Source organism: Rhinolophus ferrumequinum, chromosome 11, assembly GCF_004115265.2.
Source record: "Rhinolophus ferrumequinum isolate MPI-CBG mRhiFer1 chromosome 11, mRhiFer1_v1.p, whole genome shotgun sequence".
NCBI classification, from domain to species: Eukaryota; Metazoa; Chordata; class Mammalia; order Chiroptera; family Rhinolophidae; genus Rhinolophus; species Rhinolophus ferrumequinum.
The window spans coordinates 48,093,423-48,215,318 of record NC_046294.1 but is presented as its reverse complement, the minus strand read 5'-3'; the positions used below and the strand labels follow the sequence as shown (position 1 = coordinate 48,215,318).

Here is a 121,896-nt window from a genome sequence, read left to right as displayed (position 1 = left end):
TGGACTTCAACTTAGACCTGTCAAGTCTTTGAGTAAGAGAATTTAGCCACTTAAACATTTCCTGAGGCTTTCTCTGTGCCAGGCCTGATCCCAGGGCATATTTTGTTCCCATCCAGGTCTCCTCCAAGAGTTCCCTGCTGAAAATGGAGGAGACAGACACAAACGGGAGCACCGAGCATCGGCTGGAGGAGGCCCCTGGCCAGTCTGGCAGGTAAGGGAGGGCTTTCAGTGAGGGGATCCTAAAGGATATGTTTGAATTGGGGGCTGGGAGGGAAGAACATTCTAAGCAGAGAGGAAATCACATGTAAGACACATTCAGAGTAGCAGGGAATGAAGATGCAGCTGAGGCCAGCAGGCCTCAGTTTCCAAGGGCTTTGAAATTCACATTTGAGGCGTTTCTCTGCAGGTAACATGGGAACTTCAAAGGGTTGCACATGTGACCATGACACCTTAGAAAGTCACCATGGCAAGGAGGGGATTGGGTAGGGTGACAGCATGTTTAGAAGGTGGCCTGCAGTGGCAGCAGGTAGGGAGACGGAAATGAGACACGGCCGCCCCCAGGCCTTGGCGCAGAGAGGATGTGGGGTGTGAGGGAGCTTACATCAGGGGCAGATGAGGCCGAGGAGGCAGCTCGGTGGACAGCTGTGTGGCCAAGAGCAGTGAGTAATCTGGGAGTCAGCAGAGTGTAGATTTGGGTATTTCACCAACACACACAGCCTTTGACACGTGCCAGGAGCTTTACAAATACACACTGAGTCTTTACAACAACCTTTGAGGTGGATACTATCATTATCCCATTTTACAGATGAGGAAACTAAGGCACAGAGACATTAAGTAACTAGCTCAAAATTATTCAGCTATTCACAGTGAGAAGATGGCCATCTATGAACCAAGAAGCAGTTCTCACCAGACATGAGATGCACCAACACCTTGATCTCAGACCTCCCACCTCCTGAAGTCAGAGAAATAAATGTTTGTTAAGTCAAAAAAAAAAAAATCATTCAGCTACTACACAGTGGAGCTGAGATTCATACCCAGCCAGTATGGCTGCAGAGTCCAGGCTCTTAGCTCTCTGCTGCCCATTCTGGAAATGGTTTCCAAAACCCTGGGACTGGCAAAGATACCCCCAGAGGATACTGTCAGATGATATGAAGGGTGAAACCTTTAACTTTCAGCAGAGCAGGCCCCCAGAGGTCAGCCCCCATCACTCAGGGACAGACGTCCCCTCCGCTGCCTCATGACTGGCAATGGCCGTTCTGCTGCCTCCTCCACCATGCCCCAGGTTGATGAAGGAAGTGGGGTGCCCTGTTGGGTCTGCCTTGTACTTCAGAGGCTTTTTGTGCAGATTAAATCTGATGCTAATGTAAGTGAAGGCCCAGGCCCGGCCCACAGTGCCCCCCCAGACTCACAGACACATACGTAGAGGCCGTTCCCCACCCACTCCAGGCTCTGCCTCTGAAGCACCAGGGCTGATCTAAAGGCAAGCTTGTGACGTCAAGTGTACCACGTACTTGACATCACACTCCAGTTAGGACCCTTTCCACCAGGGCCCTTCTGGGCTGCTCCCTTGGAGCCCCACAGCCCCTCCTCAGCCTCAGTCTACCCTGGGTGCCTGAAGCAGGAAGGCCCAGGACCAGCTTGGACCAACAGTGAAATTCCCATGGCTCCAAGAGCCGGCTGCCTTTTTCTGCCTCTGGCTTTTCTGCACGCTGCCTCCTCTTAGACTTGAGCAACACGGAGGCCAGAGCTGGGTCTGCCCAGCTCTGTGCAGGAGGAGGAAAGGGCGCCAAGCCCAGATATCAAGCCACCAGCCCAAAGGCCTCCCTGTTCCCTAAATGCTGCAAAGAGGCAAGTAGACACTAGTTTAGATGCAATTTTTTTTCCACTTTTAGTAGAGAAAATGAGGAGACAGAGATAAACAAAAAAATACTATACCCACCCCCTCCCAACCCACACTTTGTTTTTAAACAAATAGGCCAGGTCCTGCCAGGCCTTCTTCCCCACTAAATGCCCTGAGGCCACCCCCACACCCCCACATACCCCACCCACCCGCTGGCCCCGGGGCCAGGTGGAGGAGCAGTGGAAGCTGTTCTCTGGCTTCGGACTTCGGACTAGAGCTCCAGCCCAGGCAGGGTGAGTCGTGGCACTAATGCCAAAGTACAATCTTCCTGGCCTGGTCCGTGCTCACCACGTGGCTCCCGGAGGAGCACCAGGCCACGGCGTTGACAGCAGCACTGAGGAGAGGGGGGGGCCAGGCTTCAGGGGTGCACAAGGAGCCTGGCACTGTCCCTCACTACCGGACCTGGGCAGTCTGAGGTCCTCTCTAAGCCTATTTCCTCACCTGTAAAATGGGCTCCCAGGGCTGTGGTGAGGATAGAATAGAGCACATGTGGAAAGGCACCTTATAAACGGTGAAGGGTTCTGGGAGGCAGGTGTGGGACAAGGGCTGGGGATTCCAGGGCCCAAGCATGGAACTGGTCAGCAGGACTGGGGTCAGGGCGGCACTGGCCCTGAGGCTGGGATGGCAGGAGGGTGGGTGGTGGCCATGCTCACCAGTGGGCTCCCCGTAGGCTTCTCTCCAATTTCCCGTTGTTTACATCCCAGATATAAAGGGCTCCATCGCAGGAACCTGCCAGTGCATAGCTTCTGTCCGGGCTGCAGTGTCCACAGCAGAGCAAGAGGGAGGAGATCAGAGGTGAGGACACACGCAGACACAGTCAGATGGGGCATACCTGCGCATAGCTATGTGCTCTCACGGACACACCTGAACACAGCTTTGGTCCAGTCAGAACCACACTTGAAGCCATCAGCACTGAGGACAGACAGAGTTGAGTCACAATGGAGATGGCCACCAGTCCCTGCTCTCAGCCAGGAACTTCAAGAGCTTCCTCTCTCCATCAAGGGGTTGGCACCTCAGCAGGCCCTGGTCCAGAAAAGGCCTCCAAGGAGCAACGCCCCCCTTTTCTCCCCCTGGAAGGCCTTTTACAGGGGAGAGGCCCAGCTGCCCCAGCCAAAGCCACAGGGTCAGCAGCCACGAGGCAGGTACCTGAACACCTGGCGGATATTGCTGACACGCAGGTCAATGACCTTGAGTGTGTCATCACGGGAACAGCTGAGCAGATGCAGATGATCCTGGCTGAGGCTCAGGGAGGTGACCCGGCCCTGTACAGGGATGACCTGGATGCAACGGGGAACCCTGAGGACCAAGGACAGAGATGAGGGAGACAGGCTAAGGAAGTCCGGAGGCACCCCAGCCTCCGAGCACTGGAGCCACAGCTGACAGACTAACCTCCCACTGCAGCCAGCCTCCCCCCAACAGGAATTTAGGCAGCCCTTGATCGAAGCTGGAGCCCCTGAAACCCTAGGGTCACTAAACTAAGTGCCAGAGGAAAAGCAACAGAAGTCTGTCTTTACACGTGTGAAAGAGACAGAGGGTTTCACACGGCAATCACTGCTCATCAGAAAGGAGAAGCCTGCAGCAGGCCCAGCACTGGCGCCAGCACCGGCTTTTATAAACCATTCAGGCCCAATGTTGGGCTCTTAGGTGTAAACAACAACTAAAACTTTTGTTCCGTTTGTTTAAAAAGTAGCAACTAAATGGAAAACGGGGCTTCTACATCTTGGTGGTCAAGGCCCCCGCAGAGTCCAGTGGTGGGACCAAGAGCCACTAAGGTGGCACAGGTGCCCTGGCTGAGCCTTCAAGGGGCCAAGCCCGGCATAAGCTCTCGTCCCTGAGGTACCCTCCACAGCGCCACGGCCAAAGAAAAGAAAGAGAACACAGGAGCCTTGTCCCTGTGCCTCCACTACCCACAGCCCAGGCCTGTCACCTGCTGTCCCAGAACCGGATCTTCTGGTCATTGTGGCCACTGATGATGACATGGTCCCCACACACCACGTCATTACAGTAGGAAAGGACATTGATGGTCCTGGAGCCTGGGGAACAAAGAGCAGAGCCCCCACCTCAGAGACGGGTTGTCAGGAGCCAGTCCACTAGCCATACGAGAACCTGCGTCCCCTGCTTCCCCACCCAAAGCCTGTCACCAAGAAACTGTCAGAAAGCTCCAATGGGGGACAGAGGAGGGGTGGGCCCTCATGGACAGCCTGGGGGGGCTCACAGTAAGCACGGTTGAGGTCCCACTCCTTCACAGTCCGGTCTCGGCTCCCAGTCACCGCGTGGTGCCTCGTTAGCTTGAATTTGGCAGCCGTCACCTTGTCTGTGTGTCCAGACAGTGTCTCCTGCCCCCCATCCCAAATATGAATTAAGGGCATGGCCAAGACTCCATAGCACCCCCTCCAGGCCCAGGCAGGACCCCTGACCCCCAGGCTCTCTCCCCATCAGACCTCACCTTGGACTGTGCCTCTCCCACCTTCCAGAGCTGAGCGGCCTGATTATAAGTAGCTGCCAACAGCTGGGAGCCCTGGAGAGATGGGGGTAGGAGGGGTCTTAGAGCCGAGCCTGGCCAGGGCTGCCTCAGAGCCTCCCACATCCACGTCCCCCAGGCAGGCAGGCAGGAGTCCCTGGGCCCCAGGGGGAGGATCCCAGTTCTAGAATACCCATGTGTTCCCTCAGGTCCCAGAGCCCCCACATGCCCCAGGAGGAAAGCATCCCATGCTACTCAGTGGACGCACCGAGGGGTCGAAGTCCACACTGGTGATGCTGCCGCCAGCTCCTTCAAGGGTGTGATTGGCCTCCAGGTGACCTGGAGTGACCACAGGAGGGAGAGACAGGTGCAATGAGGTCACTAACCTCATGAAAACGAGGGGCTAGGACTGGGAGTGGGAAAATCAGTCTTTCCCATGTTAGAGAACAGAATTGCTGGGTCTGTTCTCTGGGCCTAGGATGGAGGCTGCACATCCCCAAACTGCCAGTAGGGGGCCCCAAAGGGCAGTTTGTCATCCCACAGGGCTGGAAAGGACCAAAGAAAAGGGACTGTCCCTTAAGTCACACAGCAAGCCAGGGCCAGGACAGCTGGCAACTCACCTCCTCTAGGAAGCCTCCAAGAGCCGACTCTGACCACCCAACACACCCCCGTCTACAAAGCCCAGGGTAGCTAGCTAATATTGGTCCCCTAACTGAGTTCTGAGAGTTCAAATGGTAACAAGTGGCCTGGTTGGGACTTGCTCTTCAAGGCCTGTCCTTCGTGATAGGGGACCCCTACCTCTCCTAACAAGGATCATTTGAGTTCAGCCCTCCCCATTTTGCAGGCCTGGACCCAAGAAGCCTTCTTAAGAACAGTGAGCCCAGAACTCTTGCCAAGGAGTCATCTGGCTGCTGCCACAAGAATGTACCAGGTGAGGAAACACAAAGAGATCCAAGATCTTTGCCCACCAAGGAGCAAGCTGGGATGGAGGGGGGTCTGGAGAGAAATCACTGGGTTGGCCACAGGGGAGAGGCCCTCACCTCCCACAACATTCCAGAGGTGGATGAGGCGGTCAGCCCCTCCAGTGGCCAGGAGGCTGCTGTTGGGGCCAAAATGGACAGCATTCACCTCAGAGAGGTGGGCATCCTATGGGGAAAAGAGAAGGTTGGCGTCCCTGGTCCTTGCCATACAAGCCTCTTTGTGCACGCTCAAAGGCTCCCTCTCACTGTGTCTGTGCACACAAGAGGGTCTCATCACCTCCGCCTGCAGCAGCCTCCCCCATGCTACTCCATATTCCCAACTGGTCCTCTGGTCTCCCAGCCTTCTGTCTCTCCCTCTCCAGTCCACGCCCCCATTATAAAAGGCTGAGGGGATCCCATCACTAGCTGTGGCAGGAAAATTCCTGCTCCTGCTGCGGAGCCCAGCCCTGCTTCCCTGACCCTTCGGACCACTCCTGCGGCCCACACTCCACATATCAGCACCCCTCACATATGGTCCAGCTCCTCCTTACCAGCACGTCCTGAGCCCAGGTAGGAAGTCGGGCCGCCACACACACGGGGATGCTCTGGTATCGCTGCTCGGGGACTCCCCCTATTGAGTGGCCTCTCCTCTTCTTGAAACTGGGGGGAGGGGTCAGGAGGGCATTCAGCAAGGCCGCCTGGCATGGAAGCCTCAAGCTCCCCTGAGGTAGCAACAATAGGAAGCAGACATGAAAGACAGCAGAACATGGCCAGGAGGTACAATAAGCATAGTTCCCAACCCAGCCTGACCCCAGGGGTCAGTGTGGAGATGGGAGGGACACACAGAAAGGCCCAGAGGCAAGACAAGGATGGTGGATGCAGAGAAGCCTCTGGGGTGGGGTTTCAGCCCTGGCCATGCCACTGCTTGGCTCTGTGACCCTAAACGAGTTCCTGACATTTCTGAAACAGTTTCCCCACTGAGTGGTAGTTCCTGTCTGGTCTCAGGCTGGAGCTCTTGGTCCCCTGTGAGGAAATTGGATGAGGGGCAGAGCCTGGAGGATATCCAAGCAGGGGCTAGAAATGAGGCCATGCACCCAGCTCCTACCTCTGGGGCTCAGCAGAGACTCACGCAACTGCTGGGCAACACATGGATGGACAGACCAAAGTGTACACACAGACCGAGTCTGGGCTCCAGGAACCACACACAGGGCGCACGCGCGCGCACACACACACACACGCACGCACTTACTCCAGAAGACCCTTCACCACATCCACACAGCGGGACAGCGTCAGAGAAGTGGCGGAGGCAGACCTGGGGTATAATGGAGAGAAACATGCTAAGGGACTGGCCAGTAGGTGTGCAAACAGCAGTCATTCATCCCTGCACTCTGCCAAGGACCCCAGGGCTCATAGCCTTTTAAGCCCAGGATGAGAATTTGGCTTCTTTAAGACCAGGAGAGCAGGATGACCCAGAACAGTCCCAGGAAGGTGAAGGCAGGGAGGGAATTGGCAGTGAAGTCTTCCAAAGTTTCCACCAGATGGTAAGAACTGCCTCACCACCCAAGTGCCCAAAAAACATTCCTGGGAGGCTGATCTGGGGCCTACAGAGGGGGTGATGGTGAAGGTACCCCCAGGCTGTGATAGCATAAGGCTGGGGGCAGGGAGGTGGGGGAACCCAGACCTGCTGAGACCTCAAATATGCCCAAAAGGGGGTGTGTCCTGGGTGACTTGGCCCACGAGGGCTGCCTTGGGCTTTGGGGACCAGCGTCTTATGCCCCTCCCCAAGGTTCCTTCACTGCCCTAAGGCCTGGACACCAGTTACTGATAAGGAAGGGCTGGAGGAGCGCCTTGAGGCTGGGGAACGGGGTAGGGAGGAATAGCCTGGAAGCAAAGGAAGACAGATGGGGAGATTGAGAAAAGGGGCCTAAGGACTGACGCCCAAATCAGGTCCCACCATGTGAGCTGACCTCTACTACACATGCTTAGATGTCCACACGCACTCAGGTATGCTCACCCAGGCTTGCAAACTCGTGTGCTCTCACGCCTCTGTGTATGCACGCACATGCCTGGACAGCTGAGCCCTGGGCCTTCCCCACAGATTCCCTCCTGGTGACACCCTTCACCAGCCTGACACCCCACCCCCAGAGATCTGGTCCTGGGAAGGAGAAAACGGTGAGGACAGGAGTTTGGGTCCTGAGGTGGCACTGACTCCACATGGCTCCAGGAAGTGCAAGTCAGACCTGTTCTGGGAGGTCTGAGGTGTACCCCAGCATCTCCCCAAAACCCCTCCCAACCGAAGAGCTGGCTCAAGGTCCTAGAGGAAGACTCTGGGATGGGTCCAGCTCAGACCTCTGGGCTCAGACCTCTGGGACAGTACTCACCTGAAGGACCTCTTCCACTTCTCATCAGCCTCACTCTCCAGAAACTGGGGCTCGGCAGGCAGGGCAAGAGTCATCTCAACCCCCTCCTTGATCCCATCGCCTGGGGTGTCTGGGTTCCTGGGAAGGAAATAGAGCTCAGGAAGGCCAAGGGACCAGGCCAGCCCTCCGAGAACATGCACATGTTCTCTGACAAGGAGAACATGCGCAGACCCGGTGATGAGGGGTCCATGGGGGTGCATGTGCGGTGGGCCTGCATGCTGGCTCCCCTGAACACACTGTCTGCATGTGCCCTGGGGGCTCGGTCTACGTGGGGGGCCCCAGCACCGCGGCTTGTGCACACGTGTATGGGTGGCCACAGGCAGGGGTGAGGCAGGGTAGAACTGGAGGCAGGGGGCCCGGGAGCAGGGCGCTCCAGAACACGGGGCAGAGTCAGAACCGAGGCTCCCAGCGCATCGCCACTCTTACTCGCTGATGCTCACTGTCCGCTTGACAGCCTTCTTCAGCTCCTGAGACACCCGCGCCTGCTTGGCCCTGGGGGCAGAAAAGGATCCTGCGAGCCAAGCGCTGGACGTTGCTGCCCTCCTGCGATGGCCGGCGTGGGTCCCCTTTCCTTGGGGAGGTGAGCGGGAATCCCGTCCCCCGAAGGCGGGGCCGGACCCCTCCCAGACAGGGGGCGTGACCGCTCGCCTCCCCGAGGGGCGGGACTGGGCGTTCTCACCTCTCGCGGCGCTCGAGGCGCAGGTTGCGCTCGGCGGCTGCGCGCGCCTTGCGCTGCACCAGCCGCTCCAGCAGGTCGCGCGCCTCCTCCTCGAGCTTGCGCAGTGCCGCCTCCTGAAGCCTGGCGTGCGCGCGGAGCGCCTCGTAGGCCGCCCGCTGAGCGGCGTGCCGCGCCCGCCGAGCGTTCACCTGCCAGGCCTGCTGCGCCCGCGCCTCCTGCAGCTGCGCCACGCGGGCCTCCAGAGTCGCGAGCCTGGAGGAGGGGGCGAGCCAACGTCACCGCCCAGCGGGGACGGATTTCAGAGCTGGGACAGACTTGCCCTTGGCCACCGCCCGCCAGGCAGGTAAGGCAAGTCTCCCACCCAGCCTTCCACCCTCAGAGTCCTGCGGTTCCGGGCGTTAGGGGACGTGAGGAAAGCTGCCGGGCCCTGCTGGAGACATGCGGGGTCACCCCGTTCCCCTTCCCCGCCAGGAATGGCCCGAAGCCTCCCAAGGGTGGGCACGGTCCCTCTGGCACCCGCCCTGCCGCTCACCTGCTCTGCCGCTCCTCCAGCTCGGACTCCAGGGCGTCCAGGGCTGCGCTCTTCACCACCACCTGGTAGGCCATCTGGGGGCAGTTAGGGGCCAAACAGGTGGGCCTCTGTGTAGGATTTCCGCCAGGGTCTGCTACTCCACCCACCCGCCCCCTTACTGAAAAGCAAACTGAGGTTCAGGTAAACTTAGCGTCTTGCACGGTAATGAACCGCTTTTTCATGGAGTAATGGAGGGCCTTAGGCTCTGGAGGCGAACACCAGAGTTTCAGCCTGGCATCGCCACGTATTTTCTCTGTGACCCAGAGGTAGTCATGTAACTTCTCTGAACTTGCTCTGTTCCCTCACCTGTAAAATGGGAGTGATAGTGCTTACCTCATAGGTAACAAGGAACTATTATAAGAAATAGTATTTCACATAATGGCAATTTAAAAATATTTTTTTTATATAGCACTTATGTGTGCCTTGCCTTGTTCTGAGCATTCTATGCATATTAACTCTTAATCCTCATAACAACACTGTGAGGTAGCTGCTGCCATTCTGACCATTTTACAGATTAGGACATTAACACAGAGAGGTTAAGTGTCTTGCCCAAAGTCACACAGCTAAGTGGCAGAGCTGATATTGGAACCCAGCCACCTACCGTGTTTCCCCGAAAATACGACCTAGCCGGACAATCAGCTCTAATGCATCTTTTGGAGCAAACATTAATATAAGACCAGGTATATAATATAATATAATAATATTAATATAAATATAATACTGGGTCTTATATTAATGTTTGCTCCAAAAGACGCATTAGAGCTGATTGTCCGGCTAGGTCGTATTTTCGGGGAAACATGGTAACATTAAGCCCCAGGTAGAGGGCGGATCTACAGCAGGGGTTCAAGGGGTGTGGGTTCTGTTTCCCACCTCTCCATCCCCTGGCCCACTCGAGCACAGATCCCAGAGACTAACAAGGAGCCCTGAGAAGAGGCACATAGGCTAAGGAACGGAAATGGGCTGTGGGAGCACAGGGCCTCGACTGAATACTGGAGCTGCCCCACCGCCCACGAGTGGGGGAAGGGTCCTCTCATCTATTCCCCGCCTCACTGAACAGTCCTTCAACCAAGAGCCAAGAGCTGGGGAAGCCAGAGGTAAAGCTCAACTCCCACCTTTTGGGGCTGAGGGATCAGTGGGAGAGACAGACCCCAGGCAAAGCAGTTCCCACCGCTGTGGCAAGAGGAACATGAGGCAATAACCAAGGCTGGTGCTCTGTCGCTAACCTGTTCCTGTTCTTTCTCACGTGGGTCTGGTGAGGGGCGGATTGAGAAGCAGGGTTAGTACTGTCCACCTGCACTGAGAACTCCCTGCGTGAGTGGGCCTGGGGAGTCGGGAGGCCTGCTTTCATAGCTGGCCCAGTTTCTAACATTTATAATTCCTTTCCCACTAAGCAATCTAACCACGACTTCCACTTCCTCCCCTTCATTACTTTCATTAATGTTTTGGTATTCAATATTTCTATCTAGTGCTTTCCAGAACTCAAATAATAGAGATGGAAAACAGAGTAGTGGTTAGTTGGAGTTCGGGATGGTTGAGGGAGAGGGGTAAGTTGTGACTAAAACGAGCTAGCAAGAGAGAGATCTCTGTGGTGATGAAATAGTGCTGTGTCTTGATGGTCACACAAATCTACACGTGACAAAATGACAAAGAACTATGTACGCTTCATACCAATATCAATTCCCTGGTTGTGTGTGCTACAGTTACATGAGATGTAACGAAAGGGGGAAACTGGGTAAAGGGCATACAGGACCTCTCTGTACTGTCTTTGCAGCTTCCTGTGACTCTATAATTATTTCAAAATAAAAAGTTAAAATAATAACAATAATAATACATGCTTGTTGTGATGTGTGAAACTAAGAATGAAAGAGAAAGCCCCTCCTCATCCCCCGGTGTAGCCAATGGGAGCTGACTGGTGTGTCTGAGGAGGTCATGGGGAGGCAGTGCTGAGGGAGGGGGTGTGTGGGAGTATCCCAGACAGAGGGAGCCGTGAGCACCGAGCCACGAGAGGGGCAGGAGATATCTATATATGCACCAAACTGGTAATGGGGAGATGTGGCAAAAGGGCTTTTATTGTTTTACTGTATGGACTTCTGTTCTCTTGAAATGTTCACAGGTATGTATTATATATTACTTGTCTTTTTGTAATGGAAGTCATTTTTTATTAAACTATCTGCTGTGTGGAGAATGGATGGGGGTGCCAAGGGGGTTAGTCATCCAAGGAGTAATGAGGGTAACTGGGACCAGGTCAGATATGGTGCAGGAAACAGAGAGAAATTGATGGATTTGGAGACAACACCATGAGCTGGTGACTAGCTGAGAACAGAGGGACGGAAGGGGTCAGGGGTGCCCCTAGGTTTCCAGCCTAGTGACCACCAATGGAGGGGGCCATGATCTACCTCATTCATCACTCAGTCTACAGATACTCATTAGCATGGAGTGTGGCGACAGGCCCTGGGGACGCAGTGGAGGCAAACGACAGGCAGCAGAGGCATTGGGCACTCACAGCCCAGAGGGGGCTCGGGTGTTTAAGAATCACCTCTCAAATGTCAAGCTGCAACTAGGACAGGGCACTAAGGGAGAGATTCTCACGGAGGTCACAGCCCCGTTCCCACACTCATTGGGCAAGTGACTTGGCATATTTACTGGCCTATCAGTCTCCCCCAGGGGACTGGAAGCTCTGTGGGGCCAGGTCTTGCTTACTGCTGCATTCCCTAGGCCTTGGATATAGCAATTGTCAGTAAATATTGTTAAAAGAATGAATGGAGGGCACAGAGGTGGATTTGTATCAGAGGGAATTCAAATCCTGGCTCCGCCTCTCTAAGCCTGTTTCCTCTGTAACCATAGAGTTGTGTAGGATTAGCTAAAATACTGCTTATCCCAGTGCCTGCGTGGCGTCGCCTCAATGTGGTGTTGGCCGTTTTATTATGGGGCGATGGTGAGTCTGACTTTAGATGTTAAGTCCAAAATGCAGCTGAGCAGGAGAGTCTGAGCTGAAGCGAAGGCTGGGCTAGAGACGGGTCCGAGAGTCAGCAAACAAAGTCTCGGAGGCTGTGGGGAGTCAGTGGACACACCTGAGCTCCAAGGAACAGTCACATATAAAGGGAGGAGGGCAAGGAGCCAGAGAAGAAAATTCAGAAGCAACAAGTACAGAAATGAGAGGAAAACCAAAAGAGTGTAATGAAACAAGCCAAGAGACACCGGGTTGGGGGGAGGGGGGCACAGCAGTGTCAGGTGAAGGTAGGGCAACCTGCCATGGAGGTGGACCATCATACTACCTTACTCGTTTAGTCTGCAAATGTGTATTAAGCATCAGCTGGTGCTAGGCCCTGAGGCTGGCAGGGCGAGTGGTGAGCAGAGCAGGCTGGACCATCCAGAAGGGGAAACAGGCCACCTGGGCCCTGTACACCTCACACTCCTCTCTGAGCTCTCACCTCACTTCTTCCAGCTGCTGTTGAAGCCCACTTCATCCTGGGCTGCCAGAGCCAAGCTGGAGAGCAGTCTCACCCCTGTCCAGCCTCATGGGACTTGGGGAATGTCCCTCACTCGATGGCTCCCTTGGACCACATCTCCCAGCCCCCAAAGTCCTAGATCCTGGCCCCACCCCATTTCTCTGTCAGATGCCTGCCGGCCTACCTCACCACAGTCCAGCTGTAGCTCCTCCTCCTCTTCCTGCCACTTCACCCTCAGAGTGGCTGGTGATGGCACTTGGTCTGAGTCAGGCCCCGACTCCTCCCTGCCAACCAACCAAGAGAGTGGGGCTCCTTGTCTCTCCATTCACCCAGGCATGTGCATGAAGAGCCTGAAACTAGAGCCACAAACTTTCCCCTGAGGGAGGTGGGAGCCAGAAAGCTTGTAGAGGAAAGAGCACATCTCCAGAAACAAATTGCCCATGACTCCTCGGCTCAGGGAGTTCCCCAGGCCTTGGTTCCATGGCTAGAATCCTCCTCGAGAAACACCTCCCAAATCTGTGCCGCAACCCATTCCTGGTTCTCCTCTTCACTCCCTCTTTGGAACATGTAGGAAGTCCCTTTCTGTAGGTATCAGGTAAGGGACAGGGAGACAGAGAAGGGGCAGGAGATGGGACTAAGGCAGAGATGGACTGAGACGAGTGGGAGAGGACATTCTAAGCAGCGGGCTTGGGGGACGGCTGAAGAGCCCATCTTCCCTTCCCCTGGGCAGCAGCGAGGGGCCACTGAGGGGCCAGGGAGAGAATGAACCCAGCACAGGCAATAAGGGCAGGGCCCAGGCAGCCCTCTGTGATCCTGAACACACATACACTCACCAGGGGTCCTGGTGGGTAGCCGGAGTGACATCATTGGGCTCTGGCTGCACCTTCTCTGAGAACCGGGCCAGCAACTCAGCCTTCTCTAGGAGGCGGTTATCTAGGGGTGCAAGAGGGTGAGCCTGGGGTAAAGACAGACACTTTCCAGGAGATTCCAGGCATACAAGTTACCTCTTGGGATGGGAGGGCTGCAGGAGCCCAGAGGTGCAAAATGGCAGAGTACTGGCAGACGGGGCTCTGCCCTTTGCTCGAGGCATATTTGCAGCTCTACCAGGACCTGCAGCCCTGGTAATAGCCTCCTCGTAACACTAGCCCCCAGGGCCTCCAAAGAGAAAACCTGCTCTCCCAGTGACAAGGATGACCAGTGCTGTGGGAGGAGATGACTGGGCACTGCCCACTGAGGGTCCTGGGAAAAGAAGGGGCCAGGGATTGATCCTACCACACACACACAGGGCCGGGCCTGGCCCCAGAGAGTGATGAAACAAGCTAAGCTCCACCTGTGGCTTACTTCCCCTCCAGGGGCTCTAACTTTCCGGACTAAAAACAATCCTGACTGCCCCAGGATGGTGTAAGGTTACCCCCAACAGCAGGCCAGGCCCTTGAGCAATTATCCAGCAGACCTCAAGTTTGTAGTTTCTGTTTGACTTTAAAACACACCGCCTCCACTCCCATTCGAGGGCACTTCCTTTTTTTTCACCAATTCCATGGTAGGATGGGGGTGATAAGCCCAGGCCTAGCTCCTCAGCAGCCTTCCCTCACCCAGTCCCCTACCTGTGTCACTTCCACCAAGGTCACCGGCCTAGTTCGCACACAAAACCCTCAGGGGCTTTGCACTGGCCTCCCAGCAAATCTAAAGATGCTATTTTGCCCACTTTATGGGTGAGAAATCTGAGGCTTAGGAATATGACTTGCCCAAGACCAGAGAGAAGACTGGACCTTCTGTGTGTCTGATTTCAGGGTCTCTTCAAACACATCTGCAGCTGGGGTGGGAGGGATGTCAGTTAAGCACCAGCCAAGATTAGACCCAGTGATGAAGGTGGAGGGATTGTGGTTAGACTTTCAACCCTAGACACAATGTCAGGTGAACAGAGGCGTTACACACAGGTGCACACCTGTTTATCCCACTTGAACTACCATGCCCCCTCCTGACCACCTTCCCTGAAACAACTCTGTGAGGGTCTGACTACCTGGGCTCAGCCAGCTCCCTCCTGCAGCCTGGGCTTCCCTGTTTCTCCCTCCCGCAACGGTTGACTGCGCACAAAGGTGCTCCAAAAACCTGAGCCAGGATCACCTATCGGTGGCAAAGCCTGAGGCTGAGCTTACTCCTTAGAGATTCAGTTTCATTCCTTCCCTCAACTGGCCAAGAAGTAGCTGAGCTGCAGTCATGCGTTTTCACTGTGCTGCGGGGATCAAATGCACACCAGGAATGACCGGCGGGGTAGGCACAGGAGACGACAAAACCAACACTGGATGAGGCATCGGGCCTAGGAAGCCCAGCTCGTGGGAGGCAGAGCCGACCCTGAGGGGGAAGAGACCAGGGGCACCAGGAGTGAGCTCCGTCCAGAAAGGGACTCCAAGGAGAACCTAAGCTGGAACGGGCAGGAATGTGGCTAGTCGGAGAAGGGGGGTAACGGGATCCAGCAGGCCCGAAGCTTCGGAGGCAGGAAGGCTTTGATGTGCTTGAGTCACAGCGGGAGAAGCCAGGCACGCTCCCTGAGCCCCGTCCCCTCCACGGCCATCTCCTAAGTCCCCCGGGGCGCACTCACAGGCCGGCACCAGCTCCAGGAAGAGTGCCTTTTGCGTGCGGTCCCTCTGCCGCAGCTGCCGCACGATGTGGCGTTTCCAGCCGGCGGCGGGGCCTCCGGTGCCGCAGGACCCGGCCATGGCCTCTCTCCCGCCTGCCGCGCTCCTACCGAGGCCGAGAAAGCGGGGGGCGGGGCGGGCCTTGAGGGGACTCCGTGACGTCAGGGGGAGGGCTGTTGCGGGGAATCCCCGGATCGTACCAAGAGCGTACTTGGGGGGAGAACGGAAAGCAACCGTCGGGGAAGCCGCCCCAGAGTCTGCACCACGGGGACCCCACAAAAAATTCTCACCTAAGTGGGGGCTCCTATTGCTGTCAGGTAATAAGCGGGACTCGAGGTCGGAGCCTCCGGGGCGGCTTCCCCCGTGCCCGTTGGCGCGCTTCGCAGGCGGGGCCTCCAGGGCCAGTGCTCTTCATTTAACCTCACAGCGCCAGGGCCGAATTAACAGCGACAGATGCTGGTCCACGCCCCCTCTGGAGCAGGTGGAGCTCTAGGCTCGAGACCTGGAGACCTCCTCACTCCTGGCCCCTGACCTCAAGGCGCTCAAGGTCAGTGAGGGGAGGCGACCCAGGCACAAGGCACACACCGTATGACAGCGAGATAAGAAAGCACTTAGAAGGAAGGAACTGAAGGGAAGAGGCCCTGCTTTCCGGAGATAATGGCATTTGAGTTGGGTTATGAGGGATGAAATAAGAGTTGGCCAGGAGAGAGCAAAGGATTCCAGGCAGCGGGAAGAACAAGTGCAGAGGTTCCATGACATAAAAACTTGGTGAATTCGGGCCTGGGAGGACAGGAAGCAAAACTGTCCTTGTGGGGAGCAAGGTTTAGGGAGCCCTTTGTCACAGAAAATTTAGGTCCTTGAGAGTTGAAGGGATTCAGCTGATTTCATCTAGCAAATCCCTGGCCCAGAGAGAAGTGGCTTGCCTGAGATCACGCAGGAGTGGGTGGCTGAGACTCAGGGCTCAGCAATCGGTTCACTTTATTTGGTGGGCCTCTGGAGGGGCAACAACGTCTCTTGCACGTACACTTGACAGTGAATCATGGATTTTAGGAAACTCATAAAATTACCTCCAGCAAGACCCTGGTCCAGAGCTCTCTGCAGACACAGGCTAGTGTGAAGAAGGAAAGGAGGGATTCACTAGGTCCAGCCTCACTCTGGGGTACACTGTGTAAGGCCCCAGCAGGCCCTGCTCTCAGTGAATGAATGCAGACTTGTTTATCTCCAGGAAACGAGAGAAATTTGGCAATGTTGGGGAACCATACAGGCCCTGGAGGTGATAGGTCTGTTGAGATGTGGATGGAGATGTGTCATAGGACTTTCAAAGCAGTAAATGCCAGTAACACCCCGGGAGAGTGTACCCTGCTCTGCTTTGAAACCACAATGAACTGAGATCAGCTCCCCTCATTTCCTTTGCACATGTTCCTTTGGAACACTTTCCCCTCTAGTCAGCCTGGCTCCTACTCATGGGTCACCTCCTCCAGGAAAACTCCTGCTCCTGCACAGAGTTAAGGCTTCTCTCACCCCAGCCCCAGCCTAGCCTATCTGTGGAAGGAGTGCATGGTAGGTGTTAACATTCACTAGAAGGCGTGCCCAGGAGAAGGGCATGGTACCCATGGAGGCCAATGGCCAATTGGCAATAATGATGAATTCCCTTTAGGATGAGGGTACCTGGGGACATCATCAAAGGAGCTGGGGCTCTGTGCATTGAAGGGTAATTAACCGGCCTCTGCCTAGCTGTGAGGTGCAAAAGTGGTATTTCTCTCAGATGAGGAGTCACATTGAGTCAGGGGTTCCTAGTCCTTTTTTAACTCAAAACATTCTTAGGAAATTTTAAATACTTTGTCATTTTTGAATAGTATATGATAAATATTTTGGCTGAAAATATTTATCTTCTATCTTTAGACTATGAAAGATTGTATTATAAAGGTCACTTAAAATTTTAGGTCACGTTCATAATACATGAAGACAAATGTCTCTTTCTCACATCTAACATGCTGTTTAATTTATCTTGAGTTATGTTAGAAAAACAGGATTCAATGACCAATAAATATAAAAAGTGATTATATCATGACTTAGAGACATAATTTACTTTAGAAAATAGTTTGGAACTTGCTCCTGGGTTAGGCATCTCCCGGCAGCCAAAGTGATTGTTTAAAAACTTGAGTCGACTCATGTTATTCTTACCTAAAATCCTCCTAAAGTTTTCCAGCATATTCAAAGCAAACCCCACCCCCTTTCCGTGGCCTTCAAGGCGCTGCCTGATCTGGCTCCTGCCCATATCTTCTGACCTTACCTCTTTCTACTCTGTGAATAAAGCCTTATGCACAATACTGAAATCACTGCCAAACTCAGTCCCACCGTGGCACCTTCACCCTGGCTGTCCCCTATTCCTGGTGCTTTACCTCCAGAAATTTCAGGGGCTGACATTACCCCTTCTTTCAGAAGACCTTCCCCGTTCTCCCAATCTGAAACAGCCCCCACCCCAGACACTGTCTACATCATCCAGTTGTTCTTCCTTTCAGGGCACTTAACATTTGCAGAAAGATCGTGTTTCTGTGTTTATTTAGTTGTTTATGTTTTGTCTCTCCTATCAGGCTGGAAGTTTCAGGAGAGCCAGCACCAAGTCAGCTTTGATCCCAGCTCTGTCTTCAGCGCCTAGAATGGGGCCTGGCACCAGTTGAGTAGGTGATTAGTGAATATTAACTATTGTTGTGGTATGAAAAGTATACAAAATGGGTTTTCATGGCCCTGCACTAAGAAGCTTTGAATTCAAAATTGTAGCTATTTTTAATTGAAAAATAAATCACATGCACATAACCAAAAATTCAAATAGCACAAAAGTAAGTCTCCTTGCTTCACACCTTCTTACTAGTCAGGATAGAACAGGCTGTTCTGTGATCTTTCAGTTATCTATTACTTAATACAACTTTTTCTTACTATCTCATGATTCTGAGTATTGGCTGAGCTCAGCTGGGTGATTCTCATTTTGAGTCTCAGTCACAAGCAGGACTGGAGTCATCTGAAGACAGCTGGGCTGGTTACTAACGGGGCTTGCTCTGGCAAGAGACACTGGCAGTTGGCTGGAGGGACAATTAGAGCTGGAAACCAAAGTGCCTCCATGTGGCTTAGGTTTCTCTCAGCATGATTCTAGATTCTGAGAATCTAGATTCTAAGAGAGAGCACCCAAAACAATCATTCCCTTGGTCAAAGCCGTCACAGTCCAGCCCGGCTGGAGGGACAATTAGAGCTGGAAACCAAAGTGCCTCCATGTGGCTTAGGTTTCTCTCAGCATGATTCTAGATTCTGAGAATCTAGATTCTAAGAGAGAGCACCCAAAACAATCATTCCCTTGGTCAAAGCCGTCACAGTCCAGCCCAGACTCAAGATCAGGAGACATAGCCCCAGCTTTCAATGAAAGGAATGCCAAAGAATTTTTGACCACCTTCAATTCACCACGTATGGTACCAAATAAACCTTCATATCTCAGTGGCTTAACACAACAACGGTTGGTTTCTCACTCATATCACAGTATGGGGTATACGATTGGCGTACTCTTCTCCTCCAGCAGTGACTCAGATCCCAGCTTCTTCTATCCAGCGTCTCCATCATCTCAAAGTTCTTTGATCCCAACTGCTCCAATGAGACAGAGGTTGGGGGTCGGGAGAGTGGGGAAAAGATGCATGCTGCTTAATTGCTTTGGAGCTGAAGTGACAAGTTCCTCTGCCCTCATTCCCATTGGTGAGATCAAGTCTACTAGGAACGTTGGGAAATGTAGTCTTCCCACGTTTCCTGGAAGAGAAAAATGGGTGTGAACATTCATTGTTGCTGAAACATAATAATTTCCCAATCTCCTTTTCTAGAAGAACCGGCATTAACAATTTAGTGTTTATCCTTCCAGAAATAACGTATGCATATACAAACATATAAAAACACAATTGTAGCGTTTACCTACTGTTCCACATATTGCTTCTTTATACAACATATTTTCAGTATGTCTTAGAGAACTTTCCATATACAGAAATCTACTTCCTTCCTTTTGAAGCTACAAAGCATTTCATCGTGTAGATGTACTATAATTTACCTAATCAGTCTTCTATTGATAAACATTTAGACTACTTCCAATTATTTGCTCTTACTATGTTATACCATACAGCCTTGTACATAGATCTCTGCTTCACTATGTTAGTGAAACTATAGGAGCGTTTCTATAAGTAATATTTAGAATATACGTATTCAGAAGTTATCATATAGCTTGGTAATATCCAATTAGAAAAAGGTACTAAAACTAAAGTCATTCACAACAGCAACAAAAACTAATATACTTAGGAATGTACCCAAGAAAAAGTTTACAAGCTTCAAATGAACAACATAAGTTAACCCGAATATGTGCAGGTTGGGAAGACTAAAAATAAAATGATAATTTATACAAATTATGAATTCAATATATTCCAATCAAAATCCCAAAAGGATGTCTTTTTTGTGGAACTTGACAAGTTGTTTCTAAAACTCATCTCAGAAAGACTACCCAAGAAAAAGATTTTTAAAGAATGAGGGAAAACACTATTATAATGAAAGTGCTGTGCTGTTGGTTCAGAAATAGGCAAGATTAATAACAGAATAGAAACCAGAAATAGATTTTTCCCGTGTAGGAATTTAATGTACGAGTATGACAAAGGTGATATTTCAATCAGTTGAAAACAGGAGTCTATTCAATAATTTATGTAGGACCATCCAGTTAGAGAAAAAATATAATCAGATTCATTACTTTACACCATATGCAAAAGTAAATTCCAAATGCATTATATTATATTATGGCTTATAACTAAAAAAATGATAAAGTTAGGAAAAAATAGGATAATTTATCTATAACCTTGGCATAGGGACTACTTTCATAAACGACATGAAAACGCAAAAATCACAAGAGTTAAGATAGATAATTTAGCCACATTGAAATGTAAAATTTCTGAACAATAAAAGACCATGCCCTATCAGAATTTCAAAAGCCTTTCTTGCAGAAACGAAAATGCCAATCTTCAAATCCATATGGAATTGCAAGGGGCCCTGAATAGCCAAAACAATCTTAAAAAAGGACAAAGTTGGAGGACTTCACACTTCAAGATGTGCTACAAAGCTACACTAGTAAAAACTATGTGGTACTGGCATAAGAGTAGACATTAGACCATTAGAAATTAGAATAGAATTGAGATCCAAAAATAAACCCATGCATCTATAGCCAATTGATTTTTTACAAGGATGCCAAGTCCATTCAATGGGGAAAGAATTGTGTCTTCAACAAATGGTGCTGGAACAACCGGATTTCCATATGTAAAAGAATAAAGTTGGAGCCTTATCTCACACCATATGCAAAAATTAACTCAAAGTGGATCATAGACCTAAACTTAAGAACTAAAACTATGAAACTCGTAGAAGAAGCATTGGAGAAAATCTTCATGACTATGATTTCATGGATATGATACTGAAAACACAGGCAACAAAGGAAAACATAGATAGATTGGACTTCATCAAAATTAAGAACCTTTGTGCATCAAAGGAGACTATCAAGAAAGTGAGAAGACAACCTGTAGGAGAAAATATTTGCAAATACATATCTGATAAGGATCTATTATCCAGAATATATAAAGAATTCCTAAAACTCAACAACAACAAAAACAACACAATTCAAAAGATGAGCAAAGCATTTGAATAGATATTTCCCCAGAAAAGATATACAAAAGGCCAATGAGCGCATGACATGAAAAGGTGCTCAATATTATTACTCATCAGGGAAATGCAAGTTAAAACCACCACTTTAAGATCCCACTTTACATCTACTAGGATGCCTGTAATTGTTTTAAATTGTTTTTTAACAGAAAATAACAAGTGTTATTTGGGAGGATGAGAAGAAATTGGGACCTTTGTGCATTGCTTGAAGGAATGTAAAATAGTGCAGCTGCTGTGGAGAACAGTTTGATGGTTTCTCAAAAGTCTAGACCTAGAATTACCATGTGACCCAGCAATTCCACTTTTAGATATATACCCACAAGAATTGAAAGCGGGGACTCAAACAGATATTTATATTTACCCATGATCATTGTAACATTATTCACAATAGCCAAAAGATGGAACAACTCAAGTGTCCATCAACAGATGAATGGATAAATAAAATGGTGTATACATACAATGAAATATTATTCAGCCACAAAAAAGAATGAAATTCTGACATATGTTACAATATGTATGACCCTTGGAAACATATGCTACATGAAATAAGTCAGACACAAAAGGACGAATCGTATGATTCCACTTTATGAAATATATAGAATAAGCAAATTCATGGAAACAAAGCAGATTAAAGGTTACCGGGGCTGGGGGGAGGGAGGAATGAGGAATAATTGCTTAATGTTTACAGAATTTCTGTTTGGGATGATGAAAGAGTTTTGGAAAGAGTGGTGATGGTTACATAACATTGTGAGTGTAATTATTGTCTCTGAATTGTATACTTAAAAATGGTTAAAGTGGCAATTTTTATGTTATATATATATGAGTATATGTATTTTGCCACCACCACAACAAAAAACTCACTCATAAAGAGCAAAAGACACCATATACAAAATAAAAAGAGAGGCAGTAGATGGGAAGGAAATACTTGCAACATAATACAGTAGTCCTCCCATCCACAGTTTTGCTTTTCGTGGCTTGTTACCTGAAAGTATTAAATAGAAAGTTCCAGAAAAAAACAATGTTTGAAACTGCATACCCTTCTGAGTAGCGTAATGAAATCTCATGCCTACAGGCTCTTTCCCCCCAAGTTATGAACCATCTTTTGTTCAGTGGATCCACACTGTATACACTACCTGCCCATTAGTCACTTAACTGTCTCGGTCATCAGATCAACTGTCGAGGTAACACAGTGCTTGTGTTCAAATAACCTTTATTTTACTTAATAATGGCCCCAAAGTGCAAGAGTAGTGATGCTGGCAATTTAGAAATGCCAAAGAGAAACTTTATCAGAGATGTGTAAGTATAGGGAAAAAACAATACATTTTGAGTTTGGTATTATTTGCGGTTTCAGGCATCCACGAGGGGGCTTGGATCGGATCCCACTGGGATAAAAGGGGACCACTGTACAGCAAATTAGTAAAATCCAGAAGCTGTAAAGAACTTCCACAAGTCAACTAAAGAACAGAAAACCCAGTATAAAAATGGGGAGTGACTTCTCAAAAGAGGAAAAACAAATGGTCAATAAAAAAATGAAACTCTGCACAACTAGTGAAATGTAAGCTAAAGTACTAATGAGAGGTCATTTTTTACTCATCAGATCATCAAAATTTAAGAAATTGAACAATATTCAGAGTTGGTTACAGTGTGGGGAAATGAAGTCCATTATTCCTGTTGGTGGGAGTGTAAATAGGTCTAACCTCTTGGGGGGGGCACTTGGCCATATCTCACACACAACACACACACACACACACACACACACACCCTTGAACCCAGCAGTTGCACTCCAATGTGTGACAGGATGAATGTTACATATATCGTGGAATTTAAGATGGAATTCAGTGCCATCCAAAGGTGTTAGATCTGTGTGTCCTAACATTGGAAATATATGTCTGAAATACTTTATAATATTTCTTAAAAACTAACAGGTTTATTTTTTGTGTCTAATATTTGTTTGTTTCTAAATGATGATCTAAAAAGTTCAGACTGTTGTTTGCAAGCAGTTTTCACAAATGACACCTGTGAGAGTGGGTTGGCTTTATTCTCAGTGCCTGAAAAGCTAAATGGGATATGATTATCACATCTACCTTTTTCTTTTCTTTTTACTAGCCCTTGCTTTGCAGTCTTAGTGATATCTGGATGTGCCATGTATGAATTTTGATTGGATAAATGCAAGAATCTGGTAACAATCACTTGAGGCAAATTTACAAGTTTATTTTTATGCTTCCTTTAATTAGTTGTTTATGTCTATAACCAATGGCCCACTGAAGATTATAACTTGAATAATATAGAACTAAATTTTAGATAGTTTAAATGTGTGAAATGGTCATAACACTTGGGGTTTGAGGGAAGTGAATTCATCTGTAGCTGATGGGACCCCTCATCTTCCCTACACATGTACTGTGTACTATTGCTTTAAAAGGAAAAACAACTTTGGGGATGGAGTGAACTGAAATTACACCCACCAAGGGGAAAAACTTGTGATTTGGACATCATTCAATATGGGCTCATGTGAATAATGTTTTGAAATAGGCAAGAAAGAGGAAGATGACCCTTTTTTATTTTTTAAGAAGTTAGGTGAAAGTTGTAGGAGTAAGAATAAAAACTTTTTTGATAGATGAGATGTAGCAGAGTGGAGTGGGATGCAGTGGCAAGAAGGTCCTTCACAAGGAAATTAAATCCTCAAGATGTAGAAGTGTGTTTGGTTTCAGACGGGTTAGAGAGAAAATCAGGCACAGCCAAAGAGGAAGCTTCCTCCCTCAGCACTCACCCTCAGGCCATACACCCTATGTCTCCTCACCTCCTAATTCTACAGAGCTGGGCAAAGGAAAAAGCCCCAGGCTTGGTGAAGGCAGGTAGCTGTGAAATTCCCAAGGCACCAGAAGGGACTGGGAAGGAGATACAGACTGGAAGGGCTTCAAGGGAGGGGACCGTGAGAGATGAAGAGAAGGATACAGGTGGAATCTCCTCTGCAGTCTTCTCGAGGTTCCACCCTTTGTTGAAGGGCCAAGGCCAATGTGCAGAGTAATTCAGTTTCTACCTGCCCTTGCCCCCCACACCTCTCAACTTTCTAAGGTTTTAGGACATCAACCTATGTGAAAAAGTTGATTCATTGTGATGCAGTTTTGAGGACAGTGGGTGAAGAAGTACCTGGCCCAGGTGAGGAAATGTCCCTACCCATCTCATGGTCAGAGGTGGTCAGTGCCTTGTTCTTCCTTGGAACACAGCAGTGAAGAGTGGTTACCCCCCGATCCCCCCCCCAGAAAGGTTCAGTTTTGAACACACTGAGTTTAAGGAACCTGTGAGTCAATCAGAACATGTCCCAGAGGCAGGAGAAAGGCCTGAGCTGGAAGTTGGGGAGTCATTAGTATATGGATGAAAGTGAAGGAGCTCATCCAAAGAGAGTTTGCAGTGAAGAGAGGACCTGTGACTAACCTGGGGGGCACCACTATTTCAGGGTGTCCTCGCCCAATCAGTCAAAGAGCACCAGGGACACACCCATAGTCCAAGTAGGTCAAGTTTATTGACCTATTGCCTTGAGGAAGACAACACACAAGAGGAACTAAGTGATGTGCCACTGAACGCAAAGGAAAAGAGTTATTATAGGATTTAAGAGAGAGGTGGAGAAGGTTAGATTTAAATAAAGCACTATTTTCATGGCTCAAAGCAAAGCAGAATTGTGTGTAAAGAGGCCAATATCAGGTATGGACCCAGGTCCTGTTTGCTTGGAAACAATAAAGTTAAGATGGGTGTGGAATATTCCATAAGGCATTTAAGAAAGGCATTAAGAAATGCCTTATCTGAATCTCTGCGCCTGCGTTGTAAATCCTGTCCGCTTCGTGATTTAGAGACTTCAGACAAGAGTTTCATTTTTACTTATATAATTTCAAACAACAAAGTTTCTGATAGCCTATTTTAGAAAACAAAGTTGCTCAGTGAGTAAGAAAGAATTAGTGACTCAAAGGAGGAGGTGGTTATGACATTTTATAGCTGCAGTGTGTCCTTGGGAAAAACATTCCCTGTTAATTTTGCAGCTGGCTTTATCTGTGTCTGTTACTCCAGCCTGATGAATAGTAGGGCAGATTTTTATAGTCCAAACTAATTTTTAGGGACAAGGGACAAATAATGGAGGAAGAATCTGCAGACTGGGTCCAGCCCAGTGGCTCAGGTGGTTGGAGTGCTGTGCTCCTAACACCGAGGTCGCTGGTTCGTTTCCCCCATGGAACAGTGAGCTGCGCCCTCTACAGCTAAGATTATGAACAAAGGCTCTCCCAGGAGCTGGGCTGCCATGAGCAGCCGGAGGTTGGCGTGGGCTGCAGTGAGCAGCCAGCAGCTGGGGAGAGGTGTTGTTGAGCTGCTGTGAGCGGCCCACCGATGACTGGCACCGGGCTACTGATAGGCTCAGCCAGGGGGAGCGCAATGCTCATAATACCAGCATGGGCCAGGGAGCTGTGTCCTACACAACTAGACTGAGAAACAGCGGCTTGAACCAGAGGGGTGGGGCAGAAGAAAGGGGGTAAAAGAAAGAATCTTTAAAGACTAAGAGTAGTGAGTAGACAGGAAGAAAACTGAAGTGTAAGTCAAAGTAGGAGGTGATTGTTGGTGCTGAATGCTGCTAAGAGGGCTAGTTTACTGCACCGCTGTGCAAAATGGCAGCCACTAGTCACAGGAGGCTATTTAAATTTAATTAAGTGATTGATTAGATTAAATTTAAATTATTTTAATAATAAATTCAATTAAATACAAATTTTTATTCCTCCATGGCACTTAGCTACATGTCACATGTTCGGTGGCCGCAGACTAGTAAGCACTGTATTGGACAATGCAAATATAGAATATTTCCATCATCACAAAAAGTTCTGTTGATTAAGCAGTAAGAGAACTGAGTCCCAGGCGACAGTGACGTCCCTTGAGTGCAGTCTCCAAGAAGGGTGGGAGTTGAAGCCATGTGGAAGTTGCAGACAGATGAGTAGTATTCTTTCTAAACTCAGCCCTAAGAACGCTATTCTCCTATGACAGATACTGTGTAACTCCTGCATATCTCGAACCGCGAGGTTTCCCAGCCAGAACAAACCTACTACGGTCTCCAAACTTCATCTCCCATCGTGCCCCACGCCCTTCTTCTGCGTCTCAGGCTGTTGGGCTTCTGGGAAATGTAGTTTTCACAGCGCTCCAATCCCATAAGGGTTCTAGCCATGAACTAAGATTCCCATGAGGCAGTGCGTGGAGCCGTTCCGATTCGCTTCATCGCAGCCGCCAAGTCCGCCGTGGGGGGCACCAGAATCGGCGCCCGAGGCTTGGTGGAGCGATGACTGGGATGCTGGGGTCTCTGGAGAGAAGGCAAATAGAGACCGCGTTGTGCTTCTTCCTTGCTACTCCTCAGAAATCCGCTACTCTGGGGGGACTTGGGGAGCGTCTGACAATCAACAGTTTGAGAGCCATTGGGCGGCCTCTGGCGGGACGCGCAGGCGCAAATACAAGACCTCGCGGCCTCTGTAAACACGGAAGAACGCCTGCGCAAACAGAGCGACTCTGGATGGACACATGGGGGCGCCTTAGCCAAGATAATATAAATAAATAGTAACGTAAAGGTCCCGTCATCTTTGTGTTGCGTTTCTCTTACAGTTTGCAAATCACAGCTCCCTTCATTGCCTCTCTTAATTTGATCCTCACAACAGTCCTGTTACATATGGGGCAATGGATCAGAGAAAGTCACACAGCCAGAGTCCTAGTATCATAGTGTGTGAAGGATCAGAGATGGTTCTAGCCCCTCTGACTTGCTGTGTGACCTTGAGTAATTCTGGTCCCTTGGGGATCTAAGCCTTCTCATTTGTAAATAGGTTGTTGGGAGGATTAAATGAGATGCAGGAGTGAAACTAAATTCCCTAGCGGTCTATAGTGGCAATATGGTCAGGTGATGGCAGATTGACGGGCCCATTTCCTCATTCTACAAATTGCAAAACTGAGGGCCCAAAAAGGGGCAGGAACCTGCCCCAGGTCTCAGCAGTTTGTGAGCAAGGGCTAAAGCCCAGCCCTACTGCCTTTGGCCCTGGAGCCCTTCCCTGCACCCCAAGGATTAGTGTCTTTGTTGGATACAGGCTTAGAGACACAGACTACTCTGAGGGTCTGGAGGAGTCCCTATTCCCAATCCTTCTCCCCAGCCTGGGCCTAGTGGAGGAGGGCCCTGCTCTGTTCAGATGACCACCGGAGGCAGGAAGCTAAGGAAGACCTGGAGAATCCTGGAGGAAGAGAACAGTGTTGCTGGAGTTGTGCAGACCCTTCTCCTCAGGACAGCGGCCCAGGTAAGAGAAGGAGCCTAGATGGGATAAAGGTGGGGGTAGTGCTAACATAGTGCAAACAGAACAGACCCTGAACGGAAAGGGGTAGGAGGGCATTGGGTTCTGTTTCTGAACGTGTGAAGAATTGGGTACTTAGGTGACTCCAGTTGGGGCTGGCAGCAGCTAGAGATGATACCTGGGCTGGCTTGGGTGATGAGAGGAGAGGAAGTAGTACACTTTGGGCTGATGGTGTAGGAGCCACTCTCCTAGTCAGGAGGAGCAGCCAGGTGGCACCATGGGCACACCAGCTGCCCACCAGAGAAGTGAACTTTTCTCTGTCCCTGTAGTGGTGGAGCTGGGCTATATCCAGGTGTTTCTCTCTGGAGTGCTCTTACAGGTACTGGGGGGAGGGTCTGGGAGCCCCTGACATTTGGTTGCAGATGAGGCCTCCCCAGGCAAGTCATGAAAGGCAAATGTTTGTAGAAATAGAAATCCAAGATCCTCCCCCCTTCCAAGTATCTAATTCTCTGGGTCTTCACTTATCACCTCTATTTTCAGTGGGGGAAACTGAGGCTAAAGGAAGAAATGACTCTCTTAAGGACACACAGGAGTTAGGGTAGAACTAAACTAGGATAAGGATCTTTCCATGACAAGGCAGTGATCAAACATTTTCATCAAACATTTATTGAGTCTCTAATGTATACTCAGAGAAGAGCTACCTTGGGTTAGCAAACAGAAGCCAGGATTTCAGTCAGATCTGGCTTTTAAACAGCCTTCCCAGTGACTTACCACTGTGACCCTGGGTGAGTCACTACCCTCTCTCAGCATCAAATTGCCTGTAAAGTATGTGAGGGGCTGTCTCGAAGCATAACTATGAATTAAATGAGTTCAGACCTGTTAAGTGCATAGAATAGCACCAGACATATGGTACAAGCTCAGTAAACATTCGCCACTGTTGTTACCGGGTAGCATAGGTTGAGGCTGGCTGCTGACGGGGAACTCCTAGAGCCAAGCAGGGGCAGAGATGCCACAGCCCCAGGTCTGCTCATCTGCTCTGTGCCCTGGGAGCCTATGTTTCTGGAAGTCAAGGGGGAAACCTATATCCCCATTTCTTCCTCTGGCACTGGGAACCTGGCAGGGAACAACCACCTCAAATTTCTACACTTCACACGCAACGTGATTGATTCCCTTCCTCACAACCTGAGCTCCAGAGTTAAGCCGTACGTTACAGTCGGACCAGGACCAGACCATGGACTCTTCCTAGCCTCTTCAGGGTGTGGAGTCATGCACACCCTTCCTCCCTGCAGGGCAGAAGTCCAAACAAGGCTGCTGGCGGGGGTTTGGCTTGTGTGTCCCCTGAACAGAGCAAGATCGGGGGCGGGTAGTGGGGGTTAGGGAGGAGCCGAGGTGGGAGACAGGACCTGACATCAGTTATCTTACTCCCGGCCCACCCTGTTTGAAGGTGGAGGTCTGGCCCAGTGGTAATCTCAACCATGGTCCAAGCCTCCGTAATGGCGGTGTGGTACAAACCCCTTATTTACAGAGGAGGAAAGAGAAGACCAGAGAGGCCAAGAACTCACCAAGAGACCCCAGTAAAGCTCTATCTGATTTGGAGGGGGTAGCACTTGGCTCCATCTCTCCTTCCCCACTGCCACCGCAGTCTGCTCAGAGCCAGGCCCCACTGTGGTCACCTGGGTGGGTTCTGGCTGGGGAGTGGCGAGGTGGAGGTGGGTGTGTTGAGCGGTGAGGGGAGGCAGAGTACAGGACCTGGTCAGAGACCAGCCCAGAGCTGACCTGGGGCAGGTGAACTGGGGAACTCGCCTTGGTGTAGTGGCTGCTGCAAGGTTCTAGGGCCTTATTAATCAGTCCGAGGCAGCAGAGGATAAAAATACCGTGGGAGCACACTCCTGGAGGAAGAGAGCAAAGCAGATTCAGGAATGAGTCACAGAGCCCAAGCCCTAAATTTAGAAGGTGCTGCAGGAGGCAGCCTCCCCCGGGGGAGCACTGTGGAGATGCCGTTTACCCAGGGCCTCCGGGCAGGGGGCAGTGGTTGGCAGGAGTCGTCTGCACATCCGTGCATTGTGATTAAAGAAAAAGTCATTTTGAGTTGCTGCCTACTCAGAGTTGAGCCCTTGAAAAAATTAGTGCGTCTGCCCCAATCACCTTATAAGTGATGGGTGCTTGCTACCCTGCTCTCTGTCTCCTGCTCCCTCGTGACCTGGGACAGAGGACTGCCCTTCCCCAGGCTCACTGTACCCCCTCACTTCTGGGATCTGTAAGTAACAAATCTTGTGACTACTTCCTTTGTGTTAGTGTATTGAAGTCGCGCCTTCAATCAAACGGTTTTCACTTCTCCAAAATGGGAGCTCAGATGCAAGTTGTGGGTGGTTTGTGCCCCCTCATTCAGCAGGTCATAATCTGCATATTCTTCACAGGCCAGCTCTGAGTTTTCCGATGGAAATGCCCCAGGGGAGCTGAGCCTGTCCTAGGCCGATTCCACGATTCCACGTCTGGATTTTAACCCCAGAATAAACCCCGACCCAGGGCAGAGCCGTCAGCCCTATTCTGTCAGCCCCTTTCTCAGAGCCGCTAGCCAGCCGTCCCCAAACAGCCCCTGGATGTGGAGATCCAGGTACTGTCCTGCTCCCTGCCTGGGCGTGGCCACGCTCCCTATGTCCCACTGTGTCCTAGCATCCCGTTGTCAGCCACTGAAGAAGGGGCTCTGGGGATGCAAGGAGCCATTGAATGAAGGCCTCCCAAAGGGGACTCATCCAGGCTTTTGGCAGTTGTTTGGAATTGGGGATAAGGGAGGGAGACAAGATGTCATAGGGCCACACACACCCCCCCCCGCCCCCCCCCCCCCCCCCCCCCCCCCCGTCTGCTTTATGCTCAACCTCCAGGCTCCAGGTGAACCCAGGCTGTTGTTGTTTTTTTCTCCCTCCAGATCAGAAGAAGAAGGTGCTACCTCCAGGTCAAGGAACAAAGACCCAGGAAAGAGGCCATGACTTGGGGACAGATGCTAGACCTGGGAGAAGGGGACTCAGGAGACAAGAGCTGATAGCAGCTGTGGCATTTATTGAGCGTTCACTGCGTGCCAGGAGGAGGACTGAGCAGTCCACCTGCCTGAACTCGCTTCATCCCTATTGCGATGATATAAATCCTAGTAGTCTAGCCATTTTAGACATGGGAAAACTGAGGCACAAAGAGGTTCAGCAACTTTTTCTACATCACACAGTAAGAGGTTCTCACCCAGACAGCCTGGCTCCTGGCCCAAGCTCTTAGCCATTATGCTACACTGCTGAGCAGGGATTTCACCACGTCTGCCCCATCCTTCCCTCCTCATCCTGCAGTCCCTGCACCTAGGGCCCTGGGAGCTTCCCTCTGGGTCTGCAGGGTCCTGCCGCCCAGGTGCCCCAGGCTTGGGGGAGGGAGGGGCCGAATAACAGGCCCCCCCGCCCCCCTCCCGCCCGTAGGACTTCACAATTTACAGAGCACTGTCACCTGCCTCAGCCTGGTTGGAAGGCATCTTGAGTATCACCATTTGACTGGAAAACAGTCCTAGACGGTGCAGGGCCGGTAGGTAGGGCCCAGAGCAAAACTATGGAGACTCCCCCTTTAGGAGGACCCCAGGCCCAGATGGACACTCACCTCCCACCCGCGCGTGCGCGCGCACACACAGACACAGACACAAAATACTGGGTACCCCTGCTGATGATGTGTAGTGGGCACTGCTCCTGCAGGAACCCAGTCTGATTGCCAGTCAGTGCAGCTTCGAAAGCCCTGGAGTTTCCTGTCAGACTCTCCTCATCCATTTGCTTGACCCCAGGCCCTCCCCTCAGAAGGACAAGTGTGTCTGGCCCTTCTTCTACCAGGGCAAGGACTCCAGCCCTGGGATGAGGCTCCTTTTCTGGCAGCCCACATAACTTCCGTCTTAGGGTTTCTTAGTTTTTAATCTTAAAGCTGGGTTCTCAGCGTCCTGCTTCAGGACAGTTTCCAGCTTCTGGGGCTAGAGGGACCTCTGGGGGGCACTCAGGATCACCCTTTGGATGGTGGGAGGGATGGGGTCCACCCCGAAAGCCCCCAGGCTGTGACTGTTCCTGCGGGGAGAAGCTCCTCTGAGAGGATTGCTTGAGGAGTGCCGTCCTGCCCAGGGACACAGCATGGCCCAGGGATCAACGTAAGAAACATCCAAACCTGCAGAAAAAGTTTATAAGAGTTTATTTGAGCCAAACTGACAACATATGCCAGGGAGCAAGATCTCAAATGCTCAAAAAAAATACTTGGGACATACTTAAACTAAAGATGATTCTTTGCTTATCTGAAAATCAAATTTCACTAGGCGTCCTGTGTTTTATCTGGTGGTTCTATTTCAGCGCTCCGGATGACCTGGCATGCCCAAGCATGCGTGCCTTGGTCAGGCTGGCCACACAAGAGACTGAGATGGTGAATGGCTGTGTGGGACTATGACGGGACAATCAGTGCGATGGTTTGTGGCTGTGACAATGTCACCCGGAGGAGCAAGGGTGTTGGTAACTGTGTGACTCTCTGTGACTCCCTCAGCTCTAGCAGCTCCCTAAAGGCAGGCAGTTTGCTCAGGGAGGCCCAGCTGGGTTGGAGACCCACCCTGGGCAAACACTTAGATCCAGCTGAGGGACTGGATCCGGATGATAAAGGACATGTCCTTCTCAAGGCTGAGCCAGCCCTGGGGGCCCTCAGAGTGCTTACCCTGGGCCTTTCAGAGGGGCCTCTGGAACCACTTCTCTACTTGGCTACCTCCTGGTGACATCACACAGGTCACTGCCCAGTTTTCTAGAACAGTGCCCCTAGGATACTGACTCATTGCCATAGCAACCTGGAAATTTTCTCCACCCAAACTGGCAGTCCCAGTTACCCCTGAGGAGGGGCTGGTGGGAGAAGGAGTTGGGTGGCACTTCTCATCTCCCAAAGGGGAGATCGAGGCAGCCATTCATCTGACTGACTAGATGGTGAGTAGCAGGAGCAAGTCAAGACTTGGGACACTGGGCAGGGTGGGGTCCCTGAGTTGAGGCTGAATCTTGAGGCGAGAAAGGGTGGGGGCTGCGCTAACATCACCCGCAGGGTAGTGAAAGGGGGGTCATGTCATGGAGAGCAGGAACAGAGCCTTGGGTTAAGAGCTGGGAGACCTCAGTTCTTATCTCGCTTTGTTCCTGCTGGCTGGGCCTTTGTTTATCTGTACAGTGAGGGGCTGGGGCCAGATGGCAGTAGTCTGGGGGTCTTTAGTTCTGATGGGGACCCAGTGGAGGAAGCTGAGGGGAGTGCTAGGAACCGGGACATGGGTGGCTGCAGGCTGGGGTCCTGCCTCCTGCTCCAGTGGCTTTCAGGGGTCAGTGAGCATAGTCTGGTGTGAATCTGTCCAAACCTCCCGGCCCTATTCCAGGAGTCACTGTCCTGAGGTACAAGAGGTCCCCATATGGCTCTGACTTGCTGTGTGATTCAGGGCCTCCCCTGCCTCCTGCGGCCTCAGCTGTGCTCTGTGCAGGTACGTGTGTGAGACCCGAGGCTGGCTCAGCACCCTGGGCAACGATTCCTCACACTCCCCTGCCACCTCTCAGTTTGCTAAGCACCTTCTCCTTCTAGAACACGCTCCCACCTTCCATACCCACTCTGACTCCGTCTCAGTGATGCCCGTTACGGGGCGGGGACCCGGACAGGAGCCAGACCTGGGCCCTGTTCTGGGGGCCCAGAGAGGCAGCTCGATCTGCCTCCTGTGGAGGGGCCCTGTGGCTGGGCAGGGGGCTGCAGGGGACAGAGAAGGGTCACACTTTGCCAATCTTTTCTGCTGTTTAATCTTTCACAAGAATCTTAACAACCATCATATTCAGATGTTGTTACCTTAACACAGCCTGTTGAAAACATGCCGTTTTTGGACAATTTATTCCTCCCTCCTCCCCCCCCCCCCCGTTATATTTTTGGTTACTTATTTGGGAGTGAAACTGACACACATACAACTCTTGTCATTACAATAATTCTCAGAGAGTAGGTATTATTATTCTAAAGGCTCAGAGAGGACTTGTCACCTGCCCTTGATCACACAGATGGGAAATGGTATAGCCAGGATTTGAACCCAGGTTCTCAAGTCAGTTGCACTGCCAGATTGTAGGAAGCAGGGGTAGCCGAGTCCCAGGACTCTTTTCCAGACTCCTTCCCCAGGACCACTCTACCAGCCCTCCTGAGTTCACTCTTCTGCTCTAGAGCAGACGGGACCATTCTCTCTGTTGCTCAGCGGTGTTTGAGACAGGACATGAATCTGTTTTGATCCTAGCATGTTTGGGAGACTGAACCCCTGAGCCAGATATACCTAAATTCCTGGGCGGGGGGGCTTGCAAGAGCAAATTAATGATGAGTAGGATGGGGAGTGATGCCCCTCTGCCCACCCACTAGCCAGTTAGCCTGGCCTGAACCCAGAACCCAGGATTGAGTCCAGAGCATGGCCATCTGAACCCAGGGATACCAGGTCACCCACCATTTCTGACCCAAGACCCAAAAGATTCATTCTTGGTTAATCTATGTTTGGATTTGAGTGATAATTTGGTTTCTGCCATCTGTACCACCCTAAGTATCTCCTTGAGACTGGGTGGGGAAATCCTTCTGTCATTCTGCCTTCATTGCCACCTCCTGCTGTCACCGCAGACTTATCTCTTTTACCGTGGACTGGGTGACAGGCATGAGAGGTTTACTGCCCTGGAGCCTGCTGTCAGCTGAAATGTGTGTTATCGGGGCCTGAGAAGCCAAGAGCCGACGGGCCAGTGCTCCCCTCTCTTTTCCTCATGGAAGATCCCAGAGGCTACGGTTCACAAAGCAGGCGCTGTGTACCTCTCTTTGGGTCTCCCATCAGCCTGGATATGAGCCTATTACATGAGCCTATTACACAGAACATTGAGGCCAGGAGGCAGTTACCTGCCTAGAGTTGGGGTGGAGGCAGAGGAGGTCCACAGTGAGAGCCAAAGCCTCGGCCTCCTGAGCCCCGAGCCAGCCCCCCCCACCCCCCACCCCCGCCACCCCAGACACTTAAAAAATGAATGTGGTTTAGGGGGGGGTGGTGTGGTTATCTGATTATGCCCCACACACTGCAGATCTCAGTTCTCATGGGGACCTGCAACTCATTTTATAGGATTTACTTTGCAGAATGCCCCTTGGGGTCACTTGCCATCACACACCTGCTCACCCACAGCACTTTTAAAACATCTAAAAGCCCTAAGCACTTCAGGAAGAAACACCTCTATTTGTGAACCCATGATGACAACTCCTCATTTTTCTTTAGCGACTTTAGGAGAAGCTGTCCCATCCCAGAGCTCTAAGATCGTGAGGCTAGGAGGTTATACATTTGGATCCCCTCATTCTAAGATGGGAACTAAGGCAGCCAGAGCAGAGAAAGGACCCCTGTGATGGCAGGAAGCTGAGACCTGGGTTGTGGACAGGATGCCCATGTACTCACTGTGTGACACTGGGCAAGTGGTGGGTACTTGTTGGTCCCTGATAGCTGCCCATCTACGGGAGCTCACCATGGGCCCGCCCTCCCAGTTTCTGGTCAAGGGCCAGTCACTGGGGTCAGGGAATGTTCAGCCTTGGGCCTTGTACCACACTCATACTGGCCTGGCCTCAAAGAAGTTGAACTCTTGGTCTCAGTTCACACAGAGCAGCAGCTGCAGGCAGAGCTGGCACTAGGACCCAGGGGCAGGTGACCGCCTCAGGCTGGAAGGGGTGGCTGGAGTGCTGGTGGACTTATCTCCCCATGGCTGTGGAGCAAGGCCAGCTCTGCCTAGGAGGGGACAGAGGAGCCCCAGTGCTCTAGAGTCAGATGCTTTTGAGAACCTAGTCTAGTCTATGGGAGGTGTGTGGACACTCGCATGGGTGCCCACGAGGGGTGGTGGTGGACAGGGCCAGGGTCCCAGGCTGGAGGGGAGCCTTGTTAAAACTCCCAGCTGGGGCTGGAGGTTGTGCCAACCTCTGGCCAGCCTGTGAAACTTGAGGCTAGTGGTTAGTGAGGGATGCAAGCTGTAGGCATCTCTGAGTTGCTCTCGATTGTGGTGGGGTGTGAGTGCCCATCTTTGGGTCTTTGGGTTGTTCTGGGGTCTACGTGCCTGTGTGTAAAGTTAAGGAGTTTGTTGCAGAGGTGTGTACCTGTGACTATGGGAAGGAGGCAGAGAGAAGGGGCTCACAATTAACTTCCAGAATCCCTCTTCTAGCACCTCCTCGCCCCTCTTCTCAGAGCTCACTCTATCTTGGCCCCACCCCGCCCTGTCCCTAGCCCCTGCCTGAGAACGGGTCCCTCCCGGGCCAGGTCCCCTCCCAGGTCGGGCGGGGCGGGCGCTAGGACCCTGCGGGGCGGGGCGGGGCTGGAGCTCAGTCCGCTGTACCTCCGCAGCCTGGAAAATACCAAACCCAGGCGAGCGTGCCCCCGAGCTTAGCCCGGAGGGAGGGAGGGGGCGCGCGGGGCAGGGGGCAAGGGGCGGGCCGGGCGGCGGGACCCACTGCTCCTCCCCCAGAGGCCCCGCGCGGCCCCTGTCGCCTGGGCAGCGGCAGCGCGGCGGCGGCGGCGCTCTCACCCCGGCCCCGGCGGCCCCGCGGAGCAGCGGGCACAGGTGAGCGGGCGGCCGGGCGGGCGCCCACCCCGCCGCCACCCTGCCCCGCGCGCTTCTCGCGCCCGCACCGCAGCCGGTGTGAGTTGAGCCTGGGTCGGCACTGCGCCGTCACCGCCCGACCGTCCGTCACCTCGGGTCCCGGACTCCCCTGGGTCCCGACAGACTCTCGAGGGCCCCCGCACCCGAAAAGCAGCCCCCACTCCAGCCCCAGGGAGGTCTGGGGTCGCTCCTTGGGGATGGCCCCCGTGACTGCCCTATGCGGGTCCGCCCTCACCAGGGGCCAGCCCTGCTTATGCCGAACTCTCCAGCCGCCCAGGACCCCGGACAGCCCCACCCGCGCCCCCAGTGCACTGACTCCGGTACCCAAACCGGTCTTGCAGGTCCCAGGAAGGTGGCGTCAGCATCTGCAGCCGCGTCGACGTTGTCTGAGCCTCTGCGGAGGACCCAGGAGAGCCGGACTAGGACCAGGGCCCTGGGCTTCCCCATGGAGAAGCCAGCTGCCTCAACAGAGCCCCAAGGGCCTCGGCCAGTCCTGGGCCGCGACAGTGTCCAGGTGCCCGACGACCAGGACTTCCGCAGCTTCCGGTCAGAGTGTGAGGCCGAGGCCGGCTGGAACCTGACCTACAGCAAGGCCGGCGTGTCTGTGTGGGTACAGGCTGTGCAGATGGACCGGACCCTGCACAAGATCAAGGTAGGGTTACTCTGACCCGTGTGCAGCCTCACTGCCTCTGACCTGGGTCTCCTGGTCCTCCTGCGGGGCCACAGACACCTGGTTGCGCAGCGCAGAGTCTCCTGCCAGGAACCCGGAGGAGGCACCGTTTGCTCTTCCAGCCCCCATCACACAGATGGGCCAACTGAGGCCTGGAGAGGGGGGTGTGACTCTAGCTCACCTAGGCAGAACCCCGGCTTCTGCATGCCCCTGCCTGCTCCAGGGAGATGGACTGCTGCCTGGCCCATCTAGGAAGTGGCATCCCTCAGGGACCCCTCAGGGACCCCTCTGCCCCCGCAGCCCTTCACTTGGTCTCCAGGTGGGAGACCGAGCCCTTCTCTTCTTAATTCCTGGTTCTCTCAGCCTGAGCTGAGAGTGGGGGTCTCTTTCCCCACTCTCTGCGCACTTGATTCCTTCCTGCCTGGTGCCCTGCTGGTCCCCCTTCTTTCCCTCCCTGGCTGCTCCCTGAATATCCTGCAGAGACTCAGGATTGTGCCTCGCAGATATTGAAGACAGGGCTTAGATGTCCCTGACTTACACAGGGCCAGGCTGGAGATGGGCTGGGGGGGGCGGGGGTCCAGGGAGACGAGAAGAGGCACGTCAGCCCCTTACAGCCATCAACCCCACTTCTCACAGCCCTCTTTGCCACATCAGAGCAGGCTTAGGGTGGGACCCCTGAGCCCTTTGGGGCCTATATGGGACAGAGGCTGGTAAAGACTCTGGTTTAGAGGGCTCAGCAGCTGCCCCCAACACATCTGGCAGTGTAAGTGCCACATTTCAAGGGGGGCATGTCTCCCCTTAGTGGGCTCCTGGCAGTAGGCTGTGCCCTTCACCCCCCTTCCTTCTTTCTTGCCTTCCCCTTTCTGCTGTCCTTCTGGAACTGGGAAGGTGTGTATCCCTGTTGCAAAGGATGGGAGGTCAGGGCACTAGACCCAAGAGGGCCTCCTGCCTTCCCTCCATTCTAGCTCCTCCTATCTTGGACCTGCTCTCAGACTTAGCTTGTCGTCTCTGACCCTGTGCCTTTCTGCCTCCCTTTGTCTTCCTTATTTACAGCTTTGTCTATCTGGTCCCATGTGGCCTTCCCTTCTCCCCTCTATGACTCTCTCTCGGCACCCTGGCTATCTGACTGTCTCTTTCTTTTTGGGTTTCCATGTATGTCTCTCCCTCTAGGACTCTCTGCCCAGATCTGAGGACCCTGAGCTGGTGGCTTCCCTGGGGGCCTGACCTATGTCTGAGCCTGAAGAGCAGGAAAGGGGAGGGCAGCTGGTATGCGCCAGCCTGGTGCTCTCTGAGGGCAGGGGATAGGTCCTATGCCAGTTTGTGTCCCCAGCACCCAACACAGACAGAGCAGGGATGTTGGCTGAATGAAGGATGGAAAGAAAGAAGGGAGGAACAAATTGAATGGAAGGCGCCCAAGGTTGTTGTGTGACTGGGACGTGGGAAAGGCGTAAGGCGAGTGCTGCACAGTGGGCTGGGGAACTGTAGTTTCCCCACTCAACTGGTTCTCCAGCGGGAGGGAAGGGGAAGATCTGAACTGAGTCCAGTGCTCCCACCCTCTGTGTCAACAGGGAGGAGCTGCCTCCTCCACCTGGCTTGGTTAATGAATAAACCCAGCCCAGGACTGGAGTTGGTGGGTCTGGGGGCCCAACCGCCGTCCCAGACCCCTTGTTGCCAGATCAGACTTGTCTGGTGGCTGTCCTGGGGAGTAGAGAGGACTTGAAAAAGTTGGGGTATTATGGGCTTGTGGTTAGGGCACACATCCTCCGCGGCAGGCAGTACCCCGACCCTCCTTCCCTCTCAGACTGAGCAGAAGTTGGAGGTGCCAAAGGGCTTTTTCCAATCCCTGTTTCATACTCCCTCCTCACTGGGGTGCAAGTGAGGACACTGAGAACCAGAGAAGGACAGGAGCCAGCCCAGGGTCACCCAGACAAGTCCCAGCAAAGCTTGGGCTCACATCTTAGTCAACATTATGGCATCTGACCCCATCGATAACTCTTTGAAGGACGCAGTGTTCTCATCATCAAATTTTCCTTTGATAAATGAGAAAGCTGAGGCCCAGAAAGGGGCGTGGCTTGCCAAGGCCACACAACAGGTCTGAAGCCAGAGTCCCAGAGATGATTGGGTCGCTCCTGGAGGCTGGGACTCAATCCCAGTGTTTGTTGAGCTCCGACTCCCTGCCCCCTCTTGCACCATCCTGTCCTGGACATCCCCCCTGGGCTGGGAAAGCCAGTTGCCCCCTGGACATGCCCTGTGCTCGTGATCCCAGGGTGGGGGATGGATCCACCTGTCTACCCGATTGATTTTCTCCGCCTCATCTCCCACCCCCCAGACTTATCTTCTCCCGTCCCTGTGTCCAGAGGTCCCTGGAAGCCACTGTGGCTCTGGGCCCAGTATATGGCACCAGGACAAAGGGAAGGAGCTGCTGGAGGCCACCTCCATCCTTTCCCTCCCTCCTGGCCTCCAGCCTGGCCTGGACCCAGGCCTGCACTGTGCTCTGGGCACTGGAGAGGAGACAGACATCACCTCCTGAGAGGTCAGGCCCTGTCCCAGACAGAGGCAGATGCTGAACATGCATCCTGGGTCTAAGGCAGCTTGAAACTTGAACCCAGGTCTCTCAGTGCCCAGGCTAGGCTTCCCTGTGGCTCCTGGAGTGGTATGAGAAATGGGAACGCAGCGGGTCTGTCAGTCATTCAGGCAGGGGTCTTCCTGGCTGTGGCATTCTCGTGTGTGTGTGTGTGTGTGTGACTGTGGGCATGTCCCTCCTCTCTGAGCTGTTTCTCTATGTGTGCCATGGGGCTCCCTGGGCTCCAAGAGCCTCTGAACTCACCGCCTGTGCTGGGGCCCATGGGAGCGGGATGAAGAACAGGAGACAGAAAGCAGGAGATGCCATGGCGGGCCCATGCCCAGCCCTGCCCTGGATGCTTCTGTGCTCAGATTCTCCAGTGCGGCTGTTTGCCGAGCCTGGTGCTTGGTCAGCCATGTGAGAGGCAGAGGAGCCCTGCTCCTTATCCTGAGAGGTTTCAGACCCTGGTAGAGAGAGGAATGGCAATTCCAGGTCACCTCTGCCTGCTGCATGGCAGATGTTCACAGGGAGATGACAGAGGCAGGAGTGGGCCTGGTAGGAAGGGCTCTTCAGGGGCTTGGTGGCTGGAGCAGGACTGGGAGGTCTCTTGGGGAAGAGTGGCTGAGAACCTGAGGTTCCTCTTGCCCTACACAGTAAGCTGGGCAGTGGGGACCTATCTTCTCTGACTTCCTGTCCTGCGGCTCTTCCCCTTCCCTTTTGGGGAAACCTCAAGTGGCCACTCCCTGCCCTATCTCACTATGCACCTGCTCCCACACCACAGGGGTTCCAATCTTCCAAGCCGGAGCTCAGGCTTGTCCCCTCTCAGCACCTCATTCTCTCCCCTGTTGAAATGAGGGATCGTCTCAGGGATTTCCAAGGGCTCTTCTCACTCTTCACAGTCCATGGGACTCAGAAGGTCATGGATGGAGAAAGTGGAGGCAGGGGCAGGGAGTCTTTCCACGGAGTCTTCACAACTTTCCTGTGGCATGGATCTTACTAACCCCATCGAACAGATGTAGAAACTGAGACTCAGAGCAGGAATTCACTTGTCCAAGGCCAAACAGAACGTGGCTGAAGCGGGATCAGACCTCAGGTCCTAGGGTTCAAGGCTGAGACCTCTAAGGCTGAGATCTCTCTGCTCCCTTGGACCCTTCTGTCTCCAGGACCCTGTGGCTCCCTGATGGCTTGGGTCTCCCTGTGCTGTATCATAGTGGGAGGGCACCCTGGAAGGGACCCAGCTGGGCAAAAGCCCAGTCCTTGCCGTGTGACCTCAGGGGTCACTTCACATTTGACTCAGTCTTTGTATCTGTGGTTGCAGGGGCAGGGGTTAATCTGGTTTCAGGACTTTGGACTTGGTGAGTTCAGGTGTAGGGTGGGCCTCTGTCCCCTCTGGGGCCCATTTCCCCATCTCTACAGGAAATTGCTGGCAGGTGGTTTGTAGAGGCTATCCTGGCCTTAGACCATGGTAGGGGGGTCTGGACACAGAGTAAAGGCAGGTAGCCAAGGCCTTGACAATCTGTACCCTCAGAGTGAGTGGGCACCTGAATCCAGGCTTAGGCCCTGAGGACCCCTATCCTGGCTGGCTCTAGCTCTGTCTTGGGACAACTGGAGGAAGTAGCTCCAGAGCTGTCTTCTGGGAACAAGTTCCCAGAGAGCATGATTCCAGGTAGTCAGGGTCCCGACCTTCTGGTGGGGAGCTCAGAGAAGGGAAAGGTCAGAAGTGTCTGGAAGCTTTAGGGAAGGCTTCCTGGAGGAGGTGCCCGGGTTGGCCTGAGGCTGTAGGAGTGAAAGCACAGGGTCCAGAGTCCCAGCCAGGTGGCCAGGGTCAGGTTGCTGCCCCTGCCGGGGTTTTAGCATCCTCATCTGTCAAATGTGGATGGTAGTGTTACCCTGCCTGTCTCGGGCACATCATTCTTTCATTCACTCATTCAGTGGATGTCCACTGATAGACTCTCTGCCTGGCCCTGTGCTGGAGGTTGGGGACAGAGAGGGGAATCAAACCCGAGCCCTGCATTCAAGGAGCTCCCCATTGGATGCTGGGACAGATACTTGTCACAGGAGCTGTGCAGACTCAGAGGGGGCCTTTGAACCAGGCTTGGGGGCCAGAAAAGGCTTCACAGAGGAGGAATGCTCAGGTGTTCCCTTTGGAATTGGGTGGAGAATGAGGAGTACACGTTTGATAGCATCAGCAGCCATCCATGCAGAGGGACAGCTGTGCAAAGGCCCGGAGGCAGGAAACAGGGAGTGCATTGGGAGAACTGTAGGTGTTTCGTGTGGGGCTTGGAACTCAGAGGGCTGGGAGTGTTTAGAGAGCTAGACCAAGGCCCTAGGACTTGTCGTGGAGGTTCTGGGGTACGAGGGGAGGGTTTTAGATAAGGCGGTGGTGGGAGGAAGATGCGGCTGTGTTGTCTGGACAGAGGTGTTGAGGCCTGTGCTAAAGGAGGGGCTGCGAGGAATGGAGCAAGGGATGCATCCAGGGAGGGTTAGGAGGCACAGTGGGTGGGACGGGTGGTTACGGCATAACCCTTTGCAATGTGCAAACTATGGAGTGCTGTGCAGGTTGAGCTGTAAGACAGTGTGGATGTACAGCCCCCTTGATGCCCGCCCTGGGGACAAGGAACCTCGTGAGCTGGAGTGGGTGCCTCCAGTCAGTGTCCTTCTGGGGCTAGAAGAGCCCCCCAGCCCCCAGGCTGGCTCTGTGCCCTCCATGCCCAGCTCCCTAGGCTCTGGCTTTTAAACTTTAACGAGCCCCAGCTCAAATTCCAGCCAAGAGTCTTTAAAGTTTCAGGAGATGAGAAAAAGGAGGGAGTCCTGGAGACAGATGGGTTTTCTTTCTTCCCCTGCGTCCCCACACCTGGCTGGGCTACCTGGAGCCAGGGCCGTGGTGCCCTGATCCACACACCTGGCACTCTTAGGGGATCTGGGACCTCACTGGGCGGCTCTAGCCTGTTCCTGAGGGACCAGTGGCCACAGGCTTGGGCACCAGGTTGCCACCGAGATAGGCAGGGATAGAAACCTCTTTCTAGCTGTGACCCCTTACCTTTGCCCTGACCTGTGCAAACGAGCATGCTCCAGCGACAGGCGAGAGGAAAGCTGCTCAGACCTGGTGTCAGGCTTGAGGTGTTTCCCTTCTCCCCCTCTGGCACACTTGGGCTAACCTTGATGCTCTGAGCCCCTGGAGCTTCAGAAACAGGCAGTGGAAGAAAGTAGCAGACCCAAAACTCGCCAAACCCAGGCTCCTCTCATCCGACACTACAGAGCCTGGGGCAGGTGGCGCGGGGCGGCTGAGCAGTTCCCTGGGGCTTTAGCCTAACAGTGGTCTTCCTGCCCCTTAGCCGAGGCTCCCTGAAAGCTGGTACTTCTACCTCTGATGTCTCTAGAATTCTTATGTCCTAGGTTAGGTGAACAATGACAACATGGTTACACCGCCCACACACACACACACACACACACACACACAGGAAGTGGTCTTTGGTCTCCCATGCAATGCCTGGGCCATTTAATCTCATTTGGGTTTCAGGGCATAACCCGCATCTGCCCATGGTTTCCTGAGATTCCCCTCTACCATCTCCCACACCCCCCCTCTGTCTTTGGACCCTTCCAGATTGCCTGGGACCTGGGACTGTATCAGAGAGATGATAACTCTTAAGGCAGAGGCCTGACAACCAGAGGGGATGGCATTCCCTGTGTGCCTCCAACAGTTAGTCATTCAACACATATTTACTGAGCACATACTATATGCTAAATATTGTCTGATATCTAGGAACCTAGTAGCAAACCAAACAGATTAGGTCCTGCTGTCATGGGTTTACATCCTGAGGGGGAGATAAGCAAAATAGAAGCAAACAAATAACTAAATAAGATACCAGATGGTGGTTGTGTGTTATGAGGACAGGATAATGTGATGGGGGTTGTTTGGACTTATATGCGTGGGCCTTCTGCGTGGGCCTGCATTATGGGTGCCTGTGTGTCCTTATTGAATGTGTGTGTGTGTGTGTGTGTGCGCCCGCGCGCGCACACGCTAGCCCCGAAGGTTGTGTGTCTGTGCCTCTGAGTGTGAGACTCTGTGTGTGTTTCTGTGTCTGGCATTACTCTGAGTCACACCCCCTCACTGCAGCAGAGTTGTCTCTGATCCAGTTATGTCTCCTCAGCTGTCTTCTGGTGGCTCCTGCCCCGCCCTGCTCAGCTCAGCTCTGCCTCTGCCATGGTTCCCTGCCTCCATCCAGCCTCCTGGCCTGGCCTCTGGGCCTATCTGTGGGTCTCAGAGTTTCCCCTTAGGATGTGTTTTCTATTCCTATCTCTGATGGTTACTACCTCTTCTTTTATGTTGCTACTGGTTCCTTTTCCTTCATTTTTTTTTTTTTTTGTCCCAGTTGTTTATTCGTTCAATAAATTTCTTCTCATGCCTCCCACCCACTCTGCCAGCCACTGTGCTGCTGCTCGGGACTTGGAGGTGGATCAGATCAAGGCTTAGTGGGCAGACCAGTGGGAATGGCAACAGCCCTCCATGAGGACTCAGGCGGAGGGAGGGAGGCGAGGGGCTGCCAGCATGGTTGGGGCTGCTCTGCGGGCCAGCAGGAAGGAGGTAGGCAGCAAGCTGAGATGGTCTGGGGGAGTCCTTCAGGGAGCTAGACTTCTGGAGCAGGGATGTGGGCTGAGGGGAAGGAAGGAGTGGAGGCAGAGCCAGAGTGAGGAGGAGGTTTTGGAGTTAGGATTTGACGAAAGGCAGAGAGAGAGGCCGCAGAGGCTCTCAGGCTGCGCAGTGCCATCATCAGCTCTGGGTTTCAGGAAGCTCTCTGGCTGCGGGGACAGATTGGCCTGGGAGCCAGGGGACCAGAGATGAGGATGTGGCTGCAGTAGTCCAAGCACGGATGGTGAGGCTTGCCTGGGGTTGGCAAAGAGGAGCTATTGGGAAGGTCCTGGCTGAGCAGAGTCCCAGGGGTGGGAATGAGGGACACATCCAGAGCCGGCCCAGGTTCCAGGCACAGGAGCAGAGCAGAGGGGAGTGGCACGGCAGGGAAGACAATACAGCAGTGGTGAACATGAGAGTGTGTGAGGCCTGTGGGCCATACATCCAGGGGCTGATGCCCAGGAGGCTATTGAAGACGCAGTCTGGAACTTACTAGAGAGCTTGGGGCACATCAGACTACTCGTGGTCCCTGCTGCACTGGGGGATGTTTATCCAATTTGTCTTTGTCTTGATGTTTGTGTGTCAGCCCTGGCCCTGCCGGGTCTCACTGGTCTCCCGCCACGCCCTCCTTTTTCTCCCATGCCCACCCACTCTCTTTCTCTGCTCAGCTCACCCTCCTCTGTCTGGCTCCCCCGCCTCCCCCAGAGCTGGAGCAGAGTGGCGGGAGCTCCAGACCAGGAGGTCAGGTTCTGAGACGTCAGCAGGATATTCCTCACTGCTGCAGAGCCTGCTGCTCTGGAGCCTGGGGGTGGGGGTGGGGGCGTCCAGGGAGGCTGCTGGAGACTGGGGGGGAGGAGAAGAAGGAGGCCAGGCAGGGATGAGTCATTTAGCCCCGACAGAGAGCTAAAGGGCCCAGCTTGGTCTGCCTAAGCAGACTTGGGGAGCTCTGTCTAAGGGAGGCGTTGCAGCACTGCCACTCCCCACCACAGTCTCAGGGCTGCCCCACTTTTGGGGAGAAGATGAGTTGGGGGTATCTGGTTTTAGAACCCCTTCTCTTCAGGGCTTGCCTGGTCATTTTGCAGATGGGAATACTGAGCCCGAAGGTGGGGGAAGGAGACCCTGCGTTGGGCCCACCCCACCACATGTGCTCTGTGTGTTCTTCTAGCTCCCCTCACTGCAGGCAGAGCGAGCCCCAAAAGCTCCAGCCCCTAGTGTGGACCCCCTAGAAACAGTCCTCCCCTGGCCAGGTGCTGGCCCACCTGGGATTTCTGGGGCCCTCCACAGAGGACAGGCTGGTTCTTGGGGAACAGCCTGAGGGGTGGACTTTGGGCACCAGTGGGTTCCAGGTTGGTTCCTCCACTTCACCTTCCTGAGCCACCATTTACAAATGGGCATAATCTTCCCTTCCAGGTGACTGAGAGGATGAGAGTAGGTGAATTTGCAAAGCCCCTAACACAGAGCCCAGCACAGAACTGGCACACATTCACATTTGCTGAATGGATGAATGGATGAACGGTCTTAGATACCCAAGGGACAGCTCCATTTCCTCTGCCTCCATCCTTGTTCACTCAGGTTACCTCGTGGAACTGCACGAGCACTCTCCTTCCCTCAGCCCATCTAGGCCGTTTCCAGTATCCAGGCTCACGCCAGCACCTCTGCTAGGAGCCTCTGCACCCCCTTACATCTGGGTGCCATCTGCTCTTCTCTTCATCCTCTAGGACTCTGCTTAAGTACCCCTGCCTGTACCTTTGTCCTCGGCTTCCCTCTGCCCCTACCCTGACTGCCCAGTGCTGTCATGCCCGTGCCCTGGCCTGAGGGTAAAAGGGCCCCGAGTCCCCTCAGGCCCCACTCCCAGCATGGCCACACGACTGAGCGTTTCCAAGGTAACTCAGCATCAGCATGAGCTACCTCAGGGCCCATCGCAGCTGAGTGCAGGCTTCCATGTCCAGGGAACAAGGACCTGGGGATTCTGGACAATACTCTTAACTTAGAAAAATATATACATAGTTTCTATATCTTATATAAACTATATTGTGCCAACAGTAATAAGAATCCAAAAATGAAAAATAAATCACCCAGAGCCTCAGTGCCTAAGTAAAACTTTTCCTTGATTCCTTCTAGCTGTCATTTAAAGATATAGATAATTTATACAGGACCATGGCACAGGTACAAGTTTGTATCCCCTTTTGTTCATTTAACATTGCGTCTGTGGAAGTTTCTCATATTGCTACAGAATTATTAATTCACCATCATTTCCCGCAGCGGCTCCCTGCCAGGCCTCTTCTGGGTTCTGAGGGTTCAGAGCCTGCTCAGCCCCGCCCCCGCCCCTGCCCTGCCCCTGCACTGGGGGAGGCCACAGTCCCCTATAGCTGGCAGTAATCATTAAGGTGATGTGTCACTGTGAACCCAGCTGGGCCCTGCTGCTGGTGGTGGTCCAGGTTGTTCTCCAACATATTTTGCTAATTACAAATGCAATAATATAGTCATGCATATTATAACAGAACTTTTTTCTTATTTTGTATTTTTTTCCTGACTATAAATTCCTGGTCCTGGGGTTCCAGGAATTCAGATAACACGTGCGTTTTTATGATTTTAAAAATATTTGCCAAATTGCTTTTCAGAATAGCAGGACACATTTTTGCTGTCACTCACCGTATACCAGTTTTACCATATCCTCACAAGCAGTGGGTATTTTATATATTTTTGTTAACTTACGAAGTATAAATTGGTACCTCACTACAATTTTAATTTCCTTTAACTATCAGAACTCATAAAGATCTCACAGCGAAGTCCCAGAATCTCCCAGGCACCTGTCTCTGACACCTCCTACCCCTACCCTCCACTTTATGAGGGTGACGGCAGAAGTAGTAATCAGCCTCAAGTGGCCATGGAGACTTTACAAGTCCAGGAGGTTTCCACCGTGGCTCTTCCTGCTGCATTCCCCAGAAGCACCGGGGCCACTCACCGTGGACGCAGCACCTTAAAGTCAGAGAAGCTCCTACAGGCGCCGGTCCTGCCATTCAGGCAACGGTTCTTCACTAAGCTGTGCCGGGTCCAGGGGATGCCAGGAGGAGCAAGGGGCCACAGCACTGTGGGCAAACCAGTGCATTGCAGTGCGTGCTGATGGAGGGAGGTCCTCGGGGGGAGGGGTAGTCCCCAGCCCAACCTGAAGAATGTGGGGACAGAGCGGGCTGCCTGGACAGGACACAGCCAGGCTGAAGTTGGAAGACAAAATGGGAAAGGAGCCAGTGCAGGGAGGTCCTGGGATGGCAGACCAATGAGACCTTTCTCCTCCTGTAACACCACTTGCCTGCCTTCCCTGATCCATTGTGTCAGTGCCCTGGAACTGATCTGGAGATTTGGGGGGGCATGGTGGAAGGTCTTAGAGGGTCTCCATTCTGGTAAGGACAGGAAGTGTATCTTCTTGTCTCATTGCTGGCCCTGTGGGCTTTGGGAAGGGCGGAGTCGAGGGCCCAGAAGCCAGCAAGCAGCAGCGAGCGGGCCCTGCAAGGAGAACTGGAGCAGGTGTCTGCGTCTCTCAGCCTGGCTGTGCTTGTGAGGGTGGAGTGTGTGTGTTGGGGGGTGGGATTTGTGCTGGTCCCCCGTGTAAGAGGGCCGCTCTCCCCTCCTTGTCCATCTACCCTGTGGAGAGAGAGAGGGCATTTTGTTATTCTAAACCTGTTTTCCTTGTCCCGCTATACCCTGCCCTTTGGGGACTAGCAGGAAGGTGCTCCCCTCGGTAGGGCTGAGAAGTCGGGGAAGCTGCTGGGGCCTGGGGCTGGAATGGGGTTGCTGCTGCTGGGGCTTTATGTACAAGTCTCATTTAATTCTCCCAGCTCCACTCTGAGGGGAAATTATCCCCGTTAGATACATGAAGATACTGGCACTCAGCGCTGAAGTCCTTTGCCCAAGCCAAGGCCACCCAGGCAGGACGCGGCCAGGGCAGAGGCCTGTCTGACCCAGATGGCCCCTGGAACTGCTGAGTAAACTGTGAGCCTGTGGGTCCCGACTGGGCCTCGTGGGGCAATGCCATGGCCAGACGATTCTCAGAGGGGCTTCCATGTGCAGAGCTGCAGTGCTGGGTGTTGGAGAAGTGTGGCCCTGCCTTTGAGTCCAGTGTGGCCTCATTCGGGGGAAGAATCTCTGAGCTTTGTCTCCCTGGTCAGCAAGCCCTCTGAATCCAATAAGCGCTGCAGAGTAACCATCAATTAACTAAGACAGTCTCCAGTTGCTAGTTTTAGCTGGGCCAGTCCTGCCCCTTGGTGAAAGGAGCAGCAAGTCCTGACACTGGGGTCAGGCTCACTCAGGCTCTGGTTCTCTGCCCCACCACAGTCAGCCATGTGGCCCTGGTCAGTCATTGTAACTCTCTGGGCCTCTGTTTTCCCCGCGGTAGTCTAAAGAGTAGTAGTGAAAGAGATCACCTCCTGGGCCGTTGGAACTTTGGGATAATCCGTGTGCCCCATACATCCCCTGGGCAAGGTATTGGAGACCTGCTGTGTGAGGTCTCGTGGTGAGCGCCAGACTTGGGTTCATCTGTCTGTGAATCAGTTTGCCCTGGCCTTTGGCCCTCAAGGCCACACCACAGTCCCACGGAGTAGATAGACGTGAGTTCTTTCCTCCTGCCTCAGGTCCACCATCTCCCTGGGTCCTGGGAGGTGCTGCTGCCCCTCCCCCCACCACTGATCTCCTCTGCCGCTGAGCATTGGGAAACCTCCAGAGAACCACTGGCAAACGGATGGGGGAGAGGAGAGGAGTAGAGAGAGACAGGTTGGGCATGGGGCCCTGCTCTGTGCATATTTATTTGAGCCTCCAGGCCGTTGAACCCACCAGTCCCTCGGCCTGAAATGCCCTCTCCCCCTGCAGCAGCTCAGCTCCTTCTTTTAGGTTTTGTCACCCTCCATTCCCGCAGCTCCCTTGCCCTCATTGCCCCCCGCCCCCCACCCTGCTCGTTCCCTACTGGGATTTTGTGTCCCTATGTCTCCTACTACCCACTCGACGTGGCGCCTCGTCTGGTTCGCCTCTGGGTCCCTGCAGGTCTGGCCCACAGCAGACTCCAGAAAGTGGTGAATGGATGGATGGAAGGGCAGGGCCAGGATGAGGCAAGAGTGGTGCCTAGGGCGTAAAATATAAGGAGGCGCCTGCAAATGTGACCCGGTCTTGGCCTGTGGAAGAGTGAATGGATGCTTGAAGACGCCTGCTGGAGAAATAACAGCTATGTGTTTTTTTTTAGTATTTGCTATGTGCCAGGCATATTATGTGCATTACCTCATTTAATATAATCACAGCATATTCATGAGATAGGTACTATTAGTATCCCCATTTGTCACTATGAGGAAACCAACACTCAGGAAACTTAAACCTTGTGCCCACAGGGAGGAGCTGGGATTGGAGGCTGGGATTGGCAGGCTCCAGGAGTCTCCCATGATGGCCTTCCTTGATTGTCCAGTCCCTTCTGACCATGGCTCGGTGGAACTTGGGGTGCTGGGGGGGCGGTGGTGGGCCCAGGGCTCTAGGCAATCCCAGGTCTCCACCTCATGGGTCTGGAGGGAGGACAGTACAGGTGTCACATTATAGTCCTCTGTGGTTTCTCTGGTGGCACTTGCTCCCTCTGGGCCTGTTTTCTCAACTGTGAAATGTCTGTGTGTCAGGCCCCCTGTAGTAACCAGGCCTTAAGGGCTTTGCAGCCCAGCATGGCTCCTTGGCTGAGCAACCCCTGCCTGGCCCCCCCTTCAGTTCTGGTTTCCAGGGGGAGCACCCAGGTATCCAGTTGAAGTGGCTAACGTGCCCAGGGCTTAGTGGAGGTGGGTTCTGGTCACAGGCTAGCCCACCAGGGACTTTCCGATGACTCACCCCACCCCCACTCATGCCTCCTAAAGCCTCTTAGAATTACACCTTGCTGTTGTGGCGGCTGGTGGGGCAGGAACAATGCTAGGTGTAATTTACCCGTCTTGGAGCAGCTGCACTGCCTCCTGGGGCTGTGGAAAGAGCCTGGCTGGGAGCCAGGCCTGCTGCCACACGGCCTGAGGACACCCTGCTCTCAGGACCCACCACCCAGACCTCAGCCCCTCAGCCAGCGTTCTCACCTTCCCAGCGCCCTCCTCCTCACAGGGCTGCGCTACTGGCCTTCCTCCCCAGGAGTGCCACGAGCTGGGAAACCTTTGAAGTTTCCCTCTTTATCTTGAAGATAAAATGTGATGCAGAGTTTACACTCAGTGGGCACCTGGTCTGTCCTGGGGCTCTGTGTGCTCCATCTACTGTCTGCTGTGTCAGAGGGAGCCCCTTGGTCCGCAGGCCACGACAACCCTGCTCCAGGAGGCCCAAGGAGAATGGGCAGTGTGGGCCCCTTCGCAGAGTGCACCCCGCCGTGAGTGCAGCCGTGCAGCCGGGTCCTGGGGCACTGAGGCTGGCCTGGGGGAAGAGCATTCCCCGGTCGGAGGCTGACCTACAGAGCACAATCCTGTTGTCCCTGCTCCTCCATAAGTCACTGACCAGGGAGCACGTTTGAGGACTTGCAAAGCTAAACCAACTTCCCAGCTCGGATTTAGAGAAGTTCTGGTTTCCTCAAAAGCCACACTTGGGTGCCCCTTGATGGTTAGGAGTATAGGAAGATCTGGTTTTGCATTTCTGCTCAGCCGCTTTCTGGCTGCCCGATTTGGGCTGGTTGCTTACTCTCCTGAGCCTCGGTTTTCTATTTTGCATCACAGGCATGATACCAGCTCCTAAGTTTGGGGTGAGGAGTGAGTGTCTATTGAATGCCTGGTGCAGCACTCTGCCCTCCATGTGGGTGCTGAATAGAAGGTTGTCTGAATGCCCCTGATGGTGCCACATCTGGCCTCTGCTGTCTTCTCTCGGGCCCTCTCATCGTGGCCCTGCCATCACTTGGTGTAATCATTCATTCATTCACTCACTCATGTTTTGTTAGTCTCCTTCAATCTGATATTGTTCCTGAGGCTTTCTTTTCTTGACTTTCACGACCCTGACACTTAGAGGTCAGTTATTTTGTAAAAGTTCCTCATCTTGTGTTTGTCTGATTTTCCTTATGGCTAGATTTGGGTAATGCATGTTTGGCAGAAATATCAATAAATGAGGCCTGTGTTCTTTTCTTTGCATCCTATCAGGCAGCATCCAGTTGTAACTTGTCCCCTTACTAACAATGTTCGCTTTTCATCTCTTGATGAAGGTGCTGTCTGCCAGGCTTCTCTACTGTGCAATTACTCATTTTCCCTTTGTAATTAATAAATATTTGACAGGAAATTAGTTTGAAACTATGTAAATACCCTATTCTTTGGTAAACATTCAATTTATTTATTCATACCTGTATATACTTTGATTTCCTATTTTATTCTGTGGAATATAATCTGTTACTATCATTATTTATTTTAATACGTGGCTTGTCCCAGCTTTATTCTGTGGTAGGTGGCCAACGGTCCTAGTTTGCCGGGTCGGAGGGGTTTACCAGGACGTGAATTTTTAGTGCTAAAACTGGGAATGCCCTGGGCACACACCGATGACATGGTCCCCAAACCAGTGGGAACTCTTCCCGTTGGCTCCCATGTCTGCAGAGCAAGGTTCCTAGCATTCTGTGTGTGCATCCTTACTTCCTGGTGTAATAAGATGTTCCCGGCTCATCTTACACTTACTCTGACCCAGCCCCCAGGTAACACGTATTTCCCTAAGAAGACCTGGAACCAGGTCCTTTTGAGTATTAGGCTACACCACACCATGGGAACTGGAGCAGATGGAGCGCATTCAGCTTCTGTACAGGCCACACTCTCATCTGCCTCTGCACCTATTCCCTGGCTGTTCTCTCCGCCAGGGCCACTTGGCAGACATCTACCTTCCATACTGAGCTTCTCCACGAAGACTGACTCCCCATCCAGCCCACAGAGCTGACCCCCTCCTCTGTGCCCTCATTGGGCCGTTGAGGGGCTCTCTCAACTGGGAGCCCCTCAAGGAAAGGCCCCAGATTCATCTCTGACTCTTCTGTGCTCCACACAGAGCTGGCACTGGGGGCTGTTCAATGACTGGATCTAGTCATACCCTCTCATGGAGCAGCTGGAAAGCAAACAGAGGAGGATGACTTGTTCAGGGTCACATGCGTCTTTGCTGGCTGGCATCTGTCCTTGAACTTCAGTTTTCTTAATTTTAAAATTGGGCTAATAGCTTAGTCTTGCTGTAAGAATAAAGTGCTGTAATGTGTATAAAGCACTTAGGGTTATCCCTGGCATGTGGTGAGTACACCTCTCAGTATCTCTGGGGGGTCTTTTTATTTAATTTTTTTCATTATTTCAGAAGCAATACTATACATTTTAGAAAATTAGCAATACAGCAGCAAAAAGAAAATAAAACCATCATATTCTCATCATTTAGAGATCCACACTGTTAGCATCTTAGTGGTTGTGCTTCCTGAGCTTTTTCTGTGCGTATATTCTCCCTATCCGAAATGAGATTATACCATGCATTCCATTTTGCCATCTCCTTGTTGTTTTTTTTTTGTTTTTTTTTTTAAAGATTTTATTGGGGAAGGGGAACAGGACTTTATTGGGGAACAGTGTGTACTTCCAGACCTGTTTTCCAAGTCAAGTTGTTGTCCTTTTAATCTTAGTTGTAGAGGGCGCAGCTCAGCTCCAGGTCCAGTTGCCGTTGCTAATTGCAGGGGGTACAGCCCACCATCCCTTGCGGGAGTAGAACAGGCAACCTTGTGGTTGAGAGGATGCGCTCCAACCAACTGAGCCATCCGGGAGCTCAGCGGCAGCTCAGCTCAAGGTGCTGTGTTCAATCTTAGTTGCAGGGGGCGGAGCCCACCATCCCTTGAGGGACTCGAGGAATTGAACTGGCAGCCTTGTGGTTGAGAGCCCACTGGCCCATGTGGGAATCGAACCGGCAGCCTTCGGAGTTAGGAGCATGGAGCTCTAACCGCCTGAGCCACCGGGCCAGCCCCCTCCTTGTTTTTTTAAGGCAGCAATCTCTGCCATTTTGTTTCAGTAAATTTTCAGCACATCTAATACTCATCATATTCACACTTCTCCAGTTGTCCCAAATACGTCCTTTATATGTAGCTGTTGTGTCCAAGCCAGTATGCAATCCAGTACCACACTTTCTATCTGCTTGTTGTGTCCTGTAAGTCTCTCAGTCTAGCCTAGTTCCTTATGACATTGATCTGTAGAAGAGACTGGACAAGTAACCCTGCAGAGTGTCTCACCATCTGGCTTCGTCTGGTTGTATTCTCAGGGTAACACTTCACTTGTACCTCTGTCCTCTGTATTTTTTGTAAAGTGCAGTATATCCAAGCCTTGATGAGTTCACTGGTGCCTAGGATACCCAAAAGGTAGTGATGTGTCCTTCCCATGGCATCTCATCATGGTTAGTGGTGCCAAGGCCTAACCGTGATCCCTCCCTCCGATGGTTGCACGTATGCCCTTTTTAGTAGAAAGCAATGTGTGCACTTCCCTTGGCACTGTCTGAACACCCAGTTCTTGGAGACCTTTTTGAAGTATGCAAGACCACTTGTCCATTGCCTGAGGGGAACTCCATCCTGGGGTTTGGGCTATTGGTGAAAAAAAAATCACAGAACAAGGCTATGGACTGAGTTTCATCTTGTTGAGTGTAAATCTAGCAAAAGCTGGTTCTGTTTTTACTCTCTTTCCAGACATGTGATCTGGGTAAAATCCCATCGCTGCTACTTACCAGCTGGGTGGCCTTGGGCAAGTTCCTCCTTGGATTTCTTGTCTGGCAGAGTTGTTGTGAGGGTTACATTTTTTCAAAAGGTATCCTTGGCTCTTTTCTCTCCTAGATGGAAAGCTCTTTGAGGACAAGGCTAATAAATAGTAAGAAACCTAAAGATGCTTATTGGATGAAAAAAAAAAGGGGAAGGAGGAGGACAGCGGTGTGGCCAGGTGATGAGTACCATAGAGGAAAGAAATCCATTTAGGCATGTGTTTGTTCATTCATGCTTTCGTTTCATTTAACATGTACCCATACCAGGCTCTGTGCCGAATGAACTGTGAGAATCTAATCATGAAATTCAGGGGTCTGGGAGGGCACAGATATAGAGACTCAATGTATGGGAATCCAGAAGGTCTGGCTGTGTAATTCAGGAAGGCTTCCTGGAGGAGGAGACTGGAACAAATGGGGACTGAGATTGAGGAGATAGTCTCTGGATACAGGGTGGCTATCTCCTGGCACAGATGGCTTCTGGGAGGGCTGGGTAGGGCTTATGGCAAGTGGTGAGCCCATGCTGGCTTCACAGGTTGCTGTTTCTCTCTGTCCTCCTTCTCTTTCTCCCCGCCCTCCAGTCCCCTGGCGGGGGCTTCGAGCCCTTTGTGACCCTGACAACCTATGTGTCTGTTTGCAGTGCCGGATGGAGTGCCGCGATGTGCCAGCTGAGACACTCTACGATGTACTACATGACATTGAATACCGAAAGAAGTGGGACAGCAACGTCATTGAGACTTTCGACATCGCCCGCTTGACAGTGAACGCTGACGTGGGCTATTACTCTTGTGAGCAGGCCCAAGCACTTTTTCCCAGCCTCCTGCAGGCCTCCGCCAGCCTCCAGCTGAGCCTTCTCCTCCCACCTTCCCTCCTTGTGGTTGCTCCATGGCCAGGCTGCTGAGAGACCTGAGTGCTGAGATGTAGGGCTGACCTTTCTCACATCCCTGTCCAGTCCCAGACACTTGGGCGTGCGCTCACGCGCACATACACACACACACACACACACACAACTCACACACACATATGCACTCCCACATTCATGTATACCCATTCCACACAAACACGTGCACACATGTATACAACCACAGCCGTATGCCACATACTCACAGTCACACATTTTCATGTATACACATGAGAACAATACCATGTTTTCCTATGTACTCGCATATACAAACAAGCCAGGCCAGCACGGTAAGGGCTGTGTGCGGTGGTGAGGAGCGGGGATGGCTCGTCCTTAGTTCCTGCTTTGGGACTATGTTCTGGTGTCCCATCCTGCTTAGATCAGGGGAGCTGGCAGTTAGTTAGGTATTCCTGTGTCTGGCCTCTGCTGTGCCCTCCTTTGCAGGCAGATAGGCTAGTGGTCTGGCTGACTGTCCCTTGCCCTCCACAGGGAGGTGTCCAAAGCCCCTGAAGAACCGTGATGTCATCACCCTCCGCTCCTGGCTTCCCATGGGCACTGACTACATCATTATGAACTACTCAGTCAAGCATCCCGTGAGTCGACCTGCCTTCCCTGCTGGGTGGGCAGGGGAAGGTGCCAGTAGGGCTGGGCCGGCGGGCTTAGCCCGGGAGAGGCCCCTGGTTACTACTATGACTTCCTTGTGACTTCAGGCCCGGCGTGAAATCCTCAGGCCCTCAGTTTCTTTCTTATTTAGTAAAAATAGTGGTGCCTGTCTCCCCACTGGGGCTGTCTAGCAGATGAGGAGAGTGTACTGTGGACCATCACTGTGGGCAGCTGGGTGGGACGGGCTTGCTCCTGTGGGTTGGGCTCTGGCATGGTCTGGCTGGGAAAGGGGAAAGCAAGAGGTGAGGACAGGGTCCCCTGGCCCTCCATGAGGCTGGGCTACCTTGATCTCCATGACAGGCAGGTATAGCAGGCCTGGGCAAGGATGAGAGAGTGTGTTTGTGTGTATGCATGCGCCCGTGTGTGCTCATGAACCCTGACCCCAGACAGCTCTTTCTGGAGGGCAACAGAGAAAGCTTAAGAGGGGCAAGGATAACCTAGTCTGATTCTTCCCTTTCTCCTCATTCCAGCATCAGGCCTGGCCTGGAGTTGACACCAGGGGATATGAACTAAGAGTGTGAGAGAGAGAGTGAGTGTGAGTGTGTGCTCACAAAGACACCTCCTCCTTTGCCCCTACCCTGCATCTTACCTTCCTGTGCCTTCCATCCCCAGAAATACCCACCTCGGAAAGACTTGGTCCGAGCCGTGTCCATCCAGACGGGCTACCTCATCCAGAGCACGGGGCCCAAGAGCTGCGTCATCACCTACCTGGCCCAGGTGGACCCCAAAGGTGAGGGCTTGGCCCTGGCAGCCTATTGTGGGATCCTTCCCTATACCACAGGGGATGGTGCTTGATCTACTTAGGATCCAAAAGGGCTTCTGTTCGGAGCTGTTTTGTATTTTGGGGCATATTCACCCAAAACATCATTTGAAACAAGTCTCATCTGAGACTTCACAATGGTTTGAAAAGCAAGGGCCGAGGTGGTAGCCACTGCTTCATGATGAAGCTTGGAGCTCTCTTTTTGGGTGCCCACACCCCTGTGCTCTGACTTGCTCCCTGCTCACTGGCTGCTCCCACTCTGTCTGTCTTGCTGGCTCCTGTTCTCTGCCCATCCTGGAGACCTGGGTTTTCCAGGCCTCAGTCCTCTTTCCCTTGGGAGGGCTCAGCTAACGCCAAGGCTTCTGTGGCCAGCCGGCCACATGCCTATCTCTCTGCTGAGATCCAGATCCCTGAGGCCACTGGACTCCTGGACACGCCCCTCGGTGTGTCTTCTAGGACCTGAAACTCATGTATCCAATACCGAACTCTCCGTCTCACCTCCTGACTTACTCCTTCTCCTAAGTCTCCCTTCTACTCACTCATGCCAAGAACCCGGGGGTCATCTGGGGCTCCTTCTTCTCAGCTCCCAAATCTAGTCACCAATTCTTATTGATTCTACCTCCTAAAAAGCTCCTGAATCTGTCATTTCTCTCCATACTAAGCTACCTTGTCTGACCAGTTACCAGAGGGATTTTTCCAAAAACACTTATTTCCTCATGACTCTCTTCTGCTTAAAATTCTCCTGTGACTTTCCATTGCCCTCCAAGTGGCGTCTAAGACCCCTCCTCGGGTTTCCTGGTCCTTCCTCACACATTTTACATATTCCCACCTCCCTGTCTAGGTAGCCCTGTCCCTCAGCCTGGAAACACCTCTCCTCCCTTACTCATTCCTCCAGGGCTCTTCAGGTGTCACCTCCTCTATCCCTGATACCCAGAGGAATCACTGGCTCCCCGCTCTGTGGACCCATCCCCGTCTAGCAGAGCACAGGGCACACTGTTGGGCCCCCTAGACAGTGAGTTCTTCTCTGGGTCAGGGTGGGTATCACTGAGTGAATGTAGAGTGAGTGAGTGAACGGATGAATGACTGGAGGATGGGCAAGCCTTGAGCACCTTTGATGGCTGTGCCTGAGTCCCACCAGGGGCCCAGTGGTCCAGGCCCAGGGCTCCTCGGCATTGCATTGAGTGAGTGTGTTGGGTGTCAGAGGCAGAGCAGACACTTGGGAATGAGGGTGGAGAGCTGGGCTGTGGATTCCAGGTCAGGCCAGGCTGGGGTACTCGGCCAAGAGGCCTGTGTAGTAGTTAGGCTTCTTGGGGCAAGGGACTTGGAAAGACAGGCAGAGGAGGGGCCGAGCATCAGGGCCATTCACCATAGAGGGGTTGGGCATGAGAAGGGCTGTCAGTGTCAGTGGAGGGGAGGCGGCGGCCTGGAGTTTGGTGTGTCAGAATTTCAACACGTGTAGCCTGTGGTTACCTAAGACCCTGTGATTTTCTTCCATGCAGCCCTCTGGGGCTCAGCCGTGGGGGCCTGGGGGGAGAACACAGACTTGAGCCTGATGACCTTGGTCTGAGGTGGAAAGAGGGAGTGAGGATGATCAAGTCTTATAGGACTTGCCTTACCCCTCACCCCCATGGAGAAGAGGTTGGCCTCCCAGGCTAGAGGGAGGGGGCTGGGTCCCTGAGGCGGCTTCTTCCTTTTCTCCTCACTACCTTTCCCTACCCTCATAGGCTCTCTACCCAAGTGGGTGGTGAATAAGTCTTCTCAGTTCCTGGCTCCCAAGGTGAGTGGACTTGGGACTTTGGGGCTGTGGAGGCTGGCTGAGAGGGTTTCAGCTGAGGGGATGAGACTGGGAGTCAGGGGGCGGAGTTAGGGCTGAGAGGCGGAGTTATGAAACGGGGGCAAAAATCAGGATGCTGGGAGCTGGGGCCTGAGCCTGTGGAGGGGGCTGGAGGGGACATGGGGAGGACTCCGTCCTGTGTCGGTTCACCCTGACTCGGTGGTGCGGCGGGTCCACAGGCCATGAAAAAGATGTACAAGGCGTGCGTCAAGTACCCTGAGTGGAAGCAGAAGCATCAGCCGCACTTCAAGCCGTGGCTACACCCGGAGCAGAGCCCGTTGCCAAGCCTGCCGCTGTCGGAGCTGTCGGTGCAGCATGCGGACTCGCTGGAAAACATCGATGAGAGCGCGGTGGCAGAGAGTCGGGAGGAGCGCTTGGGAGGTGCGGGCGGCGAGGGCAGCGACGATGACACCTCGCTCACCTGAGTGCTGAACCACGACAGGGACCTAGACGAGACGTGGCCGAGCCCAGGGGTGGCGGGTCCTTCCGCGCTTTCTCCCCTCCTCCACCCCCTGCGCCTCCTGGGGACGCTGGGCTCTGGCCCAGGTTGGCGCTGCAGCTTGGTTGGACGCAGCCCTAATAAATGATCCCACAGCCTCAGCCGACTCGTCGACTCATCGCTATGCTTGCTTCCCACCTGCCCCGGACACGGCCGCCGCGCTTGGTCCCCTTTTTGTACAGTTCATTGTGTTGATTTCTATCGTTGATCGCCTGGCCTTTGCTCCTTTAGGCTTCCCCTCATCTCCCATGTGTAGCTGGGGGTGGGCTGTGTTCTGGTGCCCTTGTGTCTCTTCATTAGTTCACTCTTCATCCATCCATCCTTGTGTGTTCATTCTGCCATTTTTCTCCAGGCTATTTGGCTACCTTTCACTGCTCTAAGAGAAGAAGCAGGTCTGGCCAGAGCCACTGGGTCAGGGGGTCAGAGGGTGGGGTTCTGTGTGACTTTCAGGCCCATAGGGTTCAACCTATGGAACCAGGGTCTGATACTCTCCAGTCATCAGGAAAGTGGGGTGGACAGGACCCTGGGCCTCAGGCCACAGGGCTGCGGGCCTCAAAGCTGTGGTTGGGGCAGCATGTTCTGGAGGAGGGAAGTTGGGGGTGGAGGTGAGGGTCGTCAGACTCCAGTGCAGTAGACGGACCAGGCCCTGTGATTTGAGCCCTCCCTAGGTCACTTTGAAGACCTCAGACTGTGTTAACAGAAAGGGTGGGGCCCCTAGCCCCTTGCCAGCGGTCCTGTGTTCTACCTGGCTGCTTTGAGGTCTAGAAGGTTGCTTGGGCCTCCCCTGTCTCTGTGGCCCCCAGGTGCCCTCTGCTGCCTAAGGGACACCCCTACTATCAAGTTGGGAGGAGGGCCCTGTGCTCCGCCCTCTCCAGTGTTTTTGCACCCCATATAAATTTGGGGCCAGGAAGTTCTCACTAAGGTCTGGCCCTGCCTTCCCCTCCCAGGAAGCAACTTGCCTTAGCCTTGTCAGGAAGACCCCGTAGTAGACTCTTTCCTAGAGGGGCAGAGTCAAAGGTCCAGTGGTGGTAGGCAGGAGATTCTATAACTCACCAAGACTTGGGTTCCAATCCCAGGTTTGCCCAATACTGGCTTTGAAATTTTGGGCAAGTCCTAGAACCTCATTTCCAAATCCATAACATAGGGTGATGATTTTTGCCTTCAAGCAGAGGTATGAGGATTGAAATAAAAGGAGGAAGTTGCCTAGCACTGCGCCTGGCACATAGTAGGTGCTCAAATTAATGACTCCTCATCTCAGAGTAAACCCTCATGCCCCACCCTGGTGAGAGCTGTTCTTCTAAATGCATTCAAAGGGTATTTGGTGAAATAGAAGCATAGCCAAGTTAAGGTTTCTGGCTTGGCTGGCCCCAGAGGTGACTTGGATCCAGGACCCAGGATGCCTGCCAAACCCTAGGCCCTCATCTGTGTGTATACAGGTAGGATGCGAGGGAATCTCCAGGTGTCTAGGCCAGTGGAAGTACCTGGGTGCCAAGACCTCAGGCTGCAGCCTTCTCTACACAGGACTCTTCACCACCCTGACTGGGGGACGTGGCCCAGGGAGAGAAGTGGGTTATCCTCCGAGGATGGGGTGGTTAAGGACTTGTTAGAAGAGGAGGTGAGAGACCTTGGTCGCCCTGCCTCCCAGGGCCTATTAAACGACCTGGGGGTCTGGGCCCCTGGGGGTGTGTGGCTCATCCCTTTGGGGGCGGAGTCACCAGGAGAGGGGTGGCAAGAGGCTGGGAGATTCAGAAAGAGATGGAGACTCAGCGGGCAAGGAGTGGTGGGGGTAGACACCGAGCCTCAGGAGACAGAGACGGATCTTCGAGCATCCAGGGGGACAGGGGAGACACACAGATTGACCCGCCTGGAAGGATAACCCGGCCGGCCAGCAGACTCGAAGACAGCGACTGGGCGGGGCCAGGGAGGGGGCGGGGCCCTGCCCCTGCCCCATCGTCCCCTCCCTGGGGCGTCACGTGTGGCGGGCGGAAGCGCCCGGTGGGGTGGGCGCGCCCGGCCTGAGGCCGCGAGTTGGATGCAGCGGTTTGAGTCTGGCGGCGCCGAAACCCCGGTTCCCCGCGTGGAGTCTTCACTCGGAACAGGTCAGTGCGGCTGCCGGGGCCTCCCCGTCCGGCGCTCCTTCGCCAGGTGTGGCCCGAACTTTCCCCATTCCGCAGAAGGGAACGCTGAGGCCGCGCGGCGACTCTGCGCTCGGCGCCTACTTCCGCGGCCGTTTCTCCTGGGTGGTGTTGTCTGTTCTCCTGTCCGGTGGTGGGGATGCGGGTCGCCCCTGAGGATGCGCGGTCGGGCCGGAGTCAGTAGGGAGGAGGGCGAACCAACGGGACAGGGGGCTTCCAGCCCTCAGCCGTTCGGCACGAAGATTCTCGGAATCTGGAGCCAGCCCGCCGTCGGGTGCCTTGCTTTTCTGGTCTGTGAAATGAAGGCCCCCACCTCACTGATCGCGGAGACCCTTACAAGCCCTCCACATTGCTACGACCCTATGCCCTGGACCTGGGGCTCCAGTGACCTTGGGCAGGCTACTTCCGGACTTTGCTCCTTAATTCCCTACCAGTAAATGGGGGCATGGCCTCCCAAGAGCCCCTACCTGGCCCAATTGCTGGAAAAAGAAGGAGGTGTTCACTGAATGGGGTCAAGCCCGGAGTGGGTTGTTGGGACTGGAGAGAGCAGACGTGGAGTGCAGCGTGAGGAGAGTGGGGTCGGTGTTTGGTCCCAGGTCGCCAGCGGTGGGTTTTGGTCCTGGATAATGAAGTCAGGAGCCGGCACAGTATGGCTTCTGGCATATGCACCTCTTCCAAAGCTGCTGTCCTTGGAGCCTTCGTGGATCCTCAGGCTTGGGGAGCTGGGACGGCTGCGGGGTCTGACAGACATGTGGAGGTATTCAGAGAAGGATAGGACTGCGTGCTGAGCACCAAAGTCCACACAGAGGCACCCAGGAGGCCTATCTTTAGAGTGCAGGGAATGCCGGGTCTAGGGGAGGCCTCCCAGCAGGCTCATTACAGGGTAGAATCCCAGCAGTCACGAAGACAGGTGCAGACAGGTACTGAGATGGAATTAGGGACTGGAATTCTTGGAAGCCCAGGGAGGAAGGGACTGGAATGGGCTTCGGCAGTTCTGTGGAGATTCACTAAGACCCCCGTAGAGGAGGGCGTAGCTTGTGTGAAGGCAGGAACTTGCATGGCATATTTGGGGAATGGTGAGAAGGTGGGTATGGCAGGAAGGGGTAGTGGGGACAGGGTGGAGAGAGAACTCATTCCCATGTTTCATGGCTGCTTTGGGATTGTTCAGACCCTGGCCTGGGGCCCCTGCCTCCCCATTTGCTACTTGTTCACTGGAGTAGGGCAAGAGGGGCTTGTCCCAGGCAGAGTCCTGACAACTGGGGAGGTGGAAGTTGGTAGGAGCCACCTGCGGCCCAGATTGTCCCTAGGCTTTATTGGGGCACTTCCTACTCAGCCCAAGCCTCACCTCTACCACCTCTTGGGCTCCAGCCATGCTTTTCCATACATCAAGCCTCAGCCCTTTGTGCAGGTTGCTTGTACCCCCTGCCCCCAGAAGTTTTCTCCCATCCAAACCTCCTAGGTCCTTTGGAATGTCAGAGGTGGGCTGCTTGTTGGTGTCTCCTGCTTTGCCTTTCCATCCTGTGTAGTGGCACAGCTTAAGGAAGGGCCTCCTTTGAGCTCTGTGGTGAAGGGGCCTGCAGAGCCACGGGCATGGCTGGGACTTGGGACAGTCCCTGTGCTGCCACCAAACCCTGTGTGACTCTGCAAATCCCCAGACTTCTCAGTTCCTGGCTCGGTACCTTAGAGCCTCCGTTTCCCCATCTGCAGAGAGAGGCAATAAGCCCTAGACCCATGCGCCAATAAGAGCCTGGTCTGGAGCAAGAACTGGGCTTGTCTGAGTCTAAATCTTGCCCCCAGCAGTGAGCGTTTGAATGAAGAAAAGGGAGAACCTGGGGGATAGGGTCAGTTTGGAGGGGTACGGGGCCTCTGAGATCCTAGGGGCTAGTGGTGGACTAGCCTAGTACGAAGCCTAGGGCATCAGCTGGAAGAAGGGAGTCTCCTCTACTCTCTGGGGCCCTCTCCTCTCCCCACCCCACTCTCCCTTTGGCCAAGCTCAAAGCCAGCCGGCTGATGCCCAAACAAGTAGCCTCTGTTCCCAGGGTGGGGGGAGGGGAAGCAGGCCCTGGGATCCAGGCCCGTCTGTCCAGCACTGACCCTGCCACCCCCCCCCGCCCTTCTCTTTGGATCTTAACCCTTGGGGGCCCGGTGCTGCTTGAGAGCTGGTATCCCTTGCCCACTAGCTGTCCCCTCCAGTCCACTTTAGGCTCTCAAGGGGTTCTGTTGAAGCAGGAGAGGATACATTAGGACATGAGTTGGAAATGGAGAAGGAAGGAGGGAACAGAGGTGGGAGGGGGGCTGGAGCAGATATGGCCGCAGACAGTCAGAGACCACTTGGCTTAGAAGCTTTTTTCACAGATGGGGAGACTGAGGCCAAGGGCCAGAGATACGACCAGGATTACACAGTGAGCCCTGGTAGGGGTCAAGACTGACTCCGAATGGAGAGGGATTGATTTGAGTGCGTACAGTGTGCCCGACACTACTCATTTCTTACTTTATCAACTTTACATCATTTCACGAGACAAGGATCACCCTTCAGTAACAGGGGAAGAAACTCGGAGAGAGCTGAGTGGTGATATCAGCCAGAATGACAATGTCAGCAGACGTGCACACAGCATGGTTGTAGGTACTTTTATGTATGTTAACTGGTTTCGTCCTCCAAACAACCCTAGAAGTTAGGTACCATTCTACAGATGAGAAAACCGAGGCACAGAAAGGTGAAGTCACTTGCCCAAGGTTACAGTGAATCAGTGGTGGAGGCAGGATCAGGACCTAGGCTTTTGTTTGCCTCTTTGGCCTGATTTCCCCTCCCCAGCCTGACCTCATCCCTTGAGCTCAGTTCAGGGTCTCACTCAGTGAGGGGCTTTCCCCTGGGTGGGGGCCAAGGCAGCCTCAAGCAGGGTGTGTCCCCAGCCAAGCAGACCCGGCCCTCCCTCAGGGGCAGAGTCCTGTCCCTTGGGCAGCCCGTCTCACACCCTCCTCTGGGCTCAGTCAGGCTGAACTCGTCCCCTTCCCAGTCCTGTGCAGAGGCACGTCTCCTGTTTCAGGAAGGGGTTCTGCACTAAGGGGGGGCCTCTCCAAGGGTCTGAACAGCAGGAGGATATGGGGGGCCCTCAGAGACCCCCTATGAGTACACTCCCCATAAAGCTCAGGCCTGGCGGCCGACTCCCAGGTATCCCAGTCTTGACCAGAGAGGACATTGTGTCCACCCTACCCCACCCCTATCAGGTCCCCAGACAAGTACGTTCCAACCAGGGCTCTGGGGAGGACAGTCCCAGCCCAAAGAGACAGATGACCCCAGATGTCAGGGATGGCCTGGGGGTGGGAAACAGTGCATAGTTGGTTTCCTGCATGACCTTCCTGTGGAATTTCTCTCTGGCTCATCCTTTGGAACATAATTCAGAAGTTAAATGTCTGTTCCATCATCTGGACATCTGTCCCAGGCCATTGGGACAATCAGAGTGGCTGGGAGGGGATATAGAGTTAAGTGACCGGTTTAATAACCAAATTATTATTAATAGTAGTAATGATACTAGTTGTAGCTACTGTTTCTTGGAAGCTTACTGTATGCCAGACATTTAGCTAAGCATTTTATGTACTGATTTAATACTCAACGGTAGTCTTGTGGCGTAGGAGCCGTTCCCATTTTACAGATGAGGAAACAGGCCCAGAGAGGTTAAGTGATTTGCCCAAGATCATCCAGGAGTCTGAATTTCTCTTGCTTCACAGGGAGAACCCTGAGCACTGGAAGACACTGCAGCCAGAGGAGAGCCAAACCCTGTTCAACCCTGGGAACTCCCAGTTAGGGTGGCAGTCAGGGACTGGAGGGCCATTTGATCAGGTGACATCTCTGGTGACCAGCTGTGGCAATGGGATGCCTGTAAGGGTGTCCTGCTTGCAGACTGGACTGACTGTTGTTAAGTCCTTAGTCTCCATGGGCCGTGCCATAGGATGAGCACCTCCTGAGGTCTGCTCTCGTGCTGTCCTGTTTACTTTGGGTTTTGCTGAAGGCAGCAGTTCTTCCAGACCCCATTTTGCTGATGAGAACACTGAGGTCAGTAGCAGTTAAGTGACTTGCCTACGGTTTCTCAGCCAAGAGAAGGGAGCTCTTGGACTGGCCCCCAGGCAGGGGCCTCCGAGGCCTCTGCTCCACCTCCTTGCCTGAGGCCTGGTCAGGGCCTCCTGGACCGCTGGCACCCCGGGGTTCCTTCAGGCTGCCCACCGGCCTTGTCCTGGGGCCCAAGTCTTTTTCCTGATTAAACAGGTACAACTGGGTGTCAATGGCTAAATGAGCAAACCTGGGAAACATGGCTCCAGAGCTAAAAGGCCAAGAGACAGAGACCAGCTTTGGTCAAGATTGTGGTGCCCAGGGCCAGAGGGGTCCAGAAGAGGATTCAGGGGTCAGAGAGGCCCCCACCTCCACTCCCCAGGAGGGAGAGACATCGCAAAATCTTCTACCTTCTCATTATCTTCATTGTTGTGAGGGCAAAGATTGTGAGGCAAGGGAGAGAGAGAGGAAGATTGGGACTTGTCATGGCCAGTCCTCTGTCCCATTCTCAGGGCAGAGAGCCAGAGGTCACACCTGGATCAGATGCCCAGAGCCCTTGGGGAAGTCTGGCCCGGCCAGGGCTGGTGTGGGTCAGCCTCAGGACAGGACAGCAGTAGCAAGGCTGAGCCACCACTGCATATTGTCCCCCGTGTTGCTTGGGTCTCCCCTGCCACCTTCCCTACCACCCCAAAGCACACTGCCCTGCCACTGGACTTCCCCTGCTCTCCTCCCCTCTTTCCCACCATACGTGAGAGCCGGGGCTCTGCGTGTAGTCTATAGGCCTGGAGTCAGGAGCCCGTGCTCTATCCCTGATCTCTGGTTCACTGAGAGGCCTTGGGCTGGTCACGTACCTTCAGTGGACTCCGCTTCCCTGGAGCGTCAGGGAGGGAGCAGAAAGCAGCAGTTCCTGGAACCTCCCAGAGTCAACCAAATAGGGCAGGTAAGGAGTGAGGCGGGTTGAGGTGGGGAGCTTCTCTCTCCCTCTCCACTCCCGCCTTCCTTCTTTCCACATTGGGCAGCTGCGATTTTAGGGTTCTGAGTCTGAGAACCTAGGCATCTGGGATTCAAGGATTCTACCTAGAGCTTTATGTGCCTGTAATTCCCAGCTTACAAATTTCCAAAATTCTAGGTTCCAAGAGTCTGCAAAACCTTAAATTGGGCTGGGTGGACCCCAAATTGAGAGCTAGGCGACTCTGTGCCATACTTTGGCTGGCTGATGCCAGATAGGTGAGACCTGGACAGTTTCTCAGAGCTGCTTGGCAGGTGGGGGAGGGCCAATGGCCCAGCTGGCCTCCGAGCTCCGTGCGTGCTCAGTACCCACCACTCCTAGCATATGTACCCAGCTGCCCCCTTTCAAGAAAACTGAGAAGCAGACACTGCAAGCGTCTAGGTGGTAGCAGCAGAAACAACCATCTTGGTGGAGAGCACGGAGGGGACAGATAGGGGCCAGGGCTCCTCTTCATTTGCTAATGGTGGGGCTGCCTCCTGGATACCAGGATGGGGTTGAGGGGAGGTCATTGGATGGCTGGTGTTTGGCCTGGTCACAGAGCAAGGTCTGGGCCATGTTGCTAGGCAAAACAGGTCCTCCTGGAGCCAGCACAGGATGTGGCGCAGCTGGCGCAGTTCCAGTGGTGAGGGGAGACCTGAGCCTGGGAGGCCGAGGGGAGGCAATGCCTCTCCTCAGGGGGCAGGGAGGCCTGGCTTTGCCTGAGGCCTTCGAGGATTTCACAACGCCTCCCCAGTCCTTCTGGTGCCCGTCTGGGCCTGTGGACACAGCAGCTGCCTGCAAAGGGCCCTGGGCATAGAGCGGGAGCTGCCCCTGCGGAGAAGGCCTGTTCCCTCCCATGAGGGAAGCGACCCCCATCCTGGAAGACTTCCTGGCCAAGGGAGCGCCTTCCTGCTTCACATCCCTCTGGGGGCACTGTGCGTGTCTATGTGCGAGTCTCTGTCTTCTGGGGCCCAGACGTGTCCTTAGAGGTCCTGTGCTTTTGCCTGTGTGCGGGTGTGATCAGCATTCAGTGTCCCCGTGGGTTGGGGTTGGAGGTGCCCGGCTCTGCACCTCTGGATGTGTGAACTGAGTGAGGCTTTCACCCACTTGAGTGGGGCCGTTTATCCACGCAGGCTGCTTTGTGGGTCTGCAGCTAAAATGCAGCAGTTCCCAAAGGCTGCCCTAGCCTGGTGGGGCAGCCTGACGGCAGGGTTGGGGACTGAGCTGTGACAAATGACTACAGGACAGCTGTGGGGTGGAGTCTCTCTTGCTTGGTGAAAGGGTGCCAGAGGCCCAGCTAAAGGCCTACCTCTCCCCTTAGACTGGGTCTGTTCTTCCTCCTTCTATCTCCTTAGCTTTAAAGATGGACGCGCTAAGCCTAGGGAAGCCGAAGATCCAGGGAGTATCTTGTGGTTCTAGTGGTTCTTTTCCAGAACATGAACCAGGACACTCATCTTCCGCTACTGCCTGTGACCTAAAAACCCACATTTCTTAGTGCAGGGCCAGCTTAGCTCACTTGGAGGACGGGGGTTGTTCCAGGATCTCTGAGGTCGCCTGAGGGGAGCTCCTCTTCCCAGTTCTTTCAAGGAACAGGCTATTGGAAGGGGGCGGGGGCCTCAGGCTGGGGGTATGGCTGGGTGGTCCTGGTTGGGTTCTTGTCCCTCTCTGGGGCTCACTTTCCCCTCCCAGAAGTGGGGAAGGTTGGACCAGGTAGTTCCTAAAGGCCTAAGGAGCAGGTGGTTACAGCCAGAGGGAATAGTACAAGCGAAGTCCTGGAGGTGAAGTGTCAGGCAGTGGGGTTGCGGGGAATGAGACCGGAGAGGAAGAGTAAATGGCAGGAACCAGAAGGTGGAGGCTTTTGAACCTCACTGGAAAATGGGGAGCCGTGGAGGGGGTAGGCAGGCGTGTACCTGTGTGGAGAGGGGGCGGGGGTGGTTGGTCTCAGAGACTCCTGGAAGTCTGGGTAGTTCTGACCTGCTCCAAGGAATAGTTGAGGGGTGGGCAGCACGAAAGGGTCAGAATCAGCACTTTCCTGTGTGCATAAGGGCGCCCCCCACCCCGGCAGTGTTTAACGGCTGGCCTAGCAGGAAGTGGCTGGGACAGCCTCAGAGGTGGAAAGAAGGGTCAGTCCCCGCCACAGAGGGTACCAAGGAGTCTCAGAGTCGAATTTTCTACTCCTAGACCTCTGGCCTGAACCTTGACAGCTGCCTTGTCCAACCTCTCACGCCCTACCCATGTCACAGGCCCCTGTCCCGAGCTCCTAACAGGGTGAGCCAGGTTTTTGTAGATTTCCGTTCATTCATTCCCCCAGTGGCCGTACACTTCTAGCTACTGGGAATAGAGCTATGAGTGACACAGTGTCCCGGTCCTCAGTTGAGACTAACCATGAACAATAAGTGTATAATGCAGTGTCTAATAGTGATAAGTGGGATGCTGGAAAATGACACAGGGTCAGGAAATAAGGACTGATAGGGGTACTTTTTTTAGGTAGAGTGGTCAGGGAAGGAAGGCCTTGAGTTTGAGCAGTGCTGGGAAAGCACAGGGGGGAAGCATGTAGGTGCCTGGAATTGTCTTCCAAGTAGATGGAGCCCCAGTGCCCAGCCCTGAGGTGGAGCGCATGGAGAGCAGTTGCAGTAACAGTAAGGACGTGAGAGGTGGCAACACACAGGCCTGATGAGCCATGTGCTGGCTTTGGCTTTTCCTCTCTGGGAGCTGGGAAGTCACAGAGTGGAGATCTGTTTTGAAGGCATACGTTTATTCCTCACAAGCCTGCACAAGGTGGACCTGTCATCATCCCCATTGTACAGATGATGAAACTGAGACTCAGAGAAGTTATGTGAATTCCCAAGTCTCCCAGTAGGAGGAACTTGTGTCTGCCTGCCTGCCTTCCTGCCGCCCTGTGCTCGGTCCCCAAAGCATCTGCTGCCCGCCCTTCATGGCTTCCTGTTGTCTGGACAGTGAGTGCGAGTGTCTTAGCACGGCCTTGAAGGCCCCTCTCAGCCCGCGCTCATTCTTCCTCTCCTGCCTCACCGCCCTGCCCCCCGCCTGTCTCCACACTGTCCCCTCTGAGGAGATGGAGTGGAAGGAGGGGCCCAGGCAGCCCTTGGTCCAGATTCTAGCTTCTCTGTGATCTTGGGCAAATTACTCAACCTCTCTGAGGCTTAGTTTCTTCCTCATCTGTAAAGTGGGCTAAAGCCATCCGCTTTCTAGATTGTCCATGTAACATATTTAGCACAGTGCTTGGTAAATGGTAAGTATTCCATAACCACCACGTTTTGTTGTTTTTAGCAGAATGATTGTATCAGATAAGTGGGTTAGAACGTTCCCTGTGAGTTGGAGAGGAGAGGACGAGTCAGGAATCTTTCCTGTCTGTTGTCTGATTACATAGCGGAGGAGGCTGAGGTCACACACCCAATGGGAGGCCAGAGCCCATGGGGCTGGTCCCCCATCTCCCTTTGTCCTTTCCAGTCCCTGCCCCACCCATCTGGTTACCAGCCCAGCAACACAGGCTGCTTCCCCTTTCAGATACCAGCAGCACGGGGCCACTGATCTGGCTTCTCCATTCCAGGGGCCACATAAGGAGAGGGCAGATTCAGGTCTCTGTTCTCCTGGGCTTATAGTTCTGGGGTGTAGAGTTGCCCGCCCAGTCTCTCCTCCTCGGTGGGCAGGCATGTCAGGTTCCCTGTCAGCTCAGAGAGGATGGAGTCCCACAGCCTTCCCTTCCCCTCCCCCCTCAGGACCAGGGCCGGCCCTCAGCTCTGGTGTGTGGTGAGGGTGACTCTGGTTCTGTCCAGTCCTGTTGCCTGTGAGTCTGTGTCAGCCTGTGCACTCCCACCCCCCTTGTGGTCGGTCCTGTTTCTTCCTGTTTCTGCCGTATTTACAGTGTTAAGAGTCCCCCCCACATCCTCAGTGGGGCCAGTGGTCACAGAGGAGGATCTCCCGGAGTCACCCTGGAGCACCTCAGGCCTTCCCCTGGGCCGGCATCTTTGGTCCGGGGAGGTGCTCCCTGCCCTGCGTGAAGTCCCCAGCCCAGTTGGGTATGTCTGGACTGAAGGGCAGGGAGCCAGGCAGAACGTGGGGTACCCCTGGTGGGAGTGCCCCAGGTTTCCACAGGTGCTATGGGACTGGCCAGGTCACCCTTTGAGGGGAAGGGGCCTGAACGAGGCCTGAAAAGTGAAGGACTGGGGGGGTAGGGAAGATGGATGTGGGTCAGGGCTGCGGGGTTCGGGTTCGGGTTCGGAGCTCTGCCTTGTGGTGGGTTATAGGGATAGGCTAGGGGGTGCCCTGGCTGCAGGCGGGGAAAGGGCAGGAGGCAGGGAGAATGGCCCAGGGGTCCGGGCTGGCTGGGGAGGCCTAGGGTGGATGGGGGCAGTGGGGATGCAGAGGAGGCAATGTGTGTCAAAAACGTGGTAATGAGGCAGGTAGGGGGACGGGGAGGGAGTGGTCCAGAGGGATCCATTCGTGGGTGGGGGGGTCACTTGGTAGGGCTGAGGGGGATTCGTGTGCGTAGACTTTTTGACAAGGCTTAAAAACCAAACCATTTAACTTTCAGCTTCCTTTATTTGCAAGTGAGGCAGTCAGGCATTCGCACTGCATCTTCACGTCTTACTCCCCATCTGACCCTTTCCTGGGTGAGGCTTGGGCATGAGGAGCCCCTGCATCAGGTGTGGGGCATGTGGGTGAGGGTCAGGGCTAGGGTGGGGTCAGACACTGTCTAGAGGGCAAACCACAGGGACCCCTGGAGTCGCGTGTTTACTGATGGGCCTCAGTCCATTTCCCATTTGAAAGTCCGTGGGCTGCACTCTGCTGCTGGCCTCCAGTCCCCGGTGAGGGGACCTTATTTGATAAGCTGTCTACCACCCTGGAGGGGATGAATGGGGGGGGGGGAGAGAGTGAGCTTTGCGTCTCAGTTTCTTATTCTCTAGTCCAGACGGCCAGGGAATCAGCAGTTGTGTTTATGGTAGTTCTGTTAGTCATCTATCCATGTTATCTTTCAAATCAAAAAGCTACTTTATAATGATGGTTTTGGGAAATAAGCTGGAACAAACTCAATTCTAATAGTCTTAAAATACTTTTATCATTTTCCTCCTAATTATAAAAGTGATACACAACTGTAAAAACTTGAAACAGTATAGACATGAAGGTTATAGAAAATAAGAGGTAGTCTTTTAAGATTGGGGTGGGAGTTAAGGCCAGGCCTTAAACTGAGGTCTTAACTTGGGGTGTCCACAGTCGCTTCATCTTTGATGTCCCTTGGTCATTAGTAAAACTGGCTTTACTGCCCCAAAGAGGTTGTTAAAATACCTTGCCTGTCCATAGGTTCGCTGTACTTGGATAGGCATATTGTGTACTGCCTACGGGTACCTGGTAGGTGAAGGGAGGGGGAGAATCCAGTCTTTCCTCTTTGCTGCGCTACAAGCCCTGCGGTGGGGCTACTGAGGGAAGAGGCATTTTTCTGATTTGCTCAAAGACCCCGTCTAGGTTGGAGGTAGCCCTGCTTTCCCAGAGGAGGGGAGCTGGTGAAATCACTGTAGGATGGGGACTGTGTGGTACCCAGGGCCACCCAGGAAGGGGTCCAGGGGGCAGTGGCGTATCCATCCTGGAGCCTTGCAGGGGGACGTGGCTGGAGGAAGTGTGTGGTAGTCATTGGTTCCTGCGGTAACTGAGAACTCCAGGGGGTCCAGACTAGAGCCAGGCTAGGAGACCAGCAGCAAGGGCCCTTCTCGCCAGGACTGGCCGAGGCCTTGGGCCGAGGAACAGGAAATGTCCATCTTAGCAGCAGAGGAGTGAGCCGATGGCCTCTGGTACACACATGCTGACACGTCACAGTCATCTGGATAACAGCTCTTCTTTGTGGGGTGAAACTGAGCCTCAAAATGTGGCATGACTTGCCCAGGGCTCCGGCAAGACGTGGTGGAGCCGGGACTAGAAACCGGACTTGCCACCCATTCTGCAGGCAGGGGGCTCTGGCCTGGCACCCGGGGACTTGCCAGTGGCCCCCAGCTCCCCCCTAGGTGACGGAGGCGGTTCTTTATGCACCCAGGCTCGGAGGCCCCCCTTGAGGGCTGTTACTTGATAGCTCCTGTCACTCCTGGGACCCCAGAGGGCAGGCCACACCACAGATGGGATGAGGCTGAAATTTGGTGCCAGGGTGAGTGACAGCGTAGGGATTCAGGGCTGGGCTAGGGCAGGGGACCCAAGTGTGCCTCCTTGGAGCCAGTATGCAGTGGTCACTGCACACTGTCCCTGAGAGACAGAAAATAGGTTTCTCGGCCCAGGGCTCAGTCAGCTGTCCACCCGAGGGCTGAACCTGTTGCCTTGCCTGGCGGGGTTGGAAGGAGCCGCTTCTGCAGCCTCGAAGCCTCGGGGCTGGGAGCCCAGCCCCCACCTAGTTCCTCATATCTAAGGGAAGTGTCTCCAAGGCCCCTTGCCTGCATTAGCAGTCCTGAGAACGCTCTGCAGACCGAGGGCGGCCCTGCCCATAGGTATCCCGTGGTGACTGGGCTGGGGGAGGGCATGGGACGGGGTGTGGGGAGCTATTGGGCATCGTGGGCTCTGGGCTCGTTGTACACAGTTGAGTTGTTGGTAGGGAGTCTGAGGACTGAAGGCTGTGTGTGTGGTGGGGCAGCTTGCTATGTGGCTCCTGGCTGGGGTGGGAGGTGTGTGTCCCTGGGGGTAGTATGAGGTGTGCGTTTGCGGTGTGGGTGGGGTGGGGTTTGCAGACCAGAAGTGGTCAAAGCTGGAGGTGTGGGGTTTTTGATTCCTGTGTGGGGAGCTCTGAGGGGTTTCCTGAGGTCTGGATGCTGGGGTGGAGGGGTCGTGCAGGAGAGGAGGAGGGGTGGACACGCTCAGGCCTCAGGTCTGGACCCCGGGGCTTTCCGCTCCCTGCACTGCTGGGCCTTCCCTTGAACCAAAAGCACAGCTGTGTGTAGAGGGCAATCTGAGGGTGCAGCTGGGGAAGGATGGGCTGAGGGGACTTGGGTGCTGCAAGGAGTTAGGATGTTTGAGGCTATGCTGCCACAGGCCTGACTCATTCATGCAAATCAGAATGCAATGGATGCTCACACCCACTCCGCCAGCAGGCTCTGCGGCACCCCAGGGAGGGTCCCCAAACGTCTCCGGGTGTCACTACTGTCCTTTCCCGTTACTGCCCCACTGAAGTCTGTCTCCGCATCTGCCCCGTCCTAGCCCACCCCTGGGCCTTGCACACTCAGTTCCCTTTGCCTGGAAGGGCAGGGAGGCCCAGCTCAGAGAGCTCCCTGGAAGCCTTGCCGACTCCACCACACAGAAGCAGCCTCGGCCGCTGAAGGTCCTGTCGCAGGTGACCTGGGCAAGTTTCCACCTCACACAGCCTCTATGAAATGGGGTTAAAATGCCGGGTCTTGGGACTGTGCTGAGGAACCTAAGATGAAGGTGGAGTCCTGGAAAGGGCTGGGCACACGGTCGGTGCTAGAAGCTGTAGTGTGCCTGTCCCTGTGGAGGCCGTGGGCCACCGTCCCCTATACTGTCAGAAGTGGTGTCCTCGTCAGGAGTGGGCAGGGATGGCACGAGGGAGATGCTGGGCAGGGACAGAGAAGGTGTTTTAAACTGCCCTCGGGGGTCAAAGTGTTCCTTAGACCACAGAAGGGTGAAAGCTTTGACTCCAGCAAGAGGGACTCAGGCCAGATCCGAAAAAGAACTGGCTGGCAAGGATTTGAGGTGCTAGATGACTCTCACTTACCTTTGTACTGAGACTGCATGCCCGTATGAGTCCAGCCGGTCCTGAGCTCTACTGTAGAGGGCGGGGGGGCAAGAAGGGATGAGGACTCACATGATACCCCAGGCCAGGTTGGAGGTTGGGTGGAGATGGACCCCCACGAATGAAGCAACCAGAGACAGAGCAGAAGCAGTGCTGAGCTGCATGGCCTAAGCCCTAGGTAGGGGGCAGTCAGGGAGGACTGTCTGGAAGAGGTGTTCTGGAATCAGTACCCGAAGGTTGGAGGATGTGGCTCATTTACTCATTGTCAGCAATTTCGGGGGCGGCTCCCATGTGCCAAACTGGTTCTTGGTGCAAAAAAAGTGAAATGGAGGGAGTTGTGGGCCAGCCCAGCCTGGCTGGGGCTTGGGGTACGTTACGGGCAACTTGAGCAAGTCACTTCCTCCCTGTGGGTGTTTGTTTCTTCATCTGTAAAGGTAGGGTTGGAGCAGGTCGAATGACAGGCAGAGCAGCTGGACTTGAGGGCGCTGGGAACCACAGAAGGGCTCTGAGCAGGGTTGGGACTGGGGTTGGCACAGCAGAGAGGTGCTGGAGGGAAACAGGGGAGAAGCAGGGGCAGGGGCAGGGTGGGGTGGTGAGGTGTTGCAGCCTGAGCTGGGTCCTTTGGGTGGGGGAGGAGGAGAACCCTGTGGCAATGCTGTCACAACGGGATGACACTCCCCTCTGCCCAGTCTCTGCTTCCCTGGGGATAGAAACTCACTGATGTGTCATAGCAGCTGAAGGGCTTAAACCTCCATACTGCTAACCAAATTTTAGATGTACTAACTCTTTAGGCAAAAATCCTAAACTATGTCAATATAAGAGTGACTAAAACAATACAAGAATACATGCATACTAAAAAAATAAACAGTTGGAAAAATAAAAATAAAAACCTCCATACTGGGGATCAGGATTAGAGTGGTGAAAGTGAGACACTTGCCTCAGGCACAAAATATGGGGCTGGGGGTGCAAAAAGCTCAGTAATCAAGATAAATAATACTTTTTTAAAAATCAGTATTAATAAAAAGTCCAAGGTAAATAAAACATCCAAATTTTAAATAAAGAGGTTTAATATTACCAATTATTTCTTTGCCTCAGACTCTAGAATAGCTCAGCAGGGCACTACTCTAAACTTCTTTTTTCAAGGAGCTGCCGCCTCCAAGAAGCTTTCCCTGACCACGGGCCTGGGGAGGGCCATGTGGGCTGTTTTCGCTGGCTGGGTGGTATCTGACCCCCTCTAGCAGGTCCAGGTCTAAGGTCCGGCTCGTGCTTCCAGTGCCTTGAATGGGGCTATCTTCGAGGGTTTCCAGTGCAGAATCCCCAAGTCTGACCTTGGCCTAAAGCCTTTAGTGCAGGAATAGGAACTTGAGAGAGGCCCAGGATCGGACTGTGCCTTTTGCAGGGACAGAAATGGTTTCCTGTTTTCTAGCCCTGGTCATTCCCATAGGGTGGGGTCATCATCAATCAATTCATGTTGAACCTTTAGAACAGGGCCCAGCCTGTAGCACGGGCTCCGTGTTCATTGTCACTTTTGAGAGTCAGTGAGCAGAGTAGTTAAGAGTCTAGAACTGCACTGTCTGATAGAAATACAATGCACGCCACAAGTGCAAATTTAAAATGTTCCAGTACACATGCACAAAAAAACAGATGAAATTAATTTTAATAATGTTACCCAAATATCCGAAATGTTGTAATTCCATTATGTAATAAATAGAAAAAATTGGGATAGTTTATATTCTTGTTTTTTGTACTAAGTCTTCAAAATCCAGTGTGTACTTTTATACAGCACACTTCATAACATGACCACATCTTGAGTGTTCATTAGCCATATGTGGCTACTGCTGGTTACTGTATTGGACAAAACAAGTCTATACTATATTCAAGCTGCCCCTTCCTAGCTGTGTGACTTTGGGCAACTTATTTTAACTCTCTGTGCCTCAGCTTCTTCATCTTAAAGTATGAGGTATGTACCTCATAGAGTTGCTGTGAGGATTAAGTAAGTTAATAAAAAGAGCTTATGTACCTGGCATATAGTAAGGACTATTTCTGTTGTCTGTTACTCTTTTTTAAAATCGTCATTTGTCTAGCACTGCCATTTTTTGCCAACTCTTTCTGAAGTACTTATTACGTAAAATTTATTTTTAACATAATTCACTTTTGAAACATTTTAGCCCCATGCTAAGAAATAATTGTGGAATCTACTTGAGATAAATACCTAACTAGTAAATTGAGAATGTTCACGAAAATCCCCTAATGCCATCATGCAGAGCTCAGCCGTTTGCTGTTGACCCTGTCCTAGTGGCAGGAAAGGTGGCTCTGGCTCTGCCCAGGATCTGCCCATTGCACCCCCAACCCCCAAATCAGAGCTTGAGCCATCTGAGCTTGCCGGTGGCCTCCCCTCAGTGATGCCCGGGCCATCCAACCTTGCCAGTGGTCTGTCCGCAGGGATGGCTGGTTCTTTCTTCTCCTGGCTGGAAACACCTCTTTTTGCCCCCAGCCATGTTTAGGAGCAGGTGTCTGGGGTCTCATGCCCCTGCCCCTGCCCTCATCCCACACCATGGCTCCCAGGCTTAGAGAGGGTCCTGTTTCCCTGGGTCTCTCCAGGGTCCCCACCTCTCTCTGACAGACTCTGTGTTGTGGCGGGCACTGCCTCAGTCATGGAGTTGCCTCTGCCCATCACCCATGTCTTCCCTGGGGACAGTCCAGCCTCCTGGTCAGGACAATAGTCTGTACCACAGCCTGCTCCCTGTACGTCCCAGCCACTGGTCCTGGGAGAGGGTCAGAGAATGAGGAGTCCTGACTCCCCTTTAACACCTGTGTGACCTCTACCTCTGGGCAGGCCTTTCTGTCTGCCACCTCACCGCCACCAGAAGGCTCTGGCTTCCATTAGGCTCCCTGAACCCTTCCCTCCTCTTCCTTCTCTTCCTCTACCATTTTCCCCATCTCTTGCTTTCTTCCCTCTTTCCTTTTTCCCATCCTTCCCTCCATCCTCTTTTCCATCTCTTCTCCTTCCTCCTCCTCTTAGTACCCCTCCGCTCCAAGTGGCCTTGTCTCATGGACCTTCTCCTCCGCTCCTGTCCTTGCAGCTTCCACCTCAGGCCAAGATGAGCTGTTCAGAGTAGCGGCCGCCTCTGGGAGGACCAGCATCCTGGGCAGCCCGGCAGGTGAGTAAGAAGCTGGGAAGGGGGAGAGGCTGGGTGTGGCAGGCTAAGTCCCAACTTTGTGGTGGGGGCAGGAGCCTTCATGGAGGGGAGACCTGAGGTCCCATTTTCTATTTTGAAAACTGAGATTGAGAGGTAGAGAGAGGGTAAAGCCCAGAGACCATGCAAAGAGCCTCCCAGGGGAACTTAGATGGGTGGGACCTGGCATGGACCAGTGGGTTGAAGTGTGTGTGTGTGTGTGTGGGGGGGGGGGGGGGGATCTGCTTCCTTGATTCTCTTCTGTGCCTGGTCATTTATCATTTCTTTCTCATTCTCAGATGATCACGTTGGCCTTTAAACTTTATTTATATTTTTGAAAATGGTACAAAATTAAAAAGATACAGAGGGTGTAGTGAAAGGTAACCTTTCCTTTCTTGTCCTCCTAGCTGCCAGTTTTCCTCCCGAAAGGCAGTTTCTTGTAAACCCATCATAGGTATTCTGTGTATATGTGTTCTATATGTATATGTATGTTTTCTTTTTAAATTAAATTTATTGAGGTAACATTGGTTAGTAATATTATATAAATTTCAGATGTACAACATTATATTTTGACTCTATTGCATGCTTACTACCTAAAGTCTAGTTGCTTTCCGTCACCGTATGCGTTTATTCCACCCTCTGTACCCACTTCGCCCTCCCCCCACCCCTTTTCCCCTCTGGTGATAACCATTCTGCTGTCTGTATCCTTGAGTTTTGTTTGTTTGTTTGTTTTGTTAGTTTGCTTACTTCTTTTATATTCCACATATGAGTGAAATTGTACTATTTTTGTCCTTTTTTTTTGTCTGACTTACTGCACTTAGCATAATACTCTCCAGATCCATCCATGTTGTCGCAAATGGCAGTATTTCATGTTTTTTTTATAGCCGAATAGTATTCCAGTGTGTGTCTTCTGTATCTATTCATCGTTGATGGACGTTTAAGTCATTTCCATGTCTTGGCTATTGTAAACAACACTGCAGTGAGCAGCAGGGTACATATATCTTTACAGATAAATGTTTTCATATTTTTGGGGGGTAAATACCCAGAAAAGGATCACGTGGTAATTCCATTCTTAGTTTTTTGAGCAGCCTCCATATTGTTTTTCACACCTTTTGTCCCCAATCTCTCTAACGCTTATCTCTTATCTTTTTAGTAATTGCCATTCTGATCTCATTGTGGTTTTGATTTGCATTTCCCTGATAGCTAGTGATATTGAACATCTGCTTATACACGTTTTCTTTTTCTTTAACCCAGATGTCTACATCATAAAACACTATTCTGCACCTTGCTTTTCCACTTCATAAATCTTTAATATCATTTTATATGAACAGTAGACTCTGCCAGTGGATAATTTTAGTTGGGATTGTGCTAATTATAGCTTAACTCTGGAAGAACTGATGACTTTATAATGTCGAGAGCCAGCTTATCTAAGATATCTAATGTATTTCGGTTTGTGTCTTCCTTTGGGTCCCTCAGGAACCGTTAAAAAAATATTCTCATAGTTCAAAAGTTAGGTGATAGAAAAGATGTGGAGTGAAGTCTCCCCACCAGCCAGAGGTGGGTTTCCAGGAAACTGATGGAATTTGATCTTAAGGCTCCTTTCAGGGCACAGGGAGGGGTCCAGGCAGTGTGTGCCCATGGTCATGTATTTTTGTAAATTTTTACAAAAATAGGATATTCTTTTTTTATGAAGAAAATTTTAATTGAGATATAATTGACATATATTTTGATATAATTGACGTATAACATTATATTAGTTTCAGGTGTACAACATAATGGTTTAATATTTGTATTGTGACATGGTAAGTAAAATATTGTGTGCTTTTTCTTAAAGAGGGCGTCCATGCTGTGGAAGCTTCAGGCCTGAGGAAGTCTGGTTTTGCGTCTGCTCCCTCTTGTGCTCTCGGCCCTCATTTTTCTTTTTCTTTCTTTCTTTCTTTTTTTTTTAGCAAGAGAAAATAAACAAATTTAGTACATACATATGGAACCCCGCATACATGACCAGCTCTAATTTTTCCTCCTCAGAGGCCACCAGCGTCACCTTGTCGTCTATGTGTCTTTTCAGAGATACTTTATGCATTTACCAGTACTCATACTGATCTAGCCTCTCCCTTTGTTTTTTTCACATTAAAGGCAGAATGATATATATACGGTTCCGCACCTTTCTTTAGTCCCTTAACAACGTATCTTGGAGGTCTCATATCAATATGTAATGAGTTTCCTCATTTTGTACAGCTGCTGGGTATTCCATATAACTACACTATAACCATTCTCAGGTTTATGGATGTTTTGGTTGTTTCCAATCTTTTGTTATTATACACAGCTCTATAACCATAACTGTCTATAGATATGTCATTTTGGATACGTGCCAGTAAGACTGCAGGCTAAGTGTCTAAGGGTGGCTGGATCAAAGGGCAGAAGCACTTGGGGGTTTCCTAGCTTTTGTGGCCTTGCCCTTCCTGAAGGCTGTCTCACCTGCTGGGGCGGGGAGTGCCTCACCCTGTCACCACTTAGTGTGGGGAGGTTTAGTTCCCTTTTTGGGTGTTTAAGAACCATTTCTATTTTCTTTCTGTGGATTTATCTCTTCATTTCCTTTGCCCATTTTTCTGTTGGGTTATTGATCTATTTCTGATTTTTAGGTCCTTTTCAGTCTTTAGGAACATTAGCGCTGTGTTGGGGATGAGTGGCAGATGTCTCCTAGTTTGTCATTTAGCGCTTGTCTTTTGCTTATGGTGTTTTTTCTCATGCAGGAACGTTTGATTTTTATATAGTTGAATATTTCAGTTCTTTCTTTATCCTTCTAGGTCTGTATCATTTCCAAAAGACTTTCGCTTTCTGAGATGATTTTAAAAATCCTTTTGTGGTGCTATTTTTTTTTTTATAATGAACTCTTTGATCCATCTGTTATTTATCCTGTTGTAAGCTCTGAGGTAAAGGTCCAACCTAGTTTGTTTCTAGACTACTCCCCAGGTGTCCCAACAACTTAATAATCCATCTAGTTTAAGTTCCTTTTGTTTACACAAAATTCTTATATGTGTTTGGGTCTATGTTTGAATTTTCTGTTTTGTTTCATTGATCTGTCTGTTCAAGTGCTGGAAGCATGTTAGTCATCCCTTGGTAACCATGAGGGATGAGTTCCAGAACCCCCCGCAGGTACCAATATCTGTGGCTGCTCAAGTCTCTTATTTAAAATGGTATACATCAATACATACAGTTTGCCCTCTGTATTTGTGGACTCGTAACTGTGGATCAAAATACGGAGGGCCAGCTGTACTGTTTTAGTTACCATGGCTTTATATGTTTTAATATGTGGTGAGACTGATTCTCACTCTTTACCCTTCCTTTCTCTCACCCCCTGCTTCCAGAATTTTCCTGGAGCTTCCTGCTTATTTATTTTTCCACATGAACTTTCAAATCAACATGTAGAGCTGAAAAAAAATATTCTGTGTTTGTATTTAATAGGATTGTGCATATTTATAAATTAGAGAGAATTATTATCTTTATGCTTTCTTCTATCCAAGAGCGTACTGTGTCTTTCCATTTGTCCAGGCCTTCTTTTTGCCTCTCTGTAACACTCCAAAATTTTCTTCGTGTAGGGCTTGCGTATTTCTTATTAAGTTTATTCTTGGTGTTTTATATTTTGTGATTTTAAATGGGGTCTTTCATCTTGGTTTCTACCTGGTTATTGCTTATAAGTATTGATTTCTGTTTTATAAATTTTGAACCCAACTATCTTACTAAATTCTTTTACTGTTTGTAATAGTTTCTCAGTTGAGCTTCTTGGATTTTCCAATTCAAAGTTCATGTTATTGGTAACTATTAATAATAGATCGTTTATCTCCTTTCCCAATTTTTATTCCTCTTATTTGTTTTTGTTCTTTAGAAGTTTCAGGGCAATGTGAATAATAAATAATAATAATCATAATCATAGTAATAATAGTGAAATGGACATCCTTGTCTCATTCCTGACTTTAATGGAAGTTTTTCTATTAAACAAGTTTTTGGCTTAAGGAAGGATCAGTCTATTTTTATTTTAGTAAGATTTTTATTTGTTTAAGTACACTGGATATTGAGTTCTATCATATGCCTCTTTAGTATCTGTGGAGATGATCAGATGACTTTTCCCTTTTGATCTGTTAATCACCTTTTCTTTGCGTCATCTGTTTCTAGACTTTTGCCAGGCCAGGAGCTCTTGAGTGCAGGGATGGGACCTGAGGCCCCATTGGCCAATGCAAGGCTATTTCGAACAAACAAATGAATGAATGGCCTTTCCTATACATTACTCCTTTTCCCCCTTGATAGTGGGAGGGGTTACTCACTCACAGGACCCGAACCCCAGAGGCTGTGTGATGCTGGGTTGACTCCCCTCCTGGAGCATTCCATTTCCTCCAGGGGCCTGGAGATGGGGTGAGGCTCAGCCCGTAGACTGGGCCTGCTGGGACACTAACAGTGGTAGCCTTCAACTCCACCCATACTTACTAAGCCCCTGGGCCTGGCCCTCAGCTGGGAACTGGTGCCTCAGAAGGAATTGGGCCCTTGCCTGGGTCTTAAAGAGGGCAGTAGAGTGTATGCCAGACATAATCATTGGCCAGCCTTGCAGCCGTGGCCGAGGCTGTGGATGGGGTGAGTGGTGGTACCAACTCTGGAGGTCCTGGAGGGTCTCTTAGAGGTAACGTGAGCTGGATGCTAGGTGGCCACAGGGGTAGGGTAGGGGGTGGGGGTGGCTGGTTTCAGGCAGAGGGAAAAGCCTGTGTGTTCAGAGACCTGGCAATACCTGGCCTTGCCTAGCACATGGGGCACAAGGGAGAAAGCTTAAGGACAGAACTTGACACGTGGCATGGGAGAGCCACAGAAGGATGTTGATCGGGGAACTATGCCTGGGCATCCATGCCTCTGATCCATGCCCATCTGTTATTCCAGGTCTGGACAGAGCCCTGCTGGCAGGAACCATGGCAGAGGCTGGGGATGCAGCACTGTCGGTGGCCGAGTGGCTGCAGGCTCTGCACCTGGAGCAGTACACTGGACTCTTTGAGCAGCACGGACTGGTGCGGGCCACAGAGTGCCAAGGCCTCAGCGATGCCCGCCTGGTGGACATGGGCGTGCTACTCCCTGGCCACCGCCGCCGCATCCTGGCTGGACTGCTCCGTGCCCATGCACCCCCGGCCCCCATGCCCCGCCCCACCCCAAGGCCTGTGCCCATGAAGCGTCACGTCTTCCGCTCACCACCTGCGTCTACCACTCCACCGGAGCCACTGCCCACAGCTGGAGAGGATGAGGGGCTGCCCACTGCCCCACCCATCCCGCCCCGGAGGAGCTGCGCTCCACCTGTCTGCTTCTCCCCCCAGTCCACGGCTGCCCCAGACCCTGTGCTGCCCCCACTGCCTGCTAAGCGGCATTTGACAGAGCTAAGTGTTCCACCCGTGCCCCCTCGCACTGGGCCCCCCCGTCTGCTGGTGAGGTGCGTGGATGCTGTCCAGGGTGGGAGGGACATGGGCAGAGGATCCTAGAGCGTGGAGGGGGAGTTGGTGGCCTTTGGCACTGGAGTAAGAAAGGCACTTCAGTGGAGGGAGCAGCATGTGCAAAGCTCGGAGGTGGGAAGCACCTTCTGGGTCACTGTGGGCAGACAATGTGGCTGAACTATTGGGTGAGGGAGGGTGAGCTTGTGGATGGTGCTGCTGGGATATCCTGTGAAAGCCAGGGGAGCAGCCAGGAGGATTTCAAGCAGATGATCTGATGAAAGCTGAGTGTTAGAAGGATGACTCTGGCTGCTGGTGAGGTCGATGGGGAAGGAGTCTAGGAGACCAGTGAGAGGGCATAGGGTCCGGTGAGAGACCCCCTACTCAGGCTGTGTTGGAGAAGTAAGCAGACTGGGGCGATGTGTTGTTTCTAGAACGGGACTTGGGGGACCTAGTGAGTGGAGAGGGAATGGGAAGCCACAGCGGCACCCAGGTTTCTGTCCTGGGTAGACAATGGTGCCATTACTGATCTGGGGACACAGGTACAGAGTGCGTGGGAGGAAGTCGAGTTCAGGTTGGGCCTGTTAGGTACGAGATACTGTAGGACAGTGCTGTACGATCTGGAGTCAGGAGGTCGCATGTGGAGGGAATGGGGAGCCTCGGATGAGGAGCTTGCCATGGGGGAGCGGGGACCACCCAAGCTCTGGTGCTGGAGCTCCGTCTTCCCCTTTTACGCTGGCCTCACCCACTTGCCCGCCTTCTTTCTCAGAACTGTTTGCTGCCCTCCTGGCTTCTGGCACTCCTTGTTTTCTTGAGTTTCCTCCTACTTCTGTGGGTGTTCCATTTTAACTTTTCCATGTGCCCTACCTTCCTCCCCTTGCTAGGGTGACCATCCCCAGCTTGGGCTGGATATGTGTTCAGGGGTGTAGTGGAGATATACTGCAGCATTTGGACCTAGTCAGCCTAATCTGGGAAGCCGCCTTGTAGGAGAGAGGGGCGTGCAGACAGGTCTTCTGGCCCCTATTATTGTTGAGCCCTGTGCTGGGTGCTTTGCCTACATCTCATTTGATCCCTGCAGCAAGCCTGGGGGGTTTGTGCCCCATTTTCAAGCAGAGAAACTGAGGCTCAGAGAATGGAGGAGACCACTGGCTGGATCCATGCCAAATACATGCTCAGGGTGCCCCTGTGGGAGGGTCTGGGATGTTTTCCCCACCCAAAGAGGGGCGTTAAGTAAGGGGCCTCGAAGCAAGCCAGGGCTGTGGTGTTTTGAGGTCTGATTGATGGAAGCACAAAAAGGGTTTGTGCCTTTCCTGGATTCACACAGCTAGGGACAGTACTGGGGTGGCCCAGGAGCCTGACTTGCAGCCTAGATTGGCGTTTCCTGGTGCATTGTGCCCTCTAGTGGTCATTCTCCTGAATGCACGAGTAATTTCTATTTCCTTTAACTCCATCTTCAGGATGGAGTGCTTCTCTCTCTCTCTCTCTCTCTCTCTCTCTCTCTCTCTCTCTCTCTCTCTCTTTCTCTCGACTGGGAATAGGTAAACAAGGGCACGAGGTAGGGCCCTGTTCATAGGGAGCTCACAAGGGCTGAGGAAGCAAAACCCCCAGTGGGGCATTGGGTCTGGATTCCTGCTTCGGAGGCAAGACACCTGAGGCAGGCCCAGCTAGCTGTGTGACTCCAATTAGAAGCTGCCCCTCTGGGCCTGTTTCCCCATCAGGTACCGTTCTTGACCCTTCATGGCCCTTCTGGTACTGACAATGAGTTCAGGAGACTTGCTGGGTAGAACAAAGTTCCTATCCATGCCCCAGGGTACCAGCCCCCACTCTCAGAGCCTCTGTCTAAACTGAGCCACTTAACCAACCTCTGGGAGAGTCCAAGCTCCCATGGTTAGGAAGCTGGTCCCTTGTAGCTAGAGGACCCAAAATTCATTCCACTCGGAGATAATGTGTAGACAGTTATTCCCTCAACTTGGGACTATTTCTTAGGGCAGAATGTGGTGGTAGGCAAGCCACCAACCCTGGTCTCCTGTGTCCTGGGGCTTTTGCCCTTTGGAATTGTGGGCACCCAGAGTCCTAGTGCCCTGGGCTTCCAGGGCCTACAAAGTCTGTAAAGCCCAGTAGTAGAAAAACTCACAGCAGATGGAGCCTCATGTGCCTGTATGTGTACCAGGTGAAGGCTGGGCAGGGTGGGGGCCAGGTTGGAGCCTGACTGGCTATCCCATCCCCTCATAGCCCCTCCCTATGACCCCCAGGCTCTATGGTGCTCGATGGGAGACTGCTCAACCTGGCCTGCTACTGCCCCCGTTGCAGGAGTCCCCATTTCCTGACATGGCCTTCCTGTTCTTGCTTGCATCCTCTGGTGACAGGGATCTCATTCTCTCGATCTTAGGACCTCTTACACCAGATCATGTGGTGGCCGAGTGAGCATTTCTGCATGACTCTAGCCCATCACCAGGCTTCCTTTTGGAATTTGGGATTATCTGTTGTGTGTGCATGTGTGTATTATTGAGGTAGTAACTTCATGTGAGGGCATGCCTGGCCAATTTGTGTGTGTGCATCTGTAGGAGTGCATGTTTGTGCAAGCTGTTGGGGTAGTCGTGTCTATTTACACATCTGCACAGGTTCTAAGGGAGGCGATGTGTGATCCTACCATGTAAACGTGTGTGGGGATTTATGCCATTTCAGTGGTGGCTTGCTGTGGTGTGTGTGCGAGTTCACCAGGGCCCTGTGCACATATGTATGTCCAGGTATGCTGGTGTGGTGGGGACTCCCAACAGTACGAATCCATTTTCGAGTGTGCATGCTGTGGGAGGTGAATTAGTGTGTGTGGTATTTCTGTATTGTCAGGTGTGAGCCAGTGTCTGTACATGTGTGTGCAAGTGATGCCAAGAAATGTCCACTGGAATGTCAGCTCCATTAGGGCCGAGAGCCTTGTTGATTTTCTTTACTGCTGAATCCCCACCATCTGGGACAGTGCCAGGTACCCAGTCGGCACTGAGAAAGTATCTGATGTGTGAGTGAATAGACGAAGCCTGCGTGAGCTTCTGTACTGCAGGTACTGAGCACATGTGCTGCCCGTGCTGACTCAGCAGCAGTGAGTACCCTCAGTGCCCACTGGACACTGAACAATAGGGTTAAAGGGACCTGAGCTCACCACCCCAGAATCCTTCCCAACACCCAGCCTGCCACCCCAGATATCTTGGAAAGGGAGAGGCCTTCAGTGGAGACAGGCAAAAAACCAGCAGAATGGGGTCCCTTCCTCCCTGCCCCAGCTACGTTATGACTCTCAGAACCAGGCTCACCATTCTGTCTGGCCTGGGAGGACTCCACTTCACCTCCAGAGGGTCTGCACCCCCACCCTTATTGAAGCCTGTGATAGGGAACTTGGCTGGCAAGTTCAGAGATGCTGAGAAATTTGCTCAGGGTCACATAGCCCAGCAGAGGGAAGCTGATGTTCAGACCCTGCTTCTGGCCTGGGGCCCAGTCTACCCATCCAAGTCTCGTAGGTGTGAACCCTCTGAGCCTGCTTCCTTCAGAGTGGCAGAGGGGTCATTTCTGACCCAGCGTTCCAGGGTCACTCCACAGAGCCTCTCCTGGAGATCTGGGCCTCAGTTTCCTCCTCTGATACATGGATGCCTGGAGATACCACAGTAAGGTGGAGTATTTGCCAAGAGGAGGCAGCTGCCAGCTGGAGTCACATTGCAAGGCCTCCTACCTGTGCCCCTGACTGCCCTGCAGCCCAGCCAATCCTTGGTCTTCCTGAAGGCTGATCACTTGTTGCCAGGGCAGAACTTGCTCCCTTCAAAGAGCCTTTTTCTACGCTTCTTGGACTTCCTCTTTCCTGGCCAGGGCCAGGGCTTTCCTGGGCGTCCACTTTGTAAGTCCCTGCTACATGGTACTGGGGTGGCTTTTCACATTCCAGCTGGGGTGGTGGTGGTGGAGGGGGTGGTGGCTTGGGGGCGGGGAGAAAGTGTGCCCCATGGGATTCTGGGTGACTTTTCTGTTTCTCAGTCAGTGTTTTCAGGAAGTGTGTGTTGGCCAGGGCTGCAGGGGGTGGGGGAGAGCAGGAAACCCAGAGCTGGAAGCAGACAACACACATAGACTCACTCACTAACTCGTTACTACTGGACAGATCCACAGTTATACACAGAAACACACACTCAGACCAGGGATCACACACACTCAGAGACACAAATCACAGGCGCCCAGAGCCACCCCTGGACTCACACACCCAGGGAATAGGAGCCAGGCTGTCTGCGAGACCAGCCCAGGTTGAACACGGGCTGCCGGGGAAGGCACACAGCACACTTGAGCACACGCTGGGAGTCCTCAGGCTCGGGACCTGGCAGGCATCTGAGGGTGAGCAAGGGGTGCAAGGGGCAGCCTTGGGCTGGGCTGTTGGCAGGCGCCTTATGGTGGGGGTGGGGGAGGAGGCTCCTGCTGAGGGCCTGGGAAGGCAGGAATTCCTGTTTGTCACCTCTGGGCCGCATTTTCTATGGTGTTCTCCTCCCCATTCCTTTTTTGCTCTCAGAATTTCCTCTCTTCTTTCACTTTCTCCACATTTTCTGTTTTTCTCCTGCCCTTTCCTTTTCTCCTTCTCTTCCCTCCCCCGCCTTGGGTTTTCCAGTTTCCATTTCCCCGTAAGCCTCTCGCCTGGGTCCACTGGAAGCCCATGGTGCCTGTTTGCTGGGCCGCACAGACTCCTCTGGATGATCTCTGCCCTCCAGGCCCCTGGTGCTAATCTCAGTTCTGGATCCCCACATGCCACTGAGGATTCTCTCAGGAGGCTTAGGTGGGCTTCTTTCAAGGTCAATTTCAAGGGTGCTGTGGCTCTGGACAGCTCCTACCCGAACTCTCTTGCCCTCCCCCCACGTCCAGGGTTATAGGTCAGACCTGCTGAGGGCTGGCACTTGGTTGGCCTGGTTCCCCCCCTTCCTCCCAGGACTGGTAGTTTGGTGGGTGCCTATGTTCTTGGGGGCTGGGCTGGCCTCCCTTCCCCAAAATTGCCATGGATCTCTAATGAACTCAACAAGCCTACGCTTGGGTGACTGGGGACACAGAGATGCCTCTAACAAAGTCCTGGCTGTGTACCCGATCCTGCCCTGGTCCTTAGCTCATCTTTCCATAGGGCCCAGCAGACACCTGCACCTTCTCCTCCTGCCAGGCCAGCCCTGGGTTGGGAAGTCAAGATTGGGGGAGAGGGTCAGTAGAGTGGTGAGCTCCCTGAGGTCTGAATTTCCTCCCCCGTTACCCTCTGAAGCCAGCACAGGACCAGGCCTGGAAAGCGCATGGAGGTGCCAGGCCTCTGCCTCCTCCTGCCCATGACAGCAGGGCTGGCCTGTGAGGAAGTTCACTGTAAGCCTGGTGGTAGATGTCCCATGAAGGGCCCAAAAGGCTGTGTGAGCTTAGAGGAGGGAGCAATTGGGTGGGCTTCCTGGAGGAGGAGGCGTGTCCTGAGCAGAGTGGAGTTGACAGTCCAGGTCACTGTGGGGATGAAATGGAAAAAGGCCCCCAGCAGAGTGCTTGGCACATAGTGAGTACTTAGCAAGTGATAGCTCTAGTTCCAGGGAGAAATGGTGAGAGCTGCGTGAAGCCTTAATTGTGAAGGTGGATGCCGGGTCAATGAGGCACTGCTCTGTGGAGTGGGAGAGGAGCTGCTGACCTCCAGTGACCAGGATGTGAGCGGGGTGGTGATCATTCAGTCATTCAGCACACTCACCGAAGCCCCCTCTGTGTTGGGTGATGCCATGACACGGGCAGGGATTGGCCTGAGGGGGCTCACAGCGTGTGCAAAAGCTGAGAGGCATGCTGTGGGTATCACATCTAAGCAAGTCAAGTGCCGGGAAGGGTTTTCTATGCTGTGGCCTGGGCAGAAATAAACAGAATAGAATCGGGCTGGAGGGGCTGACCTTTGGGTCTCATGATGGAGAAGGAAGGACAGTGGCAGCTGTGGAGGAAGCAGCATAGCCGAGGGCTTGGGCTTGCATAGCCAGGGCACGAATGAGGAAGTAGGCCGCTGGGAAGGCTTGCTTGTGGCAAGGGGAGGTCGGGGTGGAGAACAGCTGTGTCCAGATCACTGGGCCTGACCCTACCTCTCGGCCCTCCTGGTGAGAGTCCAGGAGCTGGGATTGGCCTGGGTCCCTCCAAGGCCTGTGTGACACTTTAGAGGGGAGGCCCTGACTCCAGAACAGGGTGTAGGCCTGGGTCCTTGGTCCTCTGTCAGTTCAGTGAAACAAACATTGATGGACAAAACTATACTGAGTCGTCAGAAGTGTGGAGGCTGGAGGGACCCCAAGGGGAGACCCCAGCCCAGCTTGGGGCCTGAGGGGAGACACAAAGTGGAGGTGGAGGATGTGTAGTCTGGATCTCTTGAAGGAGGAGTAGGCGGTATCTGCACAGGGGAGGGTGTTCCAGGTGGAAGAAACAGCGTATGCAAAGGCCTGGAGTATGCATTTATGGAATGCAGTTCAGTGCAGGACGGCTGGCATGTGAGTCAGGGACGGGTTCAAGGCCAGCCCGAGATGGTAAGACGGTCCCACTCTGGGGCCTGCCTGCCATTACGGTGAGGCCTAGTTCCCTTTGCCAGAGATTGATGTGGTCAGAGATATGAACGGAGAATCAAGGGCCACTCTGGAGGAGGAGGCTAAGGCGCAGGTCCCTGTCTCTGTCCCAGCCTTAGGGTCTGCGCCTCCGTCAGCCACAGCTGGGGCAAGAAGAGAAGGTTGTGCTGATGACATGTGGGAGGGGCTCTCCTTACTGAATGATCAGCAAGCTTGGATGCACATCAGAGAGGGAACTGAGGCTCAAAGATGAAGTGACCTGCTTTGTGAGGTCACACACCGATGAGTGGTCGAGCTGGAATTCCAGCTCAGGGCCGCCTGGCTCCAAGTCTGTCTTAACTAGAGTAACCACATGTCTCATTTTGCCTGGGACAGGCCATTTACACCTCTTCGTCTGCCACTGTTATTACTGGTGCCTCTTCACTCTCAGAAATGTTCCAGTTTATACATTAATTATCTGATCCCCCTCCTCTTCCCCATTCTGGTTTGGGACCCTCACATGTCCCCCAGCCCCTAGGTATAAGGTTGGCTGTGTATTTGCCCTAATCTAGTAAGACAAACCTTAGCTGAGGGCCCAGGCTGGGGTGGATCAGCCCCTGCCCTCGCCAGGAGTGTCTGGTCTGGCTATGGGCATAGTGGGGAGAGTGGATGGGTCCATGTGTCACTTGGATAGAGGAGAAAGCGGCTGGAGGAGCAGGGGAGCCAGGGATGGGGGCAGGGGGAGAACAGCTCTGTGTGGGCATCTTGGAGGCTGCCTAGAGGCCAGGCCCACTGATCTATGTTTTGAGGTACAGATGGGCTTTGCATGGGCCGAGGTGGCAGGGCAGTGATGGTGAGGAGGAAGCTTTGAGCAAAGGCACAAGCTCAGGGTTGGCACTGATCTTCTGCTCTGTGGGTCAGAGCTCAATGGGAAACATCCTCAGCTGCAGATTAGAGCTGGGACTGCTCTGAGGGGTGCAGGCACTGAGTAGGCAGAACTCCAGCTGGGGTGAAGGCACTGTGTGGTCTCTGTCCCTTCCCCTGGGGTTTTCCCACATGTATGCCTTCCTGATGCCACTTCTCCTTTCCTGGACTCAGCCTTGACTCAGCAAGTCTTGGTCCCCTGTGGAGGCAGGCAGGGGTCAGCCAGGAGGCTTCCTGGAGGAGGTGGCTAAATGAGGACTGGAGGTCCATGAGGAGCCTCCTTACCCCCATCTTCCTGGCACATAGTTCTTTCCCTGCGAAGGCTCTGCTGGGAGAGGAGCCCTTTGCATTTGTTCCACTCTCCCTTCTTGCCATGACCACAGTGGCTGTCAGAGCGGTGATCTCATACCTTCTGAGACCCAACGTCAGCTCCAGAGCTGCCCAGATCCTGAGTAGCGGTGGGGTGTGAGGACGCTGGCCTCAGAGAAGCCTTCGGATCCAGGCTGTGCCCTCATTTGCTCCTGGTGGTTGAGTTTGCAGGCTGTGGTATTAGATGACCCGGGTGCGTATCCCACCTGTGGAGTGAAAGGCAAGTTACTTCATGTTTCTGCCTCAGTTTCTTCATCTGTAAAGTGAGAACAGTGGGCCATACGTTTTAGAGCCGTTGTGGTGAGTAAATGAATGACTCCATGTAAAGCACTTAGGAGACAGCTGGGAATACATACACACGTATAATTAATAAGAATTAATTAATCCAGGTCTTCATTTATTTACTAATCCTCGCTGAGTGCTAGGCGCTCCGCAGTGAACAAGGTAGTGTGGCACTTGCCTCAGGGAGCCACATGATAGGGAGGCCTCAGGTGGGCAGACCCCTCACAGATGATCAGGACGGTGAGGAGGGAGGACTGGGGGCCAGCAGTGGGAGGACAGGGGCTGCTGGGCTCCGAGGATGTTTCTACCACCACCTTTCCCTCGGTGCTGGCACTCAGGGAGCCAGGCCCACTCAGCCCTCTTGGCTGGGAGGGGCGGAGCCTGTGCCCACCTCCCCTGGGCCCGTCTCACTGGTCCTGGCCCACTAGTTTAGAGTTATGCTCTCAGCTGATCAGGCCGGGCCCTCAGGGGCCCTTTCTTGTTGTTTGGGAGCCTGTGTGTGATAGATTGTTTTGTCTGTCAAGAGGTCTCCAAGGACATTGCAATCTGACCAGTTGGGGGTCAGTACCCCAGGCCATGCCCTTGGGCCCGTGGGCACTCACTCAGTGTCCTGCTCATCATTCATCCTTTCATTTGCTTTCTACCCAACCCTCATGGCCGCCCTATCCACCTACCCATCCACCCACCCATGTCCGTCCATCCATCCATCTACCCATCCACTCGTCTATCCGTCTGTCTGCCGATCCACCGAGCACCTATTCAACATGTTCTTGTTGCCAGCTCAACCGGGCCCTGTACTGGGGCTGTGGGGATAGAGAGTCAAGTCCAGTGCTGCCCTGTCCTAAAGATCAAGTGAGGGGGACAGCCTGGTGCAGTGCCCACCAGGGGGTCTTCTTGGGTCCAGCTAAATATGCCCACTTGGCATCGGATTCCCTGAGAAGTACATAGGGGGAGAACAAGCCACTGGGGCCGTGGCAGGTGTGCTCTGATGTGGGGTCCTTGTAACGGTCAATGCCACTGTCTACATACCTGTCCAAGATCCATTCTATGTGGCCCTCCAGGGGACAGCTCGGGGGACTGAGACTCGCAGCAGAAAGGTGTGAGAGCTACCTTGGCTTAGAAATTGTTGTCCGAAGGGGCCAATATGTCTTCTAAAAACCCCACAGGTGTGGTTTCAGGTCCCTGCATGGGATGTGCCCAGCTACAAGCCACCACTCTGAGGGAAGCCCAAAGCTCTGGCTTCTCCACGAGGTCGAGAGACCACTTACACAGTTTCTCCCAGTCCACATGCAGTTTCCTATTCAGGCCACTTTTGTTAAAGGAAGTGTTGCCTAGGAAGAAACATGGCTGACGTACCGCCTTTAGCAGATTTCTAGGGGAACTGAGTGCGGAAGCTAGCTGAAGGTCCGATTCGCACACAGAAAAGGAAAGAGTTTCGTTCATTCTTGCCCACACATGGAGAAGAGACAGTTGGAGTACAGGTGACATGGAAGTAGCCACGTGTCTAAGAAGCATGTAGACTGTAGAGGCAGGGGTCAGGTCCTAGCTTAGATGCTGGCACAATACCTGGCACAAAGGAGGGAGGTACTTAAACATTTTTATATGAGATAATTTGTCTAAAGTTCGTGACAGAAAGGAACATGGGAAGGGACTGGGGCAGCACGAAGGAGGGATCAGGAAAGACTTTTAGAGAAGGGTGGCTTGAGCTTGGAATTAAAGGAAAAGTCAGTGTACCCCAGGCAGATACACCAGTCAGAGACCAGGGAAAAGAGAACTCCTGGAGGAGGCAACCGCAGAAGCAAAGGCCTGGCATCACGATCATGCCCCAGCCCTTCCTCGCTTTTGCGGTAGGCACGCACTACCAGTCACTGCCAAGAAATTGGGCAATAGACCAGGCTGAAAAAAGCATTGCGAAAAATGACCCACCCACTCTAGTATTCCTCCTTGGCCCCTGCTGGACACTGGCAGAGACTACATGTGGTACCAGGCCTCCAGGTCTCCAGCTGGTACCTCGTTCCAGCTGGTGGTCCCTGTGCATCCTGTGTGCTGGCACATGACACGCCTTGTCTTGGTTAGTCCCCTGACCAGCATAACAGGTCAGGGATAGAATACCCACTCTACAGAAGAGGAAACCGAGGCTCAGAGAGGCTAGGTGCTTACTCCAGGACACACAGGAGCTAAGACTGAGGCAAGGTTCAAATCCACGTCTCGGGTGCCAAAGCCCTTTGGGTGACTTTTCAGCCTGCAGGGAACAGTGTGATCTGTGCTGAGACAGACAGACCAAAACACGTGGCTGTGGGAGATCAGAAGGCCCCAGACCTGGCCGTGGAGAGGCAGGGAATGGTTCTGGGGGAGTGACAGCAGAGGTGAAGAGCTGGTGTGCAAGAGGAGTGTGGTGGGATGAGGTGCGTTTGAGAGATCTGAGGGCACCATGGGAATGGTGAATGTCCATATTTGGGACAAGAGAGAAGGTGGTCTTGAGCCAGAGAGCCACGACTCAAGGCTTCAGGACCTGGTTTCTGACGCTCTGATCTGTGTCCTTGGCTGTGATGCCCATTTCATTTTTTCCCCATCCATTCGCCAACAAGCACCTTCTTATTCATAAAAGCTCAGCTCAAGCCTCACCTCCTCCAGCCTTCCCTAACCACCCAAGCTAGAATGCAAACCACCCACACCATATTCTGGTCTTCGTCCCTCTTCTAGAGTGGAGACCTAGTGGGACATGTGGCTAAAAGCTAGAGCTCTGGGGACAGACAGATCACTATGTCACAGCAAATGCAACCAAAGAAGGTGCCTGCTTGCTTTAGGCTTTTGGGAGCTGGCACGGTTTGGGACGGGAGTAAGGGAAGGAAGTTTGTGTGGAGGAGGGCTCCTGTCAGTTTGTGGAATGAATGAGTTTTGCTGAAGCTCAGGTGAGCTGGGGGCCCAGTGGGTTTGAGTCCTGGCTCTGTCGCATAGTGACACTTGACCAGTGACTCAGTGACACTGAGCTAACCGCTTGCTGCCCAACTTCTTGTCTGTTCACAGCCTTCCCTCCAAAGAGGAGGAGTTACTGTCACCACCACTATCAACCTCTCCTCAGCCAGAGCCTGAGGAGCCCCTGTCTCCCTACCCCCCAGAGATCCCCCGAAAGCCTCTTCGCCTGTTCCTGGAGTTTGGTGAGTGCCATAGCAAGGCCTGGGGCGCTGGGTGGGTAGCCTGGGATCTGGCCCTTGAGGAGTCTGCAGGAATGCACGTTCCCCTTCCCCTGTCTGTTGGGCCCTGCCACTGACCTCCTGTGTGGCCCTGGATGGGCGAGCATCATTCTCTCGATCCTCAAAATGGAGACACTACCCACATATCTGACCTACAGATTAGGTGTGGGCACGTGGCAAACTTTCTGAGTTGTCCATGGTTTAAAATCTGGGAGTATTTTCCATGGTCATGGATAGTTTACTGCCCCTGGGATTGTCTGCAAGGTCAGACTATTAAGTTCGTGAACTCATCCTAGAAAAAGTGCTACCTACCTCATTGCTGAATATCACTATGGTCACCTTCGAAGCACTCCCCTTGGGAAGCTAGGCACCGACGCCAGCACCTAGTCCACCCTTCAAAGCAATTTTGGAACTTTTTCTGGAATGGCCATCAGAGCTGTCGTTGTATTACCCTTGATGTCCTGAATGTCATCAAAATGTCTACCTTTTAATATTTCCTTTATCTTTGGTTAAAGAAAGAAGTCATTGGGGGCCAGATCAGATGAGTAAGGAGGGTGTTCCAATACAGTTATTTGTTTCCTGGCTAAAAACTCCCTCACAGACGGTGCCCTGTGAGCTGGTGCATTGTCGTGATGCAAGAGCCAGAAATTGTTAATGAAAAGTTCAGGTCATCTAACGTTTTCACGCAGCCTTTTCAGCACCTCCAGATAGTAAACTTGGTTAACTGTCTGTCCAGTTGGTACAAATTCATAATGAATAATCCCTCTGATAGCAAAAAAAGGTTACCAACATCGTTGCAACAAGTTCCCGAACTTACTTGTCCAAGCTTGTATTTTTCTTGATTCACGTTGCTTTTTTTAGACAGCCCCTGCCCCTGCCCCCCGAACTTGCCACCTCTTCAGGTCTGGTTGTGGTGGCCAGGCACCCCCTGGTGCCGTAGTATGTGGCCCAGAGAGTATTAATAACACTTCCTGTCCCCTGTGCCTTTTTTTGGAAGCCAGGCCAACGTGGGGTTTGGGGGGGCCTCTCTTGGGCTTGGGGTGGCCGTTGTAAAGCCAGGCCCAGATGCCCAGGAGCCGTGCGTCACCCCTCTGTCCCCGCAGATGACGCTGATTACGATGAGGCCCCAGAGGAGGGGCTGGGGGCCCCCGCCGGCGTGATGACCAAGGTGGGTCAGGCGGAAGTCAGGGCTGAGGCTGTCTGCCGTCAGTGTGGAGGGCTTGCTGCCCAGCTGCCTTTCAGAGCCTGGCGACCACCAGACAGAGAATGGGCAGCCATTCCAGGCGCGTTTCCTTCCCCCTTCATTGTCTTGCCATGCATAGGTCAGGGGTCAGACACAGGGTCCCAAGTCCCAGTGCTGGGCCAGGAATGTGGGGGTTCTGGGGGCTCCACCTGCAGTCTTCAGCTGCCTCTCGATGGCTGTGTGTGGCCGTCTCTCTCGTGGTATTTTGAGCACAGCTGTCTTGGAGTATCTGTTCCTGTCTTTGTTTCACTTTCTGTGTTCCCATGTCGCCTTCTCTCTGAGTGTCTTAACCCTCCATCCTGAGTCTCTGTTTTGGTCTCTGATCTGGGCTGGTGTGGCCCCGTCTGCCTTGGTCCCTGTGCAGTCTGCCGGGCGGGGGAAGGGAGTGTGAGGAAACAGAAGTAAAAGTGCTGAATTGTGTGGGTCTGGGATGAAGTGGACAGAGCGGTTGTGCCAGCGCCTGGACGGGTGTTATCTGGGGCTGGAAGGGAAGCATGATACTGAGTGGGTCTGCGGGGACAGGAGGAGCTTCCGGTGAGCCATGCGCCACGTGCTGTGCGTGTAGCCAGTCTGCTGAGCGAGAGCGAAGAACTGTCAGGGGACGACCAAGGGGATGAAGATGAGGATGACCACGCCTATGAGGGTGTCCCCAAGTGAGTGTCCACCTCTCTCGGGTGGCTCTCCCATCCAGTCGTCCTTCCTCAAGGCCAGCCCAGACCCTCCCCACTGTGCCCCCACTCCGGTTCCCTTCATACCCTCTTCTATTCCCCCAGTGGCGGATGGCACACCAGTAGCCTGAGCTCATCCTTGCCAAGCAACTTCCTGATCCCCCAGCTCCCACCCCATCCCATGGATGAACTGCCTGGGGGTCCCACCCCCATCACGCCGGTCCTCAAAGCTGGCTGGCTGGACAAGAACCCACCACAGGGGTGAGTGAAGCCTGTTGGGTCCTGCTCGTGCTTTGCGTGGGCTCCACGTGCTCTAGTGTACTGGTGTCATGGATCTGAAGAGCAGAGGGGTCAGGATGTTTGCGCAGGTCTCCTTCCAGGCAGAGTGTAACCGCCAATGATCCCCGCAAGACCTGTGTTTTATTACCCTTAGTATTGGGGAGTCAGCAGTCTGAGCCCAAGTTCAACCCCCCTTGCTATAGGTAAAGTCCATCTTCCCACTGATCATTTGGGATCCTTCCCGCCTTGAACCTGGCTGTTCCTTACTTTGTGTGTGGCTCCCAGAGGAGCCTCACCCCTAATCCCCAATCCTTTGCTCCATGGCCCCTCTGCCTTTCCAGATCTTATATATATCAAAAGCGATGGGTGAGACTAGATGCCGATTACCTGCGATACTTTGATAGTAACAAGGTAAGGCCTGTGTGGGTCCCCGCTGCAATCCCTGCTCCAGCCTGGCCCGAGGCTGAACTCTGATACTGGACCCGACACAGTCCCTCCCCACAGGAGTCCTTACCAGAGCTCCAGTCTGACTCCTGGGACCATGTTCTTCTGGCCCATCCACCAGCTGTGGGGCTGTGGTCAGGGTCAGGATAGGGGCTGTCCCTGACCATCTGTGGGAGACAGGGCTACGGGCAGGGAGGGGCTGGGCCTCTGGGGATCCCCCGAAGTACAGCTCTTCTCTCTTCCCCAGGATGCCTATTCTAAGCGCTTTATCTCTGTGGCCTGCTTCTCCCGCGTGGCTGCCATTGGGGACCAGAAATTTGAAGTGATCACGAACAACCGGACCTTTGCCTTCCGGGCAGAGAGTGACGGTACGGAGTGGGGCAGGAGGGAGCCTGGCAGTTTGGCTGGATAAGGGGGGAGGAGAACCAGGGCACATCAAACCCAGACCGGAGCTGACTCTCTGTGAGGTGGGGGAGGGGAAGGGGTACCCTCTGACTGGCTCTATGCTTGAGACACCTGCCGAGTCCTCAGAACTACCTTACATGTATGGGGGAAACGGCTCCGATAGGCAAAGTGGCTTGCCCCGTTTTAAGGGGCACAGCCAGGATTGGAGCCTAAATTTGTCCAAGTCAGAGAACTCAGAGATAGTCAGATAGGTGGGCCAGCCTGGGCCGGCTTTCTTGTTCTTAGGCGGTCCCCTGCCAGGCTGAGCTCAAGCTTACTCCCCCCCTTTGGCCACAGCGGAGAGGAAGGAGTGGATACAGGCCCTACAGCAGGCGATGGCTGAGCAGCGTGCCCGTACCCGGCTGTCCAGTGCTTCTGTGTTGGGTGTTCGAGGCTCAGAGCCGCCTGACCATGCTGGCAGCCTAGAGCTACGTGGCTTCAAGAATAAACTGTATGTGGCTGTTGTTGGAGACAAAGTGCAGCTGTACAAGAATCTGGAGGTACGCAGGGGTTGGCCAGGCTGCTAACCTTCTCCCCTGCTCCGTGCCCATCCCGGTCCCTTAGCCCCGCCCTGTGTCCACCTGGTCTCTCAGCCCTGTCCTTTTCCTTTCCTGCCCTGCTGGAGCCCAGCCCTTTGCCTGCCCCCGGCCTGCCCCTGGTTCTGACCCCATTCCCTGCCTGGTCTCTGAGCATTACCTTCCCCTCATTCCCTACCTAGTGCTCCATGGCCTCTGAGCCTGGGTCTGTTTCCGTAATGGACCCTTGCCCAGATTCCTGAACCCTCCCTTACTTTTCCTAGCCACTTTCTAGTCCTTAAAGTACCACCGCCCCCTCTTCTCTGCCCCTTTTTGGGCCCGGAGCCCCTCCCCCCAGGCCTTGCCCTCACTCCTCCCCACCTGCCTGCCAGGAGTACCACCTGGGTATCGGCATCACCTTCATTGACATGAGCGTGGGCAACGTGAAGGAAGCCGACCGGCGCAGCTTCGATCTCACCACGCCCTACCGCATCTTCAGGTGGGCCTCCCTCACTCGCCTGCGTCCTCACTCTTCTTGCGTGTGTGGGAAGCTGCCCCTCTTCTAGGACAGATTTCTCTCATCTCTCCCCAGCCCTGCCCATCCTGCTGGTCCTTTCCGTTCACTTGCTAACCTGCTCTGATCCCTCCCTTCTAAGAAATCCCCCCCTTTCCACCCCTCTCTGGTCATCACCGCCCCCCCACCCACCCAGCGGTGCCCATAGTGGCTTTCTGCACCACCCACTCATCCTGCTGTCCCCTCAGCCTGCCCCGCTTGCTTGGAAGTGTTCGTCTATCATCAGTTCTTGCTTGAGATCAAAGACTGCTCTTCCCTTCTTATCTCCTGGGGCCAGTCCTGCGTGCTCCTCCCTGAGCCTCTAAGGCTGTAGACTGTACCGTCTTGGTTTCTGGGACCTCATCCATCCCTGAGCGGTCTGTCTCTGTCCTCCATCCTCTTGCTGGGTAGGCTCACGTGCTCACAGGCCTTTAGCTGCCCCCTCTGTGCCGTACCTGGGCTCAAATCCTCTGTGTTAGCTTGGCTGCCATGACAGCATAGCACAGACTGGGGCGCTTAAACAACAGAAGTTTATTTTCTCGCAGTTCTGGAGGCTGGAAGGCCAAGGTTAAGATGCCGCCAGGGTTGGTCTCTCCTCTTGGTTTGTAGACGGCCGCCTCTTCACTGTGTCCTCACACGGCCTTCCCTCTGTGCCCATATGGAGACCAAGAGCCGTCTGGTGTCCCTCCCAGCCTTGTTGGGTTAGAGCCCAGCTCTTAGGACTTCGTTTAACCTTAATTACCTTCCGAAAGGCCTTATCTCCAAATGCACTCACATGGAAGTTAGGGCTTCAACCTGTGGATTTTAAGGGGACACAGTTCAGTCTGTAACATCCTGGGTCCTAAGGCCTTGGCAGCTTCACAGAGTCCACTGCTAGGCCTTCGTGGATGAGGGCGGTCTTCAGCATCTCTCATAAAGCAGTATTCACGTCCATTACATCTGCAGCAGCAATGGCTTTCTTGGCCATAGTGGTGGGTTACGGATGGAACCAAATCTTGAAAGCACACACGCAACTTGGGGGCTGCAAGGAAAGAAAGAGCCAGAGGGGGAGACATCTCTGTCCCTTCCTCTCCTCCCCGTTGAAACCCTCCACTGCTTTTCCATTGTCCTCTGGGTACATTTTCACCTCTGCCTGGCGCAGGTTTGTCCCTGTCTGTCTTCTAGCCTCCTCTCTGCCAGTCTGCCCATCCTGCCCACAGGTCCTGGAATGTCCCATGTGCCATCCTGCCCCTTTGCACATGCTGTTCCCTCTGTCTAGAATGCCCTTCCACCTCTTCACCTGGCTAAGCCATTGTCATCTGTCAAATCTTAGCCCAGGCATCATTTCTTCCCAGCAGCCTTTTCTACTCCCTGCACAGGGCAGCGCCCCCTGTGGGCTCCCCCAGTTCCCATGCATCTCTGAGGTTCATGGTGTCCTTGCCTCTGTCCACACCCACCTTCCCCACAGACCCAGGATGCCTCCCTTTCTGAATGAGCTCTTAATGCCTTATTCCCCCCTGCTTCATGCTGTGCCCCCTCGTGCTGCCCCTAAATCTCTCTGAGCCCTTTCCCAATGGCCTCCCACCCCCACTCCTGTGTCCCCAGTTTCTCAGCTGAATCGGAGCTAGAGAAGGAGCAGTGGCTGGAGGCCATGCAGGGAGCCATTGCCGAGGCCCTGTCTACCTCGGAGGTGGCCGAGCGCATCTGGACTGTGGCCCCCAACAGGTTCTGTGCGGACTGCGGGGCTGCCCAGCCTGACTGGGCCTCCATCAACCTCTGTGTCGTCATCTGCAAGCGTTGTGCAGGTGTGTGTGGAGGAGGGGCACTGGGCCGAGGCACACAGGGCTGGTGTGTCGGGATGACAGGTGGTCTGTCTGGCTGGAGGGGCTGGAGAAAAGACAGTAGTCAGAGTTCATCACTTACGAAGTGGTGCCTGTGCACCAAGCCTTTCCCACTGGGATTAACCTGCATCCTTACATTGCAAGGTGGGGATTCAACTTTTCATGGCATGGGTGGGGACACTGAGGCACAGAGAGGGAAATGGCTCGTTCGTGGTCACTGGGCAAGTAAGTGCATCTGGATTTGAGCCCAGGTCTCTTGGGGTCCAGAGCCCATGTCTCATCAGAAGAATGGAAGGAGGCCAGGCAGGAGGGCTGGCAGGGGCCAGACTGGGCAAGGCTTTGAGCACAGAGGGAGGAGCTGGTGTTTCAATCCAGAGGGGGATTGGAGGCCACAATGGGAGGGACGTGGTCAGATTGGGACCTCAGACTCTGGCGGGTTGGTGGAAGCTGAGTTAGAGGGGAGAACGCTGGAGACTAGTGAGGAGGTGGCTGCTGGAGCCGTGAGAGAGAGGAGGCAGAGGCCTCGTCTGATGGATGGAGAGCCTTCAAGAGATGTTGAGGACCCGTGGCGTCCCAGTGACAGATCAGATGAGGAGGATGAGAAAGAAAAGGGAGGAGCTCAAAATTTGTTCATCTGCATTCAACCAGCATTTACTGAGGGTCTGTGATGTGCCAGACCCCATGCCTGGTGCTGGGTATTTGGCCCCTTGGGAGCTGCCAATGCCCAGGTGGCAGCTTTGGGAGGCTGGAGATGGGGAGCCAGGGGCAGGAACAGTTCTGGGAAGGTGCCGCGCCCAGTGAAGAGCCCTAAAACCCATGGGATGTCGAGGGCAGATGTCCAGGAGGCCTTGGGCTATGAAGTTGGGGTGCAGGAAAATGATGACTCCATCAGAGACCAGTTCAGGAAAGCATTAGCTCGTGGAGGGTGAGGGTGACTGGAGTGGATGGGGTGCGAAGGAGGTGAGGTTGAAGCCGGAGCCAGGCAGTGCCAGGCACTCCTAGTGCCCCCAGCCCCACTGCCTGCTCAGGGCTCCCTCGTGGGCCCTGTAGCTGAGCAAGGCTGCAGTCTTTCCCTCCCCAACTCCCCCCTCTTCATTTCACAGAGATTTATTAAGAGCTCACTGTATACCAGGCTTTGTCCTGGGCTCTGAGGCTAAACCCTAAAGCACACAATCAAGGCCCCTGCTCTCAGGCAGCTTACATTCTAGTGGGGAGAGGCAGGAAATGCATACGCAAACCAAGAGAAGTATCAGGTAATAACAGGTGCTAGGCAGAGAATGTGTTTGTGGTAAGCCCTCTCAGGAGATGATTGTGTCAGCTGAGACTTGAATGTCAGGAGGCGGCCAGCCCTGGGGAGATGGGGAAGAAAGTCCAGGCAGAAAGAGCAGTGAGTACAAAGGCCCTGAGACATAAATGAGTGTGGAAGATTAGAAGAGGGAGCAGAGTGTGGCTGAGTGGGGAGGGTGGGAAGGCATGAGATGAGGTTGGAGAAGCAGGTAAGGAATTTAGATCTAATTCTGCGGAACCACTGGAGGGTCTGAAGCAGAGACTCGAAGCAAGGGAATTTGCATTTTGAAGAGATCACACTCTGGCTGGGCTGTGTGGAGGGTGGCCTGTCGGAGTGACACCTGGCTGTCAGGCGCCAGGTGGAGGGCTGCTGCAGGAGCCAGGGGATGGCTGCAGGAAGCAGTGGCGCGCAGCTGGGTCCTGGAGCTGTGTGCTGCTGGAGCTGCAGGCCCAGCCCCTGGGTCCTCCCTGTGGCCTCTCACTGTCTGCCCCTGATGAGCCCCGGAGGGTGCGGGTGGCGGGGTGAGTGCTTACGGGAAGGACAGGGCCCCGATGACCCGAGTCTGGCCCTCTGTCTGCAGGGGAACACCGTGGCATGGGTGCTGGCGTGTCCAAGGTGCGGAGCCTGAAGATGGACAAGAAGGTGTGGACAGAAACACTCATCAAGGTGGGGAGGTCCCTGCTTGTCACCTGTATTTGGGGTCTAGCTGCTGCCTGGATCTCCCTACCCCATCTCCCCATTGCACTGACCTCAGCACCATGGAGCTAGAAGAGACCTTTGGGATCATCTAGTGGGTGTGGCTTTTGGAAAAGCTGATTTTTGGCCAAGTCAGCAAACTGGCCAGTAAGCTAAGAATGTTTTTACAGTTTTAAAGGGTTGTAAAGAAGAAAAGGATATACAACAGAGACTTTGTGTCCTGCAAAACCTAAAATATTTACTTCATTTCATCTGTACTCACATGTGCCAGTGTGTATGAGTATATACGTTTAGGGGCACACTCATGGATGCACATTTGTGCCTGTGGATTTGGGGTTCCCGGGTAGTGATATGTGTGGTAGTTATAAGGGAGAGCCTGTAACAGGAGGCTGGACCCAGGGCCTTCCTGAAAGCTCCAGGCAAACTGCTGATCCAGAGAAATTTGGGTGTCACATCCCCTGTGAGGTAGAGTTAGAGTCCCCAGTTTACAGATGAGGACATTGAGGCCCAAGGAGAGTAGATGACTTTCCCAAAGTCACAGAGTCAGTAGTGGCAGGCACTGTTTCTGCTTCGTTCTCTGCTGTGACGCCAGCACCCCACGTTGGACCTGACAGAGAGGCAAGGTGGGGGACCCAGGAAATGGCAGTGGAACAAATAATCAGCAGAATGAAAGAATGCAGAAACTAGTCCCCGAAAGGCTAGACCCCTGCACTCCCCCAGAATTTGCCCCTACCCCTCTTTCCCTGCAGGAGCCCAGGTAATGATTGCGGGGCTCAATCCTGTGGTGCCAGGAGCAGGGGTGTGTGACTACATTCTGGAGCTTTGTGGGGGTGGAGCTACAGGCCCAGCCCTTGGGGAACAGTCTTAGAGGAATGTCAGGGACAGGAGACGTTTCCAAAATCCCTACCCACCCCATTGGCTGACAGGTTGGCCCCCTCACACCACGCACCCCCACCTCCTGCAAGCTGTGATACCCTCAGGAATACAGAGTTCCAGATGTGGGACTGGGTGGGGAAATAGCAATGGCCCTAACCAGGCACCAGGCCTGGGTATCCACCTGTCAGGCTGTCGGCCTCTTGTCGTGTCACTGAACTGAGGACCTGGCTCAGGCCTAGGGCCGGTGGGGGAGCATCCAAGGCCACCCGCAGGTAGGCTGCCATCAGTTTCCCCAATGGGAAAGTGGACGGGTGGCCTGGCTCTCCCAGCCCCTCCCCTGACAACCTCAAAGCCGAGATTTTGCAGGGCACAGGCCCCTGGTCGTAGGCTGCCCCTGTAACCTCTTGCCCATACCCGCAGCTCTTCTTACAGCTGGGCAATGGTGCTGGGAACCGCTTCTGGGCAGCCAGTGTGCCCCCCAGCGAGGCCCTGCAGCCGAACAGCAGCCCTGGCGCCCGGCGGCACCACCTGGAGGCCAAATACCTCGAGGGCAAGTACCGCCGCTACCACCCACTCTTTGGCAACCAAGAGGAGCTAGACAAGGTCAGGTCACTGGACCTCTGGGGCTCCTTGAAAGTACCTTCTTTTCCCTACACTGTCAGGGACCCTTGAGACCACCCCCTTTCTTCCTGTCCCCGCACTTCTCAATATTACAGCTCATCTTTTCCACCAGCTTCTAGTGATGAGCTGGTGGATGGGGAAACTGAGGCCCAGAGGGCAGAAGGGCCATGCCTAAGCCACAGGGAGAGTTGGGGCAAAGCAAGGAGGAGCAAGGCCTAGCCCTTGGGCCAAAGCCACGTCCCCAGCATCTGTCTGCATCCCTCCCCTGCTGATTGCTCTGTCTCCTGCACCCCGTCCTGCTCCTTCTGAATCCTGCCAAAAGCAGTGAACTTGATGGGGATGCTATTTCCTGTCAGGCTCATAAAAAACAGCTGGTCGCTCCGACCCACCCCCATCCACACCCCATTCAAGATGAGGCCCTGTATGGGCCCCAGGCCCTGACAGGCTGGGAGCCAAGCCCTGGGCCCTGGTCTGGCTCGGCCTGAGTGGGAGGTAGCCTGCTCCGAGGCAGAGGGATGCCACTTGTGACCTCTGATCAGCCTTCGGTCCCTCCCCCAAGCAGCCCCACCCCGGCCAGCTCTGTCCAGCTAGAAGCCCAGTGGGAGCCAGGCCTCCACCTCCCAGGAACCCAGGCGTCCAGCCCCCCAGCCCAGCCCAGTCTAGCCCGCCAGCCAGAAGAGGCGGCAACTCCCATTGGTCAGGAGGGTTGGGCAGGCAGTGAGGAATTCAAATGTGGGAGGAATTTGCTACAAAGCACCCTGCTCTGCCCTTCCACAAGACAGAAGGAGCTTGAGATCCTCTAGAGAACAGGCGTGGCTAACAGGGTCTTGGGGGCTGCCGGCAGTGGTGAGACCTGGGCTGCTGGGATCCCTGGTCTCTGTCAGGTAGCCTCTGCCCACCCTCCCTCCCCGCTTTGGCCTTCCTCTTCCTCCTCTCTCTTTCTTCCTCTCTCTTCTCTCTTGCAACCTGAGGATGGGCCCCCAGACCTGGGTGCCTCCTCCCTCCCTCTCCCCTCCAGATTCCCTTCCCCACTGGCCCCTCACTCTGGCTTGGGCTGACCCTGCACTCCGTCTTCTCCCCTCCTCCCAGGCCCTGTGTGCCGCAGTCACCACCACAGACCTGGCTGAAACCCAGGCGCTCCTGGGCTGTGGTGCTGGGGTCAACTGCTTCTCAGGGGACCCTGAGGCCCCCACACCCCTGGCTCTTGCTGAACAGGCGGGGCAGACACTGCAGATGGAATTCCTTCGGAACAATCGGACCACGGGTGAGTGGCCGCTAGGATCATCCACCTCAAGGGATGGGGCCGCCCTGCGGCTGGGACCTGGCCCTTTATAGGTGGGGGTCTGCCAGGGCTATGTAGCTCCCCGTGAGATTTGATTACATACCACTTGAGTTTTAATTGCAGCTCCCTAAGGGCCCTGGTGCAGCAGTGTGTGTGATTTTGGGTATGTTTGGGTTTGCACGTCAGTGTCCATTTGTGCATCTGGCTTCCCCTTCCTATGTACGTCCCTTTGTGTCTCTGTCTCTGCATCTCTTTGTGCATTTGTGGGCCCCTTCCTGACCTGCAGTGTAGGCCTTCAGGGTGGCGTTGGTGTACCAGTGTCTGTGCGTCTCTGAGCTGCCATGAATCAGTTTTCTTGCACCAGGGGTTTGTGTGTGTCTGTGTGGCTGTGGGAGGGTCGGTGTTGCGTTTCTCTGTGTGGGTGACCTTCCACAGCAGCCCTGTCTGCTGCTCTGTCTGGGTGGGGCTCTATCACAGATTGGGGTTGGGTCCCATTTGGTTTCTACTCTCAGGGTGGGTGAGGAGGGGACGGTGGGGGTGAGCACTGCTGGTCATGGCCCAGGGCTGGCCTCTGGGGCCACATCCCAGGACTGAGGGCGGAGCTCCGCGGCCGGGGCTCTGGGCTCAGGGCCACGGGTGGGTGGGGTGCGCTGGGCTGGAGAGAGCCCAGGTGTCCAGGGAGGCACAGGAGACCACCCAGCTGGCTTGGGCTTTGGGACCGCTGGGAGCAGGGCTGAAGCCAGGCTGTTTCCTAAGGCTTTGCATCGTCTGGGATAAACCTTCCTCTGCAGATTGTTAGTGAATTTGCCCAGGGCCCCCCTCATTGTAGTGTGCTGGCCCTGTGCCTCAACAAAGAGAGTGAGCTGAGCTGGGCTGGGCTGGGGAGTCAGGGAGGCTTCCTGGAAGGGGAGGTACTAGAGCTGGGCCTTGGGAGCAGGGTGGAATTTGCACACATGGCCAGAGGTGGAGAATGGCTGGGGCAAATCCCTGGATGTGGCAGTGAGAGGCTGAGGGTGCTAACCCGGGGAGCCGGGGCTGGTGACTTAAATACAAGCTTGGATGCCCAACCCAGAAGGGAGTGGGGGGGCACCCTTGGATGACAAGCATGACCAGCCACTCTTTTCCCCCTTCCCAAAAGAGGTACCTCGGCTAGATTTGACGAAGCCCCTGGAAAAGCACTACTCAATTGTCCTACCAACTGTGAGCCATAGCGGCTTCCTCTACAAGACTGCGTCTGCCGGCAAGCTGCTGCAGGACCGCCGTGCCCGGGAAGGTGGGTGCTTGGGAAAGTGGCATCCTGTCATGGCAGCAGGGCCAGAGAAGCCAGGGCTGGCCAGGCTGGTGAACCCATGCAGGTGCCACGTGCACTCTGGCAGAGTCACCCTGGAGGGTTTCCTGGATGTGGTGTCTGGTACACAGTAGGTGCTTAATAAATGGGCTGATCAGGGTGGGAGTGGGGCACAGCACTGAAGAGCATGTCACTGCCGGTTTCCTTTAGACTAAAGAAGGCTTCATTGAGCATCTCCCGGGTTAGGGCCCTGCGCTGGGCATGTGGTATTTGGAGCCGGTGGACGCTGGGAAGCTTGAGGACTAAGCTCAAAGCTCTGTCTCTCTCTCATCCCAGCCTTTCATTTGCTCCCCATCTCGGAGTAAATCCACAGTCCTTCCCACATCCCACAAGGACTTCCACGTCGCCACCCCACCACATTACCTCTCTGACCCCTCTCCCCTCACTCACAATACGCCAGCCTCACTGGCCTCCTTGCTGTTTCTCAAACATGCATATTCACCAGGGCCTTCGCACTCACTGCGCCCTCTGCCCAAAATGCTTTTCCCCAAATACCTGCATGGTCAGTCCCTCACTGCACTCAGGTTCTCTGTTTAAATGTCACTCCTCGGAGACTTCATCCGCAACCATTTTAGCCAAAATAGCACGCCCTATTTACCCTGCTTTTACCCTACTTTCACATCATTTATCTGACAATCTATTTATGGGTCTGTCTATTGATTCTCTGTGCTCCACTGAAACATAAGCTACTCTGGGCCACCACTGTCGCCCCAGAACCTAGAACAGTGCCTAGTGCACAGTGGGCAACTGGCAAATGTCTGCAGGATGAAGAGTGACAGAGGCAGTGCTGGCTTTCCTGGAGGGAGCCCAGCCTGGGGGGTAAGCTCTGGGACACACCACCCTCAGAGTGCAATGTCACGTCCTCGTAGACAGGATGAGAGACAGTGTCTGCTGTGGGAACATTGTCGAGGCATTGCTCACTGCATCCCTCAGCGCCTCTGGATGGAGCGCTCCGACTCCCAGGGAGATTTCTTTGGCACTCTCTGCTGCGCATCACCTCACTGCTCCTGGGACTCTCCTGGTCTACCTCCCTCTCCCTGACGCCATTTATGTAACTGCCTGAGTCATCCTTTTTGCCCTGGGTGCCAGGAAGCCCTGAGCCAATGTGAAGCTCAATATTATGAACTACGCGAGTCTTCATCGCCTTGACATTCTGTTCTTTCTCCTTCTTTTCCTGGCCCAGATTCCCATTTCTGTTCCTTTATGGAATCTTGTCAATCTCCTTAGAGCTATGGTAGAAGAAGGCAGCGTATGGAGTAGTGGGCGCTGCTGGCAAAGGAGGGTGGGGCACAGGCGGGAGAGGGGCGCATGGAAGGCTTTCTGTGGCATTGGGCTAGTCTTGAAGGATGGGTGATGTGGGGAGAGAACAGGACGAGCAAAAGCACGGAGGTATGCCTAGGAGTGGTCAGAGAGGCGGGAAGAGGCACTCCCAGCAGAGCCTGGAATGCCAGGCAGAAAGGCACAGAGTTTGTCCTGAGGACAGGGGTGGGAGGGTCACGGAACGGTTTTGAGCAGAGGAGGAAGAGTCTGGTTTCGCTAGATCACTTTTGATCCACTTTTGAAAAAGTGAAGAGGGGTGAATAGTGAAGAGGCCACCGCAATGGTCCAGTGGGGAGGTGTGGGCCAGGCTGGGGGAAGCTTGTGAGTTAGAATGCAGAGGACACTGGTCAGATGGGAGTGGGGGCCCAGGGAGGATGTAGACCTGGTGTTCAGGTGAGGGTGGGTAACTCCCTCATGGTTTCCCTGCACAACTTCTCCCCAGAGTTCAGCCGACGCTGGTGTGTCCTTAGTGACGGGGTCCTGAGCTACTATGAGAACGAGCGAGCAGTGACCCCCAACGGGGAGATCCGGGCCAGCGAGATTGTGTGCCTGGCAGTGTCCCCTCCCAACACCCATGGGTGAGCACCCCTGGGCAGAATCACGTACTGTTATTGCTGTAAGGTCCACCCCCTCCCCCAATGGGAAGACAGGGAAACAGGTCCAGAGAGGGGCAGGACCTCCCCAGGGTCACACAGCAAACTGGGGCTGAATAGGGGCTGAGCCAGTCTCCTGAAGCCCCAGCCTTGGGCTTTCCCCCCAGCTCTTAGGGGGCCAGGTGAAGGGCATTCATGAGAACAATTAGGGGGGAGGTCAGAGAATGGCAGTGATGGGGGGGTGGGCTGGGGCTGGGCAGGGTGGGCCTGCATCCTGTCCTGTGTGTCTACAGCTTTGAGCACACCTTTGAGGTATACACGGAGGGAGAGCGACTCTACCTCTTTGGGCTGGAGAGTGCGGAACTGGCTCGTGAGTGGGTCAAGTGCATTGCTAAGGTGGGCCTGGGTGAGGGAGGGTGTGGGGGGAGTCCTACAGGGCGTGTGGTGGAACCTCCTGGTGGGTCCCATGTATCCCAGCTCCCCCAGGATGGAGGGCAGCTGACACAGGGCAGGCTCTCCGGCCAATGGCCTAATAATCTGCAGCCCTCTGGGAGCAAGTCAGGAGACCTGTTTTAACTATGTGGGAGAAGGTCGGTGGGCCTTACACTCCACGAGTGCCCAGTACATGTTTAATAATGAATGACATAGCCATCTTAGGAAGAACTGCTACTTCCAGGTGGAGTGAGCTCCTTGTCCTGGAGGAAGGAGGCAGGGAACCTGCAGAGGAGAGTTCTGCCCTGGGGACTAGAGCCAGGTGCCCTTTGGGGTCCCCTGTGCTGTGAGGGCCTATGATTCTTATTCACTGGTTCATTGACCAGTTGTTTGTGGGGCTCCTGATTGTCGGTTCTCAGAGCACTGGCGAACCAGATGAATTAGCCTTGGTCCTGGCTCTTCAGTAGCGCCTATGCTGGTGGGGGAGACATGTGGGGTCCAGACAGCAACAATAGTATAATCAATGCTACAGCAGAGGGCAAGAACGCTTTGGTGCCTTGGGGACACGGAGAACGGACATCCTTCTCTGGTATCTAGGAAGGTTTTCCAGAGAAGTGGGGCATGTTACCTAAGTTTGTTCACTGTGCTGAGTTCTTCCCTTGGGAAGAGAGAGGAGGCAGCTGGGTGGGCAGAGGGCATGTACCCACAAGCCAAGGACAGAGGTAGTGCTGTTGGCTGATACACTTTCTCACCTCCCCCACCAGGCATTTGTGCCTCCCCTGGCTGAGGATCTGCTAGCCCGGGATTTTGAGCGGCTTGGGCGCCTACCCTACAAAGCTGGCCTGAGCCTACAGAGGGCCCAAGAGGGCTGGCTGTCCCTTGCTGGCTCTGAGCTCCGTGCCATCTTCCCAGAAGGGCCTTCTGAAGAACCGTTGCAACTGCGGAAACTGCAGGAGCTTTGTGCGTGGACCCAGACATTGCCCCCCCCCCAACCTCCAGGCACCTTATCCTGGACTCCTAGGCCCCCAGTCCCTCCCTGGAAGCCTGAACACTACCCTGGCCTGGCCATAAGTAGTCAGCCTGCCCTCTCATGTTCTTTCCTGCCCTTGGGATGCATCTCAGCAACCCCTTGGGTTGGCGGGTGGGTCCCAGGGGTTTGTGTCCCCAGAGAACCTCAGGAGGGAGCAGGTTGGGGACCATGATCCAGGCCTGGGCCTCACTTCAACCGGCCCCTCCACAGCCATCCAAGGGGACGGCGAGAACCAGGTGCTAGTGCTGGTGGAGCGAAGGAGGTGAGCCCTGGCCTCCCCGAGGGGCTCTGAAAAGCCTGTGGCAGTCTGACAGGCCTGGGAGAGGTGGGGCAGGGGTGGGCCCCCAAATGACTCACTATCCCTGGCCCAGGACGCTGTATATCCAGGGAGAGCGGCGGCTGGACTTCGCTGGCTGGTTGGGGGCCATCCAGAAAGCAGCGACAAGCTTGGGGGACACGCTGGCGGAGCAGCAGCTGGGAGACTCGGACATCCCTGTGATTGTGTACCGCTGTGTGGACTACATCACGCAGTGCGGTGAGCCGCGCCCCGCGAGACAGGCCCCGCCCCGCGACACCTTTGCCTCCCGCCCCCAGGCCTATCCGGGCTAATTCTCCTCTGTCTTCCAAGCATCCCTCTGAAAGTAGCTGCCCCACTCCCTGACCAGAGCTTTCGGCCCCGCCCTCAGTTTTGCCCCGCCCCCTGCTCCGCCCTGCCCCCGGCTCAGCCCCACTGCTCTCCAGGCCTGACTTCTGAGGGCATCTACCGCAAGTGTGGGCAGACATCTAAGACCCAGAGGCTGCTGGAGAGCCTGAGGCAGGATGCACGCTCGGTGCGCCTCAAGGAGGGCGAGCAGCATGTGGACGACGTCTCCTCCGCGCTCAAACGCTTCCTGCGAGACCTGCCCGATGGGCTTTTCACTCGGGCCCAGCGCCTAACCTGGCTGGAGGCCTCAGGTGGGTGAGCCCTGCAGCCCGTGCCAAGCCTGAGATCCAGGCCAGTGCTGCTGGCTTGGCCATTCCTATCTCGGGATTCCAGTGCCTTCCCATTATGCACTTGGGCTAGGCGTTCCCCCGCAGACAGGCTCCAGTCTTCCCCCACTCCGGCTTCCCATTCCCATTGTCACCCTGCATAGCCAAGGTCTCCTGAGTGCCTGGTGGGATTTGACTTGAAGGGGTGCAGGGAGTACCCCTAGGATGAGTTGCAGAGTAGCCAGTGGTGGGATGGGGAGGTGGGTACAGGGGGAGTCCTGACTTGATCTTTCTCCCCCCACCCAGAGATTGAGGATGAGGAGGAGAAGGTCTCCAGGTACCGAGAGCTCCTGGCACGTCTGCCTCCAGTCAACCGGGCCACGGTGAAGGCCCTTATCAGCCACCTGTACTGGTGAGGAGCGATGTATGGCGGGGCTCTGAGGGGTGGGGTAGAGAAGATTCTCCTCCCAATCCTGCTGACTGCCCTCCCTTGGGAACCAGGTAGCCCTGGGAACTGAGTGTTGACTTATGTACCCTAATCTTGGACACTTTGTCTCCCAACTTGCTTCCTGCAGGTGGGAGAGTAGAGGAGGTTTCAGCTAGGGGCCAGGGTACCTTGGCCAGGTCTCCCACCTTTCCCTTAACTAGTGCTCTTCTCTGACCAGGGCCTTCCCTGGCCTTACTCGAGGGTCTAGTCATGGATCTGTCAGGAATTGGGAAGATGAGGCGGGGAGGTTCTGGGCCGGGCTCCTCGTGCAAAACCTTCCTCCTCCCCTGTCCAGCGTCCAGTGCTTCTCAGACACGAACCAGATGAACACGCACAACCTGGCGATCGTGTTTGGGCCCACGCTCTTCCAGACAGATGGGCAAGACTACAAGGCCGGCCGCGTGGTGGAAGACCTCATCAGCCATTACGTGGTGGTGTTTAGTGTGCGTCTGTAGCCCGTGGGCGGTGGAGGGCAGGGCGGAGCCTCCCAGGCAGCAGTGACCGTCTGTTCCTGTCCCTTCCCTGGTTTCCAGGTGGATGAGGAGGAGCTGAGGAAGCAGCGAGAGGAGATCACTGCCATTGTCAAGATGCGTGTGGCTGGCACTGCCAGCGGGACCCAGGTGAAGGACAGGGCCTAGGGTGGGGCGCTCAGGCCAGCCAGCTGCCCCTACTCTCTAGGCCTCCAGCTGAGCCCTGTCTCCTTACACAGCATGCCGGTGACTTCATCTGCACAGTGTACCTAGAGGAGAAGAAGGCGGAAACCGAGCAGCATATTAAGGTGGGGGCTGGGGACCTAGAAGCCAAAGGGCTCAGGTGGCTGGGGGAGCAGGGCTTCCATCCTGGTTTCGCACCTGCATCTGGCTGGTGCTGGGTCTCTCTTCCCTGCCTCCCCACCCAGCCCATTAGAACCACTCAGAGACATCCCCCTGCCTCCCAGAACTCCAGAGGGCCCTGAGAGGGGTGGGCTCAGCCACTGGCTCACACAACAAGGTTGTGGCAGAGCAGGGGCGGGGGATAGGTAGGTTGATGTCCTCTCCTTGGTCATCACAGATCCCAGCATCCATGACAGCTGAGGAGCTCACGCTGGAGATCCTGGATCGCAGGAATGTGAGCATCAGGGAGAAGGACTATTGGACCTGCTTCGAGGTCAATGAGAGGGAGGAGACAGGTGGGTGACCACCGGGTTTGGTGCAGGATGTGGTGCCAGCCTGTCCTTTTCTAGGCTGCAGCCCCAGTCTGCCCTCCCCTACCCCAAAGTGTGGGGAAGTGGTGGTGAGGGGGTTTTGAACGACAGATGTCGCTATCACACTATGATCTCAGTAGTGGTGATAACAGTGTGCTGGTGGGGCTTGAGGTCACAGCTGTAATGTGGCTGGCAGGAGGGACAGCGAAGAGAGGGGTAGATGGGGTCAGCTATGACGGTGCTTTCTCAGGTGTCAGTGAGAATGGTGTTGCTTTCAGAGGTGATAATGCTGAATTTGATAATGGGATTGCGGCTGACCCAGTTGGTGGTGAAGGGGGTGGTGGGTGGTGGTGACCATGCAAGAAGGGTGGGGTGGTGGTGCTGGTGGTGGTGCTGGTGCTGGTGTAGGTAAGGATGGTTGTGATGATGATGTGAAGGGACCATGGTGGTGAAGGGGGATGATAAAGGCATTTTGAGGTGAAGGACAGCCTTGATGGCAGTGGAGGGTGAGGGTGTCTCTGTTCATTTGTTCTGTCATTTGTCAAGTGCCAGGCACTCAGTTGGGGAGCCAGACGCACAGTCCCTACCCTTGTGGGGGTCAGTCTGGTATGGAATAGGGCCATTAATCCTGTGATCACACCAGTAAACATGCAACTACAGCTGTATGAGCTGTATCGACTGCTGTGCAGGAAAGGGCTGCCACACCACCAGAACTTATAACAGGGTCTCTGTCTTTGGGGTCCTTGAGCGAGGAGGTGAAGGAAGAGTAGAGGTTACATGGTAAAGAGGGGAGGAAGTGCCTCCAGGTGATGGGAACAGCACGTGCAAAGGCCCTGTGGTGGCCAGAGACAGTGTACTTTCAAGGAACTGGAGATTAAGTCAGTGAGGGGTTTGTGGTACCACGTGTGCTGGGAGAGAGAGAGGCAGAAGCAGCTGCTTGGGGCCTGGGGCCTGATAACAGTGCAAGGCCAGTGCAGGCTTAGTGACTGGGAATTTGAAAAGACGGCTCCTTGCTGCTGGGTGGACAGAGGTGGGGGAGAGGGGATTGAGAGTACACGCAGGGGACCACGTTGAAGGTCACGGTATTAGTCCGAGAAGATGGTAACATGGCCAGGGAGGTAGTAATGGAGATAGACAGAAGCCGAGATTCAACCTGTGGAGGGAGGCTGAGACGGGGGAGGGCTGGTTTTTGGCCAGGGTGGCCTGGTGGGTGGGGCTCTGTTCCCTCCTGAGGACACGGAAGCTCACCAACCTGTTTTGGGATATGTCAGGTTGGAACAGCTTTTGTTTCAGCAGGATGTGTGAAGCCTGAAGCTCGGGTGTGGGAAGGTGGTCATGGGGTGATGTGTGGTGGCACAGGAGGTGGTGGCAGTGGGTGGTGCTGGTGCATGTGTGGGGGATCTGTGTCCACATGGCCCTGGTAACAGTGGGTGTGACCTCTCCCCAGAGCGCCCCCTGCACTTTGCAGAGAAGGTGCTGCCCATCCTGCACGGGCTGGGCACAGATAGCTACCTGGTGGTGAAGAAGCACCAGTCCATGGAGGCCATGCTGCTGTACCTGGGTAGGTGGTGGACCTGGGTGGGTGGTGACCTGGGTGGGGAGTGTGCCCAGGTGGGTGGTGTGCCCAGGTGGGTGGTGTACCTGGGTGGGTGGTGTACCTGGGGAGGTGGTACCTTCAGGGCCAGGCTGGCTGGTGGGTCCCTCTATCCAGAGCCAGGGTGGGACCTGGTGGTACCAGGCAAGAGCAACTCAGGCAGTGAGTGCCAGGTGAGCGGGCCTCTTAGAAGGCTGGGGCAGGCTGGGGCACTTTCCTTCATCTTGGGTTCTACCCTGGACGTCTGGGTCCGTGGGTAGGGAGGTTGGTGCAGCCCGTACCCACTCCATTCCTCCCCCAGCCAGCCATGTGGGCGACACCAAGCACGGCATGATGAAGTTCCGTGAGGACCGTAGCCTCCTGGGCCTGGGCCTACCCTCCGGTGGCTTCCACGATCGCTACTTCATCCTCAATAGCAGCTGCCTGCGGCTCTACAAGGAGATCCGGGTAAGCGGCCCTGCTGGGTCCTGCCAGCAATGGGCGCCTGCACCTGCGCGTGCGCAGACACCCCTGCACAGACATTCCTCTGGGTTTGCCAGTGAGCGCATCCCCATCATGCGGTCTTGGGCCAGCTCCACAGTGGGGAGAGCTGCAGGTTCTCGGAGACCCACCTGCTGTGGCCCTGGGGGGCTACTCTGCTGTGTCCTGTAGTCCTACTGGACCCTGGTACCTGGATGTCATCACATCAAGTACGTACTTTCTCACCTGTGCCTGTGCCTTTTCACGGCACTCACAAGAACTTGCTACGTGGTGACAGCCCCAGGTTGTGACCCACGCATGTCTTGTCATTTCCCAGGTCATACCTCCTCTCAGTCCACTCCATGCCCACTCTGTCCACATCCTGGCAACCTTTCCTCCAACCAGTATCTTTTGTACATACATACAACATCCCACCACACCCCACAACACATGTCCCGGCTCTGGACCTGGGCTCCTTCTTTCGTAACCCTGATCCTCTATCAAACAGAGCCAGAGGCCATGGAGCGGGGTCCCTGAGACCGTGAGTAGCTGTGGGTCAACTGCCAGCTGCCTTACACCACCTGGGGGCCAAGTGAGCCTGGTGGGAGCACGGGGACACAGCCAGAGCTCCTGGCCATCTCCAGGCATGGTTTCCTGCCCCCTTACTGATCAGCACTGGCTGCACCCTGGGGCTTGTGGCCTAGGCTCCTGCCCTTTACCCCCAAACCTGTCCCAGGGTCCTTTCCCCAAGGGAGGGCTCTCCACCCGTGCGATGCTCTAGAATTTTACAAAGGACTTGGTGTAGAAGCTGTGGAGCTAGTAATGGAGGTCTCTAGGTTTGAATTAGAGTTCTGATCCTCGTCTGCTGTCACCTCTGAAGCCACCCTCTTCCCAACCCTGCAGAGGGTTCCGGAGCTATCAGAATGTCCTGCTACTGGCCTGATCCTGATATACCGCGGTGGGGTTACAGAGGCTTGTGGCACATTCCTAACCTGGGGCAGGAGTTTCCTCTCTACCTCCGTGGCCAGTTGCCAGCCTTTGTTTGCACACCCCTGGGAGAGGGGAGCTCATCCACTACTTCCTCAGGGCTGCCTTCACCCTAGAGCAGTACTTTTGTCTGGGAGAAGGCCCTCCCGCAGCTTCAGCTTAGAATCTGCCTCTTGTGACGCCCCTGTGGGTCCCAGCTGTGCCTTGGGGGCCCCAGAGCATAGATGCCCTGCAGAGACAGGCACTAGAAACGTGGTCCCAAGCCCAGGGGACTAGCTCCCGCAGCCACCCCACCAGTGTCTCCAACCCTTTCTGCCCCTTCATCTCCTGAGAACATCTGGACAGGCCTGGCTGCCAGGGAGGGAACAGAGCAGATAGAGCAGGACTCTCGCCTCCCTTTATTTGTACATTATACCTCTTCTACCGTGTTTCCCTGAAAATAAGACCTAGCCGGACCATCAGCTCTAATGCATCCTTTGGAGCAAAAATGAATATAAGACCCGGTATTATATTACATTATATTATATTGTATTGTATTGTACAAGACCCGGCCTTATAGTAAAATAAGACCGTGTCTTATATTAATTTTTGCTCCAAAAGACGCCATTAGAGCTGATGGTCCGGCTAGGTCTTATTTTCGGGGAAACGCGGTAATACAGCCTGAGCTCCTGCTGACTCTTGTGGGGTGTGCCTCCTCTTTCTATGATCGCATCCTTACTTTTGGGCGTCTCCACCCCTCCAGTCAGCGCCCTTGGTTCTGGGTGTTATTTCCCTGGCCCCCTCCCTCTAGGGGCACTTAGCCCCTTGGAGCAGAGGGGAGGGAGGATGGATGGCTGAGGCACCTGGAAAAGCAGTGGCTGATCCCTTGGCATGGAAGGGAGAGGGCGGGAGAGCTAGAAAAAGGAAATCGATGTAATGTTTGTCAATCCAGTCCTTGGTGAATTGCCCGTTCCATACTGGGACTCATAATCTTACTATTGTCCCAGGAGGAGGGAGTCTTATCCTCATTTCACAGGTGAGAAAGCGAGCTTTGAGTGACTTGCCTCAGGCCATTTCTAGGTGGTAGGCTAGGATTCAAACCCAGATTTGTCAGCATTAGAGCTCGAGATTTTTATTCCTTGAAGTATAGGAATCAAGGACTCCTCAGTGCAGGGGTAAGGGGTGCTCTCCACAGTGGCAGCTGGCACCTCTGTCTGACAGAAGCTCCAGGAAGGTGTATTTTGGCTACCAAGGTGTTGGTAATTCTGGTATTTGCTGGTTTATGGAGGAACAGGACAGAATATTTGAAATTGGGACAGTCCCTGGCATTCAGGGTATATGAACAGCCAAGTTTCGTCCTGGGGGGTCTCCCATTGTTAAAAACCTTGAGGCACCTGGGAAAAGCACATTCTAGAAAGATCTTGGTTCCAGCACAGGCCTTTGAGCATCAAGGGGTAAACTTCCTTCTCTGCCAGTGACCTCATCCCTCCAGAGATGCTGGAAACATGAGCTGTTTGATTAGAAGTGAAGTCCTTGAGGACCAGAGACTACATTGACTGACGCTCCCTTTGCCTCCCTCAAATCCCCCTCAACCTTCCTGTCTCAGCCAGGCTCATGTCACGTACATGCCACGCACACCGGAGCTCAGGGAAGCAGAGGCTGAGGATTGTTTTTCTCAGATTCCCAGGGAGCCACAGCCTGGGTTGAATTCCACGATTTCCGCAATTCTCTCCACGCCCTGACTAGAACCATCATTCCTGTCACACCCACGGGCCTATTCCTTTCACTCTTGATTGACATTGCTCCTTGCTTCTAGTTCTCTTGCACGCACAGGACCAATTGTCATGCCCAGAGCGCGGCTGCAGCCTCATTTCTTTTACAGCCTCGTCTCTCTTTCCTCACTACCTGGTTTCTTTCCACCTGCAGTCTGATTTCGTTAATTCTCTTAGCCTTACTTCTTCCCTGCTTGCATTTAGGTTTCTTTCTTGTTGTTTTCTTCCCACATCTGTTTCTCCCATATCCACAGCCTAATTTCCCTTCCCATTGCCCAGTTTCCTCCCTGCCTACAGCTTGGATCATCCTGTGCCTGCAGCCTAGTTTGTCCCAGGCCCTCTTGGGCACGTGACCATTGTCAAGTCTGGTGCTATGTGTAGGAGACATAGGACTCCTCCATCAGGGTCTTGGGCGTTAGGGGGTTAGGGGTGAAGGCAGGGAGCAGGGTGCCTAGTAAGCCTCTCTTAAGCCACCCCCCTGTGACAGCACTGAAGTCGCCATGTTTCCTTAAGCAGCCCATCCTTTTGCCACCTCACAGGGAGTCCGCCAGTTCTCAAAACTCTCCACCTTCCCTGGCCATCCCCTAATTCCCTCTTTTTGTTCTTGCTGAGGAGCCATGCCTGGGGTTGCCTGGGAGCAATGGTGGGGAATAGGGTGGAGATGGCTCAATTTTTGACCCCCAGTTTTGGTTGTAAGTGAGTCCCCCTCCTGCCATCCACCCTGGTGCCCCTGCTGGCTCCAGAGGTGCCTGGTGGGGGCAGGGCTTTGAGCAAGTGGCTCCCAGAACAGGAGGGAGGATCAGTATCTTGACCTCCAACTAACCTCTTCCTTGGGGGTCATTGCTCCTATCCCCCTGCCTGTGAGCCAGCCTGCTGCTCCCAAGCCCAGACCCATATGCAGAGGTGGGCGCCAGAGGGAAGCATGATCTGGCACCCTCCCCAGTACATTGGTCTCTCGCTTCCCGACCTAGACCATTGGGAAGTTCTTCCTTTGGTCTGTCGAACAACTGTTCTGCTTCAGCTTGAGTCATTAGCCTTCCCCTCGTGGAGCCAAAGTGCTAGTAACTGCGGACCCCACAGCCTTCTGTTCACACGGTCAACCCTGGAGCCTCTGTGGGGCAGGTTGGGGTGAGGGACAAGAAACCTGGGACAAACAGACACAAGCAGCCAGCTAAGGCTCTCCGATAGCACGCCTTGTTCAGTTTGGTGCCAGAGGGTGGTGTGCAGACTTCTCCCCCCACAGACGATCTGGTTCGGCCGATGCTACAAGTCATTGTCCAATTTCCAGGGAGGGACTGGGACTCGCTGCTCAGCATGTCCCCCTGGGACGGCTGCCTCGGGGACTGAGGGTTGACTGTCTGATGCTGCTACAGGACGAGAGGCCTGGGGGAGCTGGATTATGAACAGGGAGGGCTTTGCCAGAAAGGCTTCCTGGAGGAGGTTCCCTGTGCTGGGGTGCAAAGGCGGCTGGGTGAGGGAGGGGGGAGGTACCCATTCAGGAGAAGTGCCCCAAGGCCCACTCGGACTGACTAAAGTGCCTTTCCCTCCACACTCCCCCACCCCAGAGTCACCGGCCCGAGAAGGAGTGGCCTGTCAAGAGCCTCAAAGTCTACCTGGGAGTGAAGAAGAAACTCCGGCCACCCACCTGGTGAGCTAGACCTAAGGAGAGAAGTCTGCCGCTGGGGCCTCTGGGAGCTCAGAACAAATGGGAGAGGCACAGCTCGGGGCTTTGAACGTGGTGGTTCAGTGGTTCTGAGGTGTGATCTCCCAGACCAGCAGCCTCAGCGTCATCTGGAAACACGTTAGAAACCCAGCTTCTCAAGTGCTGAGTTGTGGGGCCTGGGGGTGGAGCCAGCAGTCTGTGCTGTAACACGTGTCCAGGGAACTCGGATGCTTACTCATGTTTGAGAACCACTGGCCTGGATTGAAACCCTGTCTCTGACTATCTCTGGGACCTTTCTGTGCCTCACTTCCCACATTTGTAGAATGGGGAAAGTCATGGTACAGCTGTTTCAAAGCGTGGTTGTGTGTTTTAAAAAGTTGAAAAGTGATGCATAGCCATTATTATTGTTACTAATTACAGCCACCAGTCTTGGTTTTCTAACTTTCTCCTCATCCACTGGCTGTGCCTGGTTGTCTCTGAGGGACTAGGGCAGGCGCAGGGTGGGGTGGGGTTGGAGGTGAGGGAGACAAGGCCCTGGGAGGCTGCGAGGAAGGTAGGGGCTGTGAGAGAAAGAGGCTGGGGTCAAGAGAATGCTTCCCTTGCTAGAAGGGCCTGAGCTCTGCCCCCACACTCTGGCCCATGCTTCTGGGCTCTGTCCTGGGGACCTGCGCTGTGAGGCCTCTGGGGGCTAAAAGTGACCCCACTCACCCCTCTTCTGCAGCTGGGGCTTCACTGTGGTGCACGAGACAGAGAAACATGAGAAGCAGCAGTGGTGAGCAAGGGCCCCGTCCTGGGACCCCAGGCCAAGGGAAGATGGTAGCCTGTCCGCCTTGATCGGTCCCCCTCACTGTCCAGATGTGTGCCCTAGGACCCTGGGCTGGGGAGCTTGGGCAGTGTGTCCTCCACCCAGCCAGGCCATTGGCAGCGTCCAGAACTGTACCCCACCCTGCAGGTACCTCTGCTGTGAGACACAGATGGAGCTCCGGGAGTGGTTCGCTACCTTCCTCTTTGTGCAGGTATCACGTGCAGGGTGCAGGGGTCGGGTGTGGGCTGGGGTCCCAAGGAGGCATCCATTGTGGTGAATGGGACATTTGCTTCTTCACTATTCAGGCCACCAATTGCTTCAAGGGGACTGAATTTCTATTAATTCAGTTTGTTTGTTCCTTCACTCGTTGAACCCTTCCTAGTGTCCACTCTGGTCCAGCCCAGCGCCAGGCATGCTAGAGACAGAGAGTGCAGTGAAGGCAGCAGGGAGAGGGTGTCATGGGAGCTGAGTCTTTGGGGATGAGGAAATGTTCATCAAGCGAAGGTGGGGTGGGGGGTTGGCGTCTAGGCAGAGGGAACCGTGTGTACAAAGGCATGGCAAGTCAACTACAGATTGTCTGATGGGGTGGGTGTAAAGGGAGAAGCCAGGAGTGCCAGAAGCTGGCACTGGAAAGGAAGTCGGGAGCAAAATCTCAACGAACATTGAAGGCCATGCCAAAGAAGCTGAACTTGACTTAGTCCGTAGTTTTAAGGGAGAGTGTTAAGCAAGAAAGATGGGGTGTGCAGGTTTGAGTTTGAGAGGGTCATTCTGGGTGCAGCATGGACAGCAAGGGGAGAATGGACTGCAGGCTGAGCCTCGAGGTGAGGGGCCGGGGAGGTGGCTGCTGCAGGGAGCCAGGCAGGAACAGGCTGGGGAAGGCTTCGAGCAGGGCCAGAGAGATGGATTTGACTTAACAAAGAGATTTCTAAGTGAGCGCTCAGAATTGTTTAGGAACTATACCAGGGCCCAAGGCTGAGTTCTTTAGGGTGAAGTCTGAAGTTTTCTTGGTTCCTGGTGAAAGGAAGCAGACATGTTCCTCTAGAATTGTTTTCTTGGTTCTGCATTCCTGGAGCGGTTTGTTTGTGGACCCAGAGATGAGAGTTGTTGAGTAACATAATTGAGTTTTGCCAGGAATACAGTCATGTTCTACTAACAGCTGCTTCTCATATCGGCTGGGATCAAAGCTGAGGGTGTCACCTCAGATCGCAGCTGGAGGCATTTCTGGGAAGGGTGGGTGGATCCAGAACTGAGTGTCTGGGCTAGCTGCAGCTGAGCCCAGGCCCCAGCACCCGTCCTCTGCCCTACTCCCCAGCACGATGGCCTGGTGTGGCCCTCAGAGCCCTCACGTGTGTCCCGGGCGGTGCCTGAGGTCCGGCTTGGCAGTGTATCGCTGATCCCCCTGCGAGGCAACGAGAACGAAATGCGCCGGAGTGTGGCCGCCTTTGCTGCGGACCCCCTTTCTGTGAGTGGCTCTCCGTCACCGTGGGCAGGGGGCTGGGATCTTGGCTAGAGCCCGCCTTCCACCTGACTCACCTCTCTGCTTCTCCTCTGTAAGTGCCCTCAGACTCCATCCCTCCATCCTCGGTAGGAGTCCCGGCAGGCCCCTTTGGTTCACATGGTTCATGGGAGCCCCCTCTCCGCCTGGCCCCTGGCCCCTGTGAGCCTTCACAAAGTGCTTATGGAATGTGGGCTTCTGTGCCTTCCCACAGCTGCTCCGAAACGTGTGAGCACAGGAGCCAGCCCCTGGCTCTTGGGACTCTGCCGCCTTGAAGTCTTCCTGTTCAGACACCCTCATGCCCTGCGTGCCTGCTGTGAGCCCGCAGGGGGCGCATGAGGAAGCCACACCTCCACGTCCTGACTGCTGCATGGAGTTCCTTGGCCTGGGGGTGGGGGCAGCAGGGGCAGCCTGAGGAGGAACCCCTCACCTGCTTTGTCCAGGTGCTCAGCTCTCCTGGCCTGCTCCCTCCCAGGGCCGCCCACCCTGACTTTGAGGGTTTGGAGAGATGGGCATCAATCAGGAACTGGAGAAACACCATCCTTTCAGAGGCTCGAGGCCTTGGGGCCCCCGCTGGAAGGGAGCCCACCCCCTTGCCACAAACTCCAGGACAGCAAAAAGGGGGATATTCTAAAGGAACACTCAGCTGGGATGGGGAGGGAGCTCTTGAGTAAGTTTCTACAGGGCCCAGAGCTGGACTTGGGGGACTTCAGCCCCACTTTGGTCTGGGCTGAATGGGAGGGCCCAAGCTGCCTGGTGCCCCTTCCCCACTTTGGGGACCTTTTGATAATATAAATATATCTGTATATTTTATCCTGTGGTGCTGAGGCCTGTAATTGGTTGGGGGTTTCCGGTGTCCCCATGTAGTAGGAGACAGAAGTTCACGAGGCCCAAAGGTGAGTGCTAGTGCCCTGAAGCCAGGGACCTGGGCTCCGGGCCCCGAGCTGTTCAGCCACTGTCCCCTGCCACAGGCAGAGCCCCAGCCGGGCTCCACGCCATTCCCACTGTCCTGGTGTGCACGGGGTGGGGAATGCGGGTCCTGATCCCCGCCAGGACAGACCCCAGTTAGACTGAGCCCCTGTCCTTGTGCAGTCAGGCCAAGCTGGAGCCTGGGTGTGGCATGCAAGTGACTCAGGGTGGCCCCTCACCAGCGCCTCTGACACAAAGTCACTGGGTCACAGGAGCTTTATGACATCAGGAAGAAGGGCTTCAGGTTCCCCTGGCCCCTGTGCACACACGTCCAGAGGTAGGCCCTGCCTTGCACCAGGAAGCTGCCCTTACCGGGCACTTCCTGGTCATTTCCTCCAAGAAGGCAAGGCCCTGGCAGCTGGGGGAGATAAGGAGATTTGGGACTCCCTGGGAAGGTGCGACACCACACTCTCGCCTCTGCTGAGAGTCTCATTACCGGCCTGTCTCCAGGGGCCCAGCAGGCAAACAGGCTGACCTCCCAGCCTCCGTCTCAGCCAGTGGGGCTGGGCGAAGGGATGGAGGGTGAGCCACCTGGCCGCTGACTCATGATCCAGCTCAGTGGGGAGGCCTAGGGGGGTCTGTGTGTGTGGGGGGGGGTCCTTGGGGACTGGACTCGAAGTTCTTTGTTCCCGTCTCTTGAGAAGGGGAGGTAGAGGAGGAGACTGGAATGGGTTCCCTAGCTAGTTTTACAAGCTAGGGCTCAGCCCCTTGAATCTCCCACTCTTGTCCTTCCCTAGGTGGGCTTTTCCAAGCCAGGCTGACCATTCTACCTGCAGCCAGGACAGATCCTTGTCCAGGTGCTCAGGGGCTGGAATTCATCTCTGGATCTGACCTTAGACTGACCAGCTAGCCCTGAGGCTCAGAGAGGGTGTGTGAGACTGGAGTCACCAATGTCACGGCCCTGGCTGAGGACCTGGCTGCAGTGACTGCTTTAGGCCACCAGGGGGCAGCCATGGACCTCAACATTGCTGGTCCCAGATGAGGTTCTGGAGGGCCCTAGTGTGGCTGTCCTGGCCCAGGCTTTGCTCTGTTGGAATGTGGGTGTGACCTGTCCCTGTCTTTGACCCCAAGGCTGGTGATATTCTGGAAGGCAGCACAACGCAGGGATGTGCTTTGGACTCAGGCTTTAGGAGCCAGCAGGAGAAGGGAATAGCCCTTTACCAAGCACATACTGTGGGTGAGTGCCTGTGCTCTATGTACTGTCTCCTCCTGGCAAAGGAAGAAAATAAATAAGGCCCAGAGAAGGGAGGTGACCTGCACAAGGTCACACA

General features: G+C 53.9%; 3 protein-coding genes across 13 annotated transcripts; 2 read left to right on the top strand and 1 right to left on the bottom strand.

Moving 5' to 3' along the window:
• Positions 1-2,036: 2,036 nt before the first annotated feature.
• Positions 2,037-15,467, bottom strand: ATG16L2 (autophagy related 16 like 2). Of its 5 annotated transcripts, XM_033120100.1 has the most exons (19): positions 15,366-15,467; positions 15,039-15,181; positions 13,273-13,372; positions 12,624-12,723; positions 8,952-9,025; positions 8,420-8,671; positions 8,167-8,232; positions 7,702-7,818; positions 6,570-6,632; positions 5,872-5,980; positions 5,402-5,507; positions 4,630-4,700; positions 4,347-4,418; positions 4,116-4,236; positions 3,828-3,933; positions 3,047-3,196; positions 2,765-2,812; positions 2,554-2,655; positions 2,037-2,234 (listed from the first exon to the last, which is right to left on the bottom strand). In XM_033120100.1, the coding sequence occupies exons 2-19, from the start codon at positions 15,154-15,156 to the stop codon at positions 2,147-2,149; spliced, it is 1,863 nt and encodes a 620-aa protein (XP_032975991.1). In that variant the 5' UTR covers positions 15,157-15,181; positions 15,366-15,467; the 3' UTR covers positions 2,037-2,146. The 5 variants fall into 5 exon arrangements, 4 of the variants coding, with proteins under 4 accessions (XP_032975991.1, XP_032975992.1, XP_032975994.1 ...); XM_033120101.1 differs by lacking the exon at positions 6,570-6,632; XM_033120103.1 differs by lacking the exon at positions 15,039-15,181 and having other exon boundaries at positions 15,366-15,384.
• Positions 15,468-26,820: 11,353 nt separating this feature from the next.
• Positions 26,821-58,071, top strand: STARD10 (StAR related lipid transfer domain containing 10). Of its 3 annotated transcripts, none has more exons than XM_033120105.1 (7): positions 26,821-27,095; positions 36,073-36,383; positions 53,949-54,096; positions 54,699-54,802; positions 55,485-55,602; positions 57,357-57,409; positions 57,646-58,071. In XM_033120105.1, exons 2-7 carry the CDS (start codon positions 36,177-36,179, stop codon positions 57,889-57,891), a joined length of 876 nt encoding a protein of 291 aa, XP_032975996.1. In that variant the 5' UTR covers positions 26,821-27,095; positions 36,073-36,176; the 3' UTR covers positions 57,892-58,071. The 3 variants fall into 3 exon arrangements, with proteins under 3 accessions (XP_032975996.1, XP_032975997.1, XP_032975995.1); XM_033120106.1 differs by lacking the exon at positions 26,821-27,095 and adding an exon at positions 35,465-35,496; XM_033120104.1 differs by lacking the exon at positions 26,821-27,095 and adding an exon at positions 35,548-35,692.
• Positions 58,072-59,938: 1,867 nt separating this feature from the next.
• On the top strand, positions 59,939-120,469 carry ARAP1 (ArfGAP with RhoGAP domain, ankyrin repeat and PH domain 1). 5 transcript variants are annotated; one of them, XM_033119996.1, is made up of 35 exons: positions 59,939-60,064; positions 75,955-76,032; positions 80,968-81,505; positions 92,645-92,775; positions 93,915-93,979; positions 94,577-94,707; positions 94,828-94,983; positions 95,343-95,412; positions 95,693-95,813; positions 96,187-96,389; positions 96,797-96,903; positions 98,542-98,741; positions 100,646-100,731; positions 102,058-102,240; positions 103,348-103,522; positions 104,679-104,813; positions 106,651-106,786; positions 107,095-107,197; positions 107,998-108,193; positions 108,474-108,525; positions 108,635-108,798; positions 109,005-109,217; positions 109,539-109,644; positions 110,015-110,162; positions 110,253-110,339; positions 110,429-110,497; positions 110,770-110,887; positions 112,350-112,463; positions 112,798-112,943; positions 113,464-113,496; positions 117,259-117,341; positions 118,078-118,128; positions 118,309-118,372; positions 119,474-119,623; positions 119,871-120,469. In XM_033119996.1, the coding sequence occupies exons 1-35, from the start codon at positions 59,998-60,000 to the stop codon at positions 119,886-119,888; spliced, it is 4,497 nt and encodes a 1,498-aa protein (XP_032975887.1). In that variant the 5' UTR covers positions 59,939-59,997; the 3' UTR covers positions 119,889-120,469. The 5 variants fall into 5 exon arrangements, with proteins under 5 accessions (XP_032975887.1, XP_032975888.1, XP_032975889.1 ...); XM_033119998.1 differs by lacking the exon at positions 59,939-60,064 and adding an exon at positions 71,555-71,618; XM_033119997.1 differs by lacking the exon at positions 113,464-113,496.
• The last annotated feature ends 1,427 nt before the right edge of the window (positions 120,470-121,896 follow it).

Coding starts and splice junctions, on each gene's coding strand:
- ATG16L2 (XM_033120100.1), bottom strand. CDS start 15,156: ATGGCCGGGTCCTGCGGCACCGGAGGCCCCGCCGCCGGCTGGAAACGC. Junction 7,819..8,166: donor CGGACAGTGAGCATCAGCGA/GTAAGAGTGGCG, acceptor TTTCCTTCCCAG/GAACCCAGACACCCCAGGCG. Junction 3,197..3,827: donor ATCCGGTTCTGGGACAGCAG/GTGACAGGCCTG, acceptor CTTGGTCCTCAG/GGTTCCCCGTTGCATCCAGG.
- STARD10 (XM_033120105.1), top strand. CDS start 36,177: ATGGAGAAGCCAGCTGCCTCAACAGAGCCCCAAGGGCCTCGGCCAGTC. Junction 36,384..53,948: donor GGACCCTGCACAAGATCAAG/GTAGGGTTACTC, acceptor GTCTGTTTGCAG/TGCCGGATGGAGTGCCGCGA. Junction 57,410..57,645: donor CTCAGTTCCTGGCTCCCAAG/GTGAGTGGACTT, acceptor GCGGGTCCACAG/GCCATGAAAAAGATGTACAA.
- ARAP1 (XM_033119996.1), top strand. CDS start 59,998: ATGCAGCGGTTTGAGTCTGGCGGCGCCGAAACCCCGGTTCCCCGCGTG. Junction 92,776..93,914: donor TCGCCTGTTCCTGGAGTTTG/GTGAGTGCCATA, acceptor CTGTCCCCGCAG/ATGACGCTGATTACGATGAG. Junction 96,904..98,541: donor ACGCCCTACCGCATCTTCAG/GTGGGCCTCCCT, acceptor CTGTGTCCCCAG/TTTCTCAGCTGAATCGGAGC.